At 41.5% G+C, this 144179-nt stretch overlaps 4 protein-coding genes across 7 annotated transcripts; 2 read left to right on the top strand and 2 right to left on the bottom strand.

Annotated features, from left to right (window-relative positions):
• Positions 1–13280: 13280 nt before the first annotated feature.
• Positions 13281–17362, bottom strand: LOC131109589 (NHL repeat-containing protein 3-like). The gene is made up of 3 exons (XM_058061748.1): positions 16931–17362; positions 16639–16838; positions 13281–15557 (listed from the first exon to the last, which is right to left on the bottom strand). Exons 1-3 carry the CDS (start codon positions 17181–17183, stop codon positions 14961–14963), a joined length of 1050 nt encoding a protein of 349 aa, XP_057917731.1. The 5' UTR covers positions 17184–17362; the 3' UTR covers positions 13281–14960.
• Positions 17363–17592: 230 nt separating this feature from the next.
• On the top strand, positions 17593–20967 carry nrbf2b (nuclear receptor binding factor 2b). Its single transcript, XM_058061746.1, has 4 exons — positions 17593–17810; positions 18588–18672; positions 19284–19324; positions 19681–20967. The coding sequence occupies exons 1-4, from the start codon at positions 17718–17720 to the stop codon at positions 20365–20367; spliced, it is 906 nt and encodes a 301-aa protein (XP_057917729.1). The 5' UTR covers positions 17593–17717; the 3' UTR covers positions 20368–20967.
• Positions 20968–22274: 1307 nt separating this feature from the next.
• reep3b (receptor accessory protein 3b) lies at positions 22275–35727 on the bottom strand. The gene is made up of 8 exons (XM_058061624.1): positions 35354–35727; positions 32395–32467; positions 30580–30656; positions 30191–30311; positions 29970–30083; positions 26935–27097; positions 24337–24470; positions 22275–24254 (listed from the first exon to the last, which is right to left on the bottom strand). Exons 1-8 carry the CDS (start codon positions 35383–35385, stop codon positions 24183–24185), a joined length of 786 nt encoding a protein of 261 aa, XP_057917607.1. The 5' UTR covers positions 35386–35727; the 3' UTR covers positions 22275–24182.
• A 2075-nt stretch (positions 35728–37802) lies between these two features.
• jmjd1cb (jumonji domain containing 1Cb) lies at positions 37803–136104 on the top strand. 4 transcript variants are annotated; one of them, XM_058061616.1, is made up of 31 exons: positions 37803–38191; positions 83951–84154; positions 104832–104945; positions 112198–112303; positions 113126–113250; positions 113331–113474; positions 114399–114440; positions 115178–115448; positions 116131–116670; positions 116747–117086; positions 118240–119155; positions 119232–119429; positions 120688–120860; positions 120969–121110; positions 122154–124539; positions 126037–126238; positions 126318–126532; positions 126616–126768; positions 127057–127146; positions 128494–128618; positions 129578–129806; positions 129885–130105; positions 130866–131213; positions 131292–131460; positions 131550–131640; positions 131717–131847; positions 132239–132361; positions 133698–133837; positions 134081–134257; positions 134318–134449; positions 134898–136104. In XM_058061616.1, the coding sequence occupies exons 1-31, from the start codon at positions 38036–38038 to the stop codon at positions 134988–134990; spliced, it is 8496 nt and encodes a 2831-aa protein (XP_057917599.1). In that variant the 5' UTR covers positions 37803–38035; the 3' UTR covers positions 134991–136104. The 4 variants fall into 4 exon arrangements, with proteins under 4 accessions (XP_057917599.1, XP_057917598.1, XP_057917600.1 ...); XM_058061615.1 differs by having other exon boundaries at positions 120969–121131; XM_058061617.1 differs by lacking the exons at positions 37803–38191; positions 83951–84154 and adding an exon at positions 95992–96478 and having other exon boundaries at positions 120969–121131.
• Positions 136105–144179: the final 8075 nt, after the last annotated feature.

Below are 144179 nucleotides of genomic sequence, written 5' to 3'. Positions count from 1 at the left end.
CTGGAGCCTATCCCAGCTGTCTTTGGGCGAGAGGCGGGGTACACCCTGGACTGGTGGCCAGCCAATCACAGGGCACATATAGACAAACAACCATTCACACTCACATTCATACCTATGGACAATTTGGAGTCACCAATTAACCTAGCATGTTTTTGGAATGTGGGAGGAAACCGGAGTACCCGGAGAAAACACCCGGAGAACATGCAAACTCCACACAGAGATGGCCAAGGGTGGAATTGAACCCTGGTCTCCTAGCTGTGAGGTCTGCGCGCTAACCACTAGACCGCCGTGCCGCCCACTGATGAATCAAAGGATGTATATTTCTACACTTTGTAAAAAGGATTAAAAAAAATTATATAAGTAATATATTATTATATAAGTAATAAGTAATAAATTATATAAGTAATATATATAAATTATATATATATATGTAAGCATTGTTTTATTAGCTATTCATCTATTTACATTATGCCTCTTGACTCTTTTGTCAACATTATTATTATTTTGGACTGCAAATGGCCCCCGGGTCACACTTTGGACACCCCCGAATTAATTATGAATATGGAAACCTTCCTGTCATTTTTTAATCATATTTAATTGCTACGTTATTCATATAAAAACATGAAAATCTAACTTCCAAGCTATTTTTTAGACACCACGTCATTTCCGGCTGTTAATTGCCATGCAAGTATTATAAGTATAATACAACAACAATAAAAGAATACACCAACCTTCGAGACAACGGATGGAGGCAGAGTTAACCACAGAGTTAACCACAGTTAATTCCGTGCAAAGGCGGAATATTCCATTGTACTTTGCCTTGCACCAAGGTATTCTGGGAGGTGACGCACGTTTATACTATACACGTGTTATGTACTGTACAGCATCATGCAAAAACAGGCTCTTCACCCCCCCAAAATGTTTTATTCTCCGTGCCGTCACACACCTTTTTGGCCCCCCCATCCCTCCTCAGGTCTTGCACCCGTCCTCTTTTGTCTCTGCCTACACCCCGTCTTCTTTGAAAGGTCCACAAAGATAACTCAGGTGGTCCTGCAGGCACGGCACACTCATTTCCAAATGCATACACCCGTCCCACCCACGCTGCCTGGAGCTGACACTTCACTGTGATAAATGTGGAACCCCTGACCTCCAATACTCCTGACGCCCGGAATGAGGAACCAAGTTGCCCTTTAATTGCCCGTCTTGACATGCAAATAAGACGCACATCTATCACCATATGGATACATAGTTTATTACACTGAGACGTAAATATGCCAAAGTGAAAAAAAAAAGTTGACTTTAATAACTGCTGGTGCTGATGAATGTAATGTAACCCTAACTACCCCTCACTGATCACACACACACACACACACACACACACACACTCATGACTAATTCCATTATGTCTACTGACTAATGATACTGGCGAGTCTCCTGTTTCCAGCTGGATAAAGTTGATTTGAAACCATACCTGCTTCTGAGCGTTAATGCTGTTAAAGCCGACGTGGAAAATCTCATCCACGCCGTCTTCATTTGGCAAGGGGGATGTGTACGCGAAGGGGGGGGGCAAGGAGAAGACTTCATCATCAGGCGTTAATATCAGATGGCCAATGTGGGAAGTTTAGATAACAGAGGAGCAGCGGGTAGGCGGGGTGGGCGGGTTTTTTCGGGCTACGGGGGTCTTAATGCTGCGACAACAGAGGAGGAGTCAATTAGAAAGGCCTGCAACCTCCACGCTGATAAAGCTGCCGCTAATTGAATGCCATTCAGTTGTGCTGACAGCGGTTAAACATCGGCTCAGGTGAGTCCACCACGTCTACAAAAAATGGGGGCAGCTCAGACTCTGATACTCTACTGAGACCCTGTAGATGTTTTTAATTATTTAAAAAAAAATGAACAAAGCATTATTAGAGCCCTGTAGACATGACAAAACACGACTATAGTCACATTTATACTCTTTTTATTTACAACATATTGCGCAACTGCAGGGTCTTGAGACACATGCTAACTCGCAAACTAGAGAGCTAGCGACCTAAATGGTAGCCTTCAAGTTATTTCATTTCAACTTAAATAGCCAAAAACTTACCACTTCCACACGGATAGGGAGGATAACTATTAACAGTTATTTAACCTTTAACATGAACATTAATCAAACGTAATAATTTTTTCTGGGTACATGATACCATACAGCATCCATATCAAACTTGCGCAGGCCGCACTAACATTAAACTTTCATATCAAGGCGGGGGCCTCAAACTAGTGTCCTGCGGACCACATTTGGCCCGCGGGCCTCGTGTTTGAGACCCCTGATTCACGCCATGCGCTTCATAGTACTCTGACCCTTCCTCTCCCGCCATCGGCAGCTCGCCCTTGCTCCAAGTCATCCGGCCAACCTGCATTCCCGCAGCCAACGTTTGTGTTATCTTGCGTGCCATCCAAGAAGAACGTATCACCTTGCACCCGCCATGCCCTGCCATGAAGGCAGCACAATTATGTCATCTATTAGATTCCCGCGCCCCTTTAGGGATGCCTGGAACACAACCCTGGCATTAAGTAGAACTTGATTTATGCTGCTTAGCACGTTTTAATTGGCGAGGAACACAAGAGAGGAGCGTGGCCAACACAATATTACAGGCATAAACCACCACAACAAGGGATTGCTGAGATTTAATTACACTTCCTGTTGTTCCATTTACCTCCCCGTGCATCAATTAGCCAGGAAAGGGGGGGGTGTCGGGTTTTTGGTTTCAGGCTCATCTGGGCCAGAGTTTACCCAGTCAAGTTCACATAACATCACACAATGGGAATGGATTTGACTAATGACAGGAAGGATAAATCCAAGCTATTAGGGAAGCGCCTAGTGCTCCAGCTGATGGTGATAAAGTCCCGCTGAGATTGGATAGCGCTGATGATGTGCCACACTATCGGAATGTACTCTTAGATGAATTTCTCTTATTAGTTTTGCCCTGATTTCAACTTCCATCTTCCTTAACCAATCAGATTGTGCTTCCTCACATAGGCCTGATTTTGAATGAGTGATGAAGTGGGATATTTTTTACTCGCTCATATGGAAGTCCAAGGGATGGATGAACAATGTATTTCATCTCAATCCGTTCCAGGAAGAATGAGGGATTATTGTTGTTATTAAACACGTTGGATTTACTAACGGGGAGACTTTTCTTGCAAGATGATCGAGGCTGTGGCGTCACTGGGGTCATTTTGGGGAGGGAAGCGTTAAGTCACAAATGTGTCCAGAGGAAGAAGGGGCGTAACGAAATTGTAAAAAAAAATATGAGGAATATGTTCTCAGTGAAGAACTAAATTTGAAACACTATGCTAGGACTACGTTAAAAAGCCATAGCATTTCAGTATGTGGAATCAAACTATGGAATGGATTGAGTAAGGACCTCAAACAATGCAGAGTCTTGAACCAGTCATGATGTGCTATATATATCATTATATTGACACTTACTATGGTACCCATTATGTCATTGGATGGTCATATCACCTCGTACTTTGGTACGGGACATAAAATTTAATTTAATTTAATTTAATTTAATTTAATTTAATTTAATTTAATTTAATTTAATTTAATTTTATTTTATTTTATTTTATTTTATTTTATTTTATTTTATTTTATTTTATTTTATTTTATTTTATAAAAAAAACTAAACTATATTAGGAAAGCAGGAAGTGAACAAATGTAACAGTTACTGATTGTAAAAGTACCAGATGAAGGGGTAGGATTTAATAAGCTTTGCTTCTTCCTACTCCTTTTGGACATGTGGAACTGTGAACTGAACCTTATCAACAAGGCCCGGACCCCCCCTCCGACACTCCTCACACCCCACCTCTACCTCATACTGCCTCATTGACATACACTCATTAACGCTGAGTTTGGACTTTTATTTTGGAATAATAATCAGACTGTGCTTCCGGAATAACAAACAAAAAACAGACTGTGTATATATATTTATACTGTAAATTCCTAGTATGTGTTGGATTATACCTAACAATAAACTATTTCTGATTCTGATTCTGAAAAAAATGGCTAAGCACACAGTAGACAGCAATGTTGTTAGGAGAGCACTGCTTCCTGTCTGGCTCCTATATGCCAGCTCCACCTGATTGCTAGTCAGGCACACCTGGGATGGACCTTCCAGGTGTGTCACCACTCTGCAGAGGACAAGGGAGGTTGGGTACACACCCAAAGCAGCCAACCCACTTATCCACATGTGTCCACAGAGGGCTAAAGCACTGCAGCTTTTCTTTTTCCAAGCAGTTTCTTCAGCAGGTGATTTCAATGACGAGTTCATCAGTTCATCATCCAAATCAGCTGCTTTAGTGACCGGCTGGAAAGAAAACCTGGAGTGACTCGGCCCTCCATGGCAGGAGTTTGACACCCCTGTTTCGGAATGTAACAGAACATTCTGGTGCCTGTTCATTCATTTTCTACCACTTATCCTCACGAGGATGCATGACTTGACTTGACTTGATTTGACTTGACTTGACTTGACTTGACTTGACTTGATTTGATTTGATTTGACTTGATTTGACTTGATGTGACTTGATTTGACTTGACGTGACTTGACGTGATTTGACGTGATTTGACTTGATTTGACTTGACTTGATTTGACTTGAAGTGACTTGACTTGACTTGACTTGACTTGACTTGATTTGACTTGATTTGACTTGATTTGACTTGACGTGACTTGATTTGACTTGACTTGATGTGACTTCATGTGACTTGACTTGATTTGACTTGACATGACGTGATGTGACTTGACTTGATTTGACTTGAAGTGACTTGACTTGACTTGACTTGACTTGACTTGACTTGACGTGACGTGACTTGATTTGACTTGACATGACTTGGCTTGATTTTACTTGACTTGACTTGACCTGACCTGACTTGATTTGACTTGACTTGATTTGACTTGAAGTGACTTGACTTGACTTGACTTGACGTGACTTGATTTGACTTGACGTGACTTGGCTTGATTTTACTTGACGTGACTTGATCTGACTTGATTTGACTTGACTTGATTTGACCTGACTTGACTTGAATTGACCTGACTTGACTTGAATTGATTTGAATTGACATCACTTGACTTGAGTGTATATCAGTGAATAAAGTAGAAATATTACTGAATATCAACACAAGGCAACTTCAATTGCATTTATTTGCCCCATGCCCCCCCCCAATGGCGTATTTAAGTGTAATTCATCAGACTTTTTCCGTATGCAGTTCCCCACGTCACATGCAGATGGATGAAAACACTGTGGCGTTTTTCGCCTCTGTCCGCACCAAACAGGCCAGATCAATACCTCCCATAACTTCATTCTAGCAGCCAATAGCCATTCAGTGAAGTCATGATGTGTCTTTGGGAGTCCATCATTTGAGACGGAAATCTCTGGGAGTTTTTGGAGGTTCCGTTTGGGGGGGGGGGGGGGGGGGTGATATTTTAAATCCTCATTTATTTGTTCCATCTTGAATTATTCATGCTCAGGGCTCTGGTGAGTTTCTATCTTACGGTTGTAGCCGGAGTCACGCTGGATCGATATGCTGCTCATAATTTATCAGCAATCAATACAGCGTTACTTCTATGTTAACCTTTACCTTACCCTGCATGGATTCTGGATTTATTTGGCCCAGCGCAGTCAATATGGGCTTTGTCCAAAGTGAAGCCCAAGGACCATTTCCAACCCGTGGATTGTTTTTTTAAGTATAAATATAATTCAACAAATAAAAACACAACATAAAATGGAGCAGGGCTGCACGGCGGACGAGTGGTTAGCGCGCAGACCTCACAGCTAGGAAACCAGGGTACAATTCCACCCTCGGCTATCCCTGTGTGGAGTTTGCATGTTCTCCTTGTGCATGCGTGGGTTTTCTCCGGGTACTCCGGTTTCCTCCCACATTCCAAAAACATGCTAGGTTAATTAGCGACTCCAAATTGTCCATAGGTATGAATGTGAGTGTGAATGGTTGTTTGTCTATATGTGCCCTGTGATTGGCTGGCCACCAGTCCAGGGTGTACCCCGCCTCTTGCCGGAAGACAGCTGGGATAGGCTCCAGCACCCCCGCGACCCTCGTGAGGATAAGCGGTAGAAAATGGATGAATGAATGAGTTCTCCTCCTATTTTGTGTGGAAGTGGTAACTTTTTGGCTTCTTATTTTGTCTTTCCCCACCCTCGGCCATCTCTGTGTGGAGTTTGCATGTTCTCCCCGTGCATGCGTGGGTTTTCTCCGGGTACTCCGGTTTCCTTTTCCTTCCGTTTCCTTCCACATTCCAAAAACATGCTAGGTTAATTGGTGACTCCAAATTGTCCATAGGTATGAATGTGAGTGTGAATGGTTGTTTGTCTATATGTGCCCTGTGATTGGTTGGCGACCAGTCCAGGGTGTACCCCGCCTCTCGGGGTCGCCTCTCTAAAGACAGCTGGGATAGGCTCCAGCACCCCTGCGACCCTCGTGAGGAAAAGCGGTAGAAAATGAATGAATATCGGTATTGATTGATATTTGGCATGCAAAAAGTGATGTACTTGTGCTGAGTTCAGTGCCTTGCTTAATGTCCGTGGTCAGGAAGCAGACAAGCATCCCTGTGGTGTATTTTTGTCACACCGGGCTGAGGATGAGCAAGTGCTGTTCCCTTTTTTGCTTGCGTGGGTTTTGTTGCTGATGTCGTAGCGACTGATTTGCCTGCCTCGCAGGCAGCATTGGAGTCAGTTCCCACTCAGTGGTGGTGAGAATGTGAAGTGTGAGTGGTTGGAGGTCTCGATATGTGCCCTGTGATGACTAGCCAGTACAATTGTTGTCCACCATTCAACCAAAATTACAGTAGCTAGGGTAGGCTCCAGCTCACCCGGGCGGGAAAAGGATAAACGATCCAATTAGTTCCACATGGAAGGCTTTGGGAACATGTTTGGGTTTTTTTCTCTGCAGCTCTGCACATCAGTAGACTACAGTTAAAAAGTACAGACACGGCCATTACGGCTGATGTGTTGTCGCTCCTGTCTTGTCCCCTTCAGAGAACAAAGACCCCCAAAGATGGACGGCCTGTGTGTGTCCCTCCTGAGATAGAGACGAGAAGACGACTCCCATCAGTGGATTCCAACAACCCCAAAATAAAATACAGTCTATGCATTTGCAGTCTACATTTACACCCCTTAAAGTAGTTTACTTTAAACAAAAACAATTTAAAATGTAAACGTTTAACATCATTAATGTTACAGGTGTTACTTTTTTATTAACGGGCCATCTATAGAACGTGTGGACAGTCATGGGCGAAAGTTTTGAGAATGACACAAATTGTCATCTGCTTCCATTTTTATAATGGCAATTTGCATATACTCCAAAAATGTTATTTCCACTGCATTTCAGCCCTGCCACAAAAGAAGCATCTGAAATTCTCTAGTTAACACAAGTTAGACTGATGACCGAGTGAGTGATTGAGTGAGAATAACAGACTTTAAAAATGGAATGGTGCTTGAACTCTTTGTTTTTCCTCTGTTAACCCATTATTTAGCATAAAAAGTGCTTCACAGGCAAGGATGCAGGGCTCCTAGTAGGATGTTACCTAATTGAAACCATTTATCAGATCAGTAAGAACTTCAAGATTCAAGTGTTCTGAAGAAGGTTTCAGGGTGCCCAAGACTTTTGGTGGATAGCCTGATGTCCACAAGGGTGCATAGATGCCACTTCTCTCCGGGAAAAAAACATCAGGGACGGACTGGTATTCTGTATTCTGGTATTCTATTCACGGGCTAGCTGCTCACCCCCAATTTGACCTCAGAACACAGCCATGATTAAGGAATGGTACCAAAACCTCCCTAAGTAACGTCTCCCAACCATCTAAGAACCGTTTAGTACTGAACAATGCTTTTTTCCATAGACAAAAGTCACATAGTAGCATCTGATCAAAATGTCTACAAATGGTTGATATCAGTGTTGATCTATGGCTGGTTGATATCAGTATTGATCAATGCATCCCTTACATCTATCAGCAAAGGGTCTGAGTCTATGGGGGTCTTGTATAATTCAAGTCTGCTTTCAGTAAAGGAGCTGAGCATCAACAAACTTAAAGGTCCCGGTGGGTCAAAGCAGCTACAACTTTAATTATTTGAAAGCTCACCTTTCCTCCCCCCCTCCACCATGCTTCCTGTTCCGAGTTCTTGACAGGCCCCAATTCCTGGTCTGTATAAAACTACACGACAAGGTCGTTTTGGCTGATGTGCCGTCATTCCTGTCTTGTCCCATCGAGACAGACAAAGACTGAAGGTCCTGTTGAACGGCTCTGTGATGATGCCACACCGGCAGCCTCCTGTCCTGCCTCAGCAGGGCCACAGGATGCAGCCGAGAGCCGGGGCTTCATTCATGCCCATTCACAGTGGAGGTCTGGGAGGGTTAGCCTGTTAATGTTCAACCACGGACAGGAACTGATGCAGTACTTCTGCCGGGGGAAAGATACGCCCTCTCGTCATTATTCTGCATCTTCAGTTGGCTCAATGAACAGGGGTCATTTTGTATTTATTATGATGCCATTAAACAATAATAATAATAATAATGTTTATACATGGCGGCACGGTGGTTTCAGAGACCAGGGTTCAATTCCACCCTCGGCCATCTCTGTGTGGAGTTTGCATGTTCTCCTCGTGCATGCGTGTCGGTTTCCTCCCACATTCCAAAAACATGCTAGGTTAATTGGCGACTCCAAATTGTCCATAGGTATGAATGTGAGTGTGAATGGTTGTTTGTCTATATGTGCCCTGTGATTGGCTGGCGACCAGTCCAGGGTGTACCCCGCCTCTCGCCTGAAGACAGCTGGGATAGGCTCCAGCAACCCAGTAGAAAATGAATGAATGGTTCTGGACACAACAGTAGTAAGTGAATTATTGTGGATTAAATTGCTCATTTTTGGGGGGTCCCAAAACCCCCAAAACAACAAAAAAATGTTGCTTAATTCTATATATCTTTTGTCCTAGGGTCAATTCAACTTGGTGTTGGTATTTCAAGTATGCAGTTCATGAGAATTATGATACATATATTCTTGACAAAACTGAAATTGAGATGATGTTCTCCTGGGTTTTGACAAAGATGGCAAACACAAAAGAAGTACTTTTGGAGTACTTTGCTCTGTATCAAAGTATTGTCTTCTTGGTATTGTCTTCTTACGGTAATAACATCTACCACAGAAAGCCTTTAGTTTCACAAACCATTGCTATTATTTTAATTGCGCCAATGGTTGAAGACTTATGGTAGTTTATAAATAGGAAACTGCAAATCCTGTCGCTGGAGACAGCTTTGGCGTTAAAGGGTTATAATTATAATTAGTGCTGTCGAAAAAAAAATGCATTAACATCGGTAACTTGTTTGTGTGTCGATGTTTTTAGCTCGGTGTGAACTTTTATTTCAGTTACAGCAGGGGCATAAAAACTCCTTTTAATTATCAATATACATAGTTTGCATATATGCATATGTGTGTAGACTTTAGGATTGTAACGTTACTACTTTGCTCTTTTTCTCCCTCTTTTGGAATCATTGGTCCTGGCACAGCCATCCATCTTCCAGGAGGCAGTGAGTACGATGACACCGTGCCCCCCCCCCCCCCCACTCCCCCTGTCCTGTGGGCCCCCCTGCGTCTGCCTCAGCATGGAGATGCCTGTCTGACTGTCACTTGGCGAGCAGTCGGTGGAACCGCTCTTTCATGGTTTACTCAGGCCAACAGGACCTCCAGATCCAAGTGTGCAGTTTGATAAATGCCTATTTACGGTAAATATGGCATTCCTAACGTCTTTATTGACCACATGATTGAGGTGTTTTGAGATGTGCGCTCAGCCAAATGCTACCAAACTCATGGCGCTTCACAGTACACAAATGAACTGAGTATACAGTACTTCAATGGAAGTTAATATTTCAACTTTATGTTATTAAAAAATGATATTTTCCTCATAATATTACAGACTCATTCTCGTAAAGCTAGGACTTTTTATTGTTGATTATAACCTTTTTTCTTAATTAAATTTACATTTTGATTTTACAATTTTATACATGACATTTCAGATACATTTATTAAGACGTGCCAGAAAATGAGAATAAAATTGCATTCAATTACACTTATAACAATGCAATGAGTAGGATGTTGTTGTGGGGTCTTTTGTGACCTCTTGGATAAGTTGCCACTGTGCTCTTAGTGTAATTTTGGTCGGCTGGCCCCTCCTGGGAATGTCCAACACTGTTCCATGTTTTTACTGTTTGTGGCTAATGGCTCTCACTGTGGTTGGCTGGAGTCCCAAAGCTTTACAAATGGCCTTAGAACCTTTTTCAGACTGATGGAACTCAAATAATCTCGCTTAAATTATGTTGTAACAAGGCGGACAATTTTTCACACAGAGAAAGGCATGTGTGGATTTTTTACCCCCGTAATGACGAAAAGTTTCATTGAAAAAGTGTGTTTTGTTTTGAAAAAGACAAAAGAAACAAAAAAAGTGTTGTGATTGATTAATGTTTACATTTCTTTGATGATGTGAAACATTTAGGCGATGCAAAGAAGAAGAAATACTTTTTTCCACCAACCAGTCATGATGTGCTATACATATAACTATATTAGGAAAGCAGGAAGTGAACAAATGTAACAGTTACTGATTGTAAAAGTACCAGATGGATGGTGGCCTTCAGTGGAAAAAGTTTGGACACCCCAAAAGCAACTGTTTAAAGGAACTTGTTGTCACAATGACACAGTTAGCAAGCTGGAGCTCCATTCTTTAAAGAAAAACACTACCCTCCACTCCCAAACACAATTGAACAAATTGACAACTTTCACCAGGATGTGGTCTTGGTGGAGATTGGAATCCCTCTTGTGTGTGTGTGTGTGTGTGTGTAGAAGGTGTGTGGGAGTGTTGTGTGGGCTTTCCCCTCACAGAAAGCCAAAAAAGGCCAACCTACACACTTGCCGCCATTCTCCCCGCTATGACATCCAGCTGGAGTCTGTCAGCAAAAGAGCCAACAAGGCACAAAGTATAGAAGACGAGGCCGACAAGAGAAGCCGAGGGGGACAACAAAGGCTGTGTGAAAAGTGGAAGTGTGAAGAAAAGGAAGCGCTTGTGAGCAAAAAAAAAAAAAGTGCGAGGTACTCTGATATGGAGATACTCTGTGTCGGTGGGACCATCCTGGTGTGCAGAATGGCCCCACTCCTACACGCGCATTCCTGAGCATCAGCAAAAGGACGTGCATGTCAGGTACCTGCGGGAAGCACCAGAAGATGTGTAGGAGGTCATGCTCTTTTCCAGGCCAAAAACATCCAACACAATTACAGGATTCTTTTTTGGAAGATTTGGCCGCCACTCGATGGAGGGTGACTCACATCCATAAAGAAAGTCTTTTTTTTAAGCAAGAAGACGGAATCTCGTTTATATGAGAACGTTAACGGCACTTTGTCTAACTAGAGCATAAAATTAGCGTGACTGAACATACGGACCGACCACAACAATATGATGGCGGCATCCTCTCCTCCATGACTGAGAACATCATCATATGTACTTGTGGTTAGCTTTTACATATACAGTACATATACTTAATACAAGGATGCATACTTTGGTGTATAAAAGTGTGTGAAAGAAATCCAAACCTACAAGGACCTCTGTGAAAACCAGACTCCTTTAAGTGAGATTATTTGAGTTCCATCAATCTGAAAAAGGTTCTAACGCCATCTGTAAAGCTTTGGGACTCCAGCTAACCACAGTGAGAGCCATTAACTACAAACAGTAAAAAACATGCAACAGTGTTGGACCTTCCCAGGAGGGGCTGGCCAACCAAAATGACACTAAGAGCGCAGTGGCAACTCATCCAAGAGGTCACAAAAGACCCCACAACGATAGCTATGTAGCTTTGGATTTTTTCATTCATTCATTCATTTTCTACCGCTTTTCCTCACGAGTGTTGCAGCGCGTGCTGGAGCCTATCCCAGCTGTCTTAGGGCGAGAGGCGGGGTACACCCTGGACTGGTGGCCAGCCAACCACAATGAAAGCCATTATCCAAACAAAATGACCCCAAGAGCAGTGGCGACGACTCATCCAAGAGGTCACAAAAGACCCCACAACAAAAGCTATGTCGCTTTGGATCTTTTTTTCCCTTAATAATAATAATATAATATTCATTCATTCATTCATTTTCTACTGCTTATCTTCACAAGGGTCGCGGGGGTGCTGGAGCCTATCCCAGCTGTCTTCGAGCGAGAGGCGGGGTACACCCTGGACTGGTGGCCAGCCAACCATAAAGAGAGCCATTATCCAAACAAAATGACCCCAAGAGCACAGCGCCGACTCATCCAAGAGGTCACAAAAGACCCCACAATAAAAGCTATGTATGTAGCTTTGGATTTTTTTCTTCCTTAATAATAATTATATAATATTCATTCATTCATTAATTTTCTACCGCTTATCTTCACGAGGGTTGCGGGGGTGCTGGAGCCTATCCCAGCTGTCTTCGAGCGAGAGGCGGGGTACACCCTGGACTGGTGGCCAGCCAATCACAGGGCACATATAGACAAACAACCATTCACACTCACATTCATACCTATGGACAATTTGGAGTCGCTAATTAGCCTAGCATGTTTTTGGAATGTGGGAGGAAACCGGAGTACCCGGAGAAAACCCACGCATGCACGGGGAGAACATGCAAACTCCACACAGAGATGGCCGAGGGTGGAATTGAACCCTGGTCTCCAAGCTGTGAGCCCTGCGCACTAACCGCCATGCAGCCAATAATATAATAAATAATAATAAAATGATTCATTGAAAAACTGCATGTTGTGTTGAGTTGTGTTGTCATGGACAAATATTGACATTAGTTTGATGATCTGAAACATTGAAGTATGACATGGATATGGAAATTTATCTTATAGACATTGTGATGGCCCTGATAACATTACCTTTATTTTTACTCTTAACACTTCATTACAGCACAAATGAATATGCAGATCATATCATCACCTGCATCACAAGTGATTGTCCAGGAAAACACACAATGCATATCATGATAATAAATAACAATACATCATATTTCCAGGCAAGAACAAAGCATAAGTATAAGTAACGGTACTTACAACAGCAGGCGAAACTCCATCTACTCCTGTCAATGGGACAACACCGCCACCATGTGGCAGAAGTTGAAATGACACAAGGGAGTGCCGGCCTTCTTCAACGTTTTCACATCGGATGGACATCAAAATGGCATTTTTTTTCCCATTTGACTTCAGGACACATGTCGACAGACAGAATTTTTAATTAAAAAAACAACTGAACATACATAAACATATACTTTACTTAAAAAAGGGAACATTCACAAATAAAGCATATCAATTATGACTTACAGGATATACAAACCATTTATTTTGGCACTCAACGTAAAAAAAAATGCATTCAAAGAAATGCATTAAATTCAATAAAAATGCATGAGCAGAAGTGATTTACATGGTGAATGATTCAAATTCAAACACATTTAAATGTACATTCAACAGAAGGCGCATCATGACTAACATTTTCTAGACTCAACAAGACTTATTGCACGTCCCGATGGCAGTAACTGCTTCCTGACCACCACAATACATATTTACACCTGTACGTATACCGATTAGACCCCGTGTAAATTACTGAACATCAATCTATCATAATAACAACTTTGAAGTTTACAAAATGATTGAAGATGAAAAAAATCATTCAAATTTGACCATGGTAAAACATGTCAGAATATGAGCTATTAGGGCAAGGTAATCAGACAATGTTTACATCATAAGAGGGTTTTGACATGGGAACATATGACATACAATGGAACCTCCAAATTCTAATTCCCTATTAAATGACATTTAAAAAAAACAAACATTAAAATATCAAAGTGGTCCTCTGTATCTTTTGATTTTTTTTAGTATGAGAAAATGGGGCTGCACGGTGTACAAGTGGTTGGCGCGCAGACCTCACAGCTTGGAGACCAGGGTTCAATTCCACCCTTGGCCATCTCTGTGTGGAGTTTGCATGTTCTCCCCGTGGGTTTTCTCCAGTTTCCTCCCACATTCCAAAAACATGCTAGGTTAATTGGCCAATCCAAATTGTGAGTGTGAATGGTTGTTTGTCTATATGTGCCCTGTGATTGGCTGGCCACCAGTCCAGGGTGTAGAAAATGAATGAATGAATGAATATTATATTATTATTATTAAGGGAGAAAAAAATTAAAAGCAACATGGCTTTTCTTGTGGGGTCTTTTGTGACCTCTTGGATGAGTCGTCACCACGCTCTTGGGGTCATTTTGTTTGGATAATGGCTTTCATTGTGGTTGGCTGGCCACCAGTCCAGGGTGTACCCCGCCTCTCGCTCGAATACAGCTGGGATAGGCTCCAGCACCCCCCGCGACACTCGTGAGGATAAGCGGTAGAAAATGAATGAATTAATATTATATTATTATTATTAAGGGAGAAAAAAATCCAAAGCTACATAGCTTTTGTTGTGGGGTCTTTTGTGACCTCTTGGATGAGTCGTCACCACGCTCTTGGGGTCATTTTGTTTGGATAATGGCTTTCATTGTGGTTGGCTGGCCACCAGTCCAGGGTGTACCCCGCCTCTCGCTCGAATACAGCTGGGATAGGCTCCAGCACCCCCCGCGACACTCGTGAGGATAAGCGGTAGAAAATGAATGAATTAATATTATATTATTATTATTAAGGGAGAAAAAAATCCAAAGCTACATAGCTTTTGTTGTGGGGTCTTTTGTGACCTCTTGGATGAGTCGTCACCATGCTCTTGGGGTCATTTTGTTTGGAGAAAGTATGAGAAAATGCTTTTAAATTGACACATGGTACAATGTTACACATTATGATAACTTCATATTCATTCCCATATTTCCGAAAGAAACCACTGAGAAGCATGAAGACACTTGAGCTTACCCAGCGATGATCTGGCAATGTCTTATTTATAAAAGCCCGCCGAGGCTGAAAGGGATGAACTTCTGCGCCTGCTGGGCTCCAATCTCGGCCACGTACAACACCCCTGATTTGAGGTCCAAGTCAACCAGATGCGGCTTGACGTCATCCGCCATTTGAATCACACTGACCACCTTGCACTGACCGATCAAACCCACCGGGGGCGCCTCAAGGAGTGAAATCTGATTGCTATTGAGCTGGACAACAACAAAGTATTTCTTATTAGGGGTCAGGCGGACTGAGTAAGGCGCATCCTCAGTGAAGCAGCTTCCCCAAGAGCCCAGCCAGTCCCCCGTAAGGGAGTTGAAGACCTGGATCCTCTTGTTACCACGGTCAGCCACCCAGACCCTCTGAGCGGCATCCACCGTTACACTATGGGGGATGTAGAACTGAGCGAGCCCTTGTCCTTTTTCTCCGTGCACCCACAACACTTCCTGGTCTTTAGACAATTTCAGGAGTCGATTGTTCATCCCGCCGTCACCGTCCACTATGTACATTTCTCCAGATTGGTGGATGAAGATCTCAGCTGGTTGGTCAAACTGCAAAGGGTTGAGTCCAGAGCCGGCCTTCCCGGGTGTACCGAGCACCTGACAAATACAAGAATTTATTTGACAAGACTTTCTGGACTTGGTGTATTTCAAAATGGATAACGGATTTGATGAGATTGGGGACTAGGGAGTCTGAAGTAAGTGGAAAGATGGCGCTACATCTTCTCTAAGGGGACGCTGGCCGCCCTGATAGGGAGCTCACAGGATTGAAGGCGGGGCCACTAGCATACAGCAATGCAGGGTAACGTAGTAGAAATTAAACTAGTAGATTGTAATCTTTTGTCATACATTTTTGTTACGGCAATGTCCGGGGGTGTTGCTGGGGTGTCCGATGTTCCCACTCTTTTTGTTGTTTTGTCTTATGTAAGATTCTTTGACTATATGTGTGGGAAAAAAATATTTAATTATAATTATATGAATTATATTATTATAATTATATGAATAGAATTATATGTAACTGCTCTGGCGTGGAGAAGGGGTAGGATTGAATAAGCTTTGCTTCTTACTGCTCCTTTTCAGACATGTGCATTAATGAGGTGTTGTGTATGTATGTGTATATATATATATATGTATATGTATGAATATGTGTATGTATGCTGCATATATATATGTACATATTTATGTATATATATATATATATATACATGCACTTGCTGGTTAGGCCTATTGCCATATCCCATTGCTTTAATGTTGTTTGATGCTTTTGTATTGTACAAATTTACTGTATTAATATTTGTAATTGTATATAATGTTGTTCTTATTTTCAGCACTCCTTTATCCCGTTAAAGTGCTTTTGCTCTTTGTTCAGGGTGCATTTGTATATAAGAATTTGTTCTTAAATTGCTTGCCTGCGTAAATAAAGGTATAATAATAATATATGTAAGTATATGAAGAGATATTGTAAGTGTATTGTATTGTAAATGTATATGTGAGATACATTAATGTAACATAGTAGGCATGTCTGAAATAAATTAAGAAAGATTTTTAAAATATTTTTTCGTTGTATTTTCTTTTGTCTACACCCAATCTTGTGTCTCGTGTCTCGTGTCACCCCCTGTGATCTACACAACAACAACAACAATGAAAGCATCCTGGGCAGAGAAGGGCATGTATTGATCACCTGCAGGAGCCTCCCCGATGGCGAGTACTGCTTGATGCTGTGACCATACGGCCCAGTCCCCACATCTGTGATCCATATAGTCGGGTTTGACAAGGCATCTGCTAGAAATATACCATGGGGCATTTCTAGGGTGGTTGTGTTCCAGGACATGAGGAAGTCACCTTCTGATGAAAACACCAGCACCTTGGGCACATTATCACCTAAAAAGGAGCAAACAACAGCGCGTTAATAATAATAATAATAATAATAATAATAAATGAGGTAAATGTGTGTGTTTATGGTCAAGATGTACCTCTCTGTGCCACATAGACCACACCCGCATACTGGTTGACAGCCACTCCAAACACATTCCCAGTGAACACTTCAGGGTTTTTGGGCCAGTTCAGGTCCAGTTTGTACAACGGCCTACCAAGCAGCTGGTAGTCCTGACTGAGAATGGAACGGCTAGCTTGCTGGGGGCTAAAGACGCCGTACAACACCATCATGAGGAAGACTACTGAGGCCAGACCTGTCATTATCAGACACGTATGGCTTCTAGTGCTCATTGATGCGGTGACGTTGCTACAGAAAACAATAAACTAAACACTGGATAACGATGCACAGTTTGCGTCGAAAAAAATAATCAAAGCGTTACATACACAGCGCAAAGATTTATGACCAATGTGATCGTTGGCGTGTATTTACAATTCACTTCCTGGTCAGTCCACGACGTAAACATACTAGCGTCAAGTTCACTAGGTTTTTACAGGCTGTTTCCTCTGAAAAAACACAAAATACAGTGCCTTCACGAATACAAATATTCAATCCTCTCACATTTTATTTTTTATCCAGAGACGGAAAGCACACATTTGAAGCACATATGTGAATATAAAGTCTCTCTGTAGACCTTGTACGTAAAAATACTGAGTAGGCATTATATTCGGCGTCTTATTTTCTTGGGGAAAATATTTCTACTTCCGATTTCCGTAACTATGACGTTGCGACGTCTTGACGCAGCCTCGTCGGTGGAGGCGACAGTGCCACCGACAGTAAATGTCTTATAGTTATTTTTTTACCCCCACATTTCTGTCCCAATTCGAATGACAGTCCATGAGGGACAGGGACACCCTTCATGGAGTGAAAACCATCGAAGAATTGGCTGCATGGAGGTCGTTGACAGTCCGCTCAATCTCGTAAGTTTCGGTCATGATGTTGCAATAACATGCTAACGTTACTGTAGTTTGCAAAGGTAAGCTACATTAGCCTCCCTTCACAGGGCATTAGCGGGACTCTTGTTTGTTGTCGCGTTTCATTGTATTGCTGTCTGCTAGCTTTGACTCTACAAAACATTACTATATAATGGTATCGTCCTCCGCATTACGGGGGTTTTATCGTGCAGTTGTACGTACAATGCACAAGTTTTGTTATGGACCGCTGTGTTAGCCACGAGTACAAAAACTCACAAACTGATAGCACCCTCCCCCTAAAAAAAATTATATATAAAAACTCCAAAATTGAATAAAACCCCGCTTTTATATGGCGTCTTCTGTCGCCACGGTTCCACCTGAAACAAAAGTGCAACTGATTGCATTGAACAGCTGCACCAGAAACAGCCATGCGTTTGTGTAAATATGTTAATCATTAGTCGCTAGCAGATTCGTCATTTTCGGGACCAATTAGTAAGGCTTCAGAAGGAGTTTAACCCTCAAGTCAAATTGAAATAATTAAGACACTACACTGTTTAAAATAGCTATTCACCACTTAGTATTTTAACACATTGATAAAAGTGTGTATAAAGCAGTAAAATACGGTGGTGGTAGTGTGATGGTCTGGCGCTGTTTTGCTGCTTGCTGTGATAAATTGAAGCATGAATTCTACAACTTGTACTCCCCTCATATTGCAATTGGTTATCTGCTTTACCTATGACTGCAGTTAACATGCATGTACTGTGTTTGTGCGTGTTTCTTCAGGCCCATCAGCAGTGCAGGAAGGCGGATCGCTTGCTTGCTGCTGGAAAGTATGAAGAGGCGATTTCTTGCCATGGGAAAGCAGCAGGTAGGTTCTGGGACTCATTTATGTCAGTGACAGGCTAGTAAAAATTAGCAAAATTCACATAAAGAGGGGTTGAGAATTGGTATACATTTCCTATAGTTATTTTGAAGTACAGTAGTGTGTTGAGAATGCCTGCTCATGGTTAAGGCCAGGTGGGAGGAAGAATAAACGTGCCTCTCGTCATTATTTGACACAAAACGTGCACATTGTCCAGCGAGCATCACGCTCTTTGCACGAACAGGCGGTAAAACACAATACTATGTAAACCAGTGGCGACTGTCCTAAGCCTGCAGAAGAAGCTCAGCTTCCTTTTTAAAATGTCCACAAAAAGTGGCAAAATATGTACTGCTGTGTGTACATTTAATTGACTAAACATGCACTGGAAAAATGTCTCTTGGCTACCGCATGATGATTGGATGAAATGATATTCTAGCACTTTTAAGCCATAGAAACAGACGTGCATTTGGTACGAGCCTAGTGTGGATTATTTTGCATGTACTCCCTCAACAGCAAGGATGTAGCGTGCATGTAGCAATGTAGCGTGTATAGCGTGCAATCAACAACGTCCCTGAGCTTGCCTCACTGTGTAATTGAACCCGCTCTGTCTCTTGTAGAACTTCTGACAGAAGCGATGAAGACAACAGACTGTAAGCAGGTGAGCCCCTTTTTAGTTGTTTTCTTGATGTTTTTAGGAGTCAACACAATGGTGGGCTTTGGCCTCACTGCCTAGACCTGTCTGGACCTAGGACAGATCAGGAGTTGGTTCTTATAGAACTGGACAGTGTGCACACCATACTCATGGTGGTGGTAAGTCACAGCAACAATAAATAATAATTAACGCAAATGTTTATTAGATTTTTGGGGGGTTGAAATAAATGTGCAAAATTAGTAAAAATGTACCTCCAGAAGGGAATGGCTGACTGTGAAAAGGCTGACTCACCAAAGTATAGCGGTCCATGGTCTTCATCTCCAGCCACTATTGACTGTAGTGTTGCTGTTGTGTGGCTGCAGGCTCGTGTGTCCATGGAGCTGCAAAGGGACAGTCATATTAAACAGCAGCATCTTATCCAAGAGCGCTGGAAGAGGGAAGCGCGTCGGGAGGCCACCAAAGCTCGACCTGAAACGGCAGCGCCATTGAGTAGCCCGACTGTCCTCACGCTGTCCCGGTCAGCGGGCCAGCGCCAACCCCACGGCTCCTCGGAATGTGGAGGAGGGAGGGAGCGAGAATACGACACCCTACTTTACCAGCTTCAGACTCGACAGGCCGGAAGCCTCCAATCTTTGACACCCTGTCCTGGCTCTAAGACCACTAAAGATGACAAAACTCGCCTGGAAGAACAACAGACCACCATTGAAGACTTGAGGCGCCTGGTCAACCATCTGATGGATGAAAACCAGCGGCTCACCGCCGAGAACAAGAGGCTGCAATCGGAAAACGCCCGAATGCGAGCGGAGGGCGCAGACTTCGTGGAGCGCTCTGAGCTCTGGGTGCTCCCTCAAGCCGGGAGCCCCGTGGCGGCGGCGGGGGGCCAGCAGAGGAAAAGTACAGGAAAAGGAAAGGAGATAGCCATCCCGCAGCTGCCCCCGCTGGAGATGCCGGTTCAGGAGGATCTGTGCTTGGATGACCTGCCTCCTCTGGAGCTACCGGCAGACATCCAGCATGAACTACAGGAGCTGCTGGACAAAGATAAACTGTGATGAATACTTTTTTTTTTTTTCAACACATACATATAGATGCTGGGGCTTAACAAATGCTTCTTGGCTCGGATGCCAAACGACCCGACATTCAAAATGTACGATCAAAGAACAAAGGTAAAGCAAGTTGAGTGAAATCATGTCAAGTTCTACCACTGATATGCAGCAGAACCTTCCGAGAACGCTGCTCCTTCATGTCGAGCACAAGAGAAGTCCTCAGTGTGCTCTGCATCTGCGCCCCTCAGGTAGACCACTGACAAGAACTTCACGTATATTTCATCGATGCCGATGCACATACTCTCACAGTACACCAGCTAAGCCGGGAGCCATGTTCCCCTCAGGATACTTACTGCGACTTTTCATTCTTATTTTCTCTTCTCCACCTCGGTCATCACAACAGGGGCCCCCAAAATGCATCGGTACTGATGTGGGGACATCATCTACAACGTAATGAAGAATAACCTGATAAATCATGTTCCCTACCAGGTGAATGGAACAAATGTGAAGTATATGGGAATTTGCCTTTGACTGTATCGCATATTCCTATATATTGTCCTCGAGCTTTGTGTCAAGAGATGAATAAAGTCATATTCGTATATGCTATGGAGCTTTACGGCGCTATGTTGAATGAAGTTCATATTGTAAAGCAACAACTTCACACCAAACATGCAAGGGTCGTGTATGGTTTGGTCCTTTCAACCAGGCTGGAGTTTAGGTGCTATTTAGGTACTACTTCCCTAAAGTTGTGTCTGTTGCTATGGTAACTGGAGGAACATCAGCTGAAAGTTCAAGCAACCCGAATACAATTAAAATCACAGTTCAATGCCAAAATCAAACCAATGGTACCTGACCACTGGCACATGTTTGCAAAGGGGAGACCTTGTTTATTGGCTGGACTGGGAATGCCGCAGGAGCTGCTGGAGCTGCTTCTTAGGCTGCTGCCCCCGAGACCTGACCTTGGATAAGCAGAAGATGGATGCATGGATGGTATTCTCAAAAGAACAAATGGTAACATGCAGTGAAATGTACATGCAAAGTAACACTGGAAATAATGGCCGACACCCAAAAAATGATCATTATTGATTATCCAGCAGTGATGTCTTGTCAGGGCACACCTCCTCAGGTGGAGGAGATCAAGTATGTAGGGGTGTGAAGTCAACATCTGGATTGACACAGCGTTTGCAGTAATGCAGCTGTACCAGACCAACGTGGTGAAGAGCGAGAGCTCTGCATTTACTGGTCCATCTATGTCCCCACCCTGTCCTATGGTCATGAGCTTCTGGGTGTGGATCAAATGTGTATATTGCAGTCACTACTACAAGCTCGCCATCTGGTGGCGGCTTGTGGAAGTGACTGCAAAATACACATTTCCTGTGAAAACAGAAAACAACCAAACACAACAAGGTTTTTAGCAACAAATGAATCCTGCTGGAAATATGAGTGGATTTTGAAGATAGAAATACATTAAAAAAATAATTTTTTTTCACCTAACCATGTGTCATCCATTCCCAGTGAGGGTTTTTTGGCATTGAGGGCCAGTATCCGGTTTGGTATTTTCCTTTTGAGGATGATGTGGTCCAGCTGGTTTCATCGGACCAAGATCTTCAGCTCTCACTGGATGAGAATCAGCAGCTACAAGTTCTACCATCCCACATTTTGGAGGTTAGGTACCTTGAGTTAGGGGTGGAATGTGACATCAACAGAGGGACAAGATAGCATTTTCTCCGTGGGATGACTCCTCAAGAGTCAAACTGCTCGTCCACATTAGAGGAGCTGGATGAGGTGCATGGGCATCTTTGTTGTGTACATATGCTACATCACAATAGCATGTGATTACCACCACCAGGCTTTCAATAGATGACCTTTTAAGACAAAAAAACCCCACAATAATACGCGTGCTGTTGCCACAGTAAATAGCCATCTTCATTTAATGACATTTACAATCCAGTAACAACAAAACAGTCACCCCAACCCCATCCCTGCTAGTCTACTTAAAGGTTTTGGTCTTTTGAGTGTCTTTAAGACACGATGACCACATGCAGTGTTTGGCTTGTTGTGACACTTCAGCAGAGTCCTTAGCATTTGGTTACACAATTCGCAGTGGAAGATCTAGACTCCTGCTTCTTGTGTATGAGCTGCACACAGCATATTTAAAGAAAAACTGGTAACCACTGCAAAAGCTGCAGGGTTCAAAGTTTTTTTTTAGTAGTGGCTTATACATCTGAAATGACGGTATTCTTAATAATATGTAAATATATTTTAAAATGCAGTCCCTCATTTGTTCGTAGAAGCACATCTGGTTGTGTTGGTACACAAGGTGGTCATTGGTATCGATCACGCTGTACTATACTGTACTAAGCTGTATTTTATAATTCACTATGCATAAAAACACTACAGTACAACTACTGCATTACAAAATAATATAGCACTAGCATTAAAAGTGACTACTCCCACTACCTTTGACCTTTAATTCACTGTCTTTACTATCCTTCATTCATTCTTTCCCAAAAGTAGGTTGATTTCTACTGGTTTCACTGGAGTGTCTTAGCAGTTAAAACGATCTATCGAGGATAGATAAGGCCATTCGGTGTCACCTACGTTTCATTACTTTAAAAAAAGTGAGATGACAAGCAAATAAAACAGTAGTAATAAAAGCTTTGGGATGAGATGCATACACAAAACGAGCTAATACATAAAAACCCCTCTGATCCAAAGGATACAGACATGAAAAAAGAAGAATACATTAAGAAAAGCTTGTGACATAACAACCCGGAATGGATTATTTGCATTGAAATAAACTATAGGTTATCTTTGTGGAAGAGATTGTGTTTGAATTGTAGAGTGGGGGTGTCCAAACCTTTTCCACCATACGGAAAAATCAAAGAATGTGCTTGTGGGTCAACTTTTTGTTTCTAAGTCAACACTCCTGTCACGACACCAGAGATTTTAACTTAATTTCTACTACGTTGCACTCTGTGTGTATGCTACTGGCCCCGCCTCCGCCCACTGAGAGACACAAATATTTTCATTTTTAATACAACTTCACCACAACAAATTCCTAGTATGTGTATGATCATGCCTGGGAATAAAACTATTTCTGATTGTGATTGATGCCGTTGTTCTATGGAACAAACGTGCCAAGGTGCTGAAAGCAATGCACTGAACCCTCTTCCTACCGGTTTGGAGACGACAATGGACGAAGGCCGGCTGTGTATTTATTATCGTCCCAGGCCACGAGACATTTTCACTGGATGAGAAATCTCATCACATCTCACAAGACCTCGTGACACCCTTCAATATTCGCATCAACAATCCCAATTTCCTCCTTAAAATACATCTTTTTGCTCTTTCCACTGTGTTTTTTTATGTAATTGTATGTTTGGAATGTTCCATAGGCCAATCAGGCATTCGTTGGACACCCCTACTTGAAACCACAGCACTATGTTCTCCCTCTTCATGACACCTTGTTGGCTCGGATTATTCCACACAAGTTGCCAGGTTGTGTCAGGCAGGAAGAGCATCCATAGAGCCGATACGTGGAGTCATTAAGATGTGGACTGCTAAAATATTGTCTTTAAAAATACACAAAAATGTGTCTTAGTTCATAGTGTTTGACATGTTAATTGGTAACGTCTTCTTTTTTCTTATAATAACAATTCAAATAATTATTTTGTGTCAAAAAAGACCTGCAAAGACTTAAAATAGACTCATTGGATTACTTAAAAAATGTAGTTCATTAACTGAAACTGACCAGCTACTTTGGATAATAACACTTTTAGGAAGCAACCTTATGAGAAGAATTAAAAAAAGAGGAGTCTTCACATGCCGTAGTTGACAGAGCTCAATGCTGGCCTCTTCTTGCCTTTAATCTTCAGGGATCCATAACGAGCCTAGCGAGCAGACAGACAAATTAGGCACTTTTTGGTGGTGGTGACGTCTCCCTTCTTGGATCCAAAAGATGAGAAGACTTACATCTTTACGGACTCTGGACCGTGTTATCTTGACACTCTGAGATCGCCTCAGTCCTTTCTGAGAAACAGCCTCGTCTTCAGAGAAGGTGGGCTCAGCCTCGTCGTCGCTCCTGTCGTCCTCGTCGTAAAAGTATTCTAAAAACACAATAGCATAAAATATGAATTAAATGAGTTAATATTGCATTGACTCAAACGGCATTGTGGACCAGAACTAACAAAGGGACTACAATGATCTACCAAATGAAGTCATCCCTCAGCTAGAAACCTCTGGTGATACAAGAATGGAGGTCGCCATAGTTTTATACTGCACACACATTCACTCCAAAGGTAACAATACACATGAACTGTACACTAGGTGATCATTTCAACTACAGCAAAGCATGCTGGGAAACGTGTAATCGGCCGATTCCACAGCTGCAAAACTGTCCCAGGTTTCAGATCTCATGGACTGGAGCGTTGAGAGCATGATGACAAAATGGATTACTGAACCCAACAATCCCGCCATACAACCTTAGTCGTTCAACCTCTCCCCTTTCTGGGTTCAGCCAATCAGCAGTCAGGACACATTCACTGTTATTTATCAATGTTGGAATAAGGATGTAACATGAAATGTTGAAACGCCGTGAAGATGTTCCAGATGCTGGTGATGGCAAGTCCGTCTCTTTTGGTTTGGGTCGATAAAACCAGGCATCTGTTTTGGTTCCCTCCCATTCCTGTTGTTGTACAGCACAGTACCAAAATTAAAATGACTATGGTTTCTCTTCCAAGAACCTTTGACCTATGTGAAATTGTAATCTTGCATACGCTACACTTGGCCTCTGTATTATTAATGCAGCTGAAAAACTTCCTGCAGTCTTTTATTTTCTTACCTTTCCAGTCTGTAACCACCCCTACCCTGTCCCTCCTGCTCAGTACCACACCAGTCAAGTAGTTGACAGTTGACCAATCACTAAACATGTAAACATGGGAGAAAAAAAAACACAGCACTCAGGCCTGGGTAGTAGCCAGCTCCGATGGCCGATGAGTCTGATCAATGAGGTGTTCCTGTCAAGACCAACACATCGCTAATCTCTGTCCTCTCCTCCCATCCGACCCCAAACGCCCTCACTATGACTCAGTGACTATGTCTGAGACACAGACAGCAGGAACGGAGCCAGAGTGTGTGTTTGACATTCTACCAGCATCCCACTCAGCCTCATCTCACCCCCTCCCGTCTGCTGGGAAGCCACACACTCCCACTATTGCACACACACAAGTCCACAAATTGCTTTCATTGAAATGCCAGCCAATGTGCAGATCTCTGCATGCAAGCAAGGGAGCTTGGAAGGAAGCAAGAAAATACAAAAAAAACAACACATTTATTTATTCTAAGTTTGTTTCTGTTGGCCACCTTTCACTTTTCACTGCCATGTTTATCTGCATTTTTATCAGTTGGTAGTGTCCATAATGCTAACGTTCAAATGTATTCTCAGGGCATCCATCACAACTGGATTGTTCAGGTTGTCTCAGAGGACGATTCGCCTCTTCCGATCCAGTGTATTTATCCTCGAAAGGTTTGTCCCCTTTGGCCCAAATAACAGTAATTCAGCCCAAAAATAACATTAGCACACATGATGAATCTATGTTAACTCTCAACAGCAACTGTACGTTGCTGTTACGGAGGAACTATCAGCACCAATGACAGCTCACTCTATAGCAGGGGTCTCAAACACGCGGCCCGCGGGCCAAATGTGGCCCACAGGACACTAGTTTGAGGCCCCCGCCTTGATATGAAAGTTTAATGTTAGTGCGGCCCGTGCAAGTTTGATATGGATGCTGTATGGTATCATGTACCCAGAAAAAATTATTACGTTTGATTAATGTTCATGTTAAAGGTTAAACAACTGTTAATAGTTATCCTCCCTATCCGTGTGGAAGTGGTAAGTTTTTGGCTATTTATTTATTTAAAGGAAATAACTTGAAGGCTACCATGTAGGTCGCTAGCTCTCTAGTTTGCGAGTTAGCATGTGTCTCAAGACCCTTCAGTTGTGCAATATGTTGTAAATAAAAAAAGTATAAATGTGACTATAGTCGTGTTTTGTCATGTCTACAGGGCTCTAATAATGCTTTGTTCATTTTAATCTGAAAAAAATAATTTGTCTACCCACCAACTATATGTGGTTTCTTAAGTTTTTATTATTTGCCGTTTTATTATTATTATATTTATTTATTTATTACTGATTGATTGATTTTCTTTATTCTTGATTTGTTTATTTATTTTTCATCTTATTTTGTGCAGAAAAATTAAAATGAAGATATTTGAGAACAGTGGAATGTTTTATCAGATCTTTTATTGTAGAAAATCAGAACCAAAGCACTGAAAAAGTTTGTATATTTTTCTGTTTTTAATAAATGCGTTTTATTTTTTGGGGGGGAAAACCTGATGCGGTCCAGCCTTGCCCAGACCCTAGCTCCAGTGGCCCCCAGGTAAATTAAGTTTGAGACCCCTGCTCTATACACTAGTGGAGTTTGTGACAATTTTAGTAACAAGTCTGCCAGATACTCATCAAAGTGTAGTCACCCACGCCTGGACCACACCTTTGTTTGTGTGCTTGTATACCTGGATCATCGGGGACATCGGCGCTCTGAGATCGTCTGATGGCGGGATTAGCGGCGTGGGGGCTGAAGCGGTACAGCTGGTTTCCGCCGCCGTCTTGCTGACTGATCTGCGAGAGGTCATGCATGCTCAAACTCCGCAGCTTCTCTGTGATGGCACCCTGACCCTGAGACAAACAAGATGCACAGAGACACCCCCGTTTAGCATTGTGCCAGTCTATCAGGGATCTCATCAATTTGGCCATTGCCACCTTCGTGACTAGTTGGTATGTGTGCGTGCGTGTGTGTGTGTGTAGAAGCATTGGCACATACAGGCGGCTCATCATACTTACTTTTTTATTTGACATGGTATGATCTTGTCAGCAACCATACACTATCATTCCATTTCTTTGAATATGAATATACATGGAATTAACATTTTTCCGTCATATGTGGGTGGTACTAAAACCAAGTGTTACAGTTCATACAAAGAGGCTAAAATCATGCACATGAACAAACACAGACAGTGGATTTGTCAGTCTCCATGTTTGTTGCCATGCCCCGCCCACATCTAATGGAACAGCCTAAAATCCTCTGCAATACAACATCGCCCATCTGTCCAGTATCCATGATTTTCATTTGGGTCGCATTTGGTCTAAGTCCCTAGGACTAGTTCATTGAAATACAACTCAATATTGCAGCTAGAAACCGAAACGGTTGATGGTTGTTTTGGGACATGGGTTCTTGGGACTTGATTGAGGTCGCCGCCAAATTTTGTGATGATCTGTGAAATAATTTTTTTTTCACCAAAACAATGACATGCATTCAAATTTTGCTGAGTTTTTGTGCATGGTAACATATATGATTTGGATTCGGATTCGGTACTTTTGAAACGGTGATGGTGATTAAAGCGTGCCTGAACCGGGACCTAAAAAAATGGCAGACCTATAAATTTTGTCTTAAAACAGAATTTTGTGACATGTAAGTTAAACAGAATAGTAATTTAAATACTTTGAGGATAAATGATCATCACTGAATCAAATATATATGAAATAAACGCCACAATGTATTATTACAGCAAAACCAGCAGCAACACAGAACACAAAAAAATGTACTTTAAGTGCATACATTCCTCACAATTTAGGCAGAAAATGATCATTGATCTGCCATCCAGGCAATGTTAGCCTACCATTGCAGTGTTTACTCATCAAAGCTAGTTGAGTATCGATTGAGCAAAATGACGTTAGTATAAATGTATGCCTGTGCTGTAATTGTTGTCACAGAAGAGCAGTTTCAGTGGCAAATTACTATCCCTGTCCTGCTCCACCTAAGACTGAGCAGTAATTTACCGTGATCTGTTCTGTATGTATTTGTTCTTACTCTATTTTCTTAACTGTCATGTCTTGTTTTATTTTGAGATTAAGTGATGTTGGAAATGTCAATTTCTCTTGAAGATAAATAAAGTATCCATCTATAGTAGCTACTGTATCTGTTGTGGATGTTCACAATTCCAAGGTTTGTGAATGCACCTTGCTCGCCGTCAGTGTGATTGGTGATTTATGACCAAGTGGTGGCGTGTTACGGTGAACTAAGTTAAAAAAGATGCTCGTCTGTCGGAACGGTGTATTACCTACAAGAAATTACCTGCACAGGGTGGCTGATTCTGCATTATTTTAGCACCAATATACTACCATTGCTGGTATGATAGTTTTCGTACGCATCCTTAATGTGCCCATGAAGAATGGATAGATGTAGGACAGATATCAAGAATATCATTAAGAATATTGAAATGAGGACATATGAGAGTAATGCTTGTGTGAAATGATGGAAAAGATCGATCATGCAACTAAGAACTTTTTTTTTTTACCTCCCTGAAGAGCCTGGTGAAGCACAGAAGTCCTAAGGAAAGAAGGACGTCAATACAGAGAGACAAGAAGATAGTTATCAAAGAGTTAGAGATGAAGTAGCTCCATGCAGTCTAACTTTGGAGTCGTTTTTTTTAAAAATCTGCATATGTACGGCCATTAGCAAGCAGAAGAAGCAGCGACAGACATCTTCAAGCCGTGCAGACACAGGTGTGTGTTCTAAGTTAGCAGCTGCAGAATGAAGAACCTTAATTTGTATGCCAGGACCGCCAAGGACCAATGTGTGCGGTGCCTATAGCAATTAGTCACACACTTTTTGTCAGTGTCCCTCTCTCCGGTTGTCGTTCTCGTCACTTTTCTACATTGCGGCAGATTTTCACGCGGCCTGATGTCACACTGAAGTCAAATCATATCATCATATGCATTTCTTTGTGTGTTTTTTCCATGATCAGAGTCTGTGCATGAAGTGGAAAACGTCTGTTCTGACATCGCCAAGATGTCACCAGATGACCAACGTGACCATAAATTAGCCGCATCACAATGTAAGACACAGAGTTCAAAACGTGAGACAAAAGTAGCTGCTTATACAACAGAAAGCACCGCATTTGGCATCAAAATGGCCCCTATTACCCCAACAACCCCCCACTGAATGTGGGTGCTGGTTCTATGCGAAGACCGATGAAACGGGGCATGTACCGTATGTACCGAATTCTGGATTCTGATCCACTGAAGATGGATCATGGATAGGTTTTCCAGCATGACAATGATAAATTATTTGTAAAAAAAAGCCACAGACCAATGAAAAATGAAACACAGGCCACCAATTACTTTAGGAACACAACATCAACAAAATACTAAATAGAGTACCAAATATCAGACTAAATCACCATGTTTTAATGAAGGGTACTGTTACAAATATTCTTAATCATACGAACAGCTGAGTGAGGTGTTTCAGACAGGCAAATATCACAGACAACAAAGTATGTATTTGCATGACACCAGTACATCTGCATTGGCTGGGATTAATTAACACTACCGCACATATTAATCATTATGATAACACTTCTGCTATGTGATTAAATTATAGAGAAAGAACATTTGCGGACAATAGCTTGACTGATCTCAGTCGTTGACCCTTCTCAGTCAAGTCAAACATTCTCATAAATTCTCTTAAAAAGAATATATCAACACTTGCCTTGACAGCGGCAGTGACGGCAGCGGTGGCGGCAATGCTGAGTCCCTGCTTGCCAAAGTTCACCATGGTCTCATAACTTCGTTCTTTGGCCTGCACAATATAGTCGTCTATTTCCTGGAGAGAGAGAGAGAGAGAACCAACAGGACATTTGCTCCAGACAGTTCAATCAAGTAAAAAGCATTGCAAGTCTTGAATATGTCAATCACGATGCATGAGCTCACCCTCTCCCTGGAGGACAGCAAAGGGTGCAGACATTTCCTGTAAATTAAACTCGCTCCTCTGGTATAGGGGGATAGGAGCCAGATCACAAATGCTACTTTCAGTTCATAGTACAAAGGGAACCTGGAAATACATACAGATACACAAATCAGCAATTTGTCAATCCGACCAGATAGGGGTCAGCCTCTGGCAACATGGCCTCTTGAATAAAAAAAAATCCACCATGAGATGGACTATCCTTTACAGACATCTTCCACATCCTGACAGATTGAGGCTGTTGCATTTCAAACACAACTGTATGTCCAAAATGTAACATTATAATAATAGTAGGAATAGGAGTATGGCAAATATTGACTTTTGTTTTCCAGTCTGTATCTGTATGTTAACTCACCACGCCAGTGTGAGGTCAGTGATGGTCTCCACCACAGTGTAGAGTGCAAAAACAATCCAATACATCATCCATCGGACCTACAAGAGCACAGAAGCAAAGGAAAAAAAAAAACAACACTGTGATTCCCAAGTCCGATATCTAATATGCAATTCCAGAAAAAGGCTCCTGTGAAGTTAACACTGAAAATGGATTATAAGTTCTCAAAATATGATGGGATGTGCATCTTTTTCCCAGCCGCTGTCGACAGGCACGGGGCCTGATCTCATCTTCCTTCCATGAGCTTCCTCTCATTCAAATGTAATCTTTTGGGCTCTTGAAGAAGATAAGAGTAACATCACCTTCACTGAGCATTTTCCATTAGTGTGAGCTGTATCAGCCAGGGGGCAGCAAAGCAATGCTGACTTTGGGGGAATTAAACATTATTTGGTCATTATTTGCCACACCTTTCACTCCAGCTTCATGCTCTTGTCAAGATGAAAATGCACACAAAGTGTTTTTTTTCCAATCCATCTTCATGGCCCTGTGCTGTGGTTCCATTGTATTCATTATAGTATTTCATTATATTGCTTTTTTCACTCCTCATTGTCTTGTTCTGCTTTAAGGGACGTTCCAATGATCCACCGATCCATCCATCTCCACGGGAGGTCCCGCAAGGACAGCGAGAAGGCAGTGCCGCGGCCGCCCTGATCGCGACTATGGGGTCCTTGTGTGAAAAAAAGTATTTATTTATGACATCGTATGCTAGATTGCAATATTTTTTCATTTCTTTGCGCGGCCCTATTAGGTAAACATGAGGTCACACTATTCGGTTCAGCTAAATTATTAGGGACAACTATGGTCAAATGATTAGGTTCACACAACAGCCATGTTAGCTGTTAGCATGATGGATATTCATTAGCATTGTTGGTGTTGGCATAATAAGTGTCGGTATACATACAGCTAAACCTGTGTTTTCATACACTCCACGGTATTAGCATCGTTAGCATCTGCCTACATGATGCAAAATGATTATTGCAGCTTTTTCATGTTCTGTACTTAGCACTTATGTGTTAGCATGAAAACTGTTAGCATCCTACTAATGAAATCAAAACATGCACGCACAAGCCTCCCTGCAGCATTGCTCACTGGTTAATTTGTGACCTCAGAGAGAACTCTTTCACACCCCCCCCCACACACACAGACACACAATGACTGATCATAATGACACATGAAACAGACAGCGAGAGTGAAATATAAATGACGAATGATGAGAGGATTTATGTTTGACAGTCCACCTCTCCCTTCACATCTTCCTTTTCCATGACCTTTTTTTTTACTGAGTCCGAAAGCATTTTATTCTCTTGCCCGCCCTCTTTCACCTCATCAGCAAGATGGACATTAAGATGTGACCTCTGAAATATAGAGCCGCCATTTCGCCTTCTTGAGGCAAAAATGAGACAGTTACTAGCCCGTCTGTGAATAATTGCTTTCTGTTAAAAGGGAAAGAAAAAAAAAAAACACCTGACCTCAGCTCTTTAGATTGACCGGCAAATACCCTGCCACAGCTCAAATGAGGGCCAAATGCACGTCGATCAAAAGGCTAGTCATTTGTTTCATTTAGAGATGTGGATTCCTTTTCTATAATTCATAACATTACAGTAAGGGAAAACCTAAAAAAAACAAAAAAAAAACCTCTCTGTCTGAACAACACTCAACACAAGACGAGAGGTGCAGACATCCTGACTAGTCCACCTACTGAAAAGTGGAATGGTTCACTTTTAACAGTTGGAGCTTTCCATCAATGAGTGTGTGTGCAGACTTGTGAAATTGTCTTACATATTCCTTGACGTTTTTGGTCTTTACGGCTTTGTAGGAGTAGTATGCTGGATACAGGGTCCCAAATACAAGCCTGCAGGGGAAACAGCATCAAGCATTATGTTAATGTGATAATGCTAATAATGCTAATAACAATAATAACATTACAATGATAATAATAACAGGGAAAACAAGACAGTGGCATGAACATGATTATATCTTGCAAAAAGGGGTAGGCATTTATAAGCTTTTGCTTGAGCCTACTCCTTTTGGGCTTGTTATCAGATAGTTGAATACAAATGTAAATAATGGAATGTTGTATTTTGATTGGTGTGGGAGATGCACTGTGGTGTTTCGTGTATTTGCCCAATTAAAAAAAAAAAAAAAAAAAAAGACGCTTCGCCTCCCGTTCCAGCAGACTATGAAGTCTGCTCAAAAGCAAGGTGGGTGACAAAGAGCAGTCAGACTACATAGCCATCGAGGTTCAATGCTGAGGAGGGCGATGCCACACAAACGACCATCATTGGCAGGCGGTGGACCCACTCAATTTGACCCCAACGGCAGTGAAACAAAAAAAAATTAAAAAGATCTCATCTAACCTTGAATATTGGGACACCTCAGGGATGTGTCCTTCGTCCCCTCCTCTACTGCCTCTCCATGTAGACAACAGCTCTCCCTACAGCTGTTATTTGCCACACACCAAATTTAAACTATTTTTTCCAGTTTGTTTTTGTCTCACACTTATCGCCTTAGCGAGATTTTAGCGTTATCAATGGCATCGTGAGCTACCATGAGATTCCCAACCCTAATCTACAGTATATTGAACAATTTCAGCCAACCTTTCCACATGGTAGAGTGGTTACTTCACACATTGAAATAGAACTAAACAGCGTTATCCTATATCCGTTTACATGTGTAGCAGGAAAACCAGTTACACAACATACCAGATAGTCATCAATCAAGGCACACTGCAGTGTGCTGTCACAGTGAAAGTCAAAGCTTTAGAAAGCGTAGAGACATTATCAACGTATGAACCCAACTATTGCAACATTGATCTGATGAGCTACTCACCTCTACCTCCATTGTAAAGAATTCACATTTTAAGACAATAACTAATGCAGTATCTTTGGTAACAGGAACAAATTTTAAATTAAAATAAGTAATCAAATATTGTCTTTTCTATACATCTAATATAACTTTAATTGGTCGTAGATTTTACTTATGGAATACAGGTGCACTATATTGTGGCTATTAAATAAAGCCTATTTTGCTAGTTTTGTACTCAAGGAACATTTCTTTGTGGTTTTTCTTCTTGAATATTTGTGCATATACTTATTCTTCAACAACATCCCCTACTATAACTACAAAATTGTAATTACTTCATGCAACTTTCACTTAAGTCTCACAAATGGAAAAAACAAAAAACAGAGCAGCTTCCATCGCAATTTTTGGGAAAAGCTTGTGAAAATCTCATAAAGAGCCTGTGAAATCCTGGAGGGAGTGGGAAATACCTTAGCTATTGAGGCTGAGCTAAAAAGAGAACGAGGCCTACTATATTTTCCACCACTCCCCTATGCCCCCTCCAACACATTCCTGTTTGACAAAGTTATGAATCCACCAATTATGGATACGGAAAGGACAGACGTAAAGATTGAAAGAAAAAAAAAGCTGCTACAAGTCTGAGAAGTGTAAAAAAAATAACCTAATTGTGACATTTCTGGATATAATTTTAGCATATGCATTAATTCATCATTTAGCAAGGCTTTGTTTTGACTAAATTGTTTTCAGTAATATTTACTTGTTCATTTATGAGGATATTTCCAGTACCCTGAGGGTGCATGCAGTACTCTAGTTGGGACCAAAAATTACCATTGCATTCACAAGCAATGTCTCCTGGCAATGCAATCATCTAGTTGATATACACCATCACCTATGCTCATGATTTCTGGGTAATGACCAAAAAGGACAAGATCACCATCACAAGTAGCTGAAATAACAATAAATAAGTTTAAGTTTAGGCGGCACGGCGGTTGAGTGGTTAGCGCGCAGACCTCACAGCTAGGAGACCAGGGTTCAATTCCACCCTTGGGCATCTCTGTGTGGAGTTTGCATGTTCTCCCCATGCATATGTGGGTTTTCTCCCATATTCCAAAAACATGCTAGGTTAATTGGCCACTCCAAATTGTCCATAGGTATGAATGTGAGTGTGAATGGTTGTTTGTCTATATGTGCCCCGTGATTGGCTGGCGACCAGTCCAAAGACAGCTGGGATAGGCTCCAGCACCCCCGCGACCCTCATGAGGAAAAAGCGGTAGAAAATTAATGAAGTTTCAGTTTAATGACGTGGGCCCTTTAAATAAGCTCTACTTCTTCCGATCCATGTCCAGACATGTTGACATTAACAAGATCTGCTGTAAATCTCACACTCTACTGTTGACAAGATTTAGGAGTAGCATAAATAATAATCTTAAAACACACCAACCAACCAAGCACTTCCACATTATGCAAAACACCAGCAAGAATTGTAAAAGTTGGAAGCGTAGAGCAGGCTCCTTTGGCAGTTCTCCAGGGTTGGTCTTGTACAGTATCTTCCAAATTCCAGCTGTACCTGGCACTCCCTAACGGCTCCACACGCAGCAACAGGAACAATTGCAGCTCAAGCAAAACAAGTTCCATGATTGATGACTCACTGACAGCGCAGATACTTCTTATTCCTAAACGTGATAACTAGCTATTTACAAGCACGTCATCGTACTTTGTATGGCTAAAACTATTATTTAAAACGTCGCCTTGCATGGCAGTGCTGCGTGTTGGCGTTTAAAACGAGGTACATTGTAAATAACAACTGTAAAGGACTATTATTTCCTGTTTGAGCACAAAGACCGTGAGTAGTTAGCTAAATGTGCTAACACTCATATTAGCTGCCATCGGACTCTTATCGGACTTTTAGCTGCCAAGTGACTTTTATTTTTATACTTACACAACACTTCTCGCAATTATCCAGGACACCATTTTCTTTGTCTATGAGGTGGAAGGTAAAGGCTGTGTGGAAGGTAGAACACCAGCACGACGGCGGTGTTAGCCGAGCAGCAAGTAAGCTTGATCGGACTCAAACTTCAAGAGAGCCCCGTAATCTACTAGCGAGCTGTGCCTCGGCCCCTCGATTTGCCTTGAAAAAGACGTCCCCTCTCACACATCCATTGCTGCCGATCGTACTAATTTAATTCAGTATGTTAAGTCCACGGCGGTTTTGGTTGTTATTTGCGTCTTATTCCACAAGGTTTCTCCCTTCTTTCTCTGCGAGCTTCCCAATTTCTGGCAGCAAAATGACACTCAACCAAACACTGACGTCATAAGAAAAGACCCAGCCCACTTAAAGCTGCCATTGGTCAATCGAGTCTGTTTACAACATATAAGAATTCTCATTGGTTTGTTAGGTTTGCTAAAGAGAACGTGACGCTTTATCGCGGAAGCGAAGCGATTTCACACGCTGATTGGCCTTTCTGCATTTCAAGCCAAATTCAACCAATGAGAGATGTCGAAAGGAAATACAAGCCTGTGGTGGTTGATCTCGCTGCCACATTGTGTCTTTGGGAACAGACATATCCTCAATGCTTAATATTGTTGAATTTGTGATAATATAAGCATGAATATAATATAAGCATGAGGCAGCTGACGCCACAGCAGAAGAATAAAAGAGCAGTCGGTTTGGTTTCTGAACGTTTCCAAATGATTTTTTTGCTAATTTTAAATTACTATAATTCTTGAAGGATTGAAATAATTCAAGTGGTTTCTGTAGACAGACAATCTGCGCTTTTCAGTGAAATACGGGTCATTACCGCATTCATGAATTCATGAATTGCTGATTGTTCCCATCCTGTGTGTAGAGGCTGGTCCACCAATATATTTATATTATATGTTATGTATTCATATTTGACTCAATAAATAAACATTCATTTCAGTATGAAGAAGCCTGAGAAAACTCCATCTGTGTATGTAATTAGATCAGAGGTGGTATATACGAGTATGTACTGTAGGAGCTGTTACATAGTGTAGTTGCAGATGTGCATGTTTGCTCTGTGTACAATGAGGGTATGTATGTGTGCGGCTGATGGATTCATAGCTACTTGTTATTCATGAAAGAGGTTGCTGCAGTGTGCAGCCGTGCTATGGAGATTCCCAGTGGAGTGTCTCTGGTCACATAGCTTGTCTGGGACTGTATAAATAGATCACAATGAAGCCCAAATCAACTCTAAGGACTATCCGGCTTTTAACGACTAATATGACAGCACTGTATGATGTCACACACAGCTCCAAAACGTTCCCATATCATGACTGATGTCATGTTTGATGCTTGTATGTTAGGTTTACTTGTATTTCACATTTACACTGGTGGATGAACTGGCTCAACCAAGGTTTCAAATTGTGGCCGTTGGTTTAAAATAATGTTGTTTTAGTAGCATAAAGATGAAATATTAAAGGAAAACAATGATTTTTTTTAAAGTAGTATACTGACAAAAAACAAAATATGACAAAGTTGCCATTTTTTGAAAATTAGGCTGAGCGGCTAGATTCAAATATTGGGGGTATTGATTGATCGAGCATTGTTGTTCATGTTTTTACATTGATGTTATTGGTATAACTATATATGTTTATATCGATTGCATATTCATACGAGGAAAACATTGAAAAATCAGACATTTCAAGAATATTTTCACAAATTCCAGAGAAAATAAGTTATCAAGAGTATTAAGGCTATGTTGAAAAAATATATATATTTTGAGAAAAACAGTATGATTTTATTCTTGTAATATTGCAAATTTTAAATTTACAAGGTAATTGTCTTCAATTTATGACTTAAATCTCAAAATTTCAGATTATTTTAATACGCCGTAGCAATTACTATTTTAGTCTCGATGTGTTGTGACCTTTTTTCTTGCAAATTTGGGACTTTTCTCTTCTAAATGTACATCTTTTTTCACGTAAATTTCCGACTATTTTCTTAAAAAAAAATTCAAATGTGGCCCTAATAGTCCATCGTAGAAATGAGAGCTTTTGTTGAGTTTTTTTGCACTGCTGATTTCACTTTGCTCAAACAATTGTAGTAATTAAAGCAAATAGTTTATTTGTAATGACATTTTTACATTTATATTCCTGTATTTGTATACTGTTAAATTGTTCAAAAAAATCAAAAATTTCATCAAATCTTGCCTTGTGTTTAATTATGATTTAATCATGACAATGTTTTAAATTATCTTAAACAATTGAGTGAGTGGAAACTAAAATTGCCAATATCATCCACCCCTACTTCACTGTAGTTTGGGGGAAAATAGCGCCGTTTGAGCGGAGGGACATTGTCGTGTTGCGGTTTGTGAATGCCTTAGGATCCGGCGGATAAACACTAGCATGAATCGTAGCTGTGATGCGGTTCAACCAGGAGAAAAGACACTGACGCTGGAGCGGGTGGAGACTGCTACACATTTAAATCCCCCGGGTCCTTCGCCCGTTTTAGCAACGAATTACGCTCCGTTTTTATTTTATTTCTACCGCCGGAGTCCCGAAGAGCCGTTTTAATGTCGTAAATGACAGATCGGTAAGGGCGTCGTAGTTGGGAACTTTTTTTTTTTTCCGAGGGAGGGTTTTTTCGACCAGCAAAAGGGCCATGGCATTCGAGGCTCGGCCGGAGCTGGTCGGGAAGAGGTTCCTCTGTGTCGGCGGGGACGAGCCGCCTGAAATCGGCGACATCGCTCGGTGGCAGTGGAGGTCCGGTGTCATACGAGCTGTCAACCATCGAGATAGCGACAATCTCGACTTGACGGTATGGAAAAAAAGCTGACTTTGTCCTCCCTGCTGGTGTCTTACATGCAAAGCAATTTGGGGGAAAATCTGCTTTGGTGGCTTGCCAGCGAGGCTTGGAGACTAGCATTATTTTGTGCCTGTTTTGACTTATTTCTTGTTCACTTGGTTGTAACGCTTCGTTGTATGATTTCTAATCTTGTTCTGTGTGTGTGTGATGTGGAAGTTTGCATATCGGCTCACTTCAGAAAGCAAGTCAATGTGGGTTTGGCAACCCACCAGCAGGGGGTTATTAAAAACAAACCTACCCTGGTCTAGACAGCTACGGTACTATGCCCATTTTTACTGTTACATCAAAAAGTCCACTCGTGTCATTCTGCTCATTCCTTCCCTTCGTGTATTTATATGTAAAATCATATGTTAAATCAGGAAGTTCGGGTAGCTACTTTGTGTTATTAAGGACCCTTTCCAAATCAAGTGCTATACTAGGGCTGTTCTATCATAATGTGGTCAGATAGCAGCTGCTTTTGCAAAGCATGTGAAGGAATTTGACTACCGAGCAGCTGAACGCTTTAATCTGCTGTGTGATGCAAATCAGCTGACAGGGGTTGGGTTAGCTTTCTAGATTTAGCCCTTATAACAACTTATAACAAGGGGGGGGGGGAGGCATTCAAATCTTGTGGTTATTGGTTCAAATCTAACCGTTTTTTGAGCATGGTGTTCGACTACAGCCACCCCCTCTCTCCCCTGGTCTGCAAATGTTATTCTGGCGAACAAAAAAAAACCCCTTGCGACTTGGACAGGGACGCAGGAATGCTCGGACTCATAAAAACATAAAACTGTCTCCCTGCACGCTGAACAATGGCCAGTTTGTTGTGGGCTAAATTTGCCTTATGGTTTTCATGCCATCAGGTTTGGAGCTGTTGTGAGCAGATTATATGTGCACTGCTATGAAATTGTTGTTTTCAAACATGCATGAATTATCAGTCTTGATTTCTTTCTTCAACATATGATGTTAACGTCCCAAAAAAAAAACCAGCTAACAATGAAATAGTTGCCCCTGGCAAGCCCCCTTTGGCGGGTGAAAGCACGGTAGTGTGTCACTGTACACGCCTGCTCCCTGCCTTCTTTTGTTCAGAGTCCATCTTTCTCTACATGCAGTACATTGGTCAATACCTGCTATTAATAACAAACTGACTATGTTACCGGATTACTGCGTATACAGGGCTGGAAGTGGGTGCATTTTCCAATAATGAACATAATTTAGAGGTCGAAGAGGTCATGTTTTTTGTTTTACATGCTTGGGATTGTTTGTGTGGGACTCCACTTAAAGTTTGTTTTTGTTATGACTGCGTGGTATCCATCCAAGGATGGTTTCTTTTAAATGTAGACACATATTGATCATAAAACAATACTAATACTGTCACTTTCCAGCGGTCATTTGTATGTTTTTTTTCATAAATAGTAATATTTTAGGAACTATGAATGGTAATGGTAACTGATCTTTCAAGGCACAATATTGTGTTCTATAGCTGTATAAAAATACAGTAAACCTCGGATATATCGGACTCGGATATATCGGAAATTCGCTCACAACGGACAGATAAAAAAGAATCGATTTTTCTGTAATGCATTTCCAATAAAAATTCATTGCATATATCGGATTTTTTATAACGGATTTCGCCTATTTCGGACAAAATCTCCAGTCCCGCTCCAATGCATTTCCATTAAATTTCCCTCGCATATATCGGATGGCCGCATCGTGGCGCTCCGATTCGCCGAATCGTGACAGGCCGCTATACGACGTCATTTGCAGCGTTTGCAGCGTTGCCTGCGCGTCCAGGTACATTGGAAACATAGTCAGGGAAGTGCCTTTTTATAACGGATAAAATCTGATTTACGCATATACCGGATATAAATCCGGTATATGCGTAAAATGGACATTTTCCGGTATACGCATATAACGGATTTCGCTTATATCGGACAAAACCAGTGGGAACAATTGAATCTGATATATCCGAGGTTTACTGTAGGAGCACCCAAATTACAGATTATGTTCTTGTCTTTTTTTTCATGAAGGACAAAAAGCTTCTTTCTACCTTTTTCCCATTCTTTAGTAATCAGCAGGAGAACATCGGTACCTTTCAGGAAAATATCAGTTCCCGACTATAAAGGGGAGAAAAACATTTTTTTTGGTGAAAATATACGTCCCAAGCATAATTTTCAAAGAAAATAATGTTTTGTGACAGCTCAAATACAGTATCTAAACAACTAGACCGACGTAACGCCAAAGGTGCTGTTTTACATCAAAATAACCATTTATGTATAAAATACTATCGACTATTTGAACATTTGGAACCAAGCTACTGTATTAACATTTCCCTACAATGCGTAAACCTTCTGCACGCTATACTCTCTAACTTCCTTCTTCCCGTCGTGTGATGTTTCCGATCATATGATCCCTGCTGTGCACTTCTGCCACCTTGTGGCCGTGTTTATGGCTTAACATTGCTCTGAAGTGAAATGCATTAATGGAGAGTTGAATCATCACCTCTCTTGTATTTTTCATTCTTTTTTAATAGATGTGTCTGCACCTACTATAGCAAAACAAATTCCTAGTATGTGTTTGATCATACCTGGCAATAAACGCTTTTCTGATTCTGATTCTTTACCCCCCCCCCCCCCCCCCCACAAAAATGTGTTAATATGTTGAGAATGAGTTAACAGGACATGGAGCATCCAGATTGCACATTTGGCAGCATTTGTAATATAATATATGGAGCATCCATTTGGCGTGTTCAGATGCATGTACAGCATCGTGTGCGTCCACCCTCAGGCTGTGATTGCTTATCTTTTTACTGTTTGTTTGCTTTGCCTCGTTTCTGCATGAAACTTGACCATCTTTGTGTTTTAGGTCTTAGATTGCAGACGTTCACATGTGATGCATTTTTAAGCCTTGGCTTAGGTCTGTGTTGGCTTAGTACTTTGTTTTTTTTTAAAGCTCTGCTTATTACTATTAAAGCATACGTAAACGTACGTTTTGTATGCTGTGCCGAGGGTTTATTCCACAAGTAGTCAGGCGAGGCCTTTGCATGCCTTCTTTTATGCAATGTAATGGGTGTTCACCACTTGTTTGTATCGTACACCAAATGCACGCCAGCTTTTCTAATTCCCTAGTAGAATTGGTTCCTCTGTGTGCCGTGGCGTAGACAGTGAGTAGTGTTCTGGTTTGATTCTATACAATGGGGCACAGTCTCATTAGCAAGGGGTTTAACTAGCTTAGTGAATACAGTGGAAGGGGGGATTGGAGATTAGATTAGAAGAAGTGTGTCAAGCCAAGCTGTCGGGCCTTTTGTCAAGGGTCTGTGGTCAGATCGGCTCGTTGTGACAAGAATGTCGCCGCGTTAAAGTAAATTACAGTGGCTTATGAATGTGTGTCATTTACAATCCAAGTAAATTAAGGCATGAAGTGACGCCCACGAGTACCAGGGTGCCATTTAAATAAGATGAATAAAGCAAGGCTTTTAGTTTGTGTAATAAAAGCACAAATTATAGACTTTTTCTTTTGCCAAGGTATCCTTAAATGACTTGTGTTATACTGTGCTGCTGTATGGAAAATACAATTAACTTGACCTTCTGGGGTCATTGGAGAGGAGGCTGAGGGCAGCAGAAAGCCGACGACTCCTGCGGCAAAGGGGGGGTGGGGGGTGGCTATGATGCTGCAGTGTCCAGACCTGCAAAACTGCTAATCTGGAAAATACGCCGGGCTTCACTGTGTGTAGACATAAATATTGGGTTTCCCGTCATTCTCAATTCTTTAACACAAATGAGGCTGAATTTGTATAAAAATAGGCTAGTTATAACATAAAACAATAAAACGTATGCTCAGAAGCAGCAGCGGGCACCCCCATGCAGTCATCATATAATATTTTCATATACATAATTGGTCTGCAAAAGTGATAGTTGAATCAGACTCCACGGAATCGAATGGTTGAATATCCTAAGGCGCCCGTGCTAGCTACTAACTGTCCTAATGGTTTTGTTTTGGATTGTCTGGATGGTTGCACGTACAATCTTTTGTTCTACCATAACGGTCCTCATTGTATGTTTGCGTGTGTGTATAGTAGCTATTCTGCTAGTTTGTTTTAATGGCCACGGCACAAGGTCCATCGCTATTGCTAATCAGCAAAACATGTCAGACCGGGATTAGAAGAGAACCTTCCACATACAAAATTCATGCAGGGTGCAGTGCAGCCGCGTAGAAACATTTCTCCGACGCGTATGAGCCCGTATTGGCTGGTGAATAGCAGCTTTGTTTGGAGAACAAACACACGGCAGTGTGACACATAATTGTCTAGGTTAAAAGCAATTGCACATTGCTGTATATGTTAATCTGAAGAAACTGGTACATACATATATAGTATGTTACACATAATGATTACAGGGTTGTGAGTAAAAGTATATTGGTCTCACAGGGGGGAAGCGCTAATTTGTATTCAGTACAAGGACTGAGCAATTTTTGATTGCCAATCTTGCGGTATTTGATGTCTCTAATGTTTGTATTAGTTTAGTATTCGATGGAAGTCTCTGTGTCAATGGAGGCCTGAAAGGAGTTTTGCTACTTGCAATCAACTGGCAGAGTGTGCAAGTCATTCAAGCCTGTCGAGTTTGTTCACTAAATAGGCTAAAGGAGAAATCCAATAGAACACATTCTGTGTTGTTAATGTCATGTTCAAGAATAAGAGACCGGCGTTTGGTGCATAATCACTTTGTACTAGAAAATACACTTATTAGATTTTAATACGCTTTCAAACGACATTTGTATAGTGGGTGCTTTATTGTAGTCAATAGTGGCTTTGAGGTCTGATGTTTTGTCCGGCTGTTGGATTTGTTGTTATTTTTGGATTTTCTTTACGGAGGAAACCCGCTCTTTTGGGGACTATTAACTAAGGATATTTGCGTTTTTTCCCTGTATCGGTATCGGCCGATACGCATGTGGGTTCGCCGATGTATTTTTCCACTGCATGATTTACAGTCAGGCATCCGCCGGGGCAGCTTTGTGTTGCGCGTCACACTGCGGCCATTACATCAATGCTAGATAAAACTTAAACTACGACAGAAATGTTTTGCACATGGTTGAATATTTATTCCTTTTAAAGTTGATAATGCCGTTTAAATGTGTGTTTTAAGAAAGCTGAATCCTACTGTGTTCAGTGTTTACATTTCAATAAAAATTTGTTATCATGGTTATTTCTTCATGTAAATTGAGGGATCAAAAGCAGTATCGGCCACAAATATCGCCCCAAGCAAAATTGGCCATCGGCTATGGGTGATGGAAAAAAATTGGTATTGGCATCGGCCCCCAAAAAACATATCGGTCGATCCCTACTATTAACAGGGTTCATATGGGACATATGGAATATGATTTTTAAATAAATTCCAGGTCCGGAAAAGTATGGAAACTGGAAAATGATTAATGTTTCCAAGACAATTCTGCCAAGAAATTATTGATCTGGTTTTCTAAGGCACTTTGTTAGGACAGCTAAGATGTGTCAGTGACACATCCCTGAAAACACTAGGGAAGATTGACAGTTCAATGGCCAGTTCAACTCTGTGTATGAGCTACACGACCTAGCTATAATATGCTGGGAATGATATGCTGACATAATGGCATAGATATTCAAAACAATCAATACAAATGATTATTTTCTTAGTCGATTAAGCTGAAAGTGGTTGTTTTGATTGCCTTGGTCCTTCATTCATTCACTTTCTACCGCTTATCCTCACGAGGGTCACGGGGGTGCTGGAGCCTATCCCAGCTGTCTTCGGGCGAGAGGCGGGGTACACCCTGGACTGGTGGCCAGCCAATCACAGGGCACATATAGACAAACAACCATTCACACTCACATTCATACCTATGGACAATTTGGAGTGGCCAATTAACCTAGCATGTTTTTGGAATGTGGGAGGAAACACAGAGAATTGAACCCTGGTCTCCTAGCTGTGAAGTCTGTGCGCTAACCACTCGACTGCCGTGCAGCCCTGATTACCTTGTTAGGAATTGTAAACAAATTTGCCTTACATGCGAAAAAACACTGCTAACATTGCTAACACCGTAAACAGAGAAGCAGATCTTGGGAACGGCAGAGAGTGTATCTGGCCTACAGTGCACGCCCGTATAAGGAGTGAAGCCAGTGAAAGCGAGCGTTCAGAGCCATACCAAACTTCTTTCATGTGCAAACCTCATCATCTGAAATTTTGGCATTGTGAACATGAAAATCCAATATTCTAACTGCATTTATAGGTCAGAAAAGTGGGAAAAAGCATGGCTTCCTCCTCATTGGCGCCACTCTCTCCAGTGAGCATCATTACCCTGGTTGTCACTGCCCACAGCCGACATTTCCTGGTGGGGCCAAATTGTGTAGAGTCTTAATCTTCATATTAACATCCTGGAGAGGCCTAGACCATCTTTGGACTTTAATCCCATGGAAAATCTGCGGTGCTCGCTGAAACTTTTGACAGCCTCAACATCACCAGGATTTGGAGATATGTTAGGTCCTTGTCTGTTTCTATAAACCTACCATAAAAATTGTGCACAGTTCATATATTTGTAAGGGGGCCACTTTTATACAGTTGGATTTAGTTCACCTTTTACTCAGAATGGTGCAGTCCTAATTTCCCTCCCTGTGTCCTCGTAGTAGTTTGTTGGACTGAAGGAACTATGAATGGTAATAATAATAAAGTCAGAAAAATTCAGGCAGAATAATTGATTTGCTTGTCTAACTTGGGTTTGGAGATTTCAAGCTGTGCATCAGAGGGTAAAATATGTTGGAGTGCAGGACCGTGCTTGTCAGACAACTCCGGTTACACAGGCTATTCTAATCATGTAGCAGCCATATACAGTATGGTAAACTATACAGGCGTTGCTGCACACAATGGAAGATGAGCTCAATTAACGTCTAAATTAGTTACTTGCAGCCATGTTACTTTGTCTGGCTCTGTGGGAAAATGGCAAACCCTGTTTATGTAATCCTGTATCAAGTGTTTGTATAATATCCATACAGCTCAACTTGTTGATACAAATAACATTTTCATTTGATTCATTCATTCATTCATTCATTCATGCATTCATTTCCTATGCTGCTTGTCCTCACCGGGGTCGCTGGACTATGCTGGAGCCTAATGACTTTAGTAGAAAAGAAAAAAAAGTTAAAGAAAGACCTCCATTCAGTTGCCTTATTAGCATGTGACAGTTAACAGGATTGTATGCAACTCGCTCCAAATTCCATTTTTCAAAAACCATTAAATACAATAACACTATACAAAGAGTCAATTTTTCACAATCACAAATAAACATTGTCTGAAATTTTTGTTCTGCTTGAATAAAAATAAGAAAAAGCTCACAGTTGGCACGTAACATACATTTAATGGTAGCTCACATTAGTAGTTAAACTTTGCCAAATTGCTAACATTAGCGGCCAGGTGACGATGCAGACTGTGAGGCGTGTGATTGTTGGGCTATTGGAGTCTTCAGTTTGTGTATGATGTACAGCAGGGGTCTCAAACTCAATTTACCTGGGGGCCACTGGAGCTAGGGTCTGGGCAAGGCTGGGCCGCATCAGGTTTTCCAAAAAAAAATAAACGCATTTATTAAAAACAGAAAAATATACAAACTTTTTCAGTGCTTTGGTTCCGATTTTCTACAATAAAAGCTCTGATAAAACATTCCACTGTTCTCAAATATCTTAATTTTTATTTTTCCTGCTCAAAATAAGATGAAAAATAAATAAACAAATCAAGAATAAAGAAAATCAATCAATCAGTAATAAATAAATATAATAATAAAACGGCAAATAATAAAAAATTAAGAAACCACATATAGTTGGTGGGTAGACAAATTATTTTTTTCAGATTAAAATTCACAAAGCATTATTAGAGCCCTGTAGACATGACAAAACACGACTATAGTCACATTTATACTCTTTTTATTTACAACATATTGCACAACTGCAGGGTCTTGAGACACATGCTAACTCGCAAACTAGAGAGCTAGCGACATAAACGGTAGCCTTGAAGTTATTTCCTTTAAACTTAAATAGCCAAAAACTTACCACTTCCACACGGATAGGGAGGATAACTATTAACAGTTATTTAACCTTTAACATGAACATTAATCAAACGTAATAATTTTTTCTGGGTACATGATACCATACAGCATCCATATCAAACTTGTGCGGGCCGCACTAACATTAAGCTTTCATATCAAGGCGGGGGCCTCAAACTAGTGTCCTTCGGGCCACATTTGGCCCGCGGGCTGCGTGTTTGAGACCCCTGATGTACGGTCTACCTTGGCCAATACCTTCTCCACTACTCTAACACGTCAATGACTTCCATCTGCAATAACTATTAACCCTTTGTCTCTCTTTAGTAACCATTGTCAATAGTAACCAATGTCGCTAAGACGCGGAATAGTCAATGAGTGTCATAGTTGTTCTTTTTAATCACTGGAAAACATTGCCCCCAGAGTTTCGATGCAGAACTTTGGAAGGTTCATGACGCGTCTGAAGGTGCATCGCACTGACTGCAAACCAAGCGTCGGTGTGTCCACTTCAAATGCCGCCTAGAGTGCTTTAGTGGTTTGTTTTCTTGTGCCTAAGGAAACATAATGTAATCTGAAGAATTGCCTGCCTGCCTGCTGAATGCACCCTCCCCCATCGCACTCTCACACATGCACGCACACACACAGCATTAAAGCTCCAACACATCACAGCACCACATAAGGCAGCCATAAAGTCTCCTATAGGTTCACAGGATAACCCTGGGAATACATTAGGCCGTACTACAGAACAGCTGTTGGTGTACTGCGCTGAACACTTTCTATTTTCATCACACCGCTGAGGCGGAATTTGCGTTATGCCTTCATGATTTCCTCGGAATCCACTAAATCACTGATCATTGAATCCTGAAATGAACTTAACCATGGAGTTAGGGAAGTAAAGTATCCAGAACAGTCTCTTGTTAGCCGACAAAGGCTGGGTCTAATGATGCAAAATTACAAACACAACATGTCACTATGTTTGCATGCAGAAAAAAACCCTAATTACTGAGCGAGTTTGGTTGATTTGTACAAGCTGATATCTGGACTTTTTAACAATTGGATGAACATGTGTAGACTCACTTAGTGAAAACAAATGCACACATGGTTAATAAGTGGCGGAACATTACAGACGGACATAAACCACTTTTATTGTGTGACGTTACAGCTGAGCACATCATCGTTGCAAACATATCAAATGGTATTTTGGTATCGAAATAGCATTAACATAGACAAATAATGGGTGTGTATTTTGTAGACGACAACAATAATGGCAGTAGATACAAATAATGTATGCGTCTTGTTAGCCTAAATCAGGGGTCTCAAACTCAATTTACTTGGAGGCCACTGGAGCTAGGGTCTGGGCGAAACTGGGCCGCATCAGGTTTTCCAAAAACAAAAACGCATTTATTAAAAACAGAAAAATGAATAAACGTTGCTTTGGTTTCGATTTTCTACAAGAAAAGCTCTGATAAAACATTCCACTGTTCTCAAATATCTTCATTTTTATTTTTCTGCACAAAATAAGATGAAAAATAAATAAACAAATCAAGAATAAAGAAAATCAATCAATCAGTAATAAATACATAAATATAATAATAATAATAATAAAACAGCAAATAATAAAAACTTAAGAAACCACATATAGTTGGTGGGTGGACAAATTATTTTTTTCAGATTAAAATTAACAAAGCATTATTAGAGCCCTGTAGACATGACAAAACACGACTGTAGTCACATTTATACTCTTTTTATTTACAACATATTGCGCAACTGCAGGGTCTTGAGACACATGCTAACTCGCAAACTAGAGAGCTAGCGACCTAAACGGTAGCCTTCAAGTTATTTCCTTTAAACTTAAATAGCCAAAAACTTACCACTTCCACACGGATAGGGAGGATAACTATTAACAGTTATTTAACCTTTAACATGAACATTAATCAAATGTAATAATTTTTTCTGGGTACATGATACCATACAGCATCCATATCAAACTTGCGTGGGCCGCACTAACATTAAACTTTCATATCAAGGCGGGGGCCTCAAACTAGTGTCCTGCGGGCCACATTTGGAATTTTTTCCCAATAGCCAACCAATGCAAGCCATCAGAATACATAGTATTAGTATTTCATCCACTGTACTATGTTGTTTGTGTTACTTCCAGGCATACTGTACTAAATAAAGCCGCGGTTTGGTACCTTCAGACAGGGATGCTTCCAGGCGCCATGTCATGTATCAAGTGTTCTTCTTCCAGAACATTCTGACATTTAGTAGTATTTAGTAGGTTTTATTCTAGCCAATATACTTGAAAAGGTATTACTCATTTCAGCTTCTGTAGCTTTAATTTGCCTCCTTGTTAGTGTAAACATGGACTCCCTCCTTCTGGTCTCTCTTGTGATTTGAGTGTTATAAGAGCCGCCATGACACTCCAGAGACTAGCGAGGCTGGCACCTTTTTTATTTTACGTCAATCGGTTCTCTGGAGTACGGACGAAATTCAGTGTCTTTAAGCGTACTGATGGACGTCTACTCACTCCAAATGTCACATCCTGAATTTTGTCAGCTCTGCCTGTTTCCTTTTCCCACTGTGCCCTTGGTTCACCTCGGATCTAGTCCATCTCAAAGTAAAGGTCATTGCCGAGAAGGACTGTATTGGTTTTGGACACTCACCAAACAATGAACAGGACGCTCTCATAGCCAACATAATCACAGCCCCATTTTCAAGCTTAAACGTGATACGACCAGCCACACGATTGCTGTTCATCTAACTCGTGTTTGACCTTTTTCAGCAACTGACGTCCATACGAAATACAGCATAGGCTCATCCTGCTCTTCTCCCTCCCATTTGCCCCTTTCCTCATCCTCTACTTCCATCTGCTGCTGACATATCTCATCTCATCAGTAAATCCAAATCCCTGACCCATCCTGATTCACTTGGACTCACCTGGCAAAAGCCTGTCTCCCCTTTTTATGTATACTTTTTTTGTTTTAAACGTCGTTTAGCCATGTGTCTCAATGCATTTTGGGAGTCGAACACGACACGGTAGTAGCATTGTGCTCATATGCCAGACGTGCATGTTGCGTTGTTTTTGCTGGTTCATGAGAGAGTACAATGTGCTTGACAACATTGTCATATTGAAACTAATCAAAAGTGTAAAGAAAGAGCAAAAAAAACAACAAAAAACACATATTTAACAGCGTAACACATACCAGTATGGGGCAGACTTATTTATCAGGACAAGCTGAGTGATGTGTTTGATTACAAACTGAAGCAATAATACACATTCATTCATTTTCTACCGCTTTTTCCTCACAAGGGTCACGAGCTGTCTTTGGGCGAGAGGCGGGGTACACCTTTGACTGGTCGCCAGCCAATCACAGGGCACATATAGACAAACAACCATTCACACTCACATTCATACCTATGGACAATTTGGTGTAGTCAATTAACCTAGCATGTTTTTGGAATGTCGGGAGGAAACCGGAGTACCCGGAGAAAACCCACGCATGCACGGGGAGAACATGCAAACTCCACACAGAGATGGCCGTGGGTGGAATTGAACCCTGGTCTCCTAGCTGTGAGGTCTGCGCGCTAATAATACACATTTGTAATTTAAACATTTAAAGCTGAATCAATGTAACACAGGACTGTGTGAACACAGCGTGGAGGTGGCATTACAAGGTTTATAGTGTGTCAAAAAAATCTGCTAAAGCTAAAGGACTAGTATTTGCCTCCAGACGAATGTGACACAGAGAGCAACAACAAAAGAGTGAGTGGGACGAAAGAATTATGAGGTTCAATTCTGATGCCGAGGAAAACGACTTTAGTGGTTTTAGTTCCCAGGAGGAGGATGAAGACGGCGATGAATGACTTTTCTGGAAGGCTATTTTTGAACAAGTCATGTTACACACACTGTTCAGTGCTGTTTTGGGAAACAAACATTTATTTAATCAAAACTCAAAACCGTGTCAGGTAGACTTGTTCCTACCTGGTTGGACAGAGTCAGGGCCAATAGAATGTTGCCCTACCTGTTTATGCGACATGTCTTTCTACCATGCTCGTTGACACGAGTTGACTGCGAAGTCATTCACTTACGTTTGTCAACACAATACGACATTCCCACAGAAGCCAGTTTGGACTCTGTGATCGTACGATTGGATTGGATGAACACAGACTTTGAGCAAGATGCTTTAAGATGTATATTCCCTGAACATACTTGTGTGGAAAACCGATTCCAAGCGTTCGTTTTTTTGAACTGAACATTTCTTTGACCACATTTGTACACGGGGAACTTAATCTGAGATTGTTACTGGGATACTGAGATGCTCTTTCATACTTGCACACTGTCACTTTCTGTCTGGCCTTGTGCTTCAACAACTCACTGGCTGGCTTCCTGATAATAAAGATGAAAAGACGCCAAGAGAAGGATGTAGCAGGACAGAATGAGGAAGAGATTAAGCGAGGAGAGATTGATGTTTCATAGAGCCGAAGTTAAAAGAGAGTGAAGATTATGTGAAACACAGAGCGAAGGAGAGAGCGTTGTGTACTCATTATTCCTAGCTCTCTGGCAGAAGAAGGAGAGCGAGGGTAGAGGAGTGCAGTGCAGCAGAAGTAGAGGGAAAATGGGAATGTGGGAGAGAGACGGAGAGAGAGAGAGAGAGTTCTTTCACTTCTGTCTGGCCTCTCTCCCATAGCAACAGCAGCTTAGCCACGTGAAGGCCAGTTCCTTTGAGTTCACCCACTGCACAGAATTTAACCCCCACGCTGCTGGCTTGTAGCACAATACAGCAGTACAGCAGTACAACATCAACTGTATAACTCTACTCAGGGTTTCTAATTTTCTAATTTCCCATTTATTCAGTGTGTTAAACATGATATCCATGCAGTTATCTTCAGTATTCTGTCCCTGTCACTTGACTTCATCACAGTATGGATAGTTTAATCAAGTGTGACCGCAGTCCGTCGAACCAAAGACCGGACCAAAAGCGATGCATCTTGGTCCACCTGCAAGCTTAGCATATCTTGACCTACATTGGATTGGTTTTAGCATCTTCAATGTACACAACGTATCAGATGTACGGTCGTCCCTCGCTACATTGCTGTTTTTCCGACATCCCTCCCTCTCTCGGTTTTTCCAAAAAAATAATGACTAACTGATGGCTGTTTTGTAGTTGCTTATGGTCTGTTATTAGTAAAACACATTGAAAGACAAGTCCTGTAGTATTTTGGTCACAAGGTGTTGTTACCTTGTCATTACCTTACATTACATTACCGTAAGACTTCACATGGAGTTGGCCAGAAAGTTCTCCCATTCTGTGTGGAAGTGGTACATTTTTAACATACATCTTTCTAACACATTGAAAGACAAGCCATGTAGTATTTTGGTCACAAGGTGTCGTTACCTTGCCATTACCCTTACATTACATTACCGTAAAACTTCACATGGAGTCGGCCATGAATGTAGAATCCGGGATGACATTGTGAAGAAAGTTCTCCCGTTCTGTGTGGAAGTGGTACATTTTTAACATACATTTTTCCAACACATTGAAAGACAAGTCATGTAGTATTTTGGTCACAAGGTGTCGTTACCTTGCCATTACCTTACGTTACATTACCGTAACACTTCACATGGAGTCGGCCGTGAATGTAGAATCCGGGATGACATTGTGAAGAAAGTTCTCCCATTCTGTGTGGAAGTGGTACATTTTTAACATACATTTTTCCAACACATTGAAAGACAAGTCATGTAGTATTTTGGTCACAAGGTGTCGTTACCTTGTCATTACCTTACATTACATTACCGTAAGACTTCACATGGAGTCGGCCAGAAAGTTCTCCCATTCTGTGTGGAAGTGGTACATTTTTAACATACATTTTTCTAACACATTGAAAGACAAGTCATGTAGTATTTTGGTCACGAGGTGTCGTTACCTTGCCATTACCTTACATTACATTACCGTAAGACTTCACATGGAGTCGGCCAGAAAGTTCTCCCATTCTGTGTGGAAGTGGTACATTTTTAACATACATTTTTCTAACACATTGAAAGACAAGTCGTGTAGTATTTTGGTCACAAGGTGTCGTTACCTTGCCATTACCTTACATTACATTACCGTAAGACTTCACATGGAGTCAGCCAGAAAGTTCTCCCATTCTGTGTGGAAGTGGTACATTTTTAACATACATTTTTCTAACACATTGAAAGACAAGTCATGTAGTATTTTGGTTACAAGGTGTCATTACCTTGCCATTACCCTTACGTTACATTACCGTAAGACTTCACATGGAGTCGGCCGTGAATGTAGAATCCGGGATGACATTGTGAAGAAAGTTCTCCCATTCTGTGTGGAAGTGGTACATTTTTAACATACATTTTTCTAACTCTTTGTTAAGTTTAGAGCAGATAAATTGGAGGCTGACTAGTTAGCTTGGCAGCTTGCTGTAGCCTCGTTTACACTTTGTCCCCTTCAGCGGTACGCAAGCTAGCTTTGCATGGCAAAAGTAATTCTACTCAAAGCACTATAGTTTGAAATAAAATGCTAGGTTGAGTACACAGTGCTGCAAATTGCTGTGCACCGTGGCCCCTCAAAGGCTTGTGTTGCTCAAGCCACGAGCAGACTTGGTATTTGACATGCCTCAGCTGGAATGCTATCCGCAATCCAACAAGCTAACTCTTGTTGGAAAGAGCTAAAACTCATTCAGTACGTTTACAGACACACGTTCATCGGAGTCACTGTCATACTGTGGGGGGTCTTTTTACTAAAAACTGTTAGATAAGTTTCCAGGTCTTTTGCATTAGCATGTCAATAATTTGGTTGGATTCTAACCAAAATGGACAAAATTTCCTTTGAGAAATAACGTACATCCAATTATTTCCTTCCAATATTACCAGTTGATTGTCGTAAAATGTAAGACTGTTTCTCTTCATATTTTTGACTTTATTTTCATAACAGCTGGTGTCAGGTGTTTGTAAAATTGTATTTCAACTTAATTCTGGTAAATTTCATCTTTATCCATACAATATTTTCACTTTTTTTGTAACCTTTGCAACCAAATTTTTTTTCTCCATAAAATTACTGCTTATAAAAAATATATTTTTTCTTAAATAATTCAACTTTATGTTATCAAAATGAGATTTTTTCCTCATATGGCCCCCAGGCCGCACATGGACACCCCTGTACTGCACACAAAGACCAGCGTATTTAGCAGGTATTCAGGTAAAACTCAAACGTCGGCGGAAGGAGTGGTGTGTTCAGCTTCTAAAAAATTTAGGGCAAAGGTTCTTTCTCTCCAGCAACATTTCCCCCCCCCCATGATGTATTTTTGGTGTTCAGCAGGTCTTGCACCTTTTTTAGGGAGCGGGTTACTGAAGAATCAATAGAATCAATAACCAGGAGCACCAGCGAGCAAAGTGATCAATCTTAAAGCCCATAAATAATATGGAAGAGTAACTTGACACGGCTTGTCTCATGACTGACATACTTGTGGCTTTGTTGTGGCTTGTGCGTTTTCCAGCTCATGCACAGCTGTTGCCCTTATGGTGAATGTCAGCTCGGTCACAACAAACCTGACCCCCGTGCCCCCACAGCCCCGCGCCACAGGTAGAATATGACTCTGGCGGGGAAATACTGAGGCGCAAACCGCTAAACAAACAGGCTTTTACTGCTACTTTCTTCTTAGTCTGCTCTTTTTTTTCCTCAAGGTGTGTTCTGCTAAATATAATGCTAATATTATGATAGTAATGCATTTGGAGATATAGCATATACTATGTTATTTTGCAGTATATTTTATATACTGTATCTAATATACGCTATATTGAAAATGTATTTTTTCCCCCAAACTTCATAGGCAGTCAAGGGTACCCTGACTTGGAGGGGCATGGCGCACAGACTAGTGATTTTCAGCTCTAAACAAATACAAATGTTCTGCAAACACGTTGAATAAACAGTCGGAAACGGTGTCAAGTATTTAGTTCAGGTCTGTTGTTTACAAAACAAGGTGAATTTCAGCCCAAAAGTGTGTCACAAAACGATGAAAGAAAATGGTGGAAATTAGGATTTAGCTGCTTTGAGTCTGTCACAATCATTCATTCATTCATTAATTTTCTACCGCTTTTCCTCACGAGGGTCGCTGGGAGTGCTGGAGTCTATCCCAACCTGGAATGGTGGCCAGCCAATCACAGGGCACATATAGACAAACAACCATTCACACTCACATTCTTACCTATGGACAATTTGGAGTCGCTAATTAACCTAGCATGTTTTTGGAATGTGGGAGGAAACCGGAGTACCCGGAGAAAACCCACACATGCACAGGGAGAACATGCAAATTCCACACAGAGATAGCCGAGGGTGGAATTGAACCCTGGTCTCCTAGCTGTGAGGTCTGCACGCTAACCACTCGACCGCCGTGCCGCCTTGTCACAATAATCAATAAATCAATTATTTGTAGTTCTAAACGTAATTGACTTACTCACCAGGTTGTGCTTCTTTCCTACGGCATCTATTATGCACATCATATGTAAATAATATGCTAATTAGTCAACTACTTTTCTTACTGAGCAAGTTGGCAACAATGTATCCATCCATCCACTTTCTATGCCGCTTATCCTCACTAGTCGCAGCTGACTTGACACAAATGTTTTGCTTGCGGCATAGAAAATGGATGGATCTTTGGATCTATGTGGATCTTTCATGATCCCTGCTGTGCAAACCCCCCTAAAAGACGTATAAATACATTGTTGGGATCGGGCGTTCAGGCTTATAAAAACGTCCAACTCTATCTTTGGTATTGAGTGAGTTAATGAAAAAACACAAACTAAAGATGTAACCCGAGCTAGTGGGCATGTGTGGCATCTCTTAGTGCTTGTGTGTTTGTGCCGAGAGTGGAATTGGGCGCCTGTGAAGTCCAAAGTTCTGTTGACACGACAGAAACATATTGTTACAGCTTGTCTTGTTTTGGCGTTGTTGACTCTGAAATGTCCATTGCATCACAGAGACGTCTCTTGGTTCTGTTCAAGAGTTTCTTCCTTAGAAGGCGTTTTAATTCATATTCAAGCGACTGTAGCTCTTTTTTTGCACTTGAACTACAAGCCAGCCTCTCTGATGCCTCTGTAAGAATTTGATTTAGTGACTTTGGAGGCATCGGAGCCGTAACGGAGGATGAGTGTTTGCTCCTGCCAGAGAGAGCAGTGTCTCCCACAGGACTGGTGTCGGTGACTTTGAATGGATTTGCACAAAAAAAAAAAAAAAAAAGATGTCATGCGCCGTATATGGCCCCAGGGCCACACTCCAGACACCCCCCTGTTTTACTAAACAATGCTCTACTGCCAGTCATGACTCCAACTAATCAAAGTCGGGGCTGCCTGCAAATATGAACATTGTACAACATTGATGATATCAGCGAAAAATTGATTATATCGGCCTTCTCCAAACTCTCCGATACTGGCACACAGCAAGGAGTGGACCTTTGCAGTTCAAGTCCTAAAAAAAGATGTTGTAGCTCCGAGGGAAACTTGCCATGCACAAGTTTTCCCGTGATGGCATCGAACCAAATCAATGTGACCAAACTCGTTTCGCATTTCAAGCAGCATTACACAGGAAGCCCCCACGGGACGACAAGAACTCATGAGCAGTCCGCGTCAGCGGTGAGGGACGTTGGAGCTAGGGTCTAGGTGAGACTAGGCCGCATCAGGTTTTCCAAAAAAAAAAAACGCATTTATTAAAAACAGAAAAATGAATAAACTTTGCTTTGGTTCCGATTTTCTACAAGAAAAGCTCTGATAAAACATTCCACTGTTCTCAAATATCTTAATTTTTTTTTCTACACCAAATAAGATGAAAAATAAATAAACAAATCAAGAATAAAGAAAATCAATCAATCAGTAATAAATAAATATAATAATAATAATAATAAAACGGCAAATAATAAAAACTCAAGAAACCACATATAGTTGGTGGGTAGACAAATTATTTTTTTCAGATTAAAATGAACAAAGCATTATTAGAGCCCTGTAGACATGACAAAACACGACTATAGTCACATTTATACTCTTTTTATTTACAACATATTGCGCAACTGCAGGGTCTTGAGACACATGCTAACTCGCAAACTAGAGAGCTAGCGACCTAAACGGCAGCCTTCAAGTTATTTCCTTTAAAATTAAATAGCCAAAAACTTACCACTTCCACACACATAGGGAGGATAATTATTAACAGTTATTTAACCTTTAACATGAAAATTAATCAAACGTAATAATTTTTTCTGGGTACATGATACCATACAGCATCCATATCAAACTTGCGCGGGCCGCACTAACATTAAACTTTCATATCAAGGCGGGGGCCTCAAACTATGTAGTGTCCTGTGGGCCACATTTGGCCCGCGGGCCGCGTGTTGGAGACCCCTGCTTTAAAGGCTTTAGTGAGCATCTGGAACCCCACTACATTGTTGATAAAACAAGTAAACGGTTGCTGATTATGGTTTTGTGTTTGAGTAATATCACTTCATAAAGGTTTTTTAACATTCCGCAGTACAAAGTATCATAAACGTATGTGTTATTTGTACCGATACTGGATTGATATTGGCATCAGACAATTCAAGGCTGCAGTATGGGACCGCAAGTGAAAAAGGTGTACTGGGACACCCCTAGTATGTGTAAGTTTTTATTTAATTCAACATTTTTTTAAAAATGGGCTTGTTTTGAGGAGCAAATATGCAGGAAGTAGAGAGACAAAAGGCCATTGGCAGTGTTAAATAATATTGCATGTATTCTTCTCTAACGTGATTTTAAAGGTTTGTGGGCCTTGAAGAAGGCAAGTTAGACCAGAGATGTAACACAAGCCTTTTCCTTGAGGGCGAGGATCCCCCCCCAACACCGTCACTCAAAGCTTGTGTTTGTCAGCATGTGTGTGTACATTAAGCCGTTTTTGGGTATGCAAGAAAGTGCGTGTGGAAAAAACATACTGGTTCCTGTGTGTGTTCCAATTTTGTGTCTGCAGTTGTGCTTAATCATACTTATTACAATTGTGTGGGTGCTAAGTGTTTTTTATGTGCGAATGTGTCCGCTAGTACAACAGATGACAGTAGGGAGGGGTGATCTGTTTGCTCCATTGATTGGTTCAGTACAAAGTGAAACTTGACCTTCACAGCAGATGTCTGCGAGGCTGCCAAAGACATGCATGTGTGTGTGCACGCTCACACACACACATCAAGGACAGAATAAACAATTTAGAGCAAACCTGTTCATACTTATCTCTACTGCTGTTTTTCCATGTAGCCATCAACTGGAGCTGTCCGGCATCAAGTCAAAGTTGCTTCATGCTTCTGCTCCTCCCCTCCGAGTCCTGCGGTCCTTACTGTATATTCAGTAACCTTACCTTGGTTAGCGTCATTAATCCTTTCCCTTCACAAATTTAAATTGACACCCTATTTATCTTTTCCAGAAACGTCATTGTAGTACAATCTTACATACAGAAAACTCTCACACTCTACGTATTTATTTCTATAAAGAAGGTCGCCATTATCATATTCAAGGAGCATTAGACTCCTTCTATGTCTTTTTTCTACAATTTGTTTGAGGTTTGTGTCTGTTTGTCAACACCCCTGCACCCCCAAAAGCTGTAAACCTGACGAAATGTTTGTGATGATGACGACTACGTAGTGCGGTGTAATTATTGTCAATCAGTTACATTAGGGTCAATCAGCGGCGTCGCCGTTAATGATTGACATAGATGACAGTCCAAAGATTGCATGAGCTGTGCCAGAGACGCTGGCCAATCACTCACTGCTCAGTCCCACCGTGGTGCAAGGCGGGACTTAAACAACTGTTGAGTGGAGGCGGGGCATGCATGCCCATACTCTTTGCTCAGCTAGCCCATGAGTTCACAGTACTTGTTGTTTTTCAATACAAAGTCATGAATAAGAATATGCAGAGTAATATGTGTCTGGTGTAGGAATCTCAGATGATTTCATGAAGTAGTATTCCTTGTTTATGAATGGAATATTTTAGTCATTTGACAATAGAACAAAATAACATTTTTAGAGCCCTCTAGACATGAACTAACACCCCTATAGTCACCTGTTACACTCCTACTACCCATCATAGCAGATATAATAAAAGTAAATAAGCCATTTAAGACATAAATAAGACTTGTGCTTGTTTGTGTTGCTCTAAATGTGTTCCCCGGAGGAGCAGAGTGAGTGGCGGACATGAATTGACATTATCCTTATCAAACCATTCACACTCATATTTATACTAGGGGTGTGAATCTCAGCAATGAGGACGATTTGATACACATCTCGATGCACTGCCAGCGATACGATACATGGAACTTTCTGGTGATACGATGCGATAATCATTTAGTTCAAATCAATGCAAGCCGTTATGATATGGTGTAATTTCTTGTGATATGATGCTTATGAAATAAGCAAAGGGAAAAAATGTAATTCAATATGGTCCTACAAAATGAATTTGGCTTTATTCCTTCTAGGCACTTGGCAGTAAATTCTACTAAAGTCTTTTTTTTTACCATGCACCACTTCTTGATCATTCTTTTTGCCATCTTAAAACAGCAAAAACTTTTCAAAAACAACTTTCCTCACAATTTCACATTGGCTATGCAATTCCAATAGCAGTGGTTCAGTGGTGGGGTAAAACAATTAAACAATAATTACTGCTGTAAAAACATAATCAGTGTTTGTTTATATTCCTTTCTGCAAAACATACTGCTAATATGAATGCACTAGGAGGTAGGCTAATACAGTAGTGAGGAGCAGAAAGTGTAAAACAACTTATACCCTTTTTAAAATCGGTTAGCACTTGTTTCAGGGACGGACTAATAGCTCCTGGTCAATTTGGAAAGCAGCGGAAGATCCACTTGTTGCTCGGTTTTTCCCCGATATCCGACCAGGAACTAGACGGGAAGGCGGCGGTAGACTTGTCAGTGATGTTGTGTCCCCTTTTTAATGGGTCTGCATGTTTGTCGCGCTGCCGTTGTACGGCTTATTAATGCAGCATTCTTTGCAAATTGATGGATATTTGTCCCAGCTTTCCGCCGTTCTTTGAGAATCCGTAGTGTTTTCAAACATACCATTTAAACGTTGCAGGGGGTGGGTTAAATGTAGAAACTTCCTTGCTTGCGTGCAAACGTCCATGCTGTTTTAGTAATAGTTATATGTGCCTCACGACTTCTGTTGATATTCAATACAAAACGCAAAATAATGAATAAAAACAGCATATGTGGTGAAGTTGAACATGAATAAAACGGCGCTTGCATTGGGATTTTACCGATACCCACAAACGCATCGTGATAAATCTCGATTTCACCTGTCAATTGCATCCATACCCAGTGGATGATACAACACCATCTGCAGTCAAGTCCAGAACATGATCATTGGAGTCCCTTTTGGGTTTCCGGTGTGTTCACCCTTTAGCACGAGGTTTGCTGTAGCAGAGTCGCAACACGCCGGCTTTAGAAGTACCGGCGGAGTACCGTGTGTCACCTTTCTGCAGTATTTCACAGCTCAAATGTAGCTTTAGCGTGATGGAGAAAGACTGGGCTTTTCTACAGTGTCTACATACTTAGTGGCAAGCCCACCTTGACTTGATTTTTGTAGAATTCAGAGGGGAACCGATCATGGAATTCATTTGTGTTGTCATTGAGTCAGTGTTTCAGTGTTGAATACAAACAATAGACTTTCAATTAATAGGATTCATGTTGTATCTGTTCTGAACGCAAATACTACCTGCTGCTGCTACTACGTTACCATGTGACAAACACTCCAGATGTCCCTAAAGTACATCTCTGCTCATGCATACAGATGGTTGTACTGCTCTGCCCTGTGACGGACATTACGAACAGAACAGATTTCACAATATTAGTTTGTGTCCTGAAGAAGAGGAACATGATATCAGGCTATCAGTTACAGAAGCGCCACGTTGCTCCCATGAGCCTTTTCCACACAGACCTGGATCTGCAGAATCCGGATTTATTTGCGTGGGGCGATCCCGTGAGTGCACCCCTCACCATTAATGAAGCATTTTATGATATCTTCTGTGGGATAAGATAATAGATATGAAAGTTGGTCAGGGTAATGCTTGTAAAGCAGTACAGACTGAATGTCCTCTGGCTAGGACCCAAGACACAGTCATTACACGGTCATTACTGCGTCTTGTCTGAATATCTGGCAACACAAATACACCCCACAGTGGACATGTCCAAGTTATGTCAATATAGTATTTACCAGATCTGCAGAGTGTGTACCTTTGTGGCAGTAAATAACATGTCTCTTTTGTAATTAAATACATAATTGGCCAATTTAGTCCAGTATTTCAGATAAAATCTTCAACAAACTGTAATTCCTTTTTTTGTTGTTAAGGAAGACATACACAGTGTCCAATGCTATTCCAACTCATTCATTGATTTTCTATTTTCACGAGGGTCGCGGGGGGTGCTGGAGCCAATCACAGGGCACATATAGACAAACAACCATTCACACTCACATTCATACCTATGGACAATTTGGAGTCGCCAATTAACCTAGCATGTTTTCAGAATGAAACCGGACTACCCGGATGCACGGGGAGAGCATGCAAACTCCACACAGAGATGGCCGAGGGTGGAATCGAACCCTGGTCTCCTAGCTGTGAGGTCTGCGCGCTAACCACTAGACCGCTCCCAATCAACTCATTCACTACCAAAGTCGTATTTATACGTCTTTTACATGCAAATAGATGTGATAGATGACAATAGATGACATCACATTCTTCCTCTTTTTTAGTCAGTGACTGATATTTTCCTGAAAAGTACCCATGTTCCATGATGTAAACACGTAAATGAGTGCCCCCTTCGAGGATGCCCCACATGTGCCCAGTTGGCTTGAGATACGTAAACTCTCGGTCCCTCCATCACTTTCACCTTCAGCTGCCTCAGCAAGGCGGTTGTCATCCTGGGGGTGTGTTTGGGCTTGTTATCGTATTGGAAAACTGCCATGCGACCCAGTTTCCCGAGTGACGGGATTATGCTTCTGCTTCAGAATGTGGCAGCACATGTTGGAATTCATCTTTGTTCAATACAGCACTCAGACGATGACACTTGACTGTAGGCAATACACAATTATCTTGCTAAACACTTGTGGTGCCAGCTATTTAGACAATAACGCTTGAGAGGATGTGCTGGAATAAAAAACAGATGCTGAAACGTGACGAGTGTACTCACTTTTGTGAGTGGTTTTACCGGGATCGGATGATTAGATGCATGTTGACATCCATGCATGCCTGTCATGTGATTTTAAACAATGTCAATACCAGTCTCGGGTGTTAACCCAGGCACAGCGGACTTAGCCTTGACACAGCCGCCATCCCACCTGTTTCGTCTCTGATGCAACCACTGAAGCTTGGACATTCGGGGCTTGACTTCGACCTGTCGACCATTTTTTTCCCACACTGACTAGCAAAACATGGAACAAGGCATAAAATCAAACAAAAACAACATATTATATTATCAACGTTTTATCTCGTTGTGGTATTTTTTTCCATTTATGTATTTCTTTATTATTATTGGTTGATAGTCTGTCTTTGTAAACCTACAATATCTGCAAGGGATTCAAGTTTCACTCACTGTATAGCATTAATGTATGTCTGTGTTCTTCGAACAAAGCGTATGTGCTCCATATTTTCATGAGGCATGCTATGTGTGTGTGTGCGCACTGTTTTCGAGCCAGGAAACATGCAATTTGAAACGGTGGGAAGGTGGAATTTCAAGCCCACATGCTGCAGCAGGATATGGAGAGGGGGGAAGGGGTGGCGAGCTAGAGAGAGAGAGAGCAGAATGAATCAACTAAAGCACAGAATAGTATGATGCTGTGGGAGTCCTGTGTGTACCTCACAGCTCCTGTGTACATGATTCAAATCCCGGATGAGCTTCATGACCGTCTGGTGTCAAATTTACAATTATATCTGAATTCATTAGAATTGACAATAAATTGTTCTTTAAGTTGATTCAAATTTGGTTATTTTTGTATGGACCATATTTTGTTTTTGTATAAGACCACCAGGGACAGACCGGTATTCTGCAAAAGATACCGGTATTGGACTCCTGTAGACTCAGGTCTGTCTGATTTGTTTGGGGCATCCAGAAAAAAAGAAAAGGTGAGCACAACAATCAATCCCGATTCATGCCAACAGTGAAGCGTCCTGCAATCATTCATGTGTGGTGTTGCTTCTCAGCCAATTTTGCTTCAGAACACAGCCATGAATAAAGAATGGTACCAAAACAACTTCTGAAAGCAACTTCTCCCAACCATCCAGGAACAGTTTAGCGTTGATTCCAAAGTCTCCAAAGACAAAAATGATAAGCAAGTACCTTGGGGAACACCATAGTGTAGGAACATCTGACAAAAGGCAGCAAACTTAGTGAAAACCAATGCTTACCAATCCTACTTTTGTCTTATTCTTCAATATGTGATTATTGTGGTAGTGGTTTGCAGTACTGTAATCTAGCTGTTGGCTACTATAGGTTTATATCGTATATTTTGGTGACCTAATTTAGCTCCATGAGATAACGTGACTACTCACAGTTTCTTCAGGTTGTTGCTCGATTTTAGCCAGCTACTCATTCATTTTGCATGGATGCAGTGAGGCTGACAGAATGGTTCAATGCTTCAACTTGAGACGCCCAGAGAACCGTTTGGGAGACTTAAAGTCGGCACTGACTCTCGGGTTGACTTTGAGCTGAAAAAGGCACAGCGTGTTCCCGGCTTTAAGAAATCGGTGGTTGGGTAAGCCCCCCCAGTTCCTCGCACAGTCCGTGTCATTCAATCATTGGACATTCATTCTGGCTTGTTGTGTCATCATGCTTGTCCACCCACAAGATCTTTTAGGCTGGTTCTAAGACTAAGACTGTAGTAGCATTCACATGAACCGGAAGAGGAAAGAACAGTCGAACAAAGAAAGATGGTGAAAAGGCAATGCAACAGTTGTGTGTAACCAAGTGTAATTTTCCCATTACCCGGGTCCTTCCAGTCTGAAGTCTGATCACATAAATGCAGTACACATTGTTGATGCCAGCAAATCATCCAGCCAAACAAAGTATGCATACACTCACTGGGTCTCGTCACAAGAAACTGCAAGAAAAGCATTTTTTAAAAAATCTCTAACTGGAATCGATGCTTTGTCATTGAAGCTAAACCACCAAATGATTAGATAGTGAAAGTATATTTGTACTTTTCCTGGTTTGGTTTGACTCAGAAGTAAACAGGCATGGGAAGAGAGAACCATTCTTAGATTTTGGGGGCACCAGAATTGAACTTTGAGGTTTGAGTGTTTTGTGCCGTGTAATTATGATGTGGCTAAATTTAAACTAGGCCGTGATTACTTTTAGCTGAAGGCTTGTGTGTGTGTGTTGTGTCTGTGCATTTTGGTAGGCTTCGCATTTTAATCGAGGCGGACCAGAGGAAAGCACCCTTACTCGTTGGTATTTCAGGAAGTCTATGGAGTCGTTGCACAAATTGTCATGTTACATATTATTACTTATTTTAACACTAAATGAGTAAATAAATAATACATACTGCTATCTGCAAGCCACAATCAGTGCAGATTTTTAAGAATGGTCTAAAACAGAGGTCTCAAACACGCGGCCCGCGGGCCAAATGTGGCCCGCAGGACACTAGTTTGAGGCCCCCGCCTTGATATGAAAGTTTAATGTTAGTGCGGCCCGCGCAAGTTTGATATGGATGCTGTATGGTATCATGTACCCAGAAAAAATTATTACGTTTGATTAATGTTCATGTTAAAGGTTAAATAACTGTTAATAGTTTTCCTCCCTATCCGTGTGGAAGTGGTAAGTTTTTTGGCTATTTAAGTTTAAAGGAAATAACTCGAAGGCTACCGTTTAGGTCGCTAGCTCTCTAGTTTGCGAGTTAGCATGTGTCTCAAGACCCTGCAGTTGCGCAATATGTTGTGAATAAAAAGAGTATAAATGTGACTATAGTCGTGTTTTGTCATGTCTACAGGGCTCTAATAATGCTTTGTTCATTTTAATCTGAAAAAAATAATTTGTCTACCCACCAACTATATGTGGTTTCTTAAGTTTTTATTATTTTCCGTTTTATTATTATTATTATTATTATTATATTTACTTATTACTGATTTATTTTCTTTATTCTTGATTTGTTTATTTATTTTTCATCTTATTTTGTGCAGAACAATAAAAACATCCCGTTAGGAAAGTTAGCCAAGCTACATCCCTTTCTGAATTAATGGGGCCCGTACACTCTCAGTATATTGTAAATATTCCTTAGCACGTTTCACCTCAACCACACACTTTTTGGAGCCATTAAGAAGTTTCTGACATAATTCTGGCTGGATATTTAACCACTCTTCCTGGCATAATTGATAGTTTATTTTAAATTGGTTGGTTTCTTGGCATGGAAAGTTCAATATAGTTGAGGTTTAGCTTTGGAAAAGCTATTCCTTATCCATTCCAGAACCAGTTCTGATGTGTATTTGGGATTATTGTCTTGAACCCAATACACAATTGTGTCCAAATTCCAGCTGTCTCTTTGAAGGTTTTGGAGAGCCACCTTTTTCGTGATTCCAACAACTTTGTGCAGTCCACTGGCAGTGCTGGTAGAAAACCAACCCCAGAGCAAAATGCCACCATTTTCTGAGATTTGAAAACCTCAGTTGGACTCCTCCAAACGTACTTCTAGCACAGTCTTGTCTCCCCCAACTATACAACCAAAAGGCATCTGGCTTGACCATGTGGATTGCTGCAAATTTCCATTCAACTTGATGTTGTGATGATTTTAGAGCTGGGACTTATGGACAGTTAAACCGGGGTTCCAGTTTACCAAAGACTCCCTTAGTCTCCATCTTCCCTGACTTCCTCGGACATTCCCACTGTTCGAAGTATTTGCTGATGCAATGAGCGCTGTCAAGCAAATTCTTTTGCATTTCCCAAGCGATATTATCAGATACAGCCAATGATGATCAAAACCGCAAATTTAATAGGGCTTGGCCTTGACATGTTAAGACATTCCAGAGCTGTCGGCACCACTTATTATGAGATTTATGTGACCGTATAACACCCTGACTTGATGTAATGTAAAGAAAATGACAAATTCTGCTCCTAATTTTCTCTTTTTTAACTATGAAGATGTACATGATGTATGTAAACTCCTGACAGGAACGTATAAGACCACATAGTCTGCCACAGTGATGTCACAGGGTTCATTCATTCGGCTGGACTAATTCCTCCCCAGAGTCCCGGCCTGGCTGAGTGCAATCATTATCAGGCCTGGTCACTCAAACATGAGCAGAAAAAGACCTCACTACAGCCGCGTAGGCCCCAATTACTAATGAAACCTCTAAGCCTGAACGGGATCCTTTCTGATCGACATCCAATTTGTTCATACTTGATTATTGTTTCACTCCGGTATCAAACCATGCCATCATATAACCTTTATTAATTGCACATTTTGAAATCACATTTCTGTCATACAAGTATAAGAAGAAGTAGTTAAAATCACCAATGACGATTACCGCTCGGGAAAAGAGAATATTAGATTTTTGTTATACCAGAGTACTCAGCTGGCGACAGAACGGTAAAATGTGCACTGAGTCTTCACGTTGATGCAGACTGACGAAGGAAATGACGGACGTTTAGGTTTCTGTATGTGGTTAGAAAGTGAGTTACTTCACATTAAGGTTAAAAAAAAAAAGCCACAGAAAAAATGAAATATGCTTGTGGAGTAAAAATCTTTTCAATGCCGTCTGTGCTGAAATATTGCAAAATTATTCGAGGGCCTGCGGTCCGACTTTGAATTGTTGTGCAATTTCATAGGCATATTTTCCCACAAATTCGAGGGAATTTGACTTCAGATGCTCCAGTGTAGCATAGTTCAGTTTAACAGGCCAACATGACTGAAACGAGCTCCAAATAACTGCCTGCTGGATGAGATGTTTGTGGTTTTTTATGCCAGTGCCATATTCATTGATCATCACTACAAAAAAAAAACCCTCCAGATAATATCAGATTTTTTCATTGAAACTATTTGAACATGTGACATATGGCCGTATCTCAAACGGACACGGCAAATTATTGATAAGCGAGAAACACCAAAGAATTCCGGAGGTGGGTGGATGCTGACTGTGTCTGCTTCACTGCTAAATGCTCAACTAGCCACGTGGTTGGTCACCATTTACTTTTATAGCCATCAAGTTAATCAAGCTAATTTGATGTGCATGCCATTATTTTACCAATGAGGAGTTCAGTGCTTAGCTTGGAACAGTCAAAGGTGTGCCTTTTTGTTTTTTGGGTGTTGAACTGACTTTTACAGATGATCCTGACTTTTAACCATTCTAAATTTATTATAATATTAAAAATAAAGTCAAAATCTTGTGGGAATAAAGTCATAAAATAATATTCCAAATGATGATTATATCAGAAATAAGTTGAAATATTTGGATATATATATAAAAAAAAAAAAACAGCAAAAATGGGGAATAAAGAGCAAAGACCCGAGTTCAGTTCACAACAGCAGTTACGTATCTCATGGCACTTTACACATGAAGGTCACATTCATAAATGAAAGCAGAGAACCAACTGAAACTCTCCATGAGCCAGCTCTTGGCGACGGAGGCAAGGGGAAAAAACTCCCTCTGGGTACGAAGCTTTTAACAGAAGCCAGAACCCACAACCCAGGCTGGGATACTAATAATACTCTTTCACCAACCTGTACTGTATATCATAAACTGAAATGCGTGTTTTCCCCTTGAAATATATGTACAGTGCTCCCTTGCTACATCGCAGTTCACGGACACGCTTTTTTGCGCAATTTTGTTTTTTTATTTAAACAGCATATTATGGTCTGCATCCCTGTGGCGGCTCTTTGTTGTGTCTGTTATTGTATTTACAACTGCTCCTAACAGTCCCGACTGGCTCAGGCAGAGCCATTTTGCCCATTGTGTTCTGCATTCTGATTGGCTGTTTCCTGTTGTATGCAACTAGTGATCTAACATGATGAATGAAGGCAGAAGTAATGCGGCTGTAAGGTGCCTGGAATACACTCTGTTGGGTTCATGGAGGACAAGGATACAAGGATTTAACAAGGATACAAAAACGCTACAGCTTTATGGTGCCAGGACAAGTGAATACGTGAGGCATGTCATTTCTTGTCAGATCTCGTAAGTTGATCATTGAAATGTGAACTTTGAGAGTGTTTAAGAGAAATAAAAGTGAATAAAGTTTGGGGTCAGGGGTTTCAGACACTACTGTATATACTATGTTACACGCTAACTGTGGATCTGCGCGATCGATCGATAGCGTTGCACCCGACATGGATCCATCGTTAGCGCACAAATCGATTGATTTCTGCGCTCACTATCAATGGTATATTACTGCGCCCGGGAAGGATGTGTGTAGTTTGTTACTTACAAGAATAAACAAGAAGTCGATGCATGCAAATTTCAAATTTTTGATTAATTTTCAAGCAGTTCACTTTGTTACTGTTCTAGACATGTCATTGTGTGCAATTAGCAGATCAACGATTATACGATTATAGTTAATGTTTTCACTTTAAAAATTGTGTATGATGTGACCTTGTATCTCCCTTTTATAAGATAAAATTGATAATCTAATAAATAATCGATCGATTTGTGCGCTAACGATGGATCCATCTTGGGCGCAGCGCTATCGATCGATCGCGCGGGTCCATCGTTGGCGCGTAATATATAATATAGTTTGCCACTTTGCGGATTTCACTTATTGCAGGCTAATTTTGGTAGCCTACAGTATAAACACTGTACAACTACTTCTTAGCATAGTACAAAATATCAAAGTATCCCTTTACGTTTCTGATCCCTGTCCATAAGTTACAAATCAGTGTTCGCCGAGCCGTGTGCTGCCCGTGCATCTTCTCAGTTGTACTCAAAGATACACAATCCCATTACGAGGAATACTTCTGCGTACCAACAAGCTGTTTCCTGTATTGTGAAATAAGGGGTTTTGTTCAAGCTCCGCTTCCTCAATTTAAACACATCTGGAAGCAACAGACATTGCAGTGTATTTGAAAGAAATGTAGGAAAAGATGATTAGCCCCAAGATGTGGATGATGGCGTCTGTATGTGTGGACATTACGGACCGTGCATCACAAGAATAATATGTTTGTTTCAGGTCAGACCCCAGATCTCAGATATTTTGGCAGTTTGCCTTATCATTACTAAAAATACTCAATACAAGAGGTAGAGATAATTGGGAAGATTGTTGACGATGAAAGCGAGGCTTTTAAGATTCAGGTCTGTGCATCATTTCTGCAGGTATTTTATGCGGTGTTCAACTCTGCTTATCCTTTTAGCAAATGGCTTGTACACAGCTGGTGTATTTTTCCCCATTTGGAATTGAAGTTTGCCAGCGCGTTTGTATCTTTGTGTGCAGGATATGCAGCGAGGGCAATTTGATGCCCAATTGAAGGGGGGTAAATAAAACAACTTGCCCACCGATGAGGTATTTTCTATCACTCAAGTACTTTGTGCTACGAGGATAAGTTTTTATCAGTTTAGTTAATTAAAATTATCATCACAACAGAGATTGAGTTTCTCAGAAAGCTTTCCTACTAACAACCCCATACTTACCATTTGTATCGGCCCGATCCCCCCTCGCTCTCTTGGGACCCCGCTGGTCCCGTTTGCTTATTTCATCACTGATAATTCCACTGCTGCATTAATGCAGTTTCCATGACTTTGTGGATTATTTCTGATTTGGTGATGCATTTCTGTTGTTGGCGTATGAAAGGAGCGACCACATCTTTAAGAGAGGAATACGAGGGAGATGAGCCTTTTATGGACTGATGAATTTTTGAGTGTTATGTGTACTTTTTAGCAAACTCTAGCCCGACAATTCTTATTATTCTTGCGCACGAGCGGTGTACATGTTCATGTGTATCCTTGTACTTTGCCTCATGAAGTCTTCTATGATTGAGTAAGGACCTCAAACAATGGATGTTTTGGGGATGTGGAAGGAAATCAAACCCATGCATCTCCACAAAGAGATGCCCAAGCGCCGATTCGAGCCCAGATCTTCTCGATGTCCTGACTGTGTGGCCAACATGCTAACCACTTGGCCCATGACCTGCGTTTTATTTATGAATAAATTAAGATATGCCTTTATTCGTCCCTCAGTGGGGAAATTTGTAAATTGAGATTTGTAAATCTCAATCTCATTATGAGCCATTTCAAGAAACAATACAAGCAGTTGATGTTTGCTAAATACAAGGATGAAGAGTCTTGAACCAGTCATGATGTGCTATATATATCACTATATTGACACTTACTATGGTAACCATTATGTCATTGGATGCTCATATCACCTTGTACTTCTGTACGAGGTGCATTATTAGAAAAAAAAACAAAAAAAAATCTTAAACTGTATTATAGAAAGCAGGAAGTGAACAAATGTAACAGTTAGTGATTGTAAAAGTACCAGATGGAGGGGTAGGATTTAATAAGCTTTGCTTCTTCCTACTCCTTTTGGACATGTGGAACTGTGAACTGATTATGGGATGCATTCAATTGTAATCTGATGCATGTTCAAATGAAATAAAACCATTACCATTACCATATGAAGAGTAGATAGTGATACCTTCTGTAGATTGTTTCTGGTGTCACTAACAGTTGTATTGGGGTCTCTCTTCCTGTTTCTGTCACCTCAGTCTACCTGTTCCACGTCTCTTACTTTGTACACCAGGGCTTTCTTTCGTCTGCAGGTAGCTTTCTTTTGACTTTAATGTCAGCTGGCTGATGTCATGTGACATCCACATCTGGGTTACAGTATCATGGGATGCATAGTGCTGTCGAAAGTGAGCCCACTGTATCCCAGCGTCCAGTAGAGATACATGTATTGTTTAGTTTCCCTGAGATACTTCCATCAGGAATCATTCTGCATTAACGACATTCTGCATTTTTATGACTCGTAGCAAATTGTTGTATTGTCTTACCTCCATATGGTCTGAAGTGGACTTGTTTCAGTGGAGGTCTTGGGACGTTTTTGGATGGTGGAGGAGGAGCGGTACGTTGTGGAGAGATACGTAGAAGTACGTGAGTGGTGGCGTTTGACAGTGCCCAGATACGTGGTAGAGGGAAGTTGTGTGTGAACAATGTCGTAGTTCTGCTTTTATGAGGTTCATTGCACACTTGGTTCAGATCATTTGAGTGTGACTTCTGTTCCAGTTCTTCTTCAATGAGGTCAAACTAAGGTCCACAGGATTTAGTCGAATGGCTAAATTGCAAGGGCAAGTTTTACATAGACTCATTCAATCCCAGCCATTTTTCACAAGGCAACCCCTTGAGCAGGGGTGTCCAATTGTTCCTCACTAATTTTTTTAATCGTCCCATGTAAATATGCAGAATGTTTTTTTTTAAAAATATACATAAAAATAAAAAAAAATAAAAAATCAAATGGACCATCCTAAAATGCTTTACGATTTTTTTCATTTGGGCTCATTTGGTCAAAATCCCCAAATGACCCAATTTTTTCCAATTTTTGCTGTTATTTGTTCTGGTTTCTTCTGTAATTGTGTTTTTAGAAAGTGCCAATTAAAAAAAAAAAGCAGCCGTGGGCTGTCAATGGTCCCCTGGCCCTAATGTTTACTTCCCTAGACTGCCTCACCAACGAAATGTTGATCTTGTTACCACAACTGTACTGTACCTCACCACAGCACGTGGCATTCCAGAAGTATTATGCCAATTTTCCACACACAGTACGCAGCCTCAGTTTTGTGTTTTGTACAGTCAGCTTTTCACTTCAAAATAGGCCTGCAGGAAACAAAAAACAGGATACATGGAGACATCAGTAGGAACAAAAACTCAAGAAATAATAAAATAATATGAATAAGCGTTTATTAACACCACGATAATCAAGAGCACACTGGTAGAGAACTGTGTAGTAAAACCCAGCAGCATCCAGAGTTCCAGTATTCGTTAAACGGCTTTTCTGGGGAGCATATGCTGATATAGTCACATGACCGCCAATCCAAAATGTTTGTACCTTTTTAGTGAGTTCAGGTCATTACACAGCTTTTGGGACATTGAAAGTCTTGGTGACATGTGGCATAGCTTATGGCTTATTGGCTTATTTTTTTTCCATTTATTTGGGCAAATATATGAAACATTACAGTGCATTTCTTACACCAATCAAAAAATAACTTTCCATTATTTACATTTGTATTCAACTATCTGATAACAAGCCCAAAAGGAGTAGGCTGAAGCAAAAGCTTATAAATAAATGCCTACCCCTTTTTGCAAGATATAATCATGTTCATGCCACTGTCTTGTTTTCCCCTGTTATTATTATCATTGTAATATTATTATTATCATTATTGTTATAATCTTTATCATTATTACCATCATTATAATCATCATTACTATTACCATTTTCATCATTATAGTTAACATTTTTTTTATTTTTTTTTATTTTTAATATTCTCTCCCTGTTCCTTGTTCCTCGTGTTTGACCCTCCCACGCACATGGGCACGCCGAGGCGCCAATCTTTGAGTCACATGAATGTGTAGTAGAAGCCAGCCCTTTTCCCACGTTGTCCCCATAACACCACATCTCCTTCAAGTCATGGTCATCTGATGGTCGGCTCCCATTTCAGAATCATGCTATCTATTAATGCAGAAACTCAATCGTGGCCCGCTTTTGGGATGTTGAGTTTTTATAGGAGGTGTAGGTTGCTGGTCATTATCGCTGTGATAATGTTTTACCTCCTGATATTGTTTATTTGCAGTTAGCCCTCAGCACATGAGCGTATCTGAAGCCTATTATGAAAAAAACTGCTGATAAGACCGTGTTAGCGTGTTTATGTGTTTAAATTACGGAGCAGGTGGTAGGAGCTTACTTCCACCGCTGCTCAGGACCACCCAGGGCCTCTTCAGGGGGGAAACGGCACCCAGTGATTAGCAGACTGCTGAACTGTTCAAGAATCACGATGCTTTGATTATTTTTATTCATCTCTAAAAGACGATAACAATACAACCAGTGACTGGCAATACCGGTGGTCCTCGGGTTACGGTCAAGTTCCTTTCCTAGACTGATTGGAACGTGGAATTTATCCCTAAATGAAGTCTTAAGGCACTCACACTGTCCACAGGACGCATGAATAGTAATGGTAATTGTTTTATTTCATTTGAACATGCATCAGATTACAATTGAATGCATCACATAATCTCATAGAAAATGCATTGATAAACTAATTTTGGTTGTGTTAAGTGAGGGAAATTCCAAAGTTGAACAAAATCCATTCTACAACACTGGCTGACTAATTTTGATTGTTTTAAAAAAATCTGCCTGTCAAATAATTAGATAATAAATAAGTCAATAAATAATTAGAGGATGTTTTTTTCATAAAACACCAAGTAACACCCTAACTAGGGTTAGCTGATATTTATATAGCGCTATACCGGTATAGATTCTTCCAATGATAAAATTATGATTAATTTTGATGATGATTTTGCAGCAATGTGTGCAGAGGCTAACGTCCCATTAGAAAGGTTAACCAGATTGTTGCCAATGAATACTACATGTGCTTTACAATTTGAGACAAGTGAATTTTATTGTTTGTAGCTTTTTATACAGGACTCGGCTGAATTTTTATTTTGTATTGTTTTATATTGTCATATTGTAATACATCCCAAAAATAGTGTGATATATGCTAAGGTACACTCCAAATTGTCCATAGGTATGAATGTGAGTGTGAATGGTTGTTTGTCTATATGTGCCCTGTGATTGGCTGGCCACCAGTCCAGGGTGTACCCCGCCTCTCGCCCAAAGACAGCTGGGATAGGCTCCAGCACCCCCCACGACCCTTGTGAGGAAAAAAGCGGTAGAAAATGAATGAATGAATACTAAGGTCCATATTGCCCAACCGTAGTCGAAATCATGGACGCCAAGGACTGGGTGATGACAGATTCAAAGTACACACATCATAAAATCAACCATTGCTACTGACCAAATAAAAAAGTGAAATGTAACCATTAAAAAATGTATGCTAAGAAAATAATACAATAATGTAGCCTTGTTAGCTAAAAAATAATAGCATCTCATGTCAAAATTTTGGTTGGTTTGCAAATTGCGAGTGCATCACTGTGTCGTACATACCGTCCATTTACAAGCAGCGACCTGTACCATTTTGAATAGAAAGTATTTCCTATTTTGATTGGATTGCTAGCATGCGCCGTAATCGGGTTCAGTTCACAGGCAGCCATCCAGGCTGGAGGAGACTGGAGGGATTTTCCCATGCAGCCTCTGCAGCTGCTGGCCTAGATTCCACTCTCCGATTGTCTTGTTGTAACTCGGCTATTAATAGAGCTGTATTATCATGAGAGGAGGAGCCATGAAAATTAGAGGGAGAAAAAAAAAGAAGAATGTCTTGTTTGTGTCCTTGACTGACTCTTTCGATATGAAGTACTTGTCAGAACATCCTAATCCTACAGCACTCGGTGTTTGATGGATGGGAATCCTATTATTCACCGGAGTGATTGAATGTCGTAAATCTGCAAAAAGTCGACTATTGCCAGAGCTGCAGGAGTCATTGTGTCGTTGTTTTTTTTTTATTTGTCTGTAGAGTTTCAAGATAATCATCTTGAATGAGACGGCGTCGGATTGAACGCAGTCATGTAGCCTGGAGGAGTTGGCCGTGAATACGCCGTAGCGCACCTTTCCCAGATCTGGCGTCATGTTGTTCTCCTTTTTAAACCGCAAACTAGTTGAGCCATCCACTTCGCACAATGAACACATTCTGAATAGTTCATTGATTCGTTGATTATTATTCCAATCCTTTGTGTCAACGCTCAACTAAATGTATTCCCAATCATTGGTTCTATAAACATAGAACCATTTGTGTACTTGAGAATCACTTTGACATGCAGTTTCCCTTACATTACCCCCCCCCCCCAAGAAGATTAAGTTCTTTAGTTGTATCATTTCGTCGTAACATTACAATAAACATAGAATTATTCTATTCACTTACATATAATCATATACACTATGTAATTGATTATACAGTTTATACTGTATAGGGTGCACTATATGCGGAATTACCACATTCCTCACTAGATTGGGATGCAGGAGCCTATCCCAGCTGACAGGATGTGGGGTATACCCCTGAATAGCAGGGCACATATAGACAAACAACAAGGTCTGTCACAATCAAAAATTATGCTGCACTATAATTATTTAATAATAAACAGTGACATTTTTTGAGGCCATTTTTGTCATGAATTGCAGTGGTATGAAAAAGTTTGGGCACCCCGATGAGTTTCCTTTGTAAATGACTGGTTGTTGGGATCAGCAATTTCAGTGAAATATATCATATAGCAGACCAACACAGTGATAGATGAAAAGGGAAATAATTTTCTAGTATTTACAGAAAGTGTGCAATAATTGAGCGATCAAAAAACACAATTATTGAATTTTGATACGGCTGGGTACTAAAAGTGTTCCAATATATGTAGAAACAACACATATAAAATATTTTTCCAATACATGATTATTTAGGGGTGCCACCATACATCTGTTTTTGTGGAATAAAGTGGTGAACAGTTCAATGGTCGCCATGGAGATTTGAGGTCAGCAAAGACTGCAGCCTAAGAACTCTAAGGTGATCTTTATATGTTTTTGTTGGTATTTATACTCCTATTACATATTACTAGCAAATTTGTGGTTTTGTCTTTGTAATTTGAATGATTTGTAGTCATATTAATAGGTATTTAGTGCTCATTGTCTCGACTGTAGCTAACATTAGCTACAGTTAGCTAATGACAGTTAGCTAATAGCTGAGCAAGCATAACATCAACAAGAGTAATATAGAGTAGACAGTATTACTGATGCCTCATATTTATTGAGAGTAGTACTGTAGTACTACATAATGTGATATACACTTGTCCATTTATTATTTTAGGCACACAACAACTAGTTCCTTTCAGACTAGCAGTCACAGCTTGGTCTTTGGTCTGGGCCCCCTTTGATAACCCTATAGAAAATGATGCTGTATAGAAGTTCATTGTACTCAACAGTTCCAGGCAATTAGACTAGAAATTGCACATTTTCTGAAATTTAACAAAAGTTTATATGTGAGGTGGCACCCCTAAATCTCAATGGATTTCCTCAAAACTTTGCAAAAGACATTTTTATGTTCATTAGAAAAAAAATGGAATGCCAACCAAATTGATATTATGAATTTAAAATTTCACATTCAAATTTGATGCACCCTATTAACCATAATATATTGTGCATCGATGAATTGCTGCAGCTAGGTGCTTTTGTCATTGCAGAACTACTTTGTACCTTCTACTTTTGTTTCTTTGACGTCCATTTCTCCATTTTTGTGACTGTTCTATTTACTCATGATGTCCTATTTGGTTAGGGCAAATCTCCAGGTGCAGTTTTTCTAATCCACTTTTGATGCTCTTACTTCCAGGTGTGAACAGACAAATCTACATTGAAAATAAGAGCTAAAAATAAATTGTTCTTGAGAAGGAGAAAATGATCAATATAGATTGGAAACACGGTTATTTTCCCATTCGCTGTCTTGCATACGGAGGAGCGATAGCTTTTATGCCGTAATCTCGAATCTGTGGACAAATTCTGCGATGGTCTGTGAGATGTTCCTGCAGAGCATAGCCTAGGACGCAAATGTACCTAAAGAGGAGCGATCGCATTACAGTTGGCTAGGCTAGGTTTGTGCCCCCGCCCCCAAAGCTGTAAACCTCAGGAAACACTGGTGTGCTTTATCTTGGCTTGGCACACGTGTAGCATGGAAAGCATGAAGTGAATGCAAAGGATGGAGGACACGGAGAGAATGCCAGCCTGAAATGATCTCGGCCTGATTTTTGGAGACCCGTTTGAGTCGGTATTTTCCCAGGAATGCGTCTGAAACGACAGTGCTATTTTTGGATGTGCCTTTTCCTTCCCTTTCTTCCTCTCACCTCTCCCTCCCTCTTCTCTCCTGGGCCCACACATCCTTGGTATGGAGAAGATGAAGGAGCAATGGAGAGAAAGGGCGGGGGGGTGTTTACTTTGCCTCACTGTTACTCTCAATCCTGTTCTGTTTGTCTCTTTCCTCCGTCTGCCAAGTACTTTGTGTCTTCCTCCTCTCTCTTCTCCTCGCTCGTCGTGTCGCCCTGTTCCTGACATGACCTTGCAGGAGAGAGAACGTCTCTTCATGCTGTCATTGACAATTACTTCAGCTCATGTGCACTCATTTTCTCTCTCTCTCTCTCTCTCTCTCTCTGCCCCACATTATTTACATCCCAGTAAACCTTCACAACAGTGCCTGCTCTAGTCCTTCTCTGTCCTCTTCCATGTTGTAGACTTAGCCCTCTCAGAACATTTCAGGCTTTGTAATCTTTTAATTCCACGCTGAAGCCAGTTGGACTGCAGGGAAAGACAAGTGTAAAGGAGCACCGGAATACAGAGAAATTGAAAGCAAAGTGATTTTCAAAGGCTTTTCATTGAGACGTCACCACGAATGTACGTATTTGACCCCGTTTCATCCTGGCTCAGGTGGTCAGCCTGGGTGTGGGTTCCATCCTTGATCCCCTGTGGCTGTGTCTCTAATTTGCCTAATTGTCCACGGCGCGTCATGCATTCTGTTCAGCAGGAATCATGTTGTGACGGAGACTAGCCAAAAGCCGAAACAAGTGTGTTTAGAACGTTCTTTCTTTGTTTTAGAAAGTGTCACAAACAGGACTAAATCAGCGATTTCATGTATCCAAAGATTTTCAAATTAGTGGCTCTAGTGCAGGGGTCTCAAACACGCCAAATGTGGCCCGCAGGACACTAGTTTATCAAGGCCCCCGCCTTGATATGAAAGTTTGTTAGTGCGGCCCGCGCAAGTTTGATATGGATGCTGTATGGTATCATGTACCCAGAAAAAATTATTACCTTTGATTAATGTTCATGTTAAAGGTTAAATAACTGTTAATAGTTATCCTCCCTATCCGTGTGGAAGTGGTAAGTTTTTGGCTGTTTAAGTTTAAAGGAAATAACTTGAAGGCTACCGTTTAGGTCGCTAGCTCTCTAGTTTGCGAGTTAGCATGTGTCTCAAGACCCTGCAGTTGCGCAATATGTTGTAAATAAAAAGAGTATAAATGTGACTATAGTCGTGTTTTGTCATGTCTACAGGGCTCTAATAATGCTTTGTTCATTTTAATCTGAAAAAAATAATTTGTCTACCCACCAACTATATGTGGTTTCTTAAGTTTTTATTATTTTCCGTTTTATTATTATTATATTTATTTATTACTGATTGATTGATTTTCTTTATTCTTGATTTGTTTATTTATTTTTCATCTTATTTTGTGTAGAAAAATAAAAAGTAAGATATTTGTAACAGTGGAATGTTTTATCAGAGCTTTTCTTTTAGAAAATTGGAACCAAAGCGAAGTTTTTTTAATTGTTTTGTTTTTAATAAATGCGTTTTTTTGGGTTTTTTTTTTTTTTGGAAAACCTGATGCAGCCCAGTCTCACCCAGACCCGAGCTCTGGGCCACACTTTGGACATCTTTGGTTTACAATGTTTCTTTTTAGTAAAAAGTCAGAATTATTATTTTATTTTTAGGAAATGGGAGGAGTTTAGAAGCGAGGGAAACCATCTACTTTAAAATTGAGAAGCCATCTTTGAACAGAGGGAGAGGTCTGCAGATTCAATGCTTTATCCTCTAGCAAATAAAGAAGGCCCGGCCACCTTGGCTTCAGGCGTGTCCTGATGATCATTGCATCTGAATGGAATGCTAACGAAGGTGACACCATTGACACCGCAAGAGCGAAACCATTCCTGTCTGCACATGCCTCCTCATGCTTTAGAGGATAAATACGCCGGCTCTCTCTCCGGGTTCTCAGACTGGACCTGTCCTATCTAATGTGACGGACTCGTGTTTGTCCCACGAAGTCTCACCCATCTCAGACAATTTGAACAGTCCAGTTGCGATGCATTGGATGACCTAAGAAAGTCCAGTACATACGTGTTCCCTCTGAGGATGCCAAGTATGTTACTGTCTAATAGTCATAGCAGAGTACAGTGCTAGCTGGATGTCCTTGTTTAAAGATCCTTAAAATATCCATATATCCAATATATCCATAATATGACAACATTATGATTGATGACCTGACCGTGTCAACCATACAGTCGTCTTGTACGGCCATTCTCTCACTCTCTCACTCTCCCACTCCACACTGTGGACTTTCTCATGCTGATGTATTAACCAGTTCCTGCGCTTTGACCCTGTTACATTTACGAGAGCATGTCTGCAACAGTGCAGTGGTGTATAATCTGCCCATCACTAACGACTGCAGAGCGGCTTTCTGGCTGGCTGCACTACAGGCTCCTCGTAGCCAATGAACACGAGGCCTGAAAGCAAACATCCAATGCAGACAGAGCAGTAAAATAGGCCTTTTTAAATAGACGGAGAGAAACATGCCCCAGAATATAGATTTAAGAGATGCCTGCAATAGAGCTGTTACTGTAGTTCCATCTCTCTGTCTGCTGAAATCTCCATGATCAATTCCACACTTCATTCTGGTAGGAAACCCCGATTAGGTGTGTATTAGTAGCATTCATATGTTCAATGTGAAGTCCCGGAATTCCATCCAAAATACCATTTCTGTATGTGGTACAGAAAGGTACAACATGAAATCAATGAAAGGCATAATAGATAATAGACAGCATAGATTGTGTAATGGTAGCGATGGATCATCTGTTTTTTTTTTTGATCACAGGATGTGATCTTACTGCTTTCCTCTCAAGTCACATTGTTCATATCAAATTCTCTCCTTTGTTCTCCCTGTCTCTCTTGTACCTGCTCACTATGGACGGACCATGCGTACTGATTCAGGAGTGTGTGTGTGTGTGTGTGTGTGTGATACGCTATTGCTCTCTGCTGCCTCCAGTTACTATAGCAACAGACTCAGTTTCTTCTTCTTGTTGCGTGTGCACGTCTTCTTAACTGGATGCAGGGTTTGTGTGACCAGTGAAAGCCCTCAAAGTGAAATGACTGCAACAAGGCGTGCCGAGCGAAGACTATATCAAGTCAATAAATCAATCCGAAAATGTTATCTGTATGAAATCTCTGCTATTTAGTTGTAACAATTACGAGATCATTCAGTGAGATGAATTACTCAGTGGCGGCACTAGTGGTTAGCGCGCAGACCTCACAGCTAGGAGACCAGGGTTCAATTCCACCATCTCTGTGTGGAGTTTGCATGTTCTCCCCGTGCATGCGTGGGTTTTCTCCGGGTACCTCCCACATTCCAAAAACATGCTAGGTTAATTGGCGACTCCAAATTCTCCATAGGTATGAATGTGAGTGTGAATGGTTGTTTGTCTATATGTGCCCTGTGATTGGCTGGCAACCAATCCAAGGTGTACCCCGCCTCTCGCCCGAAGACAGCTGGGATAGGCTCTGCGACCCTCGTGAGGAAAAAGCGGTAGAAAATGAATGAATGAATGAATTACTCAGAGTGTCACAAGATCCCGCAAGATAAAAACCTGACATCTTGTGGGCACTAGGCCTGGGACGTTAATAAGTTAAATTAATTAACTCGATAATTTCGGTATAGGATCAGTATATTTTCATATTTCATATGTGTGTCTGTTTCACTCGTCTCTCAGGAAGAGCATCGTTTGTTCCATAGAACAACAGCATGAATGGAGTGAGAGCCCTTTTATCGGTCATACGGTGACTTTGGTTCGGTGGGTGGAGGCGGGGATGGCTTTATACACACAGAGTGCAGACGAGTGTAACGTAGTAGAAATGTAAGATATTGTCATATATTTGATATGTTTCATTGTACTTTTCCTAAAAGTAATATTAATCTCCTCTCGTAGACCCAATATTTTGGATCGTAACACTCCCAAAAATGACACATTTGAAAAGACAAATTGGAACAGTATTGCAGTATTGCAGTAAGGGTGTCTGTTTTGGCTCGCTGTTGAGTAAAGTGCACAGTATTTGCTTTATCAGATGCGAGGGTACAACTGCAGTGGAGTTATTTTTGTTGACATCCTTTTTAGATGTACATGAACTTGAACACACAAAGACTAGAAAGCAGTTTCATCCCCAGAGCCATCATCTCCCCTCAATGACACTCTGTAACCAAGGCAACCAATCAATACATTTTTCTCTTGTGCAATACTCTGACCATGTGCAGTATATTAGCAAGTATAGCAAGTATTCCTGTCCACTTCCTGTATATCTGCACTACTATATTTGTACTCCATATTGTTAATTCTTTCTGACAGTAACACACTGCTTACATGTACTATAATGTTATAATTCTTTGAATGTGGTATATTATTATATATTATATATATTTTGTGTTACACTGTCTTCCACTGAAAAGGTAGAGGAGGAGTGTTGTTTACAGTGTGAAGTACTCAATAGTACAATCTCTTTTCGCAGTGTCAGGCTTATGTTGCTCTGATAGACATGACACCTTACAGAGTGGACTTTACAAAACTATAAGGAATTCACCCTGAACTTTGAATACTTTATTATAACGCTCAGCAAGCTGGTAATGAAAGCAAACAAAGGACAGATGTTACCCAAACCTCTTGGGAACGAAAAAGGTGCGAAGATGGCTGATGGGTACTATCCATCCTTTGTTCATTAGTTATTACTGGTAAACTACAGCATCTGTCTTGACTCTGTAACATGTTTTTGTTACGAGGGACAAGAGCCTAGCAGATGGGCCTTCTACCAGGTCGGAGGTTGTGGTCTCAATGGGATTACCATCCTTGATAGAAATATTTATCGGTAATCTAAGTTAAAGGTTTGTGCAGTGATTTTCTTTACGAAGCATGGCTACACTTTGAGTCTAAAGCTTACATACATTTGGCTTGGGCTTGAAACGCTTACTAATTTTGGATTTATATTATTGCTGTTTCTTCAAAGATGGAACAATACAACTTAGATGTATTGGTATTAGTCTGTATTAGGCATACAAGTTATATATCATCTAAACCAGTGATTTTCAACAACGCGGCTCACAAGTGTGCCGTGAGAAATCGTCAGGTGTGCCGTGAGGAATTATTCAATATCACTTTTTTAATTAACATGTATTAATAATTTTCTGCAAATATTATGTCATTGTCGCGTGTCATTGGTGTAAAGACTGGCAGAGCAATGTAATATTCGTCCGTGTGGCAACACGTAGCTGATTGCCTCGTTCCTCTTAGTCTTAGACTTAGTGACATTTTGTAACATTGTTGGTTAAATTAGTATGCGGATCAAAAGGATCTGCTGTGGCGAGTCCGTAATCAGGAAAAAGCTGAAAGAAGCAAATAATGTTGGTTATTGGTGTGCCGCAAAATTTTTCCCAACGTAAAAAACGTGCCGTGGACTCAAAAAAGGTTGAAAAACACTGATCTAAACAACCGCAGATTTCCAGCGCATCAGTTCAAATGTAGTATTTGGTTTTGTCACCACTTTGCTCTGCAAGAAGAACCGTACCTTACCATCTACATGAAAGGAAATCGGTTCGGATGTTCAGGAACAAACCAGGAAATGCCAAGGCTGTAGCCTGCCGTGAAGCTTAACATCAGCAGGAAGGAGGAGGACTACCTTCAAAACCTTCAACTTTTCTTCAAATCGCCAGCTACAATGAATATAACATTAATGGACTATGGTGAAAAGCTGTTTACGTGCCATTTAACTTACCAATGTTGGTGGTGAAACATCCAGACGGAGTTATGCCAGTACAGTAGTAGTGTGGGCTTATGAATATAGAGTCATTCACTGTGCAATATCTGATCAACCTCCATGTGCAATATTAAGGGCTCTAAATGCAATATACTAAGTTCTATGTGAAGTATTTCCATAATGCCTCATATTAACTCTCTAACAAGATCTACATACTGTATTGTATATAACTCTGGGGAAAACTGATTTTGTTAATACTTGGGTTGTTTATGTTGTTTATTTTTCTATATTGTGTATTTTGTACTGCTTAACTGACTCTGTACTCTTGCTGCTGTGCAATACAAATTTCCCCACTGAGGGACGAATAAAGGCATATCTTAATCTTAATTTCTAGTATATACGCGCTACCTTTTTCTCACACGTAGAAGAACCCTGTGGTTTATACAGTGATGCGCCTAATTTGTGACAACGGAGGACAGAGGGAGACTGCTATGGTGTGGGAATTGAAGGGCGGTTTGGTTCCGACACAGAGGAAGTCGAATGGTTTTACTCCTCTGGAGGAGGAAAACAGCGTTGAATGACTTTTTTGGTTAGCTACTTTTTAACTAGCCGTGTTGCATACACTGTTAGACATGGTTTGTTGGGAAAAAACATACAATTTATTAGGTTTAGTTTTGGAAATTGCTGGATTAATTATGATGAGTTGTGGTTATAAGAACTACAGACACACATAGACACACACGTACACAAAGGCATCCCTCCCTCAAGAATTAAGATCAGTGTATATCCAGGTATTTAGTACTAATGCAACTGAAACAAGAGAGTATTCGCTCAGTATTGGGCACAGATGGAGACGAAGGGTGTGATGTGCAGACCGACACGCAGTTGAAGGATAGATGAGTGTCGTGATAAACTGCGGGAGATGTAGCGGCAATAATAAACAAAGGGACAGACTGAGCTTCTGTCTGCAGGCCCTAAGAGTGATCACTGCTTTGACTGCAGTAGTGCATTACAGCAGAGAGAGAGGGGGGGGGGGGGGGGGGGGTGACTGAGGAGAGATGCACCCGTTGATCCCTGCTGCAAGCTTCCTCTCTCTGCTGCTTATGGATGGGAGACATGGGGGAGGGGTGAGTTATATAGGCCCATAAATGAGGGAACATGGAGTGACTGTGGGGAGGATCCAATGGCTTACAGAATACAACTACAGAGACAGCTTTTGTACGGATTATACAGTATGGACAATAATATTGTATTGTGGCAATTACTTCAAAAAACTGCAAAGAAACACGGACTGTCGGAAACTTCTTAAATCTGGTTATTATGTTAGTTGCTGAAGGGGCGGACAACATGTAGTAGCAATAGCGGTAGTACTTAAAAAAAAATGGTAATTTCAGAGTCGTAATGAGAGCCTTGTCTGTCATTGGCTTTCTTTATGAGGTCTTTAAGTTCTGAACCATGCCAATTGTTTTCCTTCTTATGTACATACAAACCAAGATGACGTGACTTGTTAAAGAAAACTGCACTTTTTTGTGTAATTTTTGTCCATGACCACACGTGTCTTTCTCTTTTCTCTGTGTTCTAAAGAGAGAAAAACAGCTGTGGGTGGTTACAAAGCATGTGATGGGACACACCTATTTTGACTATAAAGTAAAAAAAAAAAACTCCAAAAAAACACCAACAATCTTTTAAATGGCCTGGCTCACACTTCTTTTCATACATGTTTCATACAAGATTTCTACGTTTTAGGGTCACAAATACTTTATTCCACCTGGTCTGATAACCCAGATGCATTTATGGCATTCTATAACATTTACCATGAAACCGCTTCTCCACCAAAGTGCCTTTTTGTTGGTCTTCAGTTTCACCCCAGCATCCTCTTTTGTGCTGTCAGTCATGCTGTTTTTGCATCATGTGACTTGAATGTTTAGCCATGAAACATAGCAGCTACATGCAACCTTGACGACTCGTTACAATTTGTGTTGTGTTTCACAGGTATACGTGGAGTTTGATGACCAGGAATGGGAGAAGAGGGAGTGGGTGAAGGTCTATGAGGATTTCCAGCTGTTTCTACTTGAGCACCAGCTGGTCTGGGCCAAGAGGAAGGAAGGAACCGTAGCAGGAGGAACAGGAGCTGGCGGGGGAGCAGGAGGCCTGCTGCAGGGAACCAAGGCTAAGCACATACACTGGCCTGCCCTGGTAAGAACTCTGTTTGCTGGTTACGCGGTGTACTGTATATATGCGGGTATGTATACATGTAGAGGAATGGCACAACCGCCGCAGGGGTCGGCGGTGTGAGAAGAGCTGCACTTGTGTCTCGCTTTAAAATGAGGGAAGTTTTAAATTGTACTCATTGACTATAGAGGAGAATTTCACAATTGACATTGTTTACATTGTTTGGAGCTCAGCCAAGCAGTGAATCAAGTTTCTATATTGTTCAAATTATAAGTTACACTTTTGTATAGTTTGGATAGTCCTGTGATTTAACATGATTTGATATGTTAATTCATACCGGCTGGCATGAATGAATATATGAATGAATATAATATGAATAGTAGCTGGATTCATTGATGTTGAATGAGATTGAGAGCTCGGTGAACTTGCATGTGTCGTCCTTGTGGGACTCACCTGCCTGTTTTGTTCATTTAGATCAGGGGTCTCAAACATGCGGGCCAAATGTGGCCCGCAGGACACTAGTTTCAGGCCCCCGCCTTGATATGAAAGTTTAATGTTAGTGCGGCCCGCGCAAGTTTGATATGGATGCTGTATGGTATCATGTACCCAGAAAAAATTATTACGTTTGATTAATGTTCATGTTAAAAGTTAAATAACTGTTAATAGTTATCCTCCCTATCCGTGTGGAAGTGGTAAGTTTTTGGCTATTTAAGTTTAAAGGAAATAACTTGAAGGCTACCGTTTAGGTCGCTAGATCTCTAGTTTGCGAGTTAGCATGTGTCTCAAGACCCTGCAGTTGCGCAATATGTTGTAAATAATTTGTCTACCCACCAACTATATGTGGTTTCTTAAGTTTTTATTATTTGCTGTTTTATTATATTTTTATTATATTTATTTATTACTGATTGATTGATTTTCTTTATTCTTGATTTGTTTATTTATTTTTCATCTTATTTTGTGCAGAAGCTTTTATGTTTTTTTTCCTCTTCATGACACATTTTTTGACTGATGTGACTTATACTCCGAAGTGACTTACATATATTCTGGAAAATATAGTATGTATAATATAATAATCCCTTGTTTGTCACATTTAATTGGCTCCTGACCCAATCGAGATAAGGGGCGTTGTTTTTCTTCATACTATTACAGCGCTATTTAGATGGCAGCTTCTTTCTTTAGGTATTTTGTTAAATTATTTTCTTGGAATACAAGCACAAACACACCCATTGTTGTGAATAAATTGGATCAGATTACAACAGGGCTATAATGTAGACTGTGATTAAATTGGAAGATACTGTATGTTTTGCTTCTACTTGGATCAAGCTTATTCTAATATCTGACACACACATAGTATCGTATGGTACGCTCGTATGCTTTGCTGTGGTGACGTTGTGGATGAAGTAGGACTGTTAACGTCACATCCGTGCACGTGTTTTGAATGATATTCCGTGTTGCTGCTGTCGGTAGGGATGTACTATGGCTGATCTATGCGAGACCACGCTGGTGTTTGTGTCTTGGAACTCAATGATTAGGCTTTTGAGCTGATGATATTTTGTTCAGTCTGGGAAGTGTTCATGTTTTGTGTGTGTGTGTGTGTGTGTGTGTGTGTGTGCCTGACAGCGGCTGAGAGAGTGTCTGCATGAAAATGTGGCTCACTGTTTTGATTATGTAATAGCCGTGTGTACAGCGCCATCTGGTACATCCATTGGAGATAAGAGTTCAGAGTCTTACACACGTTTTTTTTCCCCCCTGCTTGTTTTCCTCTCCTCTGACTCCTTCACTTGGATTTGTTCTCTCGTTTGTTTGATCAGTGCCTCGGCGGTGTTGTTGCCATAGCAACAGCAAATCTCCAAACCATCGCAAATGCATTCACACCGGTAGATGAGGAAATAAGGAAACTGAACCTTTACTTAGTGTGTCCAAATTTTCAGCAGTAGTACAGTCGTCCCTCGTTCATCGCAGTTAATTGGTTCCAGATCCTGCCACTGTAAGTGAATTTCCGCAAAATAGGAGTCAATATTAATAAACTGAATATTTTCATAATAGGAGCAAAGAAAACCTGCTTAAAACCATATTTAGTAAACATTATTAGAATCTTCTAGACTTTTATAGGGACTTTTAGCTTTAGTATTACCCTATAGTTACCATAATAATAGATATCTCAGACATACTGTAAATAATGAACAGATACTGTGTGGCTATTGTATTGCTATTGAAATATTATGCATATTTTCCACCTGAAACATGCACAGGCTTTGAACCCTACTAACTATAGAAGAGTTCTCCCCAGGCAGGCAGAAACAAAAAAACGCATGCAAACCCATGCAGATTGCTTGCTTGCTTATTTCTTTGTTGCATAACTAAACCCTTGTGATCCGTCGCACACATACACACACACACACGAGTGTGACTTTGTTTTTTTTATTATTGTACATGTTTATTTGGGAGGTACGTTGCCTGTTAATGAATATTTCTCTTACATTCTTGCATTGGAATGTAAACACACCAGATTCTAGCCTGATGATAATTTCCCTCCACAGTCCTTAAACATGTAGACTGATGGGAGTAGTACACAAAAGTACACAAAACACAGTAAAAAAAAAAAAAAAGGTTTTCAATTCAGTACTTTCAGACCTTTTTATATTTCTGCTACATACTACTATTAGTAGTACCATGTACTTTGTTTATGTCCATTGTCTAATGTGCCGCAGCAGGTAAAAGGTTGTCTTTGGGCCGAGGGAGGTTGTCAAAAGTTTAAAATTCAGTTTTCCTCGGGTAGCATGATGCGGCTAATGCATCCAATCGAAATAACGTTTCTGAAATTCTGTAGCAACGGTCAGTGTGTCTTGTCCGGGTGTCAATGTTATTGTTATTTAACTAGCCCAGGGTTGTCCAAAGAGCCGTTTGCAGCTCGTGGCTGCTTATTAGCTCGCGGCACATTCAAAATGTTTAATTTAACAAGAAAACTACAAAAACAACAGCAAAAATGAAAAGTTGAAATACTTAAAACGTAAACATTATTTTTTTTTTCTGAGAATAACATTGGAATATTAGGTAAAAAAGTCAATGAGCTAACTAGTTGCTGTCAGAAAGGCAAAATGTGTAAACAGAGATGCCAGATAAGTGGAACTGCAATTAAAGGTGAGCGATCATACACTCTGGCATCGTTAGGCATAGCCTGTGACAAGCGGTCATCAATGGACTACTTTATGGACTCATCAGGAGCACGGTGTACCGCTCTTAAACGCAGTACGGGCACATACTTTTATCTGGTTGCACATGTGCTACTGCAAACAGGGTAGACGGGTGATAGTGAAAGATATTTTGAAATTTCATTTTGAAGTAATTGTGGTCAATATGTGCATAAATAATAGGTTATACAATATACGTATGTATCTATATAGCATTACTTTGAAAACAATGTTTTCATTTCATTTTTAAGATGTGATGGCTTTTGTGGTGATCAATTACATGTGGCAGAAACCCTGAAATTATACCGCCTTGCATATTTTTAATACTTCTCAGCTACCATACCAGTTACTGCAGAGCAAAACGTGAGAACAGAGTGTAATTCTCATTGTGTTGTGTTCCTACGTTGACAGTGTTACCTTGAAAGGCACCCAGCTGTGTGTTCTGGTAGCTGTACGTGTTGTATGTTTTGAGCTAAGGTGACTACCAGAGAAATCGGTAGTACACTCTTGAATATTCATATACTACTACACCTATGAGCAGCCCCACAATGCATGCCCAGTAGATTAAAAAAGGGCGGTCAAGGGGCTGACCACAACAGAGAGCAAACAAACAGATGGCTTTGCCTCTCCTGGTTGCGTACACGGAGTACTAAGTATCACTGTGGCGCTGTCCTGGTCTACAAAACAAGCTCATAAGCTTCACAAGTAGGGCTGCAGCTAATGATTATTTTAATAACACATTAATCTGTTGAATTTTTTTTTGGATTAATCTATGGATTTGAATATGAATTAAATTTCTGCCTCTTTATTCAGAAATAGAAGATTTGAACTGACATATATGTGCATAAAAATATCATCATAATCATCTATGTTTTCTTAGTCTATTAATGTGAAGTGTGTTTCAGTGAATGGAGCAACGGCTTCGGCCATACATGAAGCAAAAACCTTTCATCTCAGTTGTTGGTTGAGTCCATAACGTATCAGAACTACTTACATTATTATTATTTATTTAAATTATTTAAATTATTTGGGCAATTTACTGTTCACGCTGCACTTTACATTATGTTGTTCATATTTGGTGTCTATTCTATCTATTTATTCTCCACATTATTATTATTATTATTATTTATTATTACTTATCTTCTTTTGTGTCTGTTATTATATGGGAGCCAGGCAACGACATTTCGTTGGCAATTTCACTACTGTGTTTTTGTGCAAGGACAATAAAGGGAGTCTATAGAAAAGAGGCAAAAATGCCCATCTTTGTTTTCCAAAGTCCACGCTAATAAGTTTGAATGTCTTGTTTTGGCTGAAAGGCAAAGATAATAGCGTTGCTTTCATGGATGACTAAAGAAATTAAATATTCACATTTGAGACGCTGATATCAGAGGATATTAAAAAAAACAAAAGATTAATTGATTACCAAAGGAGTTGTCGATTAATTGGGTTGGATTAAGCATTGAATTGTTGCAGCTCTATTTCCCAGCATCTTGTGTGGTGCATTCACATGCGGGATGGTCTTGAACTTCCACGGTTCTGTGCCATCGCGAGGGACTTGTGCTTGTCTTTTTTGGGATCGCACATACTGCTGTTGTGGTCAGGAGTGCTGGACTGGTACGGACTGCTTGTACTTATAATCCAGTGCTTTTTTCTGCTGATATCAGACTGATATCAATCCTTAGATAACAGTATTAAAGCCATATCAGTCCAAATTGGACTGCTAAGAACCAAACAAACTATAAAGAATGCATGAGACTGAAAGAGCCAGATAAATAATGCATGCTCTGCATTGAAAAGGTTACCTGTGGTAGGTCTGAACTTGCTGTTGTCACACATGATGTAGTGGACTTTCATCACTAATCGCTAGAAAACGCCCATTGAAATGTCAGGCTTCTCGACTCCTCATCAACCCATCCGCTTGTGACTGGTCATTAAGATCCATGATGATATAGCAGTCAATGGCTCTGCTCTCATTACATTTGATTACATGAACGCAGTGTGTAGCATGTGTGTTGGTGTCGGGTGATGGGCGGCTTACAGTGTCGTTTGTCTCTCTGTAGAATAACTCGCTCATGGAAAGCCCCTGTCAGCAAACACGCATGTAGTCCAGCACACACATGCAAAGCATTAACACAAGGGAAAAGGTGAAATTGAAATGTGTGTGTGCATCTTGCTACTCAAGCAGGCATCTTTTATTAGAATAAAAATGGCTGCCGTGTCAATTAGAATCCTCACGGCATTAAAAAATAATGCAAGCAACGTATTGCTGAATGGGCTTTATTACCCAGCATGACCAACATATCATTTGGCTTTTGTAACAAACCCCTGTGAGTCTGGGTCTTTATCCAGCAAAAGATAAAATCGGAAAAAATGAGCATGCAAAATGCTTTTAGGGTAGGACTAATCATTTAACATGGTTATAGATCAATTTGTGTTTTTTTTTGTTACAGAAACTTTTCAGCACAATATAATTTATTGACAGTCCCTGGTCGGGTAGTCATTTTTATATACTGGTATAAATAATTGCTGCCAGACATGGCCGTACTGCTGTAATATGGGAGTGGTTTGGTTTTGGTAGAGCAGATGTGGAGAAATGTAAAACACCTTTGCTTTACTACGACAAAAAAAACCTCTTATCTGGTTATTTGACTATTAGCTTAGCACAGGAGAGTCTTTCGGCCTCCCTGACACCTTGTCATCAAACCTATGAAAAGCAAATTCACCGAATGACTCTTTAGGGATGTTATTTTATCCACCGGAACCATCAAGACCGTACCAGTCTCTGCACTTGTGCGTTTCATTTCCACTTTTCGGTTCAAGGCTATTTATAAAACATACATACTTTAGCAATACTTCTCCTTTCAAGGCGAGTACTGCGCTTTAGTTAATCCACGGCGCTTTAGTTTGTAGCCAGAGTTGGCGAGAACTGTCTCTACACCACTTTCACTTTCCATTCTTGTTACGTCACAGGGATTACACCTCCGATCAGGAATAACAAAAGGGAGATCAGTGTGAGCCACGCAATTAATTCATGTTTATGTTGTCTAATGTCTGGATGAAAAGCAACAAATTCCCTGAGGCGCAGTTTAGGCTAGAGCTTTTTATTTAGAAGAGTCCTCATCTTCAACCATAATTCGGCAAACTGCCAGCCAACCAGTTTAAACAAAAACACTTCGAGCTATAATTGTAGTATTCAATAAAAAATACAGCAGTATTTGTTCTTGAACGTTACCACAAAGCGGCCACCAAACAAGCAGCAACAGTTCACAGTTGGTTGACATTAGAACCCTTTAGACATGAACTAACACCCCTATAGTCACCTTTACACTTGTATTGTGTACATAATCAGAGACCGTAATCCATTTATGTTGCTATAAATGTAAATGTAATAAATACGATACCTTGGACAGAGTTTTAACTTGGCATGGGTTATTGCAGTAATAGTAGTAGTACAGTGGTAGCTTGTGTTTTTACTAGGGTTCATGGCTCCTGTTGTGAGATCATTGAACCATTACAGACACAGAGTGACCAGTGTAGAATACTACATATCATCCACAGAGCCTTTGAATGCGTCTTCTGAATGCCTTGTATTTTTCTTCATTTAGCCATTTTCATGCTTATACATGATCATTATGAATTAATTTGATATGAATATTTCTGACTGATAATAGGGCATGCCCAACCACAATTCTGCATGATTTATCAACATTATATTTTAAATATATATATTTTTTTACAAACCGTGATAGTGAATGAAGCATAAAAAGCAGCATCTAAATGTAATATGAGTGTGGATTAAAGCAATGAATTTGGAATAAAAGTGAAGTTTTGCTTTTTGTCAACTTGGTCTTGACCTTAGCCTTGAAGCCTGAAAGTCTGCATGTTCCGTACGCCAGCCTATTGTTCCCTCAACACCCACTGTGCTCACCCTAACCTTGTCTGCATGTGGGGGGGGGTGGTTACATCTCTGATCCACACATTACATCATTTCACTCTGGGAACACGGAGCGCTGTCTGAACTCATTAAAGACGCTCAGTGTAGAATCCTGTCAAAGGCACAAATTGAATCCCAATGACCAGACACCCCCCAAGGGCACAGGAGAGTATGTAGACGTGAAGGTAAAGAAAGAAGATACCATGTATGGAAACACTAAGGACATGTAGTAGCGAAAATACTCAAATCTTACGCAAATCTTTTGCACGGCGGTCGAGTGGTTGGCGCGCAGACCTCACAGCTAGGAGGACCAGGGTTCGATTCCACCCTCTGTGTGGAGTTTGCATGTTCTCCCCGTGGATGCGTGGGTTTTCTCCGGGTACTCCGGTTTCCTCCCACATTCCAAAAAACATGCTAGGTTAATTGTCCATAGGTATGAATGTGAGTGTGAATGGTTGTTTGTCTATATGTGCCCTGTGATTGGCTGGCGACCGGTCCAGGGTGTACCCTGCCTCTCGCCCAAAGACAGCTGGGATCACACAGATATGGTCTTGCTCACAAAACGTAAACAAACATTGTTCTGTTGTAGTTTACCAATGTACAGTCATCCCTCGTTTATCACTGTTAATTGGTTATAGGAAAGTAGGATTCCATATTAATATGTTTTTAACATTATTGGAGGCCTGTAGTGTTCTTGTTTTCCATTTCAGACCTTGCAAAGATTTGGTATCCATATCTCTGCACATGGTATGGAGATGTAAATGCTGAATTGACTTGCATGCTACAGCAACCCACCTCTGTAGCCAAGGCAAATGGCATAGGGGGATTAAAACTAATGGGGCACTCTCTTTTTAGTTCACATACACACACACACACACACACACACACACACGTACTTACATGCTGTTTTGGCTGAGTGCCTCTCGCTGATACACACCAACCTTGTTTGGCAGAGTTCTCCCTTGTCCTATTTTCTGAGAGGCAGACAGGAGAGAGAAAGGAGCTGTAATTTCATAAATCCTGGTAGACGGTGTGAAAGCGATTATCAGAATTCTAATTTAGTTTTTCCTCTGTACCTGGCTGCACACACAGGTAGATATGCGGCCTTATTCTTTTGCTATTAATATCGCCTCCGAACAAGCAGGACATTTTGATGATCAATTGATTCATACGCTGCTTTTGTTCTTTCCTGTAGAGAATAAAAACACAATAGAAATGTGATTCTATGTTTGTTATTTCGCTCTGATGGAGCTGCTGTATTTTCTCTGAATCTTTACTAGGAAATAAAGAAGGTGTGTGAAAAACTAGTCTTAATGCTTTTCAGGCATGCCATAAATAAATGACATGTATGGGCACGGCAAGTAGCAGGACAATGCGTGCAAGTATGAACGCCACTACAGGAGCTCAAACAGCACCAAACCATTATTATGCACATTAGCGCTTTGCACAGAGCTAACAACATTATTAAAGCTCTCCTCTTTGCTTTTACGTACAGCATAAACAGACAAGTTGGAAGGAATATGCATACGTGTCAATGTCACACGACACACCACTATGTTGCGTTCAATGACCAATGCCATACGAAGGGGCCAAAACACCCGACAAAAAACGCTGCATGTTTTATAAGGTTTAATAACCGCAGTTCACAGACACTCCTGGATTCTTTTTTTTTTTTTTTTTTTTTTTAACTCTGTGAGGAGAACAATCCAAACAAATCATAGGTCAACGAGCATTCTGGAAAGCACTGTTTGACATTCCAGTGTAAGTGGAACTGAAACACGAACCCTTAATCTGGCATATTTAACTGCTGGTTGCCTCCATGATTCTATTTCTCCAAACACAAGTATGTTTCTGTGATCATGGCTTATGAAGCCAGCAGGCTGTGCAAGGTTAAGGATGAACACGTTTTGTTTGTGGATTGAGTGCTTTGTATTGGAATTCGAACATTTTTGCCATGGAGCTCCATAGATTAGTGCTCTGCAATCGCCTTGAAAAAATGAAGCAAAAAGCACAGTTGTTGTAATCTGCAGTAACTCCCTATCTATTTGCCCACTTAGACAAAAAATTGTATAGTTTTAATGATGCAACAATGATACAGAGTTCAAAGTCCATCCCTCTGCTGAATGAGTGCGGTAACAGGAGTGTTATAATAAGAGTCTGTAAGGCGACCAACGCATGTTTAAAATGATGTTGGAGCCCAGTAAGTTTATTTTAGTAAAATATGTTGCTATTGGGGCGGCACGGTGGACGAGTGGTTAGCGTGCAGACCTCAATTCAATCAGTTCAATTCCACCCTCGGCCATCTCTGCGTGGAGTTTGCATGTTCTCCTCCCACATTCCAAAAACATGCTAGGTTAATTGGCCACTCCAAATTGTCCATAGGTATGAATGTGAGTGTGAATGGTTGTTTGTCTATATGTGCCCTGTGATTGGCTGGCGACCAGTCCAGGGTGTACCCCGCCTCCCGCCCAAAGACAGCTGGGATAGGCTCCAGCACCCCCGCGACCCTTGTGAGGAAAAAGCGGTAGAAAATGAATGAATGAATGAATGTTGCTATTGGGCGGCGCGGTGGTCAAGTGGTTAGCGCGCAGACCTCACAGCTCGGAGACCAGGGTTCAATTCCACCCTCGGCCATCTCTGTGTGGAGTTTGCATGTTCTTCCCGTGGGTTTTCTCCAGTTTTCCTCCCACATTCCAAAAACATGCTAGGTTAATTAGCGACTCCAAATTGTCCATAGGTATGAATGTGAGTGTGAATGGTTGTTTGTCTATATGTGCCCTGTGATTAGCTGGCGACCAGTCCAGGGTGTACTGCCTCTCGCCCAAAGACAGCTGGGATAGGCTCCAGCACCCCCGCGACTCTCGTGAGGAAAAAGCAGTAGAAAATGAATGAATGTTGCTATTGGGCGGCACGGTGGTCGAGTGGTTAGCACGCAGACCTCACAGCTAGGAGACCAGGGTTCAATTCCACCCTCGGCACATCTTTGTATGGAGTTTGCATGTTCTCCCCGTGCATGAGTGGGTTTTCTCCGGGTACTCCGGTTTCCTCCCACATTCCAAAAACATGCTAGGTTAATTGGCGACTCCAAATTGTCCATAGGTATGAATGTGAGTGTGAATGGTTGTTTGTCTATATGTGACCTGTGATTGGCTGGCGACCAGTCCAGGGTGTACCTCTCGCCCAAAGACAGCTGGGATAGGCTCCAGGAAAAGCGGTAGAAAATGAATGAATGAATGTTGCTATTGGACAGGGGTGGTTGGTCGTTTCTATACTGTACATTTTTGTTTTGGTCTCAATCCCTCTATAAAGCTTTTAAAGGGAGGATTTGTAGAAGTGGTTTCATCACTGTGGTGACAACGAGAAAGGCAGCATACAATGAAACAAATATAAAAAAATGGGTGGAATGAATTACAGAATTATCCTTGGCTTCTCTTCTGTCTACAGACTTCGTTACCTAGCAACAGTGGCCTACTTTGCACAACCATGTAAGGCACATACACACACACAGAAGTAACAGCAGACATTCACACAACAGTCATCTGGTCACTTGCGGTTTGTGATATGAGAACAAAGTGTGTATGTTGCCTCCGTGATCACCATCTCGACCCTAACGTCTTAGAGTTTACACAAACTACTGCACTCCTGCGTAAATACAAGACATTTTGTCACGCTATCTGTATGTAATATTTTCTACAATTATCATATATCCAAGTAAATGCTTATTGATGAATACTCATGCTGTTTCATTTTCAGTACCATAAATTCCACACTGTAAGCCGCTAATTTTGTGTCACACTTTGAACCCTGATGTGGCTAATTTATGGCTAAAAGAACATTTGAGTGCCGATTCAGGAAGTAATGACTTTGTAGTCAATTGGACGTTAATACCAGTAGTAGTATCACATATTTTTGAAGTCTTACCAGCTATGGTGTTTTTGCTCTGACACATTTGAAGTCATATTGATCTTATACTATATATATTCTGTTGGATTGCACCAGATGTTGAACTCCAAACGGGGAAAAAAAGTAAGTGAGGCTGGGAAGAGAGTAGTGTAAATATCCCATGTTTCATATTTTAAGTGCGGCCTATGTATGCACAGTTGGCGGGTGCGGTACAATTCACGGCAATTGTGGTTATCGTTATTAATTCGGCTAATAATCATAATCCCAGAGTGCAGGCTTATGCGACTGGCTGAACAAGGCGATAAACGGTGAGTTGAATTCTGCCTTTTTCAGTGTGTTTTTCCCAAATATACAGTAATTATTTCTATTTTCCAGACCAACAATGTCCAAGCTTTATTGCTGTAATTTTTGCTTCCTGAGAAATGCTTAGTTAGTTAGTTAGTTAGTGGAAAACTGGGTCAACGAACGTTACAACACGTTCCACCTCCACCAAGCCAGCCTATGCTCTCTCCTTGTCTTGCTCCCACGACGCAGATGGAGCCTAGCGACTATAATCTCTTGCCTCCTGCTGATCTGTGCATGTTTAATTTTAGCTTACCTTTATTGCCGTAAGGACAAAACAAAAAGATTTGTCTCCCCCATGCAACCAAATTGGCCCGGTCCACGCTTTGTCTTTTCTGTTATAAAAGGTCTGCATTTTTTTGTTTTTGTTTTAAATGAAAAAGGCCCAAAACACTGTACAGTCGTCGCTCGATTATTGTGAGTAATTAGTTCTATACCCGACCATAATAAGTGAATTTCGGACTCAGTATTAATACATGGAAGCATAGACATAGTTGGAGCATAGAAATCATATTTAGACATATTCTGTTTTTAAATGAAGGTTTAAATGTAATGTGTACACACCTAGAGTCAAAGGTGTATTAGACAAAGTGTACCTGTAGATTTGTCCTAACCAAAGATGACGTCACAATGAACGCATTTGCGACCAAAGTCGTATTTACACATTTTTTTCAGACCAACTACTCTCTCCCTATAACATTTATACGTATTTTGCATTTTTTTTTTGCACGCGGCACAAAGAGGTGATGATGCAACTCTACAATAGAAGAGCTCATGACAGAGTTAAAAGGCATCTCGCCGTGTTGGGCAAAGGATGTTACACATTGAAGGGACATTTTAAAGCATGCACACACAAGTTCAGTCGCAAATGTAAAAACATGGTGTCATGGTGTTTATATTAGTGATTCTTTAGCAGCGCATGCATTTTCTTAGGCTTTCAAAACGCCCGCTGGTGTTTCAAGCAGCTGATGAGGCATGGTGAGTTGAGGGTGGATGTTGCAGAATGCAGTATTTGGTGCAAATCTCACCTAAAGTGTCTTTCTCTGAAGCAATCAATATGTCCCCCACAATCCACGCTACGATTGTGTCGCTCAGGGGAGACAGAACAGAAAAGGCAATCTCGAGTCATTGGAGTGTTGTTGTTTTTTTTTGTTTTTTAAATGAATGATTATAATAATGGATTGGATTTTATAGCGCTTTTCATGGTAACCAAAGTGCTTCACCATTATTCATTCACTCCTGTCAGTCACGCATGCATTATTTACATTTTGGTGGCTACCTGGCCAGAAAGAACCTTTTGTGTTCTCTATTGCTGCCGTTGTTCTGGTTATATCTGATACGTTCATTGCTGGAGCGTTTCGCAGTTTCCCATGTTGCTGTTTCTGAAATAGCGGAACTGCAGTCACTTGTGGTAGACTCAATTTCCTGTGACGCTGCAAAGGCTTGTGATAACTATTAGCTGGATTCATTGATGTTGAATGAGATTGAGAGCTCGGTGAACTTGCATGTGTCGTCCTTGTGGGACTCACCTGCTTGTTTTGTTCATTTAGACCAGGGGTCTCAAACACGCGGCCCGCGAGCCAAATGTGGCCCGCAGGATACTAGTTTGAGGCCCCCGCCTTGATATGAAAGTTTAATGTTAGTGCGGTTTGATATGGATGCTGTATGGTATCATGTACCCAGAAAAAATTTGATTAATGTTCATGTTAAAGGTTAAATAACTCTTAATAGTTATCCTCCCTATCCGTGTGGAAGTGGTAAGTTTTTGGCTATTTAAGTTTAAAGGAAATAACTTGAAGGCTACCGTTTAGGTCGCTAGCTCTCTAGTTTGCGAGTTAGCATGTGTCTCAAGACCCTGCAGTTGCGCAATATGTTGTAAATAAAAAGAGTATAAATGTGACTATAGTCGTGTTTTGTCATGTCTACAGGGCTCTAATAATGCTTTGTTCATTTTAATGTGAAAAAAATAATTTGTCTACCCACCAACTATATGTGGTTTCTTAAGTTTTTATTGTTTGCCGTGTTATTATTGTTAATATATTTATTTATTTATTTATTGCTGATTGATTGATTTTCTTTATTCTTGATTTGTTTATTCATTTTTACATCTTATTTTGTGTAGAAAAATAAAAAGTAAGATACTTGAGAACAGTGGAATGTTTTATCAGCGCTTTTATTGTAGAAAATTGGAACCAAAGCAAACATTTTACGAATTTTTTTGTTTTTAATAAATGCGTTTTTTTTTGGGTTTTTTTGGAAAACCTGATGCAGCCCAGTCTCACCCAGACCTGAGCTCCAGTGGCCCCCAAGTAAATTGAGTTTGAGACCCCTGATCTAAGCACATTGTTAGCATTAGACTGTCAGACATGTCCTTATTAGTGTTGGTACAAGCCATGGTTGCGTCAGCAGGAGCAGGAATGCAATCACTGATAGTGTAGGGGGAAAGGCGAGTTGTGAAGGAGACCTTTATTGATTTATAGAGCTAAGAGGCAGTCGGACAAAATAAAAGAGAGTGAGTGAGTCGTAAAAATTTGGAGATCAAGCCAGCAGCGCCCGGCGTTGGTCCCTCCCCCCACCTCCCTCTCGCTCTCATTCCCTCTCTTGCTTCTGCTCCTTGCCTCAGCAGCAGTTAAAATGTCGGCTGTGTAGCTCGTCCTCTGCTTTGCTTTCTCTCCCTCTTGGCCATCTGTCTGTTTTTCACCACAAGAGGAAACCACTTTTTTTCCCCTCTCGCTTGCCTTTTATATCCTCATCACCCGTCTTGTGTTTCTGCTGGTCTTCCCCCTTTTGCTTGGTGGAAAAGGCTTTTGTTTTGGTTTCAAGGTTCTTTCTGCTCAGCCATTCCTTGTTGAGGTTTGAAGACGAAGGAGAAAGGTAATATGCCAGCTTTTTGTTCTTTTGCTATCCATGACAGTGCAGAGTAAAGCCCGTTCTAGAATAGACTGGATGAAAGTAACCATGGCATTCGTGGTTGATGGTTTATGTATGCTGGGGTAGAGTGTGTACTGCTGCTCGCTCTGAAGATGTTGTACAGCAATCTGCTTCATCTATAGCCACTTGTGTGTCTTCATCTCTGCTTTTATATAACAGGTATTTTGTATTTCATTGTACTTCCATCGGACACGACTTTACAACCAGTAAACCAGTCTTTTGCTTGTGGGTTCCAGTTCTCTATTTCGGTTGTGTAGACAATGACAAGCCGGTTTTGAAGTTTTGAGAAATCGTACAAAGCGTATCCTCTGTATATCATGGATTACAACATACAAGTAGCAATACAGTACTGTTCTTGCTGGCTACTTGCTTTTCATTACGGTTTTGTTATTTGTTATGCCCATTTATAAAATGCGTCAACATGTTAAACACATTTCACAGTTCTCTTACTCCTTTTGTGCAAATATAACCATGTGATGTTCCTTCATATTACTTATTAAGCATGCCCACAGCTAATATCAGCTAATACCATGTATCCATAACAGACATCGAGAAACATAGAGGTCGAGGTTCGTAACATAACATCAAGTCATGTGGAAAAAATGAGTACACCCTGTGGCTAAGGAACTCCAGTAACTCCTGAAACGCTGCTCACCAAAAGGTGAAATACGGTAAAACCTTCACCCTACTGTGTTGCCTGCGGTCTGATATTAAAGCCAGGATATAAAAAAAATCACCATGGCATTTGGTACACCGCTTTAGTGGACTGCCAAGCACATTTCTGAAAGATTGTAACCAAAACATCTTTTCAAGGGGACTTGCCAACTAATGTGTGCAATGTTTATTTGGAAGGGACAGCGACGTATGTTCATGGACATATAATAAATGGAAATGAATATGTCGCATTTAGCGCCTACAAAGCATAAAACCATAGCATACAATGTAGTAAAGTATTTTTTGTGGCATGCATTGCAGATGCAAACAAATGGCGGACATGTTTGTTTATACCACACACAAAGGTCTCTCTGCAGGCTGCAATAGTGACATCCACAGATGATTGGGATCAGCAATGAAAGTATCGGCATATACCAATCACATATTTTTCCAAACATCTATCATCGCTATTTGTCTCATAAGATATAACTGTATTACATGTATGTTCTGGGGACATACTGTACATAAATAATGTACAGTAAAGTGTGTTTGGAGATATCAGAGATGACTTACAATGTCATACATCAACAGATCTTGGAGTGATTGACAAAGGTTGGAAACCACAGAACCCCCAGTTAATGGTTGATGAAGGCAGATACCTGCGAGTATCGTTCTTTTTTTACAGAATGTGGTACTAGGTTGTTAATTTGTCTGTGAATGAAGTAAAGTTCACTGTTGGGTTATTTAACTGTGCTGCCTTTGTGGACTTTGTGTTCCTCGCCACTTGGTGAAGGGGAGTGTAGCTCCTAGTTAAATGGATATGGTTGCATCTCCTTCATGACTTACTTAATGGTGTTGTTACCCATGGGACAGAATGGTTGCTTTGTTCTCGTGTGCCAACGGAACATAACACACCAGGACTAATATGATGGACGGCCACAGCAACTGCATGTGTTGATTGCGGGAAGTAGTTTTGTTTTGTTTTTTTCATTGTTACTGTCTGTCACACTGGCATGCCATCTCAGCATCGTATGTGCATGACGGTCTATGGGAGTTACAGTTAGTGGCCATTGATTATCTCGAGACCGAGAGAGTGGGGGCTTGGAAGGAGCAGCTGTGTTTTGACACCCCTGGTCATTTACTATCAGAGCAATAAGCAGATTACAGTCCAACCTGCCCGAGTGTGCATGAGTGTGCCATGTAAAGCAGCTGTTACCGTGACCCACTTAGGGAAGGCTTTTTGCAGTCTAACTATATCATGTTATCAAATGCTCAAGGGCAAATGTCTGGAAAACAATTTTTTACTTTCCGGCTTTTTCTTCTCGAACATGACACGTAACGTCTCCCCGCATAATAAGTGTGTCCGGCTTGCTATCCTGCGCATGCGATCATACTTTATTTCATTTTGGTGCTTGTGATTTAACTGATTTATTGTTTAATCTCACCTAAGAATCTCTGAGAAAAGTCCTCCCCTTGAAGTATGTCCACACGGAATCGTTCCTTGTTTTTTTGGCATTGGTGGGATTAGTGAATAGATGCATGCAGACATGAACCTGTCAACACTGTGAAAATGATGTAATACACAAGGCACACCTGTGACACTGTAAACAGCCACGCTGATGGAACTGTGTGAGAGCAGAACGAAAGCATGCACATAAGTCGGTCATCTTAGGCTTGTTTAGACTGACGACAAAGGGGAATTACCTCTGCCAATCATTTTGGAGTATAAAACAACCGTATATCAGGACGATATGACTTCGGTGTGTCATAGTCGGATATTATGTTGGCGTGTCAGCTTTATGACAGTGACGGGGGCGCTGATGTCTGCATTTTCAGAAATGATCAACAAGCTGGTGTTTTCATATATATTCCCGCTCCTCACCTTGCCCTCCCAACTCAACTGATGTTAATATCAGCCTAAACACAATGATGGCTAATTTTATGAGAATGCGGTGCAATGATCGGCTTGCAGCAGTCAACTTGGTGAGCAACCAAAGACACTATTGACTATTCAGCTTGTTAGCTTCATTGGTTGCTAGTGACCAATAACGAGTTAAAAGAAAGTAGTATTGGAGTTGGAACCAATTTACCGTTAGAACAGTCACTTTTTCTTATGATGTGATATTACAAGAGTGGATTTTGTTGGAAGGTACGCATCATTAAATTCTAGAGGGTTTTGCAGAAGGTGTCGCCTCGACGCAACCAATGTCCAGAATGTCCTGTATGAGTCGAATGCTTTGATGCTCAAATAATTTGTATGGTTTGAGAAATGTGGAAGGAGCTGATCACCGGAATAATGATACATACTATTTTTCTACCTAGTCTTTATATGTAGTTAGTGTAGGTAAATCACACACGTGTTTATTAAGCATATGTTTTCCCAGTGCTCTCCTTCCTTTGTTAGAAAAATAACATATCCCACAAGGCCACAGCTCTGTGGAATAAGGCCTGACTCAGAACACACGGAACCTTTGGGAGACTGACATCACCCTCAGGTACAGAGATGCTCTCCACCCGCAATGCGTAGTTACCAAACGAACTGTTTAAGGGGCAGATCTGTCACATCTTAATGTATCGCTGCAATGGGACAACCATCTCATTGAGGTGTTTGCGTTTATAGCAATCAAAGGCTCTGTGTGTGTGTTTTTTTTTTTTGTTTGTTTGTATTCCGCTTGTGCGCTATGACATCTGACTACAGCGAATGACTCATCAAAACTGGAGTCAGTAAAAGGAATCAAGTTTCCCATCGCTAATACACTGAGAGGTGTAATGGGACTGCTGCTTCTTCCCAAGCTTGTTGTTGCCGTGAAGTGTGCATATCAAGTTGCTACCGGAGGAAATTACCTCAATGAGTGCATTGTGTTGTGGTGTCAGTGTTGGAAGTCGAGTTCACATCTACGGTATGTTCCTCTTGACATGGTGGTGGTAGTGCCATGGTCTGGGGTGGCATGAAACATGAATGCACTGTGGCATTTTGAAGCAGAGCATCAATCCCCTCCCTCGGGAAACTGAGCCTCAAGGCACTTTTCCATGATAAACACCCCGAACACGCCTCCGAGGCATCTGAAGGTGGAGACCTGAAACGAGTTGAGCACTTCTAGTAGCTTCTAGTAGACGTCCATGCCCACAAGTTCACTGGCAAACGTTTTAACCATCATGGCTGTATCACGGTATACTTCCATCCAAGCTGTACACTCGGTTTCATTTTGAAGGTCAATTTAATTATATAGCACATTACCAACACTTCAACTACCCAAAGTACTGTACAGCGGCCAATAAAACACAAAATGACTAAAACAGTACAATCAATAATGATTGTAGTCCAAGCGGCAAGTAATGGATGAACAAGTCAATACCATGTTCAAAGATGGCCAGGTAAGGTTTCACTTTCAACTGTCTACAATGTTGAAAAAACACGCCATAAAAACATGCCAATGTTTTTTTTTACCTGTGCTTGGCAGTATGAGGATAATGGGCCCAGTACACTGTCAACGGCATCCAAAAGAGCTGGGTGCCAAAAATAAGAGTGTCTTGTATTTACAGTAGTCTTCCTGCTTGTTATATGGCTGCCGGCTTTTGTGAGATTATGTTATGCATTCTTGTTTCCTTTGGAAAGTCCTATATAAATTCTTCTTCTTGTTGTTATTATTTGTCTGAAACTTGCAAATCTAAGTCATTTCTCTGACATAAAGATTACACAATGAGTACACACACACACAGAGTGGGCTGTGGATCTTTCGTGATAATCAAGATGTCATGATACTTCTTAGTTTTGCCCATCTTTTGGTGTATTTGTTTGAATATTTTTTTGCTTAGAAGATTTCTTATTGTTTAGATCAGTGGTCTCAAACTTGCGGCCGCGGGCCAAATGCGGCCCGTGAGGCGCTAGTTTGAGGCCCCACCTTGATACCAAAGTTTAATGTTGAAATGACAGCTTAAAGCTGTGTGCACACCGGACACAATTAACATGATTTTGCCCCGCCCATACTGTTACCCTACCCTGTTACCCTACTGTTAATACTGTACATTTGAATCTGAAAAAAAAAAATTTCTCTACCAACTGTATGTGGTTTCCTACGTTTTACTTATTTGCTTTTTTATTATTATTTTATTTATTGATTGATTTATTGTCTTTATTCTTAATTTGTTGGTTTTTTTTTTATCTTATTTTGTGTATAGAAAAATAAAAAAATAAGATATTTGAGAACAGTGGAATGTTTTATCAGATATTTTGGTGTGGAAAACCGGAACCAAAGTACTGAAAAAGTGTAGGGTATAGCAGAAGCAAAAGCATTGAAGATTTTTTTTATTGATTTTTTTTCCAGTTTTGGGTTTTTTTTTTAGTAAAACCTGATGCGGCCCGGCTTCACCCAGAACCTAGCTCCGGTGGCCCCCAGGTAAATTGAGTTTGAGACCCCTGGTTTAGATGATACTTTCACACAACAATTGAAGCAAGGATCAATCCAAGGTAGAATTGCGGTTTAAGAGTGGTTACACAGTGACGGCAGAATGCTTTTATCTGGCAGTGCTCACAGATGAGTCGTAGTGAGTGCGTGACTGAGAACATGAACAACAGGAATGATTGCAAATCAGTTGTTGGCATACACTATGTACTGTACAGAAAGCTTTCTATACTGTCTTGGAGACTCATTTATCCATCCGTTCGTTTTCTATATACAGGCTTGTGGGTAGCCTATCACAGCTGAGCGAGAGGCGGGGGTATTATGGTCAGCGGTCAATGGCGGGGGCATGCATAGACAACCAACCATTCATATACCCACATTCACACCCGTGGGTGCTGAGCCTAACATGCGTGGGTTTGGCACAGAAGGAAGCTGATTAACCCGGTAAACCGCACACCCAAAATGTGATTCAGTGTCAACAAGACAATTTTTCTTTAAAACCTTAAAAAAAATTGGATGACACCAGGTGTCATAAATTAGGAGTACAAGATTAAACATCACTGCTTACGTTATTGCGTCTTCATTTAAAAAGACTAATAAGGAAATTGACACTGTTAACCTTATTAAGAATACAATATTCATCAGTCACTGCAGGGCTACCAAGTACAATAGGTAGCATCTCTGGTTGGACGTACATCTCTTGACAGACAGAAATAGAACTGCAGACACACACACACACACAACCTCCATGTTTTCCTTGCATACACAGTATGACACAGCCTCATGTGGGTGTTTGAAGGCGTGGTTACAGCGGTCATGTTTCCCACCTCTCATCTCGCCATCTGACTGACCTTGTTGTGTAAGCATAAATCATAGCATCCCCCACCCTCCCTCCTCACGCTCACAAATACTTACCACTCCAATACATGCCATGTTATTCTGAGTAAAAAGAAATCCAATTATGAAAAACTGCAAATGTATACGCCTGACTCACAACACATATAAATGTGAAGACCCAAAATGAAGATGCGACTGCTCCTTCCCTCTGATGGATGGATAGACTGTGTGTTTGCATTAAATATGCAGCATCAAAGTGGAGTGTACTGCCTTTGAACTGTCAGACTTACTCTTTTCATTAATTTATTCATCACGATGGAGCGCTTCTCTGCCTTTTCTTTCAACCTTTCTTCTTGTGTGCCTCTCATCGTTATGTTTCTACTTGTGGGTTTCTTCTTAGGTTTTGTATTAAGGTTGTCTTCATCTACACTGACTTTGACATTGACTGTGGTATTTTAATAATCGTGCTATTGTTGACTAAAAGTTTTGTGTGTTTGTGTGTGCAGGCGTTTAAACCAGTGGTGGGGAAGAGCCTGTTGTCATCAGTAACAGCGGTGGAATTCTTATTAGATCGACGGCTGGACTTCCTCTCCGATCAATCGTCCTACCAACCATACCAGGTAATTCATTCAAATGCAGCAGATACTGTTAGCGGACTGATTGTGTGATGATAGCCTCACAGCGCTTGACAATGGAAATGCACAAAGAACACAATGTCTGCAACCGTACTGAACTGGAAATCACCTTGAATTTTAATATTTCAGCATTCCAATAAATCTTTAAATAGCTTTGGGAGCGTTTCAGCATTACGGCGGGGGTGTCAAGCTCCTCTTCACTGAGAGCCGTATTGCAAATGAACAACAATCAGTCAACTGAAGCGTATTATTTTGTATTTTCAATTAGTGTAATGGACACATTCAGTACTTTGTCCAAATAGTGAACATTTAATGACGTCCATATCGTGCCCGTAGTGACCCAAGAAGTGTCGTTCTGTAACATTGCCGGATTAGCCATTATATTGTACTCTTTGTGTTGTATTAGTATGAATTCTAATATGAATGATAAGCCTAGCTTAGACTTACCTTTCTTTTCTGCAATCAGAGCTTGTTTTCTGGAGTTGAACATCTTCCAAACGGAGGAATTAATTAATTAAAGCTAGGAGTGATGACTTGTGTTACAAGTGACACATCGGGACCAAATAATGCTAGTGGTGGCGTCGATGCATAACCACGTGGGAACAATGGACGCCGCACATACTAGACGTGACAGTACATGTAAATAAGTCTGTTGTGAGAGTAGAGGGGTCGTTTTGTGCCAGTGTGCACCATTTTTGATTACCAATTGCACACAAAGACTGGGCAAACTAGTCTTCACGCTTTTCAAGGGTGCCATAAAAAACAAAAATTGCTACGCATTGCCAGGGCAAATTACGGGATAATGTGGAGGCAAATGCGTGTAAATGCCGCTTAAGGGTTATTGTGAAGTGCTTGTACATACATGTATGCTGTTGTGGTGCTTTTGTGCAGTTGTAAAAGTGCTTTAGGATGCTGTGTTTTTGTCCTTGGCATCAACTGCCCCCCAATGCCCTGCCCCATTTTACTATAGGGTACGTACACATTATATCAAAATACTTTTCCACCCAACACAACCCAAAGCTATAGAGTATGATATGATAGAAATGTTACTACCTGTTTTTACCTGACTGGTAATCATTTTAAACATATTCTAACATTTCCCATAAACCTTATTTGGACTCTTCATTCAAGTTTGAACATTGTTGTATTCCTATAAATGTTGAAGCCCCCTTGAGTCCCTCACATCAGCAGTGACCGCAGGAACATGAAATTAAGGAAAGTGGGAGCCTCACTCTTTTCCTGACACATTCAGGCACACACACACACACACACACACACACACACTTAAGCAGCAGGCTGGGTTGGCCCACTCAACAGTGACTTCATTGTACAGTCTATGCCAAACAGATTGTAGCCCCCTCCCTCGTCTTCCTCCCTCCAGTCTTCCTGACCAACTGGAAAAACAGAGAAGGGAGTGGCCACAGTTTCATTGCTGTGTGTGTGTGTGTGTGTGTGTGTGTGTATGCGTGCCTGACAGTGCGAGTGACTGTGAGAGTAGGACTGTTTTTACAGCTCTGATGAGTTCAAAGGTCTCTAATAGAATAGGCAGCTCTGTGTGGGGAGGGGTGATTTAGCAATGGAGGACACAGTGTGTGTGTGTGTGTGTGTGTGTGTGTGTTGCGAGCAAATGGACAGGAGGGAGAAAATACAAATTCGTACTGCTGACTCAGGGGTTTAACCAACTACATCCACACACAGTTGAGAAACAGACCCTAAAGTATCCTTTCCCCCCCTCTGTTTCTCACAGCTGTGTTCAATCAGTCAGTACACGACGAGCAACAATGTTAGCAGTAAAGGTCCATCTCATCTCTCGAACATCTGAACACATTTCAATATGATACCGCACGGTCAGTCCATTAGAAAACCATTACAGTCTAGGGTGTCTCCACGCCTGCAAACACACTCCACCTGGAAATGTCCTCATGTCCCTGCATGAATCACTGCAGCAAAGCAAAACATTGTCTATAAATGCAATGCATAAATGCACGCCGGTTGAGTGGTTAGCACGTAGACCTCAATGCTAGGAGACCAGGATTCAATTCCACCTTCGGCCATTTCTGTGTGGAGTTTGCATGTTCTCCCCGTGCATGCGTGGGTTTTCTCCGGGTACTCCGGTTTCCTCCCACATTCCAAAAAAACATGCTAGGTTAATTGTCCACTCCAAATTGTCCATAGGTATGAATGTGAGTGTGAATGGTTGTTTGTCTATATGTGCCCTGTGATTGGCTGGCCACCAGTCCAGGGTGTACCTCGCCTCTCGCCCGAAGACAGCTGGGATAGGCTCCATCATACCCCCACGACGCTATGTTTTGTGGTCAATCAGTTTCAAACTGAAACGTCGGCGATGTAACGTAGTTGTCTTCCAGTTCCAGTTGCCATTTTGTTAGCAAGCTATGATCACAAGGAGATTAGCAATACGGAAATATACAAATACATAAAGAACACAGTTGGGTATCAATAACACGACAACGAGGTAATTGCAGAGTGCATGCAAACGGAGGTAAAATCCACCCATCCAGAGTTTGGGTCGCGGAGGAAGTAACCTAAGCGGGGAAAGCCCAGGCTTTCCTCTCCCCGGCTATTTGGTCCGGCTCCTCCCGGTGGTTTCCAAGGCGTTCCCAGGGAAGTTGACAGAGACTCTATTCGACCAAGGCAAAACTGTGACATAATTTTTTTTTACATTTTACATTAACAACCGGGGTTCCAGTGTAGAGAATAGAATTCCAATTTCAAGCGGGAAAAAAATAAACCCAGGCATTGTTGCACTTAAAAAGAAGCTTTCAAATTAATTTCTACACATGTCACTCAAAATAGCCGCATCATTTCCCACCGGGAGATTGTTTATTTGAACTTGAACGTTTGTGACCACACTGTTATTATTATTTTTTTTATTACCACTCCTCTGCTTTATGCTTGCAACATATATGTGACAGAATTGTAGCGAATGCAATATCATTGCCAATGTGTTCTCCATGAATGTTTTGCTGTTTGATATAATCGGTTATGATGATAATTTGATGGACTGATTTATTTAACAAATGAGTCAGCTTGTATAGTTTCGAATCAGCGCTCGAGTTAGCATGCTGGCACGCATGTTCTTTGCCAAGTTGTTGTTCATCCATGACAACGCTGGCGTAAAAAGTGGCAAAGTCCCATTTTGTGTCGCAGAGCATTTATTGTGAGCCGTGGTGGAGATTGCACTGTTCAAGCTTCGAGCTGAGCAGGCACAAGTCATCCATGAATGTAAATCATTCATTTACTGAAACAGCTGAATGGACTGAGGGGAAACTTAGAGCGGCAGCACACTTCCACTTATTGCTACTGCATCGTAATAGATTCCAGCAGGATTCTTGAACTGTAGTTTACTTTGCTGTGGTTACCATTTAGCCTTAGCATGTTGAAATTGGTCAACCGTAAGCCAGAATAGGCAAGGTCGTTGTATTTGTCAATATCACAAGCCATCAAAACTGTACAGTAAGGTCTTAAAAAGTTTCACAGTTCATTATGGGACGTTGGTTGACCTCTGGTTGGTTGATGCTTCAAAAAAGGAACAGATAAAGAGAGTCAAAATGAAACCTTCAAACTACTGGAATTTTGGTGTAAAGAGTCTAAGGAAAAGTTTCTTTCCTGGATCGAGGTGTATGTGCAGAAGTACTGACCTTGCGGCTAATTTCCAAGCATTCATTAATCGTGGGGACATGAACCAGCAGGGAGGGACTGCAAGTGTCCAATGTCAGCATGAGGTGCAAAGGGGGAGCGGCGGGGCTGCACAGTGGTGAGGTTTCATCGGAAATGCTTAAAAATTCAGCGCAGCTCACGTTCCAGTATATAATCTGTTCTAATTGCATTGCATTTTTTAACATTATCAGAGCCGTGTACACATGAGTAAAATACCTAAAGTCACCTTTGCTAGTATTCAATGTTTATAATGCATTGCAACTCTTATGCTGCAGGGACTCAAGACGACTGCTAGCTAGCGAGCTAAGCAGTTAGCCTTCATATGATTTCTTTAAACTTAAGAAGCTAAAAGCTTACCGCTTCCACACAGAATGGGAGGAGATCTTATTTTCCATTCTATCATGCCGGATATGCTGTAGCTGACTTTGTGACTTCATTCAGTGTTAAGGTAATGCGTCAAAATTTTGTGTCATTACTGCCGCCTAGTGACCAGAATACTACATATCACTTGTATTTCATATGTTTAAGTTAATAATAGACCATAGTCAACCACAAAATGGAGAAAAACGGAACATGGTCACTGTTGGCATGCAACAGAAAGTCCACAAAGAATAGAAACAACATGGCAACACAAACAACAACTTGCCAAAACTCTAATGGCCGCCTAATTTCGGATTAACATCAACAGTCCGAATATAAACTGAATTTGACGTGCTAGCCTTACCGGCTTTAAATGGTCCACTGTTGTGTGATATGTAAGCTGACATGTCTCTTTCTGGAGGCGTCTTTAAACTTTTTAAAATGCTTCTTTTAGTAGCTATTATGTGCCAGTAAGTCTGCCGATGCTGAAGATAGACCTATGGATTGTGCCACTGAAGCCGGTGATTTTGTTAATGCATGGTAAATATCGGTCTTCTGTTAAACACACGTCATTTTACGTTTCTTTATTAGCTCAAATTAGGCTGATTTTGTATCAGAATTTATAAGAAAACATTCAGTCTAAAAATGTATGCTCACTATGGTCACCACCCCATAGTCAAAATGGTACACATGATCGCATGACATCTTGACGGCGAGATTAATAGTGGAATCAGTCCTCCGAACCGAATTGTCACATAGTGGACTACTCTAAAACCTAGTCTAGGACTCCCCTGGTTGATGCTGCATGAATGGCTTTAATTAGGGCAGGATGACAAAGTTAGTAACTGTCACTCACAGTGAAGCCCAGTGGTGAGATGATATTAATATACTGGCCTAGCGTGGAATGCTTCACTGGTAACGTGGAGATTAGTTTCAATGCTAGTCTGAATGAGATATCTATTTTAAAAGGCTGCATGAAAATTAATGGTAGTGACAGTGACGTGGCGTAATGGGCTAGCTTAAGTTGAAATATTCAGGCGGGGTACACCCTTGGACTGGTGGCCGGCCAATCACAGGGCACATATAGACAAACAACCATTCACACTCACATTCATACCTATAGGACAATTTGGAGTGTGGAATTTGGAATGTGGGAGGAAACCGGAGTACCCGGAGAAAACGCACGCATGCACGGGTAGGGGTGGAATTGAACTCCGGTCTTCTAGGTGTGTGGCCTCCGCGCTAACCACTAGACCACTGTGCAGCCTCAGATTATAGTTTCAAATTGGCTCTCCCTTAATAATAAAAAGTTTCATTAATGTTCAGTTATGTTGTTATTGACTAATTTTAAATTTGTGCGGTATATTTAAGTTTGACAAAGATGCAAGAAATCAGGAAGGGGACAAACCCCTGTAATGTTCTCTGAACCCTAACAAGATGGATCTCTATCTGGCTCTCTGTGGTCCCATGGCTTCCTTGAGATCCTTAACAAGCTCCTCCTGTGTCATTCTATGCCGATCCCCCACCTTTCTCACAATCACTCTGACCCCATGAGGTGAGGTCTTGCATGGCGTCACCAAAGCGAGGGTGATGGTTATCTTCTATTTCCTCCATTTTCCATTTATCGCACCAAGAGTGGCCTCTTTGTCATCAAGCTTCTTGCTGCAGGAAAGGGAAATCAGAAATCTTTCTGGTCGATCCAACAGGCAAGGGAGCCAATACTTTATTTCACTTAATCAAATGTGTTGCAATAAACCTAGCATGATGTAATAAGAATAAGTCAAAGTATAAGATCATAAAGTCTATTTACATGATTGATCATTTTAAAGGCAAACACCCAAACTGCAAGAGTGTACAAAAAGTATGTATTTGCTGACCTCCACAGGGCTACATTCCAGCGTGCTATTTTGAGTGTGTATGCTGGTTTTAATTTAGAAAGTAGAACACTGCATAGGGAGAGAGAGAGACTTCAGGGTAAAATGAAAGCCAGACGTCACCTAATCTCTTCTTCCTGCCGGTTGCATACTCCATGCCTTGACTTGGATCCTACAGAAAACTATTTCTCATACGTTCCTTATTCCTTTCTCAAGACAAAAGCCTCACATCACCATCCAAAATCTATTCATTCTTTATGGAGTTTAACAATACAAACACTACAATATCAGCATTGGGTATGACTGTAAATATTTTTCTATCATGTGATTCACCTGTTCTTCATTACCCTCCACGCCTGTCCAAAGCAACCCCAAATGAACTGTGTGCACCAAGCAGAAACAAAATAATAGGGCTCCCGATGTGGCGACTGTGGTTAGCTTCACGCCGTGGCACAATGCACGGGGTATTTCAATAACATGATTTGTTTTTAAGAGTACTGCATTGATACAGCCGTGCAGTCCAAGTGGTAGTATCAGACGTTGTTTTAGGAAAGCTAACAAAACGCTGCTTGTTTAGAAAGAATGCTTTGTGTTATTTAGGCTTAATTGCAGCAACAAATTTATTTCATCAATTTTGTTAAAATGTTAATTTGTAAAATCCAACTGATCTCCAGGTGTGTGCAAACTACAGTTAAATCTACATTTAAAGGAAGAATAGCTGCGGTGTATAGAAGTTGGCTCTTGCATCACTAAAAATAAAGATACAGTAAACCTCGGATATATCGGACTCGGATATATCGGAAATTCGCTCACAACGGACAGATAAAAAAGAACCGATTTTTCTGTAATGCATTTCCAATAAAAATTAATTGCATATATCAGATTTTTTATAACGGATTTCGGACAAAATCTCCAGTCCCGTTCCAATGCATTTCCATTAAATTTCCCTCGCATATATCGGATGGCCGCATCGTGGCGCTCCGATTCGCCGAATCGTGACAGGCCGCTATACGACGTCATTTGCAGCGTTTGCAGCGTTGCCTGCGCGTCCAGGTACATTGGAAACATAGTCAAGGAAGTGCCTTTTTATAACGGATAAAATCCGATTTACGCATATACCGGATATAAATCCGATATATGCGTAAAACGGCCATTTTCCGGTATACGCATATAACGGATTTCGCTTATATCGGACAAAACCAGTGGGAACAATTTAATCCGATATATCCGAGGTTTACTGTAGCGTAAAAATGATGTTTTATTTGTACAAACACCAGCAGGAGCTGAATAATTATTTCTAAACCGTGCGTTCTGTTGAATTTCAGGATGAGGTGGATGGTCAGAACCCAGTGTTGAGAGAGAATCCTCAGCTCCATGAAGAACTGAGGGGCTGGCTCAAAGACCAGAAAGTGCAGGAAATTTTTATGCAAGGTAAGTTTTTTCTAGTATGGGACAATGAAATAAAAATATCCCAATGGGAAGTCATCGCTGGATGATGAAAAGTCAAAATTCTGAGATGAAAACTCATAATTATGAGGTTAAAAAGTCATAGTTATGAGATGGGAAAAGTCTTGATTGAGATAAAAAAAATATCATAATCATATTTATTAGATAAAAGTCATAAGTATGAGATAAAAAGTCAAAATTGTGAGATACAAACAGTCTCATTTTATTAATTATGACTCTAACCAGGGTTCAATTCCACCCTCGGCCATCTCTGTGTGGAGTTTGCATGTTCTCCCCGTGCATGCGTGGGTTTTCTCCGGGTACTCCGGTTTCCTCCCACATTCCAAAAACATGCTAGGTTAATTGGCCACTCCAAATTGTCCATAGGTATGAATGTGAGTGTGAATGGTTGTTTGACTATATGTGCCCTGTGATTGGCTGGCCACCAGTCCAGGGTGTACCCTGCCTCTCGCCCGAAGACAGCTGGGATAGGCTCCAGCACCCCCCACGACCCTCGTGAGGAAAAAGCGGTAGAAAATGAATGAATGAATTTGGACATTTGATCTCAAAATGATGACTTTCTTAGCTCATAACTGCTGTATCTCGCAATTTTGACTTTTTATCTCATAATTATGACTTCCAATTGGGATATTTTTTTCAGTGCAGAAACGGGCATCCATAAAAAAGTGCTAGAATCTTTACTTTTGTTACATATGATCATTTGATTATATTTTTTTGCATGAAGAATGATGGATGGATATATTTGGATGGCAGATTAACAACTAAAGCAACTGTGCTGACTTCCAGGTCCCTATTCATTGAATGGCTACCGTGTGCGTGTGTACAGACAAGACTCGGCTACCCAGTGGTTCACTGGCATCATCACACATCACGACCTCTTTAGCCGAAACATGGTCGTTATGAATGACCAGGTACATTATTCCAAACCAGAAAAAGCTCACCTGAGAAGTATGCGGCTTTCCACTGTCGGCTTATTCTGCTCCATTTTTAGGTGCTAGAGCCTCAAAATGTGGATCCATCCATGATCCAGATGACCTTTCTAGATGACGTGGTTCATTCTCTTTTGAAAGGAGAAAATATTGGCATCACCTCCAGACGAAGGTCGCGATCTAGCCAGAACAACAACTCTTCCCATGTGAGTACACATCTGTTGACATGTGTTTCGTGTTATTAGATAAATATTGATTGTGAACTGCTCCAGATGATGTAGTAGTGTAGATGTTTGGTGTTCTTTAGATATATTTAAGGTTTGTCTTTTTGTTGTGACACCATGCATTTGATGCATATTGTTCCTTTTGTTCATCTGCTCGTCTAAATATTTGTGCTGTCTAAATATTTGATCACACATTTTCCAAAACCTTGAGCTAGACAGTCTCTGTTTTAGAATTTGATCGGAAAAAGCGCTTCCAGAGTGATTGGATGTATTTTCCCAGACAGAAGCATTCATTCATGGTGGTTACAATATGCTCATTTCATGTGATGGCTAATATGATGAAGGCCCCGCAGCCAATCACAAATGCCTTCTTATTCAGTCCAAACGCAATATGCGCTAAAAGAAAGAAATGATCAGATGAAATCCGGTTGAAACTAGATTGTGTTGGACTTTTTAAAGATCAGATCAACACGTGTTGATCCGTGGTCCGGCACATAACTAAGGAACTGCCTGTTGCTTTTCAGCCCCTCCTTTGTTGGTGGAAGTGGTATTGTAGGAGCATTCAGCTGCCTCTGAGGAGCACCAGAACCACAAGAGCCAAAGCAGATGTTATTTTTACACACAGTAAAACGTTACCAACCACACATAGACAACTGTTTTCCATTTGACCAGTAACTCCTAGCATGTAGCACTCTCCTCCTCTATGAAGAACTCACATAGCTAAACAAGCCAAAGTGCCCAATGAGCGTTTGGAGGCACGCCGTCTTTGGCCAACCAATCGAATTAAAGCCAGTTCATGTAGACTGGGGGCTCCAGTATAGCAGGAATCCCAGTGACGGTGCATGTAAACGTACTGACTGGGTCCTGACCTTTTCTTTCTTTTTCTTTTTCTGCTTCATGTTCAAGATGGCGGGAGGGAGACCTGGCGGGACCACTGGCAATACTCAGGTACTCCAACACCCACCAGATGCCCTCCTCAAACGCAAACTCATTTCAAGCGCCGAACACTCAGTCGCCACAATGTTGTATTAGTGTTAGTACTAGTACTAGTATTAGTATTTTGAGACTGTGTGATGTACTGTTAGGGAAAATCACCTACTGATTTTTTAAGTCCATAATTGTGTGCTATATTTATTCTGACAAAGGGAGCATCTTCAGATTAAGTACCATAGTTCTGGTGAGTTTTGAAGTCGATAAGAACTGCACCTCCAGCAGAGGTAGCATTGGTGGATAATTACAGGTGAACAAGACCCCCCTCCCACCACATTCAAGCAGGAAGTAGATGTATCAGTAATCTTGAGTGTACCATGAAGTGAAGGCTTTCATAAGAACGGAGCGTTCACCACAACCTGCCAATCATTGAGCAGCCTCGCAACTGGAACATGAGTTGGCAAGCTTAACCCAGGTCAACTTGTACCGGGCTCCAAAGTTGGAGATACCGATGACTACACAGGCCATGTTTTTAAGTTTTGAAGTATTTCAGCCAGACCATTTCAGAAGTCACAATAAGTTCATAGTGCTTTCATGCCTGTGATGGCCAAAAACACAAAAAGACAAAGCAAACAACGGTTGAGTTTAATACTGAAGATACTCACCGAGCTGCTGATGGTTGGTTTGTGGTCATGTTGGTCCTCACTGTGTGTTCCATTGCCTTTGCTAATTTCCTGCTCTCTTCCCTCTTCCAGAGTCATTACACACGAGCCCAAGCTAACAGCCCCCGTCCCATCATGACCTCATCAGGCCCCAATGCCAAGGCTTCCCAGGGGACCCTTGCGTCCCAGCAGCAGACTCAATCACAGCAAAGCCAGCAAACATCCAGCCAATCGCATCATTCTCCCAGTGGCAATGGACGGGAGCAGAGAGAGCAGCGGAACTGTCGCTCATCCCGGAGAAAAGGATCTGATAGTAGCGTTCCTGAGGAGGACCGGGACAGGAGAGAAGAACCGACAAGCAAAGGTAGGACACCTTCTTTCAGCGCTCATTTGGATAGTTAAGAACTGCAAAGATGGGTGATTGAATGACAGTTAAATATATGATCAGTTAAATATATCATAGCTTCCAATGAGGGTCTGGATTCTGGTTGAAGGTATTTTGGACCATTCTTCTTTCCAAAACATCCCCAGTTGAGTCAGGTTTGGTGGTTTCCAAGCATGGACAGCCTGCTTTAAATCACACCACAGAGATGGCCGCCATTCCACAACGTTGTACTTGTTCCTCTGCATGAATGCCTTAGTAGAATTGGAGTAGTGTTTAGAGTCATTGTCTTGTTGGAAGTATGCCATGCCACGATTTCCAGGACCTGCACTCGGCCACACGGGCCCACAGCATGATGGAACCACCACCAAATGTTACTGTGGGTAGCGAGTGTTCTTGACATTCTTGATATTTATGTAAATATGGCAGTCCCTTAGACAATTAGGATGCAGACACAACACGTGGGTTCTCCCTCAGCCAATCACAAGTTGAATTGCGATGTAGGGAGCAAACACTATACAAAATATCTCAGAGGCGCTCGCTGTAAAAAGTGTTGAAAAGATGTCACAAAGTGTATGACATACAGTAGAGTACATAAAGGTGCTGATGTATTTCTTTGGATGTCCAAAAGCGAACACGGAGTCTCTCTTCTTCGCTCCTCCAGACTCCAAGTCCAAAGCGAAGCAGGCGGTCAGCAAACGCAGGAAGGGTGAGGAAGACGAGAAGAAGGCGGGTCTAAAGAGACTGAAGACGGATATAACATCTGACCTCTCCGAGAGCAGCGACTCTGAAAACCCCCACAAGAGGACGGCCCACTCGTCATGCTCCTCCTCCTCATCATCATCATCGTCCTCCTCTTCCTCCTCTTCATCCTCGTCCTCGGAGCCGAACTCTGAAAATGAACTAAAGACTCGCAGCAGCGACGTGAAAGCGAGTGTTGTTTCAAAATTGGAGGAGGACAAGAAGACGGCCAAAGTCAATGATTCCTCGTCACACATTGGCCGTCTGTCGCCGTGGGCGGAGCTTCAAGCTGCGGAAGACATGAAAAAGGGGGTTGTTAAGGAAACCAGCAAAATGATTACAAAAGAGGAGGAGGAATTGGTGGCAGTGACGCAGATCACTCAATCGTCACAGCAACAGATGCCCGTCATGTCTGACACGATACAGGGTACCGTGGTCGAGGGCAGCAAGAACACTGTGAAAGGTACTTTTCACCGATTCGTGTGCTTCATTATTACGACCTATTCATCATCCTGCTGCCATTTTTTTTTTTCTTTTAGCCTCATCTCGATGTCAGACGCCTTCGTTGTCGCACCTCCACGGCGGCGGCGTCATCGACATCACAGATGATGCACAGGCCACGGTGCATCAGGAGAGTTCAGAGGCCGTGTCAGCTCTGCTCGCCTCACAGAAGGCAGAGTCCACGGCGCTCTCACCATACCTCACCCTTAATCCATCCCCCGTCTCATCGCCTCCTGTCCCGCCTTCACCTTCGCCATCGGAAGGGGGGCGAAGGACGGATATGGACCCTGCTGTGCAGCAGGCCGTAATGAGCGGTGGCGTGACAGCAGGCAGGAGTTTAAGCAGCAAGATAGAGTTTGCTTCTTCTGAGGTTATAAGGTCAGATAGAACGTGTGTTTGTATGTTGATGTGAAAGTACCTGATAGGATGACTGCTAAAATACATTCTGTGTAGAGTACAGTGGAACCTCACATTCAATTTCATCTTGGAAAATATTGTATTATTCATATAATCTTTATAGTGTGAATGGTTGTTTGTCTATATGTGCCCTGTGATTGGCTGGCCACCAGTCCAGGGTGTACCCCACCTCTCGCCCGAAGACAGCTGGGATAGGCTCCAGCACCCCGCAACCCTCGTGAGGAAAAAGCGGTAGAAAATGAATGAATGAATATAATCTTTTTGAATAATACAGTAGATCTGCTTTTTGCTGGTGTTACATGCCAAGCGTTATTGATACTCCCATCAAAATGTCGATAGCTTAACATTGACGGCGCTCCTCCGATTTTGGATCAACATTTACAATAAAAGTGACTGTTGTCATCATTACGTCCAAAGTGCGGCATATGTCTTTGGTATTGAATGAGTTGAATGAAGAAAAAAAATATTTTTTAATGTTGTAATATTACGCAAAACAAAATAAAGTTGAAATATTTGAAAATGTAAAAAAAAACGGCAAACATGGGAGCAAAGTTCATTCATTCATTTTCTACCGCTTTTCCTCACGAGGGTCGCGGGGGTTGCTGGAGCCTATCCCAGCTGTCTTCGGGCGAGAGGCGGGGTACACCCTGGACTGGTCGCCAGTCAATCACAGGGCACATATAGACAAACAACCATTCATACTCACATTCATACCTATGGACAATTTGGAATTAGCCAATTAACCTAGCATGTTTTTTTTGGAATGTGGGAGGAAACCGGAGTACCCGGAGAAAACCCACGCATGCACGGGGAGAACATGCAAACTCCACACAGAGATGGCCGAGGGTGGAATTGAACCCTGGTCTCCTAGCTGTGAGGTCTGCGCGCTAGACCACTAGAGCAGGAGCAAAGTTGATCCCAATAATGGGCTTTTTCGTCACAAAGCAGAATTCTTCATTGGGAGAATTCTCATCCTGAACTGTACAGCTTCTGAGGTTCCACTGTGCTGTGTTTAAAATAGGGACCCTAAATATTATATAATATTGACTATAGTAATTTTTATTGTCCAGTAGCAAATAAATGTATGTAAAGGATTTCTTTCTTGTTTCCCCAGGCCGGTCACATCAATGGCAGATAATATGGTGCTGGTGGAGAAGGAGAAAACAGTCATTCCTCCATATTGTCTTCATCAACAACAGCAGCAGCAACACTACGCACCTGTCCAGTCTGGCATTAAGACCCCATCTTTATCCGAAGAGCAAAGCAAGCGGCCACAAACGCCCCCCCACAAAATGAACACTGACTTTGCTAAATCCAAAATCAACCCCAACCCAGCCCCTCTTGACTCTGTGAAACACAAACCCCAGCACCTTAACAATTCCCAGAGCCATCCCTACCCCAGCACGAGTCCAGCTGAGCATATCAAGGCTAAGCCCCATCCAGGTCTAATGGACATCTCGAAACCTAAACCTAATACCTCTCCAGAGGTCTCTAAGCATAAAATCCCTCGATATTCGGATACTACCTCCCCTCCCTCAGGGCGTGTGTCCAGTAAAGTGGAAGCGACAGAGCCTCCGCGATCTGGTTTTAAGCCGGTGCCATCTCGGTCAGAGTCAGATAGCATCAGCAGCACCAAGAGTCCGCTGATTATCGATAAGAACGAGACATTCACTGTTTACAGAGATCCAGCTCTGGTCTGCTCCGACAACGAGAACTCTTCCTCGGCCACCGTCTCCTCTAACCATGTCGCGGCATATCTCCACCCACACCTCCACACTCTCCACACCTCTCCCCACTCCCCTTGTCTCACCCCTGCGTCCCACCCACATGCTGCCTCTCACCTGCTCGCTCCTCCTCACACCTCTGCCTTACCTCACCCGCATCTTCTACCCCCCGGGGTGCTTTCAGCCATGCCTCCCCCTCACTCGGCGTCTCTCCTGGGGGGCCACCCGCGGCTGGACACCCCTGGAGGGTTGGCTCACCTCACTCTGCCTCACCCAGGAGCCCCACACCAGCAGCAGTTTCTACAGGTCAATCTCCACATTATTCAGATTACTTTGCAGATTTTTTTCAGCATTCATCTAAACCTCGTTTGACTGTTTTCAGGGTCAGGGACCCCCTCCACCTGCGATCCTTGCCCAGCCGCATAGTGGAGCAGCAGGGCTGGGTCTCTACCCCATCATTTGGCAGTACCCCAATGGAACGCCAACCTCCTACCAACCGGGAATCAACCTAAATCCCACGGCTAAATGGATTCACCCTGAAAATCCAGTGGCTGTTAATTCTGAGGCGTCTCTCCGAAGGGTAGGTGGACCATAAATGCTGGCTACCCAGCACCGATGACATGTTAGATGCTTTTTTATTCTGAGTTCGACAGCTGCTGTGGTGCAAACCGTCGGGGCAGAAGCTGTAGTAATGCCACATTTGATTAAACTTACTGAAAATTTGTCAGATCAAAACATGATCACTGCAATATAGGACATACAGTATGACATATGAAATGTGCTACTTTATGGGAACTGGTTCTTGTAGCTGTAAATGAGCTGTATCATTGTTGAAGTGGCAGGGTTTAAAGCGTGTTTAGTCCAGAAATTATGATATATATTGGTTACAGTTTTGAAAAAGAAAGGAAATTATGAGATAGAGTCAGTTCAACCTTACTTTGAGGGGGTTAAGGAATTATTGACAGGCATACAATATCGAAGCAACTGGAAAAAAATAAAACAAATTTGAATTGCAAGGATAAAATAATAATAAATACCAACACCTAACTGAACATGATGGCTGGTTTCTTTCTTTTCTTTCAATAGATTTGTCTCCAACTTGAGAAAATATTTAATAATATTACCCAATATTTGATACAGAGTTGATATAGAGTTTTTTTTTGGTGGTGACAATAGGTTTTACAGCCTCGCAGCAGCCTTTGAACGCATCCTGAGACCATAGCAGAGCTCTACATTATGCATGAAGTATTGATCCTGCTACTATTTTTGCAGCAGTCACATGAATAAAGACCAGTGACCCACTTCCACTACCAGTTTTTCACATGCTCAGCTTTTAACACTGTCCACCTCTGGACGAGTTGACACACAGGACACAGTGAACTACAACGTAAACATGAAATACAGTTTTATCCTATCCCGCTGGTTAGAAAAACATTTTACAGGGTTTTCTTTCCCCTGCTACCATGACCTGAGGACAACCGAAAGGCTCTGTGGTTTAAAATGAAGCAACTAACACTCGTTAAGTGCTTGACTGATTTTCTGAAAGGGCATTGGAGTGTGATTCAGATCAGAGAGGATGTGAAAAAAGCCTGCATGGAAACTTCTACTGGGTGTGTTATAGTGGATGCATATGGCAGACCTTAATTCTTGAAAAAACACAAAAAATCCTGGCAAAAACAAAGAAATAAACAATACATATAAGAAAGATGGGGAATGTAATAGCAGGCCTACTGGATGGCATATGGTACTTCTGGTGTTTTAAGGCCCGGCATATTTGAAATAGGCATAGTTAGTGTGATAATAGTGACAGTTCCTCATATTATGTGTATTATGTCCAGAACACAGCCAGTCCATGGTTGCACCAAGCTGCTTGCGGCGCCGGTGACAGTTTGGGTTTACTGAGTCACGTTCCTGTACGGCCGGCCAGTGCTGATCCCCATCGCCCCCCAATTAAGATCAACACACACGCAAGCCCACCGCTGTCCAAGACCAGCATAGACATTCACAAAGAGTAAGTCCTCCAATTTCGGTTTAAGAATTGTGTGTCCGTCTTCCATTATGAAGTACACCATTCCATATTGTGTTAACATCCTTGAATGTTTGATGTTTCTGTTTATAGAGATGCGGCTAAGCGAGGCTTTGTGGATCCAGTGAGGACACTGACGTTGGCGCAGCTGAAACAGGAGCCTGTAGAGGCTAACAGGAATGTCACGGGGAAAGACGCTCACCTACACCGCCTCTACTTGGACGCCCACAGCAAGGTGCGCCTGGCAAATACGCAGGTATACCACTCGTCGATACACCTGATCAGATTGATACAGGTTAGGGTTACGACAGAACGTTTGGTTTGACAAGCCAGAGATGCGCTGCGTCGGTGTCAGCCTCCTGTATCAATAAGAATCATCAAAATCATACACAAAGCTGCTATTACAGTAAACCTCGGATATATCGGACTCGGATATATCGGAAATTCGCTCACAACGGACAGATAAAAAAGAACCAATTTTTCTGTAATGCATTTCCAATAAAAATTCATTGCATATATCGGATTTTTTTATAACGGATTTCGCCTATTTCGGACAAAATCTCCAGTCCCGTTCCAATGCATTTCCATTTATAATGGAAAATTTATAATAAAAATTTGAAGTAACTTTAATCAAATGTAGAATGACCTTATATTCAGCTGCGCTCAATAGTATGCATGGCTGACACCGTGCAGGTAATATAATGTAAGGTAAAGTTGGTACTACAGTACTACAGTAAACCTCGGATATATCGGACTCGGATATATCGGAAATTTGCTCACAACGGAACCAATTTTTCTGTAATGCATTTCCAATAAAAATTCATTGCATATATCGGATTTTTTATAACAGATTTCGCCTATTTCGGACAAAATCTCCAGTCCCGTTCCAATGCATTTCCATTAAATTTTCCTCGCATATATCGGATGGCCGCATCGTGGCGCTCCGATTCGCCAAATCGTGACAGGCCGCTATACGACGTCATTTGCAGCGTTTGCAGCGTTGCCTGTGCGTCCAGGTACATTGGAAACATAGTCGAGGAAGTGCCTTTTTATAACGCATAAAATCCGATTTACGCATATACCGGATATAAATCCGATATATGCGTAAAACGGACATTTTCCGGTATACGCATATAACGGATTTCGCTTATATCGGACAAAACCAGTGGGAACAATTGAATCCGATATATCCGAAGTTTACTGTAGTAGCTTAAGTCCGCACTTTTGTGTTTAACTGAAAAAGCACCCTTTAACAAAGAACGTGTTTTCTGTTCCAAGGATGCTGTCCAGGCCGTGGACCAAGCCAATAAGTACAAAGAAGAGAATCGACAGATCCTGAAGGAGAGCATCGAAGTCGCCCCTTTCACTGCCAAGATTCAACGCTCGAATGAATCCGGAAGTGACCGGGATCGAGAGAGAAGCCGTGATCCCACGTTCCCCATCAGGATACCAGCTCTTGCTTCCCCTAGCGCTAAGGCGGGCCACGCACATCCGCACATCATCCAATCAGAAAAGAGCAACTATTTCACCACTTTGTCCAACAGTGTTGTAAACGAGCCCCCGAGACTGTACCCTTCCAAAGAGCTCAGCTCGTACTATGAGAAGGTATCAATTGGAGCTTCAGGTGTTGTGGCAAGTGTTGGAGCGGCTGTCTCTAGTCAGGGTGTTCTGTCGCTAGGCAACTACAACGCCAAAGTGTCCCTCTCTAAGCCACCTCCGCTAATTAAGCATCATCCAGAAGGAGGTGAGGGACTAGCGGGGAAAATCACGGAACAGCTTAGCCAGCAGGCCACGGTCCAGCATCACCACCACACGGTAGTAGATCGGATGGAGCGCTGCAGCCCGGCCATTTCTCCATCCTCCTCGTCGTGTTCCTCTTCAGCCTCCAACCACTATCCCCATCATCACCATCATCATCACCACCACCACCACCCGCAGCAACACAACCTCAGGGCAATGCCATCTCTTCACAGAGCGCCTGTCTTCCATCCACCCACTCAGCACGCGCTGGAACGCAAGGAGGCTGCAGAGCGAGAGCGGGAAAAGGAGCGAGAGAAAGACAGGGAGCGAGCCGGCTACGTCGGGCGTCTCTCTCCGCCGACACTCACTCCAATCCAGCCGGTTACCTTAGCAGCCGCCGGTTGCAAAACATCAGTCGAGCAGCAGAAGCCCCCCACGCTACTACCAGAACTCAGGGATGTCAAAGGTCATGGAATTACCGCTTCTGTTGCGTCCGCCGTCAGCGGGGAGAATATGACCACATCGGGTGTGTGGAGAGGTGGTGACATTAGTCAAGAGAGGGGGGGTCTTTTTGCAGGGGAGAAAGGAGTGTCAAGAGGCAAACCCCAAGCTGCAATGGCATCGGTCATTGTGTGTCCATCCACGTCTGTTAAGTTTGACAATCCTGCAAACAAATCCGGTGCTATGAGCCCAGACGAGTTGCCTTTGGGGAGGTTCTACTCGTCAAAGTTTCAAGGGGAATGTCAAAAAGCAGTAGAGAGCGTTAGAGATCACGGCGCTAATAGAGTTATCCTACCCAACTCCAACTTGGATGACATGTACATCCAATATAAAAAGACCTCAATGCGTGGCCTGCAAGGGACCGTGGGGGCCACGACTGCAAACTCTGTCCACAGGACTGCGATATTATCAGCTCTGCAGAGTCGAAGCGAGCCGGCCACTCCCGAATTAGCCAACTCGGCTTCGGCTCGTGAAGTTCTGAGCCAATCGGTGTCTCGTACAACATCACCGGGGGGATCCTTGCCTCCTCCGAGTCCATCCGGTACACCACAGCCCAGCCCTAACCTCACTCCGAGACCTAGCTCCACTTCTGGTTCCAATCAGTCGTACGCCCCGTCTTTTGTTCACCTCAAGAAGCACAAAGCTGCCTTGGCAGCAGCCCAGTCCAAAAGCAGCCTTTGTACCGCTTCCATGTCTGTCACAACTGGAAGCTTGTCTCTAACTGCGGATCCCGTCGACAAAACGTACTGCTCCACTCCTCCGACCGCCTCCAGCCAAACGACATCTTCAGTGGATAGTAGCAGCAGCTCGGCAAGTGGCAGAACAACACCGGGAAAATCAAGTCCCCTGCACAATGGTCAGTCCGTTGGGCCTGCTTCAACAAGTAGCGGGCAGGCTAGTAACTACCACAAATTGAAGAAAGCTTGGTTGACTCGGCACTCTGAGGAGGATCGGAACACAACTGCCACTAAAAGCTCCGCTAGCACTAAGACGGAGAAACTACCCAGCACCAGCAGCACCACGACTATGTCAGAAATGATCAAACCTTGCACCGTCAACCTCAGCGCCTCGACATCCAGTGAGGTTGACCTCAGCAAGGACGCCGCTAACAAAGCCGAGAGAGAGAAGCTCATAGAGGAGAAGACAGGTGCGGCAACCGAGGATAGGAAAGCATCCTCTTCGATGAGGCGGGCGAGCAAACGGACGTACGAGTCGGCTTCAGAGAGCGGCGGGGATGACTCTGACGCCAGTGAAAGCAAGCTGGAGGGCAGAGCCAAGCGTCAGCCCAAGCCGACGTACAAGAAGAAACAGAACGACATGGCCAAGAAGAAAGGAGACAATGACAAGGAGGACGACGACGTGAAGCCCAACGGCATCTTCAGATCAGCGAAAGAGAAGACCAAACTTAAACTGGCCAGCAGCAGTAAGTCTCAAAAAGATATTCTGTCTCATCTTGCCGTTATTAATAAACTTGACAGCTTTTGCAACTCATAAAATTAGGCTGCCTCAATTCCTCGATAGCCCGTTTGTTTGAGCTAGACACGGATTCCTTCATTGATCTGGTGCTACCTTTTATTGGTAAATTATGTTAAGCTAAAATACACTTATATAGTCATTCATTCCTTCCCAAGATGTCCTTTCACTCAATTGATGAATTGTCAATGATTGATTGGTGTTTTGTGGTTGGCCATGGCCTATTATTTGTCAAACAATATTATATATATACAGTAAACCTCGGATATATCGGATTCAATTGTTCCCACTGGTTTTGTCCGATATAAGCGAAATCCGTTATATGCGTATACCGGAAAATGTCAGTTTTACGCATATATCGGATTTATATCCGGTATATGTGTAAATCGGATTTTATCCGTTATAAAAAGGCACTTCCTTGACTATGTTTCCAATGTACCTGGACGCGCAGGCAACGCTGCAAACGCTGCAAATGACGTCGTATAGCGGCCTGTCACGATTCGGCGAACCGGAGCGCCACGATGCGGCCATCCGATATATGCGAGGGAAATTTAATGGAAATGCATTGGAACGGGACTGGAGATTTTGTCCGAAATAGGCGAAATCCGTTATAAAAAATCCGATATATGCAATGAATTTTTATTGGAAATGCATTACAGAAAAATTGGTTCTTTTTTATCTGTCCGTTGTGAGCGAATTTCCGATATATCCGAGTCCGATATATCTGAGGTTTACTGTAGTACTCTATACCAACTTTACCTTACATTATATTACCTGCACGGTGTCAGCCATGGATACTATTGAGCGCAACTGAATATAAGGTCATTCTACATTTGATTAAACTTACTTAAATTTTTTCAGATCAAAACATAATTGTTGCATAAGACTTGGAAACGGGGCGGCACGGCGGGCGAGTGGTTAGCGCGCAGACCTCACAGCTAGGAGACCAGGGTTCAATTCCACCCTCGGCCATCTCTGTGTGGAGTTTGCATGTCCGGGTACTCCGGTTTCCTCCCACATTCCAAAAAAAAACATGCATAGGTATGAATGTGAGTGTGAATGGTTGTTTGTCTATATGTACCCTGTGATTGGCCGGCGACCAGTCCAGGGTGTACCCCGCCTCTCGCCCGAAGACAGCTGGGATAGGCTCCAGCACCCCCTGCGACCCTTGTGAGGAAAAGCAGTAGAAAATGAATGAATGAAGACTTGGAAACGTGTGATATTAGCTTCTTTTGTGGTAATGCACTGCTTTCCGTTTCAGCACCCCAAGCATCATGGCAACTGTAGTTCTCTTAGCCATAACTTTGCCAATAAATTCCAATATGTCAGCTACCTGAAAAGAAAGGCTTGGTCTCTTTGAATGATGGCCACAAGTATTTTTAGGTCTTTCTCTCATAGTCCAAAATCTGACATTGCAATATACTAATATAATATATATTCTTTCCAGATGGGATACCACGCTCAGTCCTCAAGGACTGGCGGAAGGTGAAGAAGCTCAAGCAGACCGGAGAGTCTTTCCTTCAAGATGATTCCTGCTCCGAGATCGGACCCAATCTGCAGAAATGTCGGGAGTGCAGGGTGATCCGCAGCAAGAAAGGCGAAGAGCCAGCACATTCTCCTGTATTCTGCCGTTTCTACTATTTCAGAAGGTAGCGTTACGTCCAGATCAAACTTTCTACTTGTCTGCAGCGTGGACTACATGTTTCTTCTTGCCGTCTCCTCATCCAGGCTTTCCTACAGTAAAAATGGAGTCATCCGGATGGATGGCTTCACCACTCCTGACCAGTTTGATGATGAAGCCCTCGCCTTGTGGATCCCTGGAGCGGTGGAGGAGAGCCACCTGGACCAAACCACGGCCAAGTACATCCTCAGCTTCATAGGAGACATGTTCTGTCAGATGGTCCTGATGGAGAATACTGCAGCCTCCTGGGTCAAGAAAGATGGTGTGTGGTCTTGAAAAAAATGTCCGACATTCCTATTACATAACTACACTTTTAGTTTGAACCACTTTTGTGTGTTTTTCCAGCCAAGCTGGTGTGGAAACGTGCAGTTCGGGGCGTAAGGGAGATGTGCGACGCTTGCGAGGCGACACTTTTCAACATCCACTGGGTCTGTCAAAAATGTGGCTTTGTTGTGTGCCTGGACTGCTACAAGGCCAAGGAGAGACGGAGCTCCAAAGGTCAGTTGTAAATACCGTTGGACCGTGACAAGCCAGGTAAAAGGCCAAATGTGCTTACTTAACCAGGATTATTTCCTGGAATCCGCTAGAATCCTGGTTGAGGCGTATTCATGTATGTCAATCTTACACCCCACAGGTCTAGTGACACATTTCGCACTAATTGATGTAAATACTGTAAATTCCACCATCTCATCGACTTACCCTGCAGAGCAACCCAATTAAATATTTGTACAGTATCTGTGTTATCAGTAATGCAGTATTTATGGACTGTTTTTTTTTCTGTGTCAGATAAAGACCTGTACGCCTGGCTGAAGTGTGTGAAAGGCCAGCCTCATGATCACAAACACCTGATGCCAACGCAGATCATTCCTGGCACAGGTACAGCTTCTCTTGAGTAAATAATAGCGATAACCTTTGACTGACATTACCGAAGACGTAATCATTTAACAATATCTTGGAATATTGGAGTTTGCAGGGACTGTATCATACTGAAAACTCATGACACAGTACAGTTGTACAACCACAAAATATACTTTATAGTTTGGCCCCAAAAAATTAGTTCTTTATTTGAATCTTTCTTGAAAGGTAGTGGGTATGACCAGACACGTCTCGTCTCATTCCTGTGTTCGTGCATGTGGTCATTGGTTGTGTAGTGGTCTGAAATTATAAGTTATTTACGAATATGCATCATTATTGTATCAATGTAGGAAAGTTATTGCCGCATTTAAACGCTCTTCCACTAGATGGCAGCAGACATACACTATATATGCATTTGACCTGCGTATACAACTGTTGCAGTTAATATACAACATTATTATTTGCTGGTGTACCGTAAAATATGGAATGGAATGGCCTTTATTGTCATTATACAACATGTACAACGAGATTGGAGAGCTTCTCCTTTCAGTGCAGTAGTCAAGTTAAAAAAAAGTATACAAAAAGTAAAGTAAAAAAAAAGACAATTTAACAAGATATATACAAGGTATATACAAGATATCCAAAATATACACACAATATTGCACAGCAGCAGATATGTATTGCAGATATATTAATTTTAGTGCAATAATAAATGGGTCTTAGTGCAAATATATTGCTTGCAAAAAGTAATCTAATATAAAAGCATATTGGGTACACTTCAGGATGAATCTAAAGCAAACCTAATTTGACCTTCTCTAAACGTGGTCTTGGGTGTGAACCCAGGCTGTTGCTGGCCTTTGGTCTGCCCCAAGACAGGTGGGCTAGGCTATCGCTGCCCCTCCATCCTGAACAGGCTTGGCAGTATAGTGCATGGGTGGATATAAGCGTTCCATTATCACATTGGTGGATAATTTGCATGAATAAGCAGTGAGTCAAATATAATAATGTTCTATTTACTGATCTGATCAACGACCATGTGGACCTTCTTAGGAGTGTATTAGATGTTTAAAACAACCAAAACAACAACTGCCAATTGCAGTCTATGTTAACATTTAGTGAGAAATCTGTAGAGGTGCTATTTACAAAGTGCAAAGAAAAAAGTTTCAAATGGTGGCGTGCACGGTCTGTGCTCATCTTAGTTATTCTCCACTCTTTGTTTTACAATAGAAAATTCATTTTAACTCATAATTTGGCCGAGGTAAGAGTCATAGTCATTTTAGGCTTTACTAATGTTGTTGGACAACCACTTGGCCCATCCAAATGTCCATTATTTCATGTACAATTTCTCTTTTCTTTCTTTTACGTCAGTGTTAAGTGACCTAGTGGCATCCATGCATTCGCTGAGAGAAAAACACAACATCAAATCCCACTGTGCTTGCTCAAACAAGCAGAACCTCCTCAGCAAGCTTCCATCCACCAATGGAGTCTCCCAGGTAAATCATCTTTTCATACTGCTTCATTAATCCGACTACAGACTTACAGGATAGAGCTGGTCCGATACACGTTGTACAGGTTGGATATCACGTATGTGAACCTGATAGAAATAAAGTTTTTAAAAAAGGAGTCAGTAATGAGTAGCTGTGCTATTCTTGTTAATCAGCTCAATAATAGTTTAGGGCCTGCTAGATGCTAGTATGTCCAGGTTAGTGGGAATGTTGATCCAGGTGGTGAAGATGTCTTCACGAAGGGCATCCACTGTCTGGAACTGATGGTCCATTTGTGTAAACTTCCCACATATAGTTGGTGGGTAGACAAATTATTTTTTTCAGATTAAAATGAACAAAGCATTATTAGAGCCCTGTACTCTACTTTTTATTTACAACATATTGCGCAACTGCAGGGTCTTGAGACACATGCTAACTCGCAAACTAGAGAGCTAGCGACCTAAACGGTAGCCTTCAAGTTATTTCCTTTAAACTTAAATAGCCAAAAACTTACCACTTCCACACGGATAGGGAGGATAACTATTAACAGTTATTTAACCTTTAACATGAACATTAATCAAACGTAATAATTCTTTCTGGGTACATGATACCATACAGCATCCATATCAACATTAAACTTTCATATCAAGGCGGGGGCCTCAAACTAGTGTCCTGCGGGCCACATTTGGCCCGCGGGCCGCATGTTTGAGATCCCTGTTGTAAATAAAGGCAGAGCGGCCATGATGCATCACAAATGAAACTACAGAATTATTACATTGAAGGTCCATTATCTGGTACACTACAAATATTGCATCCAATGCAAGTAAGTTGCCCCCATCACATCATCTGAAGGAGACCTTATATTCTAAAAGTTCCTTTGAGGTTCTTACCAAAGCATTCCCCAAAAATGCAGTGCCTTTCTTGTAAAGTGGTAATAATTTTATCTGCTATCCTTCTCCCTCTGTCAGGTTCTACAGAATGTTCTCAATCACAGCAACAAACTGTCGCTGGTGAAGGCTGAGCCTCGCTGTCAGCAGATCTCAGACCAAGGAGGAACCAAAGTGGAGACCAACGGAGGAGGAGGAAGAAGTCCCGGCAGTGATGCGGGTAGTGCTTCGGTGACACCCCCGGAGTCGCAGTCGCCTCTGCATTTCCTGGCTGACCTGGCGGAGCAAAAATCCAGGGAGGAAAAAAAAGGCAAGAGTAATGTTCTTTGAAGATCTTACTGGAACGTCCCGACGTGGGTTTATACGTGACCGACTCTTTCTCGAACAGAAAATAAAGACTCGGTGTTGTTGGCTAAGTCAGTGAAGGAAGACAAGGAAGGGAACAGCCTGGAGGTCCTGCAACAATGTAAAACCACAGCGTTGGTGGCCAACAGCACAGAGCAGGGCTCCACCCTCAGGGATCTGCTCACCACCACGGCGGGGAAGCTGAAGCTGGGATCCACTGATGCCGGGATCGCCTTTGCACCTGTATACTCAACTGCTCCACAGGTACACACACACACACACACACACACACATTGTTGTTGTTAGTCATCGCTAGAACATCAGGCTTTACTTTGTTGTGGTCACAGTCCACCATAAGCCATTTTTTCCTGATCATATCTACTGTATTATTATTCCTATATTGGATAATGGGAGTCTAAAGGTGACCCCCCCCCCCCCTTAGAAAACCAGATTAGGATGTATCATTCTTTGCCGAAGCTCAACTGTAGGAACTTGTGGAAAATGTTTCATTCATAATGTCGGAAATATGGCGGCACGGCGGTCTTAATAGTGTTAATAGTTATCCTCCCTATCCGTGTGGAAGTGGTAAGTTTTTGGCTATTTAAGTTTAAAGGAAATAACTTGAAGGCTGGGGCGGCACAGCGGCACCCGGCACACCAGGGTTCAATCCCACCCTCGGCCATCTCTGTGTGGAGTTTGCATGTTCTCCGCGTGTATGCATGGGTTTTCTCCGGGTACTCCGGTTTCCTCCCACATTCCAAAAAAAAAAACATGCTAGGTTAATTGGCGACTCCAAATTGTCCATAGGTATGAATGTGAGTGTGAATGGTTGTTTGTCTATATGTGCCTTGTGATTGGCTAGCCACCAGTCCAGGGTGAACCCCGCCTCTTGAACGAAGACAGCTGGGGTAGGCTCCAGCACCCCCGCGAACCTTGTGAGGAAAAGCGGTAGAAAATGAATTAATGAATGAATGAATGTCGGAAATAACCTTTCATTTTTCCTACTTCCTGTTTTTTTTCCAAGACTGGGAAAGGCGCACGTACCATGCCCAATATCCTCGATGACATCATCGCATCAGTCGTTGAGAACAAGATCCCCGCCAGCCGCCAGAGTATCACCACTAAGCTCTCCATCAAGCAGGAGCCAGTCATCCCCGTCAACATCAGCAACCCGTCACACGTTCTCCCAGAAGACGCCAAAAGCGACAGGAAGAAGTCCATCCCCGTCACCGCCGTCATTCCAGAGGAATCATCCAATCGGTATCCTGATATTCCTCACTGCTGGCTCAATCACGGACGCCTACTGTGGCTCAAAGATCACCGTAATCACAATAACTGGAAGCTGTTTAGAGACTGCTGGAAGCAGGGACAGGTACATGTCATGTGTACTCGTAGCGCAGTACTGCAGTATTAATACTTCATCATGTGTGTAATATTTGTGTTTGTGTAGCCTGTGTTGGTGTCTGGGATCCACAAGCGACTGAATGCCACTCTGTGGAAAGCAGACTCCTTCAATCAGGAGTTTGCAGACCATCAGGGGGACCTTCTCAACTGTAAAGACCAGGTGGTCTCCAACTCAGGGATCAAGGAGTTCTGGGATGGATTTGAGGACATCACCAGTGAGTCCCGGTCTCGGTGTACATATTGGGCATTGAGCTTTATTTACTGTTAATTCGGTATCTAACAGAATAACATTGAACTTGTCCAGAACGACTCAAGTCCAAGAATGGAGAACCTGTTGTTTACAGACTGAAAGATTGGCCTTCTGGAGAAGAATTCATGGCTCTCATGCCATCAAGGTTCATACTTGAAGTATTTATGTATCTGTGACGTGTTAGAGAAGGTTTGAAGACCACAACCCTCTTTGCTCTGCAGGTACGATGACTTGATGAAGAACTTGCCGCTGCCTGAGTACTCGGATCCGGAAGGGAACCTCAACCTGGCCTCCCATCTGCCATCCTTCTTCGTGAGGCCGGACTTGGGGCCCAGACTCTGCTGTGCTTATGGTACCAGTCTTTCATGGATCTAAACGTTACTGTGGAATTAGAAGAGGTGTTAGCAGTCCAGACTTTTTGACTGGACCCAGATAAACGGAAAAAAATCCATATGGATATTCCGCATTCAAATTTTTTATATCCTTTAGCTACATTGTGGAAGCTTAATAAGCCACTGGCTGACACATTACTGGCACATTACTGCCGCCTAGTGGATAGAAGATGTTTTTACCGCACATCTCATCCATAACACTCATATCTCTGGAGTCTTCAGATGATAACTCATCCTCATATCCACAAGCTTTTCCCCCCTTCCTGGGAATGTCGTGCAGCATGAAGGGTAGAGTTAAGAGTAGAAGTGTATCCTCCATTCCGGATGGCTGACCGGTTTTCCTTCCTGTAGGCGTGGCTGCATCTCAGGACCAGGACTTTGGGACGGCTAACCTCCACGTGGAAGTGTCAGATGTTGTGTCTATTCTAGTCTACGTGGGCGTGGCCAAAGGCAATGGGGTCTTGTCCAAAACCGGTAAAATGTCCATTCTCTCTCTGTGTTATTATGGGGGGAAGGAGGGGTAACCAGGCAGAACATTATTATTATTATTATTATTACGATCATTATTGTTATTTATTATTATCATTATTATCATTATTGTTATGTATTATCATTATTATCATTATTTTTATTATCATTATTATTATTACTATCAGTATTATTTATTATTGTTATTATCATTATTTTTATTATTTTATTACTATCCGTATTATTATTTATTATTATTATTGTTGTTGTTATTATTATGTACTATTATTATTTTATTTTTATTATTACTATCAGCATTATTATTTATTAATATTATTGTTATTTTATTATTATCATTATTTTTATTATCAGTATTATTATTATTACTATCAGTATTATTATTTATTATTTTTATTGTTTTTATTATTATTATTACTATCAGTGTTATTTATTATTTTATTTTTATTATTATTATCAGTATTATTATTTATTATTGTTATTATTACTATCAGTATTATTATTGTTATTATTATCATTATTTTTATTATTTTATTACTATCAGTATTATTATTTATTATTATTATTATTATTATTATGTACTATTTTATTATTTTATTTTTATTATTACTATCAGCATTATTATTTATTAATATTATTGTTATTATTATTTTATTATCATTATTTTTATTATTATCAATATTATTATTTATTATTGTTATTATTATCATTATTATTATTGTTATTATTATTATCATTATTATTGTTATTATTATTATTATCATTATTATTATTATTACTATCAGTATTAGTATTTATTAATATTATTATTGTTATTATTATTATTTTATTTTATTTTTATCATTATTACTATCAGTATTTATTATTTATTATTATTATTATTATGTACTATTTTATTATTTTATTTTTATTATTACTATCAGCATTATTATTTATTAATATTATTGTTATTATTATTTTATTATCATTATTTTTATTATTATCAATATTATTATTTATTATTGTTATTATTATCATTATTATTATTGTTATTATTATTATCATTATTATTGTTATTATTATTATCATTATTATTATTATTATTACTATCAGTATTAGTATTTATTAATATTATTATTGTTATTATTATTATTTTATTTTATTTTTATCATTATTACTATCAGTATTTATTATTTATTATTATTATTATTATTATTATTATTATTATTATTATTATTATTATTATTATTATTATTATTATTATTATTATTATTATTATTATTATTATTATCATCACCATCATGCCAAATCTGAATAGTTATGGAATGTCGTTGCGTGCCTGAAGGAGTCTTAAAGCGTCTGGAGGAGGACAACCTGGACGAGGGAGTTCGACGAAGGCTGAAGGACTCCAGCGAGACACCGGGGGCGCTGTGGCACATCTACCTCAACAAAGACCTGGACAAGGTCAGGGCGTTCCTGCACAAGGTGAGCACCACCAGGATGGAAGGAGCATGCATGCACTTGTCTCACACGGTCACCTTAAAACCTCGGCAGACCGCTTGAGATGGTCCAGATCTTCTTCATAGTCATTGATCAGCTTCATAGGCAGGATACCCAGTGGGGTACATCGTGGTCATCTACGACCACGCATCCTAGTTCTGTTAGATGCCGACTTTCCTCATGATCTCCCTTTCTATCCTGCTTCTTCCCATCCCCCCCCCATGTCAGCTCTGTAAGGAGCAGGGATTGGACGTATTGGCGGACCAGGATCCAATCAGAGAGCAGGGTTGGTACCTGAGCAAGAAGCAGCGCCAGCGGCTTTTGGATGAGCATGACGTTCAGGGCTGGACCGTGGTGCAGTTCTTGGGAGACTCTGTGCTGATCCCGGCCGGGTCCATGCACCAGGTATACGTCCACATCCCACACCGGTTATAGCGACTCCCACTTACCAGTCTCGTCTGCCAGGTCCAGAACCTTCACAGCTGCGTTCAGGTCATCAACGACTTTGTGTCTCCTGAGCACGTGGCCAACTCCTTCCACCTCACCCAGGAGCTCAGACCCAACCACGAGGAGGTCAACTACGAAGACAAACTACAGGTGATGGGGTCATGAAATGCCTAGCTGTAAAATGTTGCCATGACGATGTGGGACGGGGAAGCCTTCAAGTTATTTCCTTTAAACTTAAATAGCCGAAAACTTACCACTTCCACACGGATAGGGAGGATAACTATTAATAGTTATTTAAACGTAATAATTTTTTCTGGGTACATGATACCATACAGCATCCATATCAAACTAACATTAAACTTTCATATCAAGGCGAGGGCCTCAAACTAAGTGTCCTGCGGGCCACGTTTGGCCCGTGGGCCGCGTGTTTGAGACCCCTGATCAAAACAAACATAGCGACATAAAGAACACAAAAAGGTCTTGTTTACATGAAAATAACAAAATGGACGATTTACAGTGTAGATATTGGAAGATGTCGAACTTGACCGTAAAGCCTGCGATCATCTTGATGATTGACACATTACCTTGTGCTCCTCAGGTGAAGAACATCTTGTACCACTGTATGAAAGAGGCGGTGAGCTCCTTGAAGAGGAGCGGCTCGGAGGAGGACGAAGAGGAGGAGAACTCATGACAGCCCCTCCGTCTTTGCGAGCACCTTTTTCCTGCTTGGCAGCCCGATCGCCGCCCCCCGCGAGGGTGTCATACGATCGCAGGAGGACACCCGAGGGGGATGGGCTGCCCAATGGCACCCGGGTTCCCTGAACCTTCGGAGCTCGAGAAGAAGCGGACTGGACCCGACTAATTGGCCCCGGGAAAAGAGTGGCGTGCTGCTCGGGAGCCTTCTCATAGCCACTAGTTTTGAACTTGCTGCTTCAGGCGGATTTTTCATCCAATGCCGCCAGCCCCGCAGGTTCGAATCCCACGCACGGCTTGAACGGATCCTTTGCTGATTCCAACAGCATCACCAGCAGCATCAGGATACAAACGGCATAAAAAAAAAATGGTGAAAAAATGAAAAACCTGAGGGGGAAAAATGCAAAAAAAGTGGTGTGGTTCCTTGGTTCCTTCCTTGTTGTCGTCTTTTTTCTATTCGTCTCTTGCTGATTTTTTCTTTTCATGCGCTTTTTCTCTGTGAAGATGTATGTATTTTATAGCTTTATGAAAATGTGATGTAAGCATACGTGTAAATGTGACTTGTACAGTTTGTTTGTTGTTCCTCCTTTTCGGCGCTACGTGCTTATCGGTTGCTATACGGCTCTACTGTGACGGGGGACGGGGGGGACACACGTGCACCAGCTGTTGCCTGAAACTTTGGGAAAATGCTCAAGTCCTCATGCCATAAATATTTCTTTTTTTTTTTTGGAAGATGAACTGCCAAACTGTTGTAAAAACTGTCTCATGTTGTATGATGTAAAGTAAAAAAAACAACAAAATCGCTTATACACTTCTGACAAAGTATTCCCTGTAAACCTGAGACTACAAAAAAGATGTAATTTATTTAAGAAAATAATTGTTTTATGAGTTTTTTTTGTTTTGTTAAGATTTACTATGGTGAAGTTTTGAAGTTAAAATATCAAATAATGAAACGACTAACTATAAAGTGTAAATACATTCATATATACAATGACTGAGATATTTTTATATAAAACATGGCTTGCTTCGATTTTCAAATTTTAAAGTGTTACAATGCTTTGTACATTGAAGTTAAAAGGGGTTTTACATTTTCCATTAAAATGGATTTATCAAACAATTCTTGTCTTTTTTGTCCCTCACACAATAGGCAAGTCTTAATCTCTGAAAAAGGTTAAAAATGCTGATTAATTAGCAAGAAGCTCAAAACCTATTAAAAACCCGATCCTAAATTTTACAGAGAAGAACGTCTTTGCAAAGTCTTGTATCGTCTAGTTCAAATGACTTGCAATGCTTGTTATGACCACTAGATGGTGGTGTTGTTCTATGTTGACTGTATTTCTCCAGCAAGGCCACACAATAAGGCTCCGTTGTGAAGCTCACTTAGTCTAAGTCTAAGTCTTAGTCTTAGAGCAGCGGTGCCCAAACGTGATGGACTGAGGGCCACTGAATAGAAAAGAGGAAGAATGCAAGGACTACTTTCATATTTTGTAAAGCAACGTATGTAGATATGCTAAAAAGTTTATTTCAAGAAATTTCAGCTTTGTGATACAGGTTTATTATTAGTATTGCTATTTTCCCCTCCATTTATGCTGTTTTTTTTAATAATTTCAGTTTGAATAATTTTCATAAAAATCTGACTTTATTCCCATAATATTATAAAATATTTTCTCAAATAAATTTTCAAAAAATCCCAACTTTAGTTTTGTTTAACCAAAAGTCTTTTTCTTTAATATTGACTCTCTATGCCAGTAAATGATATTACATCTTCCTATAATATTACAATATTATTGTAATTTCTAATAAAATTACAGCTCCTTTTCCCATTTTTTCTCAACTATTTAAACTTTTTTCTTGACAATTTTTTTTCCATAAGTAGGACTTTATTTCATTAATATTTAGATTTTTTTTTCACATAATTATAAATTCTGCAACCTCAATTTATAAAAATTCAACTTTATTCATTGTTTAGTTTCTCATATCAAAAAATAAAACTATCAGCTACTAAAATGACGTTTTTTCTCATATATTATGACAAAATGATTCTCCTAAATTATGACTTTTTCTCTTAATATTTGACTTTATTCTAATAAATTGCCAGCTGTTTTTTTCTGTTTCTGTTGTGTTTTTTTTTAGCTTTCATTTTTTTAAATTGAGACAAATGTTCTGTGATAAAAACATGTTTTATACGCTAACCACCAAATGAAACCATGTTCGCCTAAATGAAAAAAGTATACGCTAACTAAAGTATGAAAGTATTTCTAAGTACCCAGGCATGTACTACTACATACTCGGTTTGCATTTGAAAAGAAGGCACATTTCCCGGAAGATATTTTTCTTTTCAGACACAGCTAGCTGCCGTATTAGCGGCCCAAACAACAACAAGACGAGTATTTTTTTGTCTGCTTGGCTTTTGTATTTGTTGTGTTTGGGTTTCAGACGTGTGACGGAGGAGGACAAAGCCTTTGCAGACGTGGCAGCAGCAGGATGACATTCAGAACTAAAAGTTCTCCAACATTTGCTGGAAAATGAGCTTTTCGTGTGTGTGTGTGTGTGAGTGTGTGTGTGTGTGTGTGTGTGTGATGGGTTAACTGGAGTACATGGAGGCAGTAGTTCACCAGTGAGTTCAGGCAAAGGTCATTCTCTTTATCTCACTATCTTATTCCGCCTTCTCTCTCTAGTTTTTTCCGACTTTGACGTGTGTGTTTTTGTACCTTCCCTCTCTCTCTTTCTCGCTCGCTCGCTCGTTCGGTCTGTTTATTTCTGCTCTTTCTCTCCAATCTTGTCTTCTATATGGCCCATTTCTTTCTTTCTTTCTTTTTCCAGGCCCTCCTTATCATTCCTGAAATCCCCATGTCTCCGTACTAATGGCTTTTTTACAGGATTGACTGTGTGTGTGTGTGTGTGTGTGTGTGTGTGTGTGTGTGTGTGTGTGTGTGTGTGTGTGTGTGTGCTTCCAAAATAAAGCCAGTGGAAGTCCTCAGGGTTCAGCCTCAGGTCGCTCGTATGTAACTCCGCCCCCAAACACATGTACTAATTTAAAGCTCTCCAGAGAAGAAAGGTGAGTATTGGCATGTTGAGTGCATGTAAAGGATGGATAGGAGTGATGGAATAGGGGGGCACGTACCAGCGGGGGCAGGGCGGGACCGCCATCGGCGTGGTTGGATGATGTCGGACGTCGGAGTGACGTGGCAGCAGTGGTGTGTACAAACAGGAGCACCCCTTCAAAGACAGGCCAGGTGTCATAAATCGGGGGTGTTGACAGCGGGCAGCTTCCTTCTGCTCCTCCCCTGTCAAGCAGTGACAGACCAATGACCAGCGGTACAATACACACGTACCGCAGAACCGCCCGGACCACACACACACACACACACACACACACACACACACTCGACCACTTCTACAATCATGAACTTGAAAAGGGAAGATGTGAAAAAGTGTTTGCCCCCCCTTCCTGATTTATTATTGTTTTTTTTGTCACACGTAAATCTTCTCAATCATCCATCCATCCGTTCATCAGTCCATCTGTCCATCCTTCTGTCCATCCATTCGTCAGTCCATCCTTCCATCCATTCTTATGTCCGTCCATACGTCCATCCATTCATCTATCCATCCATCTGTCCATCCATTCATCCATCCATCCGTCCATCCATCCATGCCTCTATCATCCATCCTTCTGTCCGTCCATACGTCCAACCATTCATCCATCCATCCATCCTTCTGTCCGTCCATCCATCCATCCTTCTGTCCATCCATCTGTCCATCCATTCATCCATCCTTTTGTCCGTCCATCCATCCAGCCATCCGTTCGTCTGTCCATCCATCCATCCATCCATCCATCCATCCATGCCTCCATCCATCCATGCCTCCATCCATCCGTTCATCTGTCCATCCATCCATCCTTCTGTCCGTCCATACGTCCATCCATTCATCCATCCTTCTGTCCATCCATCCATCCATCCATCCGTTTGTCCATCCATCCTTCTGTCCATCCATTCATCCATTTGTCCTCCATCCATCCATCCATCCATCCTTCTGTCCGTCCATACGTCCATCCATTCATCCATCCATTCATCCATCCTTCTGTCCATCCATCCATCCATTCGTCCATCCATCCTTCTGTCCATCCATTCATCCATTTGTCCATCCATCCATCCATCCATCCATCCATCCTTCTGTCCGGCCATCCATTCATCCATTCAGCCATCCTTCTGTCCATCCATCTGTCCATCCATTCATCCATCCGTCTGTCTATCTGTCCATCCATTCGTCCCTCCGTCCATCCATCCTTTCGTCCATCTATACATTCATCCATCCATCCATCCATCCATCCAATTTTCTATATCACTTTGTTCTCAATCAGAGAAATGTAAATATAAATATTAGTCAATGACCTGACCAGTCAATGGGGAAATGTGCTGGGATAGTCACTGGAAAGTCAAGTCATGTCATGTCTGCTCGCCCTGCATGACCATCTCAACACATGGAAAGACCACATCTGATTGGTCCTCCTACAAAACTATAAATGGAGTAACAATAAATACACATTTGATGATTATTATTGGCTGGAATTCATTTGGGACAGAACCACACAGTCCAAAGGTTTGTCCTGGCAGGATTTTGGTTTTAGTGGTTTAGTCCCCCCCCCCCCCCCCCATAACTACTGGAGATGCACGCTGGATTCCAGTTTTTTGGACTGGTTTTAGTCCAGCTTCTCCTTCACTATTGTGTCTTTTCTAAAATGGCTCCTGGAATAGAGTTCAACATCAGACACATGCTGGGGCCTTCCACCCTGCCTCCTCCGCTATCACATTGCAGTGTGCGGAGGTCGCGGCCCCCCCCGCTGTGTCCTCACCATCATGAACTGGCTCCCAACAGCTGGTTGGAAGTGTGCGGGAATGACAACGAGAGCCGGCGTATGAGAGCGTATGCGGCAATCTTCCATTTGGTTGACGTGTTTGCACCTTGTAAAAGTCAACCACAGTTGCTCCTCGCTCAACTACTGACCCCCCCCCCCCGAGACTTTTGACCTGGAACTCACAGTCGTGATGGTGTGCATGAAGTCATACACACACACACACACACACACACACACACAGAAGATACACCATAGGTCAGATTGATCCCAGAGCTCAAAGAGCTAGCATCTCACTTTTAGTTGTTTACTTCCTTTAACCTAACAAAAGGTTCAACTATCACCCCCCCTGTATTGCCTTTGACCGATTACTACTCAAAACATATAAGTAATACTGTAGGTCAGGGGTCTCAAACTCAATTTACCTGGGGGCCACTGGAGCTAGGGTCTAGGCAAGGCTGGGCCGCATCAGGTTTTCCCAAAAAAACTAAACGCATTTTTTCCTTTTTTCCCATTTTTAGATGGACCGACGTACTCCTGATGATTCATACTGAATAAAAATAACATGCATTCAAAGACGTCATTAAGAATAATTAAAATGCTCGGTGGTGTGTGTGTGTTTATGTGTGTGTGGAGGTGTGGGAGGGTGATAGGTAATGAGGCGGCGGGTGTTGGATGGTGGGGGTTAGACTAGGTGGAGAGGGCTGGGGTAAGATTGGGGTGAGGGTTTAAGTTGAGGGCAGAGGGGAACAAGAGGAGAGGAGGCGTGTGTGTAAGTGTGTGTAAGTGTGTGTGTGTGCGCGTGGAGGGGGGGGGGTTTAAGTTGAGGGCAGACGAGAGACTGCCTGTGTGTTTCTGTCCTCTGAACGACCCCCCTACTTCTACACGTGAACGCAATACCCCGATCTTAGCGTAGTACATGTGTTTCATGCGTGTGAGAGACGGCAAAGCCAAACCGGTGATTCCAGGAATCACCCCTGGACGTCTCCTAGAACTCCCCTACAAAGCTGCTGTGCTAAAGATGAAGGGCGTACACGTACCTGCATTGGTCAGGATCAGCTGAAGCCAAGTAGATGAACAGGAAACCTGATTTATGTCTCTTCCAACCGCACACACCAGCAGTATGATCTAAAGAGAGGAAAACAGCCAGCATGAGGCAACTAATGATGGACGTGATGGGAATCACCTTGTCCACCAATAAACAGAAACCCTCCAAAAATGCAAACACAATGTGACCCGCATATTAACCAAGTACAGCGACACTGTTATTGTGCAATAATAACAATAATAATAATACTTTTATGTTGTAGTGACACACCTTACCCTAACGCCAACCCTAACCCATATTCCTAACCCTTACCCTAACCCCAACCCATATTCCAAACCTAACTCCAACCCCAAACCCTACCCCTAACCTCTAACACCTAACCCCTAATCCTAACCTAACTCTTAACCCATATTCCTAACCCTATTACTTACCCGAACAGTAAGCCTAACCCTAACCTACCCCTAACCCAACCCTAAACCCTTACCCTTTCTCTAACCCAACCCATAACCCCTTACCCAATACCAACCCTAACCCTAAACCCTCTCTTTTACCCAACCCTAATCCACTAACCCTAAACCCTCTTTTTAACCCAACCCTTAACCCAACCCTAACCCACTAACCCTAAACCCTCTCTCTAACCTAACCCCTAACCCTAATTTTAACCTAACTCTTAACCCATATTCCTAACCCTATTACTTACCCGAATTAGTAAGCCCAACCCTAACCTACCCCTAACCCAACCCGAACCCCTTACCCTAACCCTTTCTCTAACCCAACCCATAACCCCCTTACCCAATACCAACCCTAACCATAAACCCTCTCTTTAACCCAACCCTAACCCACTAACCCTAAACCCTCTCTCTAACCCAACCCTTAACCCAACCCTTAACCATAACCTACTAACCCTAAACCCTCCTTTAAAACCAACCCTTAACCCAACCCTAACCCACTAACACTAAACCCTCTCTCTAACCCAACCTTAACCCAACCTTAACCCAACCCTAACCCACTAACCCTAAACCCACTCTCTAACCCAACCCTTAACCATAACCTACTAACCCTAAACCCTCCTTTAAAACAACCCTTAACCCAACCGAAACCCACTAACCCTAAACCCTCTCTCTAACCCAACCCTTAACCCTAACCCAACCCTTAACCCAACCCAAACCTAACCTACTAACCCTAAACCCTCTCTCTAATCCAACCCTTAACCCAACCCTAACCCACAAACCTAAAACCCTTTTTCGCACAGGGCCAAGTAGCTTTTTTTAAAAAAAAAATATGTTAAGTTGTGTTGTCATTGACTAATATTTACATTTTTTGATGATCTGAAACAATTAAGAATGACAAACGTAAAAAAGTAAGCAATCAGGAAGAGGTCCAACACTATTTCCCACCCCTGTAGATGCCTTCATGGGGATTTGGAGAGAACAGTAAGTCCTGAGGTGAGGCTGCTTCTAGTCTGTGGAACACCGAGAGGGGAAGACGAGTATTTGAAGGCACCACGCCCCTGTATTCATACCATGCCATATCAACTGGACTCAGACCAGCAGCGATCAGGGACGTCTGAGACAAGTGGCTGGACGTCTCACGTACAACCTGAGGTCGGGAAGTATTCACTTCCAATATTTAAAACTAAAATGAAGCACATGGTAGGGTTAAGTTGCAGTTTCCTGCATCATCTGATGACGTCATTGGCCGACTTTCATGCTATTATTGGGTGGTCTACTTGTCAATCATTGGAGATGTGTGAAGAACCTAGTGAATAATGTCATTGATTGACAAAACATCGAATAGAAACACCTCAAATGGTAACCCAAAAGAGGTTTATTTCCACACGGAAATAACAACGGCTGACATGTTTATCTGTGTGACTTCCACTCATCCGCCTGTCATGGTTCTCTCACAGTGGGATGTTTTGCCACAGCAGGCATGTTTTCATAGAAAAAACTGTCAAGAGGACACTGCTCACTCGCTTCTTCCGCACCAAACGACAAACATACAAAGTTAGCAACTAGCTGGTGAACACAGCCGACCATTTAGCAGCTAAATAATAATAATAACGCGAGGTGAGTCAACATTCATAATATCTATATTTTTAAAAAAAGCAACAACCTGACACAAAGTCCTCCCACACCTGCAGTGATGGGACGGATGCCGTGGAGCAGCTCGTCGCTTTTTCACATTCTACCGCATTTTAATGCAACATTCTGCAGGAATACGAAACAATCAGCGAGGCCAAGGAGGACAGGTGGGTAGAGTGTGTGTGTGTGTGTGTGTGTGTGTGTGTTAGGTTAACTGGAGTACATGGAGGCAGTAGTTCACCAGTGAGTTCAGGCAGAGGTCGATCTCTCTATCTATCTATTACTCCTACTCTGTGCCCTTCTTTATTTGGGTTACTCTTTCTCTCCGTGTCAATCCTGGCTCTGTCTTAATGGCTTTTTAACAGGATTCATTATTTACTTACTGCTTGTTTCAGTCTGTGTGCGTGTGCATGTGTGTGTGTGTGTGTTACAGAAAATTGAGGACAGACCTGTTCAGCATATGTGCACTCTCTATGTAACGTTCGCTACACATTAATAATAATAAAAACACATTTTTGCATGTATATTATGTTCTATACTTTCTTATCTTTTAAAAATACTGTACATTATTATAAAATATTTGACTGAAAAATAGGGGTGTCACAACATCTTTTGAGGTTAAAATGTGACAAGATTTCTCATACGGAAAAATCAGTCAACATAATAAATAAATGAATAAATCACATCAAAAGATGTTGTCCTCATCTTTTGTCTACAAACAGAGTGTTGAAATGCTCCAAATGTTTGACAGACAGTACAAATGCCTGTGAGAAAATACATGTCAAGGAAATATTGCATTATGATATATTATTAGTATTATCATTACAATAGTGGTTTAATTATCGTTTAGCATCAATTTGGGCAAATGATTACAGTGAATCGGGGGCACGCGGTGGGGTGGAGGAGGCGGAGTCATGTTCTGTGGCTGCAGCCTAGCCGGTGGAGGCAAGGTGAACTCTGTTTGACCGAGGAGGTGACTGAAGTTCACATGTTACATAATCTCAATGGGCTCCTGTAGACGCACCGCTACACACATTATGGTGGCGTTACACCACCGACACAATGTCGCCATTATACAGCCAACCTTTACAATTGTTTGAGCTACTGAGCTGTTATAAGGAGGAAGATGCGAGTACACTTTTAAAACCCAGCCAGTCGCACTATTCCTCTCCTCTTACCCAATCTACTCACTCTGAGTAAAAG

This window comes from Doryrhamphus excisus, chromosome 22, assembly GCF_030265055.1.
Source record: "Doryrhamphus excisus isolate RoL2022-K1 chromosome 22, RoL_Dexc_1.0, whole genome shotgun sequence".
Classification (NCBI taxonomy): Eukaryota; Metazoa; Chordata; class Actinopteri; order Syngnathiformes; family Syngnathidae; genus Doryrhamphus; species Doryrhamphus excisus.
Note: the sequence above shows the minus strand (reverse complement) of the source record. Positions and strands in the feature narration are given on the sequence as shown.

Coding starts and splice junctions, on each gene's coding strand:
- LOC131109589 (XM_058061748.1), bottom strand. CDS start 17,183: ATGAGCACTAGAAGCCATACGTGTCTGATAATGACAGGTCTGGCCTCA. Junction 16,839..16,930: donor GGTCTATGTGGCACAGAGAG/GTACATCTTGAC, acceptor GCTCCTTTTTAG/GTGATAATGTGCCCAAGGTG. Junction 15,558..16,638: donor CATCGGGGAGGCTCCTGCAG/GTGATCAATACA, acceptor TGTATTTGTCAG/GTGCTCGGTACACCCGGGAA.
- nrbf2b (XM_058061746.1), top strand. CDS start 17,718: ATGACAGTCCATGAGGGACAGGGACACCCTTCATGGAGTGAAAACCAT. Junction 18,673..19,283: donor TTGCCATGGGAAAGCAGCAG/GTAGGTTCTGGG, acceptor TGTCTCTTGTAG/AACTTCTGACAGAAGCGATG. Junction 19,325..19,680: donor AGACAACAGACTGTAAGCAG/GTGAGCCCCTTT, acceptor GTGTGGCTGCAG/GCTCGTGTGTCCATGGAGCT.
- reep3b (XM_058061624.1), bottom strand. CDS start 35,385: ATGGTGTCCTGGATAATTGCGAGAAGTGTTGT. Junction 30,657..32,394: donor CCAAAAACGTCAAGGAATAT/GTAAGACAATTT, acceptor GTGCTCTTGTAG/GTCCGATGGATGATGTATTG. Junction 24,255..24,336: donor GGTCCAGAGTCCGTAAAGAT/GTAAGTCTTCTC, acceptor TCTGCTCGCTAG/GCTCGTTATGGATCCCTGAA.
- jmjd1cb (XM_058061615.1), top strand. CDS start 38,036: ATGGCATTCGAGGCTCGGCCGGAGCTGGTCGGGAAGAGGTTCCTCTGT. Junction 114,441..115,177: donor GGACCACTGGCAATACTCAG/GTACTCCAACAC, acceptor TCCCTCTTCCAG/AGTCATTACACACGAGCCCA. Junction 131,461..131,549: donor TGGATTTGAGGACATCACCA/GTGAGTCCCGGT, acceptor GAACTTGTCCAG/AACGACTCAAGTCCAAGAAT.